The 142,545-nt window shown below is 40.3% G+C and overlaps 4 protein-coding genes and 1 long non-coding RNA gene across 7 annotated transcripts; all 5 read left to right on the top strand.

The window, feature by feature from the left end:
- The first annotated feature begins 11,544 nt into the window (after nucleotides 1-11,544).
- LOC124263295 lies at nucleotides 11,545-18,402 on the top strand. The gene is made up of 4 exons (XM_046697881.1): nucleotides 11,545-11,657; nucleotides 12,188-12,287; nucleotides 15,094-15,239; nucleotides 17,508-18,402. Exons 1-4 carry the CDS (start codon nucleotides 11,606-11,608, stop codon nucleotides 17,621-17,623), a joined length of 414 nt encoding a protein of 137 aa, XP_046553837.1. The 5' UTR covers nucleotides 11,545-11,605; the 3' UTR covers nucleotides 17,624-18,402.
- Nucleotides 18,403-22,055: 3,653 nt separating this feature from the next.
- Nucleotides 22,056-53,920, top strand: LOC124263293. The gene is made up of 3 exons (XR_006894806.1): nucleotides 22,056-22,101; nucleotides 23,798-23,907; nucleotides 53,796-53,920. It is a non-coding gene; the product is annotated as an uncharacterized LOC124263293 (long non-coding RNA).
- A 3,878-nt stretch (nucleotides 53,921-57,798) lies between these two features.
- Nucleotides 57,799-66,333, top strand: LOC124263294. 2 transcript variants are annotated; one of them, XM_046697879.1, is made up of 4 exons: nucleotides 57,799-57,955; nucleotides 64,059-64,158; nucleotides 64,745-64,908; nucleotides 65,526-66,333. In XM_046697879.1, exons 1-4 carry the CDS (start codon nucleotides 57,907-57,909, stop codon nucleotides 65,693-65,695), a joined length of 483 nt encoding a protein of 160 aa, XP_046553835.1. In that variant the 5' UTR covers nucleotides 57,799-57,906; the 3' UTR covers nucleotides 65,696-66,333. The 2 variants fall into 2 exon arrangements, with proteins under 2 accessions (XP_046553835.1, XP_046553836.1); XM_046697880.1 differs by having other exon boundaries at nucleotides 64,745-64,893.
- A 17,428-nt stretch (nucleotides 66,334-83,761) lies between these two features.
- LOC124263301 lies at nucleotides 83,762-89,726 on the top strand. The gene is made up of 4 exons (XM_046697886.1): nucleotides 83,762-83,920; nucleotides 86,721-86,820; nucleotides 87,376-87,485; nucleotides 88,550-89,726. Exons 1-4 carry the CDS (start codon nucleotides 83,872-83,874, stop codon nucleotides 89,173-89,175), a joined length of 885 nt encoding a protein of 294 aa, XP_046553842.1. The 5' UTR covers nucleotides 83,762-83,871; the 3' UTR covers nucleotides 89,176-89,726.
- A 3,668-nt stretch (nucleotides 89,727-93,394) lies between these two features.
- Nucleotides 93,395-108,412, top strand: LOC124263302. 2 transcript variants are annotated; one of them, XM_046697888.1, is made up of 4 exons: nucleotides 93,395-93,569; nucleotides 95,809-95,908; nucleotides 98,226-98,368; nucleotides 107,421-108,412. In XM_046697888.1, the coding sequence occupies exons 1-4, from the start codon at nucleotides 93,521-93,523 to the stop codon at nucleotides 107,543-107,545; spliced, it is 417 nt and encodes a 138-aa protein (XP_046553844.1). In that variant the 5' UTR covers nucleotides 93,395-93,520; the 3' UTR covers nucleotides 107,546-108,412. The 2 variants fall into 2 exon arrangements, with proteins under 2 accessions (XP_046553844.1, XP_046553843.1); XM_046697887.1 differs by lacking the exons at nucleotides 93,395-93,569; nucleotides 95,809-95,908; nucleotides 98,226-98,368 and adding exons at nucleotides 100,782-101,525; nucleotides 103,815-103,914; nucleotides 106,158-106,300.
- Nucleotides 108,413-142,545: the final 34,133 nt, after the last annotated feature.

Here is a 142,545-nt window from a genome sequence, read left to right on the forward strand (position 1 = left end):
AATGGCGAAATTCAAGAACATGTCTTTGGTTATGCTTAATATAATGCTATTATCTGACGTACTTTTTCCCCGACTTGATATTTGATCATTGCAAACACAATAATACTGTATCCACAATACGTCTGCTAGTAAAGATTTTTGTACGAAGATGAGTTCTTTATGGCTGTAGAAAGAACGAGGGGTGTGCAGGGTGGGCCAGATAGAACGACGGCGAATTGTTTCAAACACCTAGCATACCCCGTAGATAGTTGACTGATCCATTGTCACGTGCTCCCACAGTCTATAAAGCGCGTATTGCACTAGCGCACCGCTCACACGTGTACTGACTAGCGAACATGATGGACAGCGACGAGGATATGTTTTTGACACAGAGTCGATTTTCTCAGGAAGAACTTGATGTAAGTATGGATGAAGCTCGAAAACATTTACCAGAAACATTTGACATAGAAACAATTCAAGAAAAAGTAAAAAATGCAGTTCCAACAAACACTAAATATAAAAACAAGTGGGCAGTATCGAGCTTTCGAAAATGGCAAAATAATAAACTACTTCTTTCTATCGCTGATAACCTTGTTCTGTCGAAGGAATGCTTAACAACACCAATTTTGAACATGGATTTCGATACGTTAAACGAAGCCCTGCAGTGCTTTGTATTTGAAGCTAGAAAGGAAGATGGCACTAAGTACAAATCGCAATCTGTCTATGGTTTGGTCTGTGGAATACAGGGGTATTTGAGGCGAATGGGCAAATCAATCAATCTATTTGAGGACGAGGCCTTTAAAGGGACTGTTGGGGCGCTTGATGCCGCTATGAAGGAACTTGCTTCTACAGGGTATGGACCGGGAACGCGGGAACAGTGCCAGCCCATCACCATCGACGAGGAAGAAACGCTATGGGGAAAAAGGTATTCTTGGCGACTCAAACCCAGAGCAATTACTTCACACTATGCTATATTTGAATGGCCTACAGTTTGCGCTCAGAGGTGGACAAGAACACAGAAACCTACGTCTGTACAACAAGCCCCACATTACCGGGCCATTCACGGATGACTGCACCGGACGCAGGTACATGCTGTACCGTGAGGATGTATCAAAGGCGAACTCGGGAGGTCTAAAACATAAGAAAGCTGAGCCGAAAATAGTTAAAGCTTTTGACAACCAGCAGAACAAGAACCGTTGTTATGTGCACCTTTGGGAGAAGTATACCTCATTATGGTAAGTGTTTAATGTAATATTGAAGCTACAAATTGAATTTTAATTCAAGAGGTGATTAATGTAATACTTGGATATTTATTAAGTTTTGTTTGACAATGTTCATAATTCATTGTATCGGTCTTTTAAATGTTTAATAAACATTCAAATCCAATTTTTAACAAAAAAATGCATTTAGAATTTTGACGATATTCTCTTTATGTATCGGTCTACAAAAGCTTACAAAACTTAAAATCTTTTTAAACAAAAAATCAGCATTGTTTTCAAGAAATGCCACATTATCTTATGTTTCAGCCCGAAAACCTGCAAACATGATGCTTTCTACCTCGCTCCCCTCAAAATTGTCAAGTCTGACTACTGGTTTATGGCGTCTCCAGTTGGTATCAACACTCTCAAAACCGCGGTTAAAAGGATGTGCGAGAAGGCGGGAATAGCAGGGGAAAAAACAAACCATTTTTTAAGGGTATCGGCTCCGACAAGACTGTTTGATGCAAAAGTTGACGAACAGCTCATATGCGAACAGACAGGTAATACTATTTAACAGAATAGCATAATTAATTTACGCTTTACCTGATAGGTAACGTTTGGGAAATAACGTGCAAGTTTTTGCTATTACTATTCAGAACCCAGTTTGCGCTGCGCACAATGTTACTTTCACTAGTTCATTACATGAGAATGCGCTTTTTTGCATGGCCGACAGACAATATGCTGTCACAGTGTTACATTTTTCCGGTGCTAGGAAAGTTAGGAAATTCACTAGTCTATTTTCGAGGTTATAATTAAATGTATTTTCACTTCCTATATAGGCATTCTTTGCAGAGTACAGGTATTTTATAAAACTGTCATGAGTTTGCTTTTTGTTGAGTATTTTACTAGCTCTTCACTTAAAATGGCTGTGCGATGCACCTGTAAGCATAATCTATGCACGAGTATCTTCCCTGTGAAAGTTATGTGTGTTTTCTTTCAAAACATACAAATCATAATGTAAACTTATCTCTTTTAACGGGTCATCGAAGTTCGGCTGTAAGATCTTACAAAAGAACAAGTACAGAAATGCAAGCAAGCATATCTGATGTTCTCTATGGTAAAACGTCCAAAGGCTGCGATGGGAGAAATGGCGACGGCAGAAAGGATGGTGGTGGCGACGGCAGGAAAGATGGCGATAACGGTGGCGACGGCAGGAAAGATGGTGACAACGGTGGCGACGGCAGGAAGGAAGGCGACAAGCGTTTCTTTTCGTTTTCTTTCAATTTTTCTTTGTGAAATTATTTGGAGAAATAAAAAGACCCCACTTGAGTTAAGTTTATTTTCAGTCAATACAATTTTGATAACTATCATTAGATGTCTTGATGTAAAGTGATAATTCTGTTTTAAGGTCTATCTGCCGTAGATGTATTTGGTAACATTAAAACAACTGTTCTTTCTGCCCGTTCTATCTGCGGTAGAAAGCACTGAGTCGCGTTCTATCTGCGGTAGAAAGCACTCGCCATAAATAGAAATATCACTTTACACTAGGCAATGGAGTATAATGGTCTCGCCCAGTTCTTACTTGCTTGTTTTGGTATAGTGCAAAACAATGGAGTGACGTCACATGAGTTGTATAAGCTTGGTACCAATAAATATACAAAGAACTTTATCCTATTCATACTTTATTCAAGAAGTGTACATCATTACACCACATTATTAATACATGTATTGCGGAAGATCTATTTCTGAGTGAATGCTCGTCTCCAGTTTACTGAACTGCTGGAAAATATACACTTGAAAACTGAAAGGGATCAGGAAAACGTTTGCACAATGAAATACGTCACCACAACACAGCAAGTTGAATTTAAAGACTCTGAACTATAGCACCCGTGTCAAACATATCGACATCGAATAACCATTTCTTGTCTCAGTGGTAGCCATCATAAACAATAGCTGTATGCTTTCTCTCGTTGTTTGAATTGACTAGCATTGATCAAAGCACATAACAATAACAATGATATTATTATGTGAACTTAGCTACGAATTCTGGCTTTACATTTTACAAATGCTGGTTCCTGATCTAGAGCCATCTTTCAGAAATGATTCGGTTCCAATAACATTCTCACCTTTCGATGACATTTCCTCAGAAGAAGCCACAAATGTGCGTGTGTGCGTGCGTGTGTGTCCGTGCGCATATATGTGTGTTTGAGTTTATGAATATTAAATAGTGTATATATGTGAAACAATCCAACAGACACCAACAGACAAATATCTGTCTCGGGGAAAGTAGATTTACTAGGGTGAGTGTGTGAGCTTAGTTTTACGCCGCTTTTAGCAATATTTCAGCAATATCACGTCGGGGGACACCAGAAATGGGCTTCACACTATTTGCCCGTGTGGGGAATCGAACCCGGGTCTTCGGCGTGATGAGCGAACACCTTAACCACTCGGCTTCCATACCGCCCTGCTTTACACTGGATTATATAACCATCATATTTCGATAGATACAATGGACGAACTGTTTTGTTTCGGGGAAAGATGGTGAGCTAATACCTTAGCACATCATGTTTCATCACATCACATCACATACGATCAGAATAGATTGCTCGATGACTCCGTAGGATTGGTGGCTATAAAAGATTGCAGTCGTATATAAAAGCATAAGTAATACTAGTAAAGATCCCTAAAACTCATTGTGATATGAAAAGTTGGCCATAAAAAGTGAAATCTACATTTTACTATACATGTTTACTTATTTCCCTTCAGAAATGCTAAATTATGTCTGTAGAAACATTACAAAAAATGTGAAGCTTCCATACTTTCAATCAAGATGCAGCAGGACAATGTATTCTTGAGGGGGATCATCCTCCATCTATATGCCAGAATGAGTACAATGAATGTCCAGTCCGGTACCTTCGTATTGCATCTCCATAGCGAAGTCCAATCAATCAATCAATCAATCCAATCAAGGGTTGAAAGGCGTGAAGCATTTTGACGGCTTCAGCTATTCTTCCACAAATCAACAATGTACATGTATTTCCAACTAGCATGAATGTCTTTTAGGGAGTGGTAAATGTAACATTATTTATATCTGGGACTACATTTTCTCAGTAAATTACAAATTCCAGTACTCTTTGGGGTTGAATCTAATCCGGGATTCGAACTTTCAGATTTCACTGTCAGAACCAAGTCGCTAGCACACGATGTCAGCGATCTAAACCACTCAGCCATTGGAAGCCAACAAACGATAATGTCATGACATGCTAAAATGTCCACTGAAACAGAGATCTGACGGTTGTTTATTGCCTGCCAGCAAGATAAAAGACCAAATAGCTTCAATAATACAAGGCTTAAGTAAATCATAATGATCAACTGGCACAACGTGTAGTTGCATCTCACGCTATATATGATTCATGGGTGTTTTCTATGTTGGTAGAACTCGTATATTAGTCTTCCATCTTCCTGAACCTGCACGATAATGAATTAGTACAGACTTTCTCTCAATTTCTTTAAGTCGACATGAGCATCAATCTGCATTGGCACATTTGCCACTTCAGATCTATTATAATTATAAGCTCTTTTACAATTATTCAATTTTGCATCTTTAATATGTGATTGAAAACCTTGTAGTAGTACTGTATTCTGGCTCTTAGCATACTGAGTCTGCTGGTGACAATTAATGGGATGCTGGAATGGGCGGACTGGAATATTGTTTAGTATCATCCAGAGAAGAAAGAGGCGACACACTGGTTTACTAGTGTGTTCTGATAGTAAACCTTAGACTAACAACTAGTCTCTGAAATGAACATATTTTACTGAAAAAAGTTCATAGTAAAAAAATATAAAATATAATGAAAAGGAGCCCTGAGACTTTCTTCATTTTCCTGAAGCTGAGGAAATCTAGACTTGCCACATTTTCTAGACTTGTGTGGGCTTTCTTGTGGATATATTTGCTTCAGGGTCTGTACGACAGACTAAGTAAACCTAAACTAAACTATTTATACTTCATTAGAGATACACTGTTCGGATATGATGGCCTTTGTGACACAAAAGTATAAAAAATACTACAATGAAAGCACTCAAATTATTAAAACTAAGGCTCAAATATTTAAAGATACACCCATTTTAATATGTATATCATGTTATTGATTTAATTATCAAAGGTATGAAAGTGAGTGTACTAAAATGTAACATTTCCTTACTCTCTCATACAGACCCTGAAGCAAACATATCCAAGAAAGCCCTTGCAAGTCTAGAATAACGCATCTCTTATCTGGTAAAAAGGGAAAACGTCACGCCTTTGAGTGACACAAAAGCTATGTGTCTGAAAATGAAGAAAGTCTCACATTCTACAGCTGCTGTGTTCAGAAAACAAGTGAACGATTGCCATTCAAGCCGGCAATCTATGCCTGAATGCATGCATGATGCACGTGCATCTCGATTTCAATGTTGTGTTTGTGCGAACTCTTCCCTTTCCACAATCAAAAACATTTCTAACCTCAGTCCGAAAAAAATACTTTATTGGGCAAAACAGGCTATCCGACCACGATTCATGTTTTCCTCAAACTTGACTTCCGGTGCATATTTAAAGAATAAATAGGTTCAAATATTCCATTGATACTTAAATGTCATTTCCAATATTACGACGTTTCTTTTTCCTTTCAGTATATATTTTACATGCGTTTCAGACAACTGATACGCCTATGTACAGACAATTTGAGAATTACAGTTTCACAGCAGTCACAAATGATCAATATGGGAGAACAGCTGAATCTAACAATGCACTTCAAGCATCACACAAATCTGACCTTTGACTGGAATGGTTAACCTTGTGTGGGGTTCATCTTGAGTTCAGGATAACCCCCAAATATTTATTTTTTTAAATATTTTCTGAAAACAAATAATAGTAAACGTTCAAACATAATTTTACATTTTTTAAAAAGTATTAATTTTCAGTGTGTTTATTGGTGCTGTTGTTGCACGCTTCGTCGAAAGCATTTTCAACTTGAAACATTTTATGTGCGCCCCAGACGAATGATAGCCTGCAGACAATGTGAAGTCTGTGTAAAATGTCATTCGACCAAATTAGAAATTCTTTCAGATATTTACAGGTTGCCGCCATACAGCTGGAATATTGCTAAGTACGGCGTTAAACAACAAAGAAACCAAACTTTAGAGAACTGACTGTATTTTCTATAACAATGGTCCTCAAGCGTTTCGTCGCACCCCTACGATCGAAATATGGATTGCTTGAGGGTGGGTCTAGTTAAAGAAAGAAAGAGTGAGTGAGTAAGATTAGTTTTACGCCGCACTCAACAATATTCCAGCTATATGGCGGCGGTCTGTAAATAATCGAGTCCAGACAATCCAGTGATCAACAGCATGAGCATCGGTCTACGCAATTGTGAACCGATGACATGTGTCAACCAAGTCAGCGAGCCTCCTGTTAGTCGCCTCTTACGACAAGCATGGGTTACTGGGGATCAATATTCTAACCCTGATCTTCACGGATAAAGAAAGAAAGAAAGAAGCAAGGAGTGAGTGAGTTAAATTTGTGAATTGCATCTTTCTTTCTAAGAAATACAGTAAATAACTCTAGTGTGTTTACATACACACTCATCACGCAGATTACACCTGATATCAGCTGATTGCCTTGATGTAGGTAGGAGTCGATGGGGTAGCCTAATGGTTAAAGCGTCCGCTCGTCACACCATAGACCCGGTTTCGATTCCCCACATTGATACAATGTGTGAAGCCCATTTCTGGTGTCCCCAGTCGTGATATTGCTGGAAAAGTGCTAAAAGCGGCGTTAAACCTCCTCACTGATGTAAGGTGCAACTTCGTGTGTTTGGAAGAATTAGGACATTTGAGGACTGCCGACCAAACACAAACATTTTTGGCACACTTAGCGCCGTTATACTGCGATAGCGTAGGTCCTATGATTCTACTGGGGTGATCCGTAAAGTACTTATTACAGGGGCGGTTGGGTAGCCTCTTGGTTAAAGCGTTCGCTCGTCACGCCGAAGACCCGGGTTCGATTCCTCACATGGGTACAATGTGTGAAGCCCATTTCTTGTGTCCCCCAGCCATGATATTGCTGGAATATTGCTAAAAGCGGCATAAAACTAAACTCACTCACTCACTTATTCCAGGTCTTCATGACCTACCTGTGATAATGTCGCTACTACGTTAACAAACACCCCAACGAACTGACTTTTCTCCTTGCGTCCCAATGCTAAACGCAATCAATGAGTGGGTTAGTGAGTTTAGTTTTACGCCGCTTTTTTGCAATACTCCAGCAATATCACGACGGGGGACTCTATCAATGGGCCTCACACATTCTACCCATATAGGGAATCAAACCCGGGCCGACGAGCGAAGGCTTTAACCACTAGGCTACCACACGGCTCCTACCGGCAATCACGTGTACTTACTGTCATTGTATGTACACACGTGAACCCTTTATCCTGGAAAATAAATACAGATAGTAGTGACTGAACAAATAAGTGTATCTAAGTGTCAGACATGGTTGTAACTGAACAAGTAGAGTTTAGCTCGGGATAGTAAGGACGTACAGGCCTCAGTGCACCGAAGAAATTGACAGTCAAATTTACATTAAGAAATGAGAAACTTTAGCCATGGCCATCATAGGCTTAGCCCTCCTCCATAAACGTACATATATACAAAAAGTAGGGGAACCTGAACTTTCAATTTGGTTTGGAAGCATAAGCGTTAACAAACGTTTCAAAGACAGATATCTTATGAACGCACCACCATTTCTCTTTATCACCACACCTAAACACAACGCATGGGATGCACGTCCACAACGCAGTAGCCCCACGCATGGGTGTCATTCTTGATGAAGAAGGTCGATATATCTCTGTACACCATTAATTTTGACAATCATCTTGCAACATAGTTGTTAGTGTTTGTTTCTTTGAAATTGAAAATCGTACACAAGCAGATTTCACGTCATACACCAATCATCTTTCAAGAGCGATTACTGTACAAACAACTATGGTCATAAGGAAGTGCAAGTGGTGATGCTCTCTCGAAACATTCATTATTATCATATCATCATTGAATGACTTCAATATATCTGCCAACCTTTTCAATCGTAATTTAAAAATGAAGTTCCCCTACTTTATGTATGTATTCGTTGATATTCCCCAGCACTTTGCAATGTTTCATGCTTTAGTCCGCCAAGTATCTATTTTCACCCCTTGCCACTGCACTACTATAAACGCACATACAGTACAGCCAGAAATTATTGAGAATTTATGATTGTAATTTTTTTTAAATTTCACTCATTACTCACGTATTAAATGTGAATATTAGCAGAACATAACTCCAGATTCAAAGACAGGTGAACAGTTAGTATTTTGTCAAGTCACCATGGGCAGCAATGCAGGCTTCAATGCGGCGGGGCATACTACTGATCAAAGAAGTTAGAAAGTCGTGGTCCATGCTGTCCCAATATCGGACCACCTCTTCTTTCATTTCAGCAATATTTGTCAGATTTTTCTTATTGACACTTTCCTTCATAAGTCCCCAAACATTTTCTATTGGATTTAGGTCAGGGTTATAGCTTGGCCAACCTAATAATGTCATATTTTGGGTCCGAAACCAGGCCTGTGAATGCTGTGAACGATGTTTTGGGTCGTTGTCCTGCTGGAAAATCCAATAAATGTCCATAGAACACGTGAGCAGATGGAAGTAAATGTCCCTCGATAAAAATCTGTGTACCGCTCAGTGTTCATATTCCCTTCAAATACACAGAGGGGCGTTGCCCCTAACACAGATATGCCACCCCACAAGTTAAATTTCGGACTGTACTTTGGGCGCTGATAGAAAGGTTTTTCAGTTTGTTTGGTCCAGAATTTCAGTGTATTAGGAAACAGCCACACAGAACTTTCATCTGAGAAAATCACATTGTCCCAGTTAACATTTCTATGCTATAAGCACCAGTTCAACCTTCGCTCCTTTTGTTCAAGGTTTCATGATCGGTGATGGAATTCCTAGACTTTTCTGCCAACCCATTGCATGCAGCTCAGTTCTAATTGTCTCCTTACAGACAGCCACAGTTCCTCTATCAATCATATCCAGCCTTAAGTTTTCTAAACTCCTTCATTTGTTTTTAGAAACAAGAATACCAAGCCGCCTCCTGTCGTCGACAGTCAATTTTCTGGGCCTACCTGCGCCTCCCTGGTGCTCAATGCCATATCCATTTGCAATATTTTTCAAAACACGATAAACAGTGGACAAAGGGATGCCTGTTCTACTTGAAACCACTTTAGCTGATCTGATGTCCTTGTTATAATACTCTAAAATCAACTTCCTCTTCTCTAAATCATCCATACTAAGGATCACTGAATATGTCGTCTGCTAGCAAGTAAACAAAGGGGGACAACTCTTCACAAACAAATGGAAAAGGATTAACGGAGTTGTCTCTCTTGAATGAAACCAAGCACTTGAAAGCTGGTCAAGGTTGTTTATATTAGAAATCCAATTAAACATATTCCTAAAATTCTCAATAATTTCTGGTCATACTATACAACGGAAACCTGATAAGTAAAATTTCAAGGGACTCTCCAAAATTGTTTGCTTATCAGGTATTTTACTTATCCAAACTTATCAAAACCTGCAAATGACAACCATATGCGTGTATATGTATACAGCAGAATACATTTATAATACAAAGTAATATAAATCAAACAAAATCAAACGAAATATTTCAGTCACAGTCTAGCTTCCAACTCCACAAAAGCTGTCATGTTTAGCTGGAGACTGACGCGCGCCCCTCATGTCGGATTATGTGGTGATCGCTAATTTAGATATCCGGTCTTTTGTATATTTGTTACCCGACATTGCTTAGAAGACACAATAACTGTGTCCATACACTTATCAGTAACTGTCAACATTTCACACAGACAAAATCAAATCATGTATCGACCATATACCGACGTCACTTTACTTACTGCATACCCTAGGACATCTCAGCAAAGTCCCAAACAGTCAACATATGCGAAAAGGTAAGCAAATCCTGCTCAACTGCCCTTTGCACAGCAAACACATGCAAAGTCAAGTCAAATATTCACTTGCAAGCAAAACGGAAATATATCGTTCACGTTGAGAAAGGATAACACTGATGATCTTAGAGACATCTTCCCTCATTTAACTGAAGTGGATTTCATAAAGCTTAGCCATCGCCACAGTGATAGTGAGTGAATGTTGTTTTATGTCGCTTTTAGCAATATTCCAGCAATATCACGACATGGGACACCAAGAATCGGCTTCACACAGTGTACCCATATGGGGAATCGATCCCGGGACTTCAGCGTGACGAACTGACGCGCCACGGCGATAAGTAACGCAGGAAATCATAAACACTGATTGACTGGACGAATTAGGTCCAACCAGTACTGCACAGTTTACACACTTTCATGGACATTGTAGATGGATCAAATTTATGTACTTGAATCTTGTAAACGGAGCAAGCGACCACCTGGTATCATCACTATTCGATATCAGTTAATAATCATAATATTGTTAAAAGCGGCATAAAACCATCCTCACTCACTCTATCACTGAAATGTTTGGTCCCCGACATATACCTGGAATATTACGGAGCACCAAGTTAAACAAACAACAAACAAATACGCAAACAAACAAATACAAATAAATTTATCGTTCTTGAGTGAGTGAGTGAGTAAGTGAGTGTGATTTTAAGCCGCTTTTTGCAATATTCCAGCAATATCACGGCCGTGGACACCAGAAATGGGCTTCACACGTTGTACCCATGTGGGGAGTCGAACTAGGGTCTTCGGCGTGACGAGCGAACGCTTTAACCACTAGGCTACCCCACCGCCACTATCGTCCTTGAACAATGTTCTTTGCTGGAACAGTTACAAGTGCAATGTATTATTAGGATAGAAGAACGTGAATGTAACTTTTCGTTCATTTGAAATCGTTATTGAATAATGTCGGATATAACGTTTTTCATTGTATGGTAGGTGGGTATTTGGTTTTGGATGCGCTTTATCTGATCATGGCATGGTAGACAGTATACTGCGTAGGTCGTATGTGGATTAACTAAGCCTGCGCAATATAGCTTTGAGCATAACTGCCCCAATAACTTTATCTTATAGATACGTATTGCTTTTATCCTAGTTTTGTCAAATAATCTTGCAAAAAATTGTTTGCACAAAACACAGCTATGAACTGAACAACTAAAATAGAATGCTTGAAACGTCAACATTGCACAATGTATCCCGAATTGCATTTTGTCCAAGATTCGAAATATGCAGTTCCGTCTTTCCTTGCGATATCTTTCCCTCCATGGTAACACAGATACGCCAGACAATCAGAACATATAAGAGCCGTGTAACTAGCAAACTGACTCACTTGGTCTGCCGTCAGTGTTCAAAATGGCCGCGAATATTCTGTTGCCCTTATGGATATTACTTAGCTGTGTAATAGGTACGTCAGAACACTTTTTATCTGCTCATTTCACGGTATAAACGGTATTTGAAATGTTTGACAACTGCAGAATTGAATACTTTGATGAATGTGCTTTACTGGGTTTGCGTGTGATTCGCCATGGACATGTTTGACAACTAATGTCCTACTTCCTTGAGAGGCATTTTAGAAGTTGTATAGATGAAGGAAAACCAAGTTCTATTGACAGTCAACTTCTTTATTGCTATGAGTGCAGCACTCATTCTAACGAGGCAGATTGCAGGACACAAGGACGCCTTTAATCTGATTTTACCTGTACTAAAGTACACATTGATTCAGTGAGAGATCCATCATGCCATGCTAACGAGTAAGATTAGAAATTTGATTCATAGATCGGACATGCTAACGAGTAAATTAGAAGACATACGGACATCATTACTCTGATTTTACCTGTAAAAATGTACAATTTGATTCAGTGAGAGATCCAACATGGCATTCTAACGATGGTGATTACAAGACATAAGGGCGTCATTTTTCTTTGTGTTCTTCAGATGCACTAGCTGAAACTTGCTACAGGGAGGACGAGTCATTCACCTGTATTTTGGGATGTTGTGAGGACGAAAATTATGTTGACTGTTGTTTGGGTAACGGGTAAGTAATGATCAACATTATGTGTGCGCGTGTGCCTGTGTGCCTGTGTGCCATCGTTTAACGACCTTTTGAAAGGGTACTTCAGTTGTTTGTCAACGGTATTTTAGACGTCAAGCGTTATTATGGTAACCGTGAGCATCTTTTTGTTGTTGACATCCAAATGGAAGCGACGCAGCAACTCAGTCCCAGTGCCAACCCGGCTATTGTTTGGCCGGGCTGAATATCATACTGTAACACTATCTTCACTCCAAATATAAAACGACGAGTTCCCACAGAATCCCTATTACTGTTAACTTAACTGATGATATTATAATGGAAATAGATGGTTTTTTTCTTCAAAACAGGTCAAGGTAAATGGAAAGGCAGTTCGGTAAATGTTAGATAGGTCGTGACTAATTAAACTGATCCTTGACTGGTTTCAGGGAATTTAGAAAATGAGTTTCGACTTTCCTTTCCAAGGAACAGGTTTTTATCCATAAAGTCGTATGCTTCATTATTGATTCCCAACTTCTAGAATGCCAATAAAATAATCAGTTGAAACCTGTTCTCGTGGGTTTAGTCAAAGTGGTCAATGTTTGATGGCTGTATCACTTCTCACTAGTTGGCCATAGATGAGTCATCATTAGTGAAATTTCCATAGACTTACATGTTAATTAACTGTTGAAAGTATAATTTTCATAAATTGAGTAGAAGTCATTTTATTTTGATATTTGGCAAACATCTTGAAAATCATCTTCAGCTACGCGTACAAAATTTTCTTTCATATTTCCGTTGATTAGTTATCGAATGACACCTGATTAAGTACAACTTAATTTTAATCTATCCCCTAGAAAGCCATGTTAAACCTGATTGGTACGTCTAATATATGTTGTTTAAATAGTTGCAGTTTTCTTAATAATCATCGGAAAATTGAATGGGATTTATGTATATGTAGCTGAGATGATTTCCTAGATAGTAGAAAAGTACTGAAAGCAATTGGGACTGAAACTAAAGTTATGAAAATTATTCTTGCAGCAGTTAATTAACATGTAAGTCTATGGGAATTTCACTAATAATGACTTACTTATGGCCAACTACTGTAGCTGTCCTCATACGTGAAGCTGACGGGCCGTTCAATTACTGAAACTCTGTTCACAGGAAGTATGAGGGTCGGTCAAAAAGTAGCCCGCCTCACCTAAAACTGATACAAATTCAGCTGTTTTTATGTTTTATTTTTCTACATTTTATCTGTCAACTCAATGAAATTGGTTTTGCTATGTTTCAGCCTCACGATTGGTTTGACCTTTTATCTTGGTATCCCTCAAGACGCAAAATCTGCGATTAATGCATCACAAAATTCAGGAAACAAAATATGCAGAAACATTTTGTGTGTTTCAGTTAGGTAGAGGTCTGCTAGAATCAAACTTAGATTTTAAAGTGCATAAAAAGCAATTTGAAACTACAATGTACAATATGACAGATCGTTTCTCATTTTCTGCATTGTTTCTGGAAATATTTCACCCCAATGTATTGTGATCACTAATACCTCGTTAACCACATTACCCACATTGCTTGGGATACAATGCTGGGATACAATGCTTAGGATTCAATGCTTAGGATTCAATGCTGGGGATACAATGCTTAGGATTCAATGCTGAGGATACAATGCTGGGGATACAATGCTGGGGATACAATGCTGGTAATACATTGCTGGGGACACAATGCTGGTGATACAATGCTGGGATACAATGCTTGGGATTCAATGCTTAGGATTCAATGCTGGGGATACAATGCCGAGGATACAATGCTGGGGATACAATGCAGGGCATACAATGCTGGGGATTCAATGCTGGGGATACAATGCTGAGGATACAATGCTTGGAATACAATGCTGGAGATTCAATGCTGCAAGTTGGACACAGTCTATTCAATCAGTCCAGATTTTTATCGCCTTGATGTCGATGGGGATACAATGCTGGGGATACAATGCTTGGGACACAATGGATACAATGCTTATGATTCAATGCTTAGGATTCAATGCTGGGGATACAATGCCGAGGATACAATGCTGGGGATACAATGCTGGGGATACAATGCTGGGGATACAATGCTGGGGATTCAATGCTGGGGATACAATGCTGAGGATACAATGCTTGGAATACAATGCTGGACATTCAATGCTGCAAGTTAACTTGGATAACCCCTGACACAGTTTACAAATTATCAGTCAGTCCAGATTTGTATCCCCTTGATGTCGATTGTAACGGAACGTTGTCAGTATGATCTTTAAACTTCAGGTATGTCAGGAACAGGGATCGAATCGTCAAGAACGTGTGTTTGAGGGACAGACTGTATTGTAGTACTTCCTTGACGAGAAACCAATGTCAAGTCGAAACTACAACAACTGCATCATGTGCCCTTCCTCGATATTGTTGAGCGGCCTCAACACTATCAATAACTCGTGTACACAAGCTTGACCGGAAAGGTCACCACGATAAAACAGAAACACATGCCTCACTGTTACACTGTTTCTGGTGAAACAGGATATCTGTCAGTTTATATCTAAACATATCAGCTTTGATTCACCTCATGTTTACAGTGTAGATTATGCATGCAATGCTGTCACACCCTACGTATTTCCAAAATTCCGGGGCGGTGGAGTAGCCTAGTGGTTAAAGCGTTCGCTCGTCACGCCGAAGACCATATGAGTACAATGAGTTGAGCCCATTTCTGGTGTCCCCTGCCGTGAAATTGCTGGAATATTGTTAAAAGCGGCGTAAAAGCATATTCACTCACTCACTTTTAATCATTATTATTATCATTTCAGAGCCAGCATTGGTATCATCTGCACATGCGTGGCAGTTGTCCTGAGTTGCATAGGAGCATGCTTCCGACAATTTCGAAGAAGAAATAACCTGAGCGAGGATGATAACACTCAGGGCCCTTCCGTTACAGTGGTTACAAACACCACAAGTATGGATACTTTCCACGCATCTATGTACCTTTGTTACACCAAAGGAAAACTGAAGCGCAAATAGGGCTGCGCAACAAAGACTAAAATGACTATATGCGAGAGAAGCGAGCAAAGCTTGGCAAAGTACTTCCCTCGCTTCGGTTCGAAAAATAGTCTTAATATCAAAATAACATATCGCCACTATCAAAGGTAGACACCCATTTCCTCACAGAGTTGTGCTCTCATATGTCTGACCTCATATTTAATAATTACTCACCTAGAATATATTTAATTTAACATTTTAACAGCGTCACTCGTGGCATGTCAAATCGTTCTTCGCCTCCATTACCCATGCCAGCTTCCGGTTCAACGGAGTGAAGGAACAAGAATAAGCAGAAATTGAAAAGAAAGATCATATTACCTAATTTTACCGTCAAACCGTTGGAGATTGTTTTTCTTATCTTCCGTCGTTATTGTTAGAATGTTCGTAACACTTATTCTACTGGCAAAAGGAGAAGAAAAAAACAACACACTTTTGTTGTACTGGGTGATGAAGCAAGGAAGGTAACTCCATAAGTATTACATATGACGGACATATGACTCAGCAAGTATATTTAGATTTCACTCCCCTGTTCCTTCACTTCGTTGCGCCGGCAGAGGTAATGGAAGCGAAGAAGGATTTGATGTGCCTCGGCAATGAGTGGCGCTTAAAATGTTGAATTAACTATATTTTGATCATCAATATGAGGTTGGAAATCGTGAGAGCACAACCCTGTTCGGAAATAGGTGTCCACCTTTGTTGGTGGCGATATTTTATTTTGATATTATAAATATATTTTTCGAACCGAAGCGAGGGAAGTACGTTGCCAACCTTTGTTCGCTTCGCAATTGGGTGGTCTGGTCATTTTTTCTCTGTTGCACAACCCTATTTGCGCTACAGTTTGCCTGTGGTTAAAATTTCCTTAGGGGCTTGGAATTTGTTGTGTAGAGATTGGCGACAGAAAACCATGGGTTCGAATCCCAGATTTGCTATGCTAATGTTTGTTGGTTTATTGGCACCATACGCATACTCATTGGGTCATCTACGTGTACGTCGTGTAACGTCGCCAACCTTTGCATCATTTTCCTCCTCCATGTAGTTGTCACGCACTGATATAGCTGAAATATTGTTCAAAGTGAGTGAGTAAGTGAGTGAATGAATAAGTGAGTGAGTGAGTTAGTGGGTGGGTGTGGTTTGGGTGAGTGAGTGAGTGATTGAGTGAGTGGATGGGTGGTTGGTTGATAGTAATTGAGTGAGTGGGTGAGAAAAGCACGAAGTGATACGCATCTCAGAAGTTTTACCACTTCGGTGAGACCAACGAGCAATGTATGGTGTTGGAACATGGAAACCTTAACAAGGCAAAATGGGATTCGACACCCGATTCGACATTCATAGATTTCTGGCGTGCCCAACACAATGAATTGCGTCGCCTTAGACGACTGGGCATCCAAGCTGTCCAACTTAGAATCTCGGACCAATCGCTTCAATTGTTTAACAACCCCATAACATGTTCCTCTAAAGCTGTTATCTACGAATGTATGAAATCTCATTATGATATCTCTTTACTGGAACGTAAATTAGGAACAAAGCACTGTAATATTTTAATCAAATTTAAAACCGCCAACCATAAATTACCTATTAAAACAGGTGGCTGGGAAAATATTCCCTCAAAGAAACGATTCTGTCAGTCATGTCCCTCCCAACTCGGAGATGAGTTTCATTATTTATTTCAATATAATAAAATTACTGCTTCCAGAAATATGTTTTTAAAGAATTATTATGTAAACAACCCTAACTATTATAAAATGTCAACCCTATTTGAAACTCATAATATGAAGCAATTAAGAAATCTATGTAAATTTATTTCCATTATAATGTCTGTCAACATGACATGATTAGTTTACCTGTACATAATTGCTGGATTTGTTTCAAGCCATAGCCTAAAAGTGATATATTTTTGAAAAATACCCCCATGATGCTTTGCATATTTGTAAACTTATGGTTATAAAAAGGATGATTGATTGATTGATTGAATGCTAGAGCATAATACCAACATTAAAGTATAATGAACATGGAAATTCAAACTTGTATCTGTCACAAAAAGAAATCCAAATTAAGCTTGATGTTTCAGAAATACTCCGAAGGTTATATCCCTGATTGATCTTTTACAAGATAAATGAAGCAATAACATAACTTTAATTTATAAAACAGTCTGATCTGAAACCCGTGTAAATTTGTCTATTTGCAGTGCAGGGCGCCTACGGTAACCAACAGATGTCACAGTACCCTCCCCCCGCCTACCCGGGACCCCCAACAACCGCACCCTACCCGGTTGCCCCTGCAGCCTATCCCCCAAAGTACTGACACATCGCGGAGGAGATGAAGTGGGGAATCCCCTTGGCTGAAGGAAGCAGGACATGAAGCACACGGTCATTAGATATAATCATCACAGGGCGTGTTTTTTAAAACAAATTTTCACAAAATTCCGGGGGGTGGGGGGTGGGGGTTGGAATGATCTCAGAATTATTTGATAGACAGGTACAATATGCACAGAATGTATTATTTGACATACGTATTTAATGTTTCGTAAGAATGGACGGATTTATATTCATCATGCAGCTTGTTTATATATTTGTGGATCTCAGATCTATCTGTTTGACAAGTACATAACATAAAATGTAATGCGCAACGGATATTAAATATTTTGTTGAACGAATGGACGGATTCATATTGTATTCATCATACAGCATGTTTGCAAGTTTATGGCTCTGAGAGCTATCTGAATGACAAGTACATAGCACATACAATGTAATATGCTACAGATATTGAATATTTTGTTGAAAGAATTGACGGATTCATTCTGTATTCATCATATAGCATGTTTGTAAGTTTATGGATCTGAGAGCTAACTGACTGACAAGTATATAACACATCCAGTATGATACGCAAAATATATTAAATATTTTGTTGAAAGAATTGATGGAGTCGTAATCATCGTGTAACTGCACACTGTAAAGCTTTCCATACGTGTAATCTTATAGTTATGAATTAATGATTAACGTTGTTTCGTAGGATCTAACAATGTCTAAACACAGGGTTTGGTTGTTTTAGGGGAGAACTTTTCACAATAAAATGCATTTTTATTAGTATCTTGTTCTGTTTTTGTTTCGAGACATGGTTGGCCAAACAGTCATGGCTGAGTGGGTCGTGTTAGTTACGGATCTAGGTTCAAGTTTCTGTTTCTCTCTGATCACAGTCCTTGGCTTGTCGGAGCCGTAGCTATACATGTGTCTGTTTGGTTCCTAGAATAGTACTCCTCGTAAGCATTCAGGATAGAATAGGTCCTTGGTGATCTACCTTCAGTTGTTGGCAATCTATGGCCGGTTTTATATTGTATTGTTATTGATAAGTAAAATATTTTAGATTTAATTACTAGTCTTAAATTTATTCCTGTGATAATCTAATTGTTTTACTGTCCTTCGTCGACAGGTGTTTTATAATGTAATTGTGTTTATTGTTAATTTATAACTTTTTAAGTCACAATATGGCTGAAATATTGCCGATGTGACTATACATTTTCACTCACTCACTCACTCACTTGACTACTGAAGATCTTGGTTAGAATTGTTCTTCAGCAACCCATGCTCGTCGTAAGAGACGACTAACGGGATCAGGTGCCCAGACTCGCTAGCTTGGTTGACGCATGCTGTTGTATTCCAGTAGCGCAGATCGATGCTCATGATGTTGATCACAGGATTGTCTGATCCAGACTTGATTATTTACAGACCACCACATGTAGTTGGAATAATGCGGAGCGCGGCGTTAAACAACAAACAAAAACAAAATAAACAGAATAGGTCCCCAAGCGTATCATCGTGTCGATCGAAATATGATTGTTGGAGGGTCTGTCTAGTTAAAGAAACGAATGAAGTTTGAGGTCAGGGATAATGTATTGACTTTGAACTTTAAAAAATTCTAGCGGAGACGCTTTATACTCTCTCGAAATACTTGGGCTCAACACAAACTATCTGGGGTGAGATAACGTGTATGTGTTTCTCGAATGTAAGACACCAACTCGATCCTGTTAGTCGCCCCCACCCCTGGGTATTGTTAGTGCACTGATTCACCTCAAGTGTCTGGCTGATGAAGGCATTAATACTAAAGGTAAATATTTACCCACTGCACATATAGACGGTGGTTTCTACCTTCTATCTTACACTGCCGAGCGCGTTTCAACTTCCAAGTTGTTCATGTGTTTATATTGACGCCTAATGCTGTAACTTTTATGGCACAAATTCTTTCCTTTTTAGCGACATTTTCCATCAGTTTGTCTATTATCAAATCTTTTCGAATATTTTCTGGAAATTTCGAGCATTTTATATTTACATCAAGTTTTCTTAGAAGGAAACTTGAAATGACGAGAAAATAATCGAAGCAGCGAGAAAAATAATCGAAAAAACGAAATGATATTTTTTTAAAGAATCTTGAAGTAACGAGAAAATAATCGAAATTTCGAGAAAATAAGTTATATAACGAGAACATGTTTGAGGCAAAGAGAAAATAATCGCAATTTCAAGTTTTTAGAAAGAAACATGAAGTAAACATAAAATACCCCAAATTACGAGACAATAATTGAAATAACGAGAAAGTACAAATGAGCAGATAATACATGCTGCAAAAGTGGCATCATGAGGCTTTTGTTTGCATTAAATAATGTCATTATTCGTAGGATATAAGGCTGCCTAAAAAGAGTAAAATGTTTCTCGGGCACATTTTTTTCAAAAGTGACGAGGGCGGTCGGACTTTCTTTTTACTTTTTGATGGAAAAGAAAGTGACGAGGGAGGAACACATTTTTATTTTTTCTCTCAGAAATACAGCTTGGGGAGTTTAGCACGTGTTTAATGAGTTGTAGATTCAGTCAAGCATATCGTCAACTCTTCTTTGTTTGGCCCAAAGGCTCTGTCTCCTCTTGTTTCCATGTTTGTGGATATTGGAGCCAGGAACACACATAGGGTAACTCTCTTTTGCAGGATCCTCACCTACCAGAACATGAGTGACAATACTGTCAGTTCTAGGAGTACTGCCATCAACAGCTTTCATGTCTTTGAGTTCAGTTCCACATGTATAGCCAAAGAGCTGAATAAACCGAGTATTTTTATGATTGGTTATTTTATCAGTGTGTCAATGAATAAATAGATCATTATTCATAATTTACAAATATCCCTAACTATTTTTGTCCAGTATATTTATCATTTTATCATCATTTAATAGGTGTTAAACAATGTACAATCTTGACATACCTGAAATCATATCAAGTCTCTGAATATCTGTGAGAAGTTGGTCATTTTTCATGGTTCCAACTATGTGCTCGTAGTTTTCTGGTATGTTGTAGTTGAAGAAATGTGAAAACATTTCTGGTATATAACAAGACCTCTCATCCATCTGAACTCTTTGAGGATCAATTTTCCATAGAATATCAGTCATAACATTAACAAAACGACCCCAAGAGTGTCCAGATTTGTGTCAACCTACATTGTAAACTTGCAGAAAAGTTATGAAGTCATTAGGGAGTGTTTTCTTCATGTTTTACCCTTTAAACTGCAACTTTGGTGGTGTGGATAATTTATTGGAATCCATCAAATAACGAAATGCACACTTTGAGTTTGACGTGTGAGTTTAAGTCAGCTAGTACAAGAACTGCCATCCCCGTAACAGGCAGAAGTACTAAATTTAAATTTGGTCGAGGTACCAATGAATATGAAAAATCTTCCGAAATTAGCAACTACATTTGTCACCCTCGCAGTTACAAATATGTCGTCAAACGAATCTAGTTTCGATTTGGCCACACAACATGTCAGATTCAAAGAATAAAACATCATCGTACTCAGCGGGCATACACACCCAATCGTCATTGTCAGCTTCCAATGTTTAGCTTGACACGGCATCATATAACTCCCCTTGTGTTATGTGAATCTATACAAAATTGTCCACGGGCGTAGGACTTTAGCCTCGTCGTTGATTTTCACTGATACCAGGACGGCCATGCTGCATACAAACTCCGCACATCAGTGTTCGGTAGCTGCATAGTGCGCACTGCATTGTACAGAAGAGTACGAGTGTGCTGCGAGTTTGCAAAACGGAAGCACACTCGTTCTTTCAGACACTCGTGCTTGGTGGACAAATGGATGATCGGGACGCGGCTAAGTCAAACTTATATTTTTTAAATGGCAATAAAAACGTGTTACTCGCACAAATAAAGGTGACGCGCCAATGCCCGAGAAACATTTCACGTTGTTTATTTAGCCCAACTGGGTCGATGGCCGTACCCGTCTTTTGATAACGAGCGTGATCACCTACAATAGCTGCTAGATATTCCGTTAAGGTTTATGTCCGGGTCGTAAATGTTTGTCAGATAAGGAGATATCTCGAATTGCTGATGTACACACCATGTGTTCCGAGAATAACGACGACCGCCCCCAACTTCGGGTTGTGACTCTTTTCCCGTTGGAAAATCCCTGCAACGTCACTCCAATCATTGTGCGTCGCAGTTTCTGATTGGTCAGTCGATGGGTGCTTGAAACCTCCTTAGAAGTAAGTTGACTGGTCTGTACGAATTTCATGACGTCATATCTTAAATATCGAGTGTATCAGAGGCAAGGTTCACAGAACGGCCTCCATATTAGAAACATGACTCACACCCATCTCTTCAGCCAAGCATCCAAAGGGGGTGGGTGGTGGTGGTGGTGGTGGTGGTGGTGTGTGTGGTTGGGATGGAACACCTTTCCCAAGGCCAAAGATAAAGACAGGTCGTGGATAAAAAATACAGAGTGTGGTCAGTCAGGTACAGTCCTAGAAATCAACCTTGATTCTCAGAAACTGATCAGTGAGTGAGGGAATGAGTGAGTTGGGTTTTAAGCCGCTTTTAGCAATATTCCAGCAATATCTCGGCGGGTGACACCAGAAATTGTGAAATTGTGCTTGAGAATATTTCGCTCATATGACGACGTGCATGCGTGTGTATGTGTGTGTGCGGCTGCTTGTACCAGCCCAGACTGAAGCTGGTTTTATAGTGCTAGCCCACTGAGATACCATGCCGCAGTGAAGCATGAATACCCCACTCAGACACATTATATTGACTCCGAGCCGACCAGTCCTTGTTGTACCCATTAATGCCAAACGCAAGGCAGGGACCTACAAGTACCATATTTTAACGTCTTTTGGTATGACGCGGTCGGATATCGAACCCACGACTTTCCGCTCTCCAGGCGGATGCTCTAACCACTACACCACGGAGGCGGTCCGAACACTGCAAGAGAAACACGGGCGATTGCAGACGAGGTGGCAGTCAGGTACTACTGAACAAGCGGCATGACCTTCAAAGGACATACCACTTGGTACAAAGATTGTTTTCATGTTCATAAAATAGAAAAATGCGTTATTTTGTCTGCGTGTAGTGTTGTATTTAGTTAAAAGTATGCAAGTGTAGAAAAGTAAAACAATGCATTTATTATCAGAGTTTTCATAACATAAATGGTCTTTATTCGCTGGGGTTTCTTCAATTATTAAATCATGTAGATCTTTGTGGTAAAGCTACGTCCCTTCTGCTACTTTGGCCTTATGTAGTTATGTAACGGACGGCATTCCAGAAGTTCGCGAGTCATCAACGAAGCATACGACTTTATGGATAACAGTAGCTGCTTCTTTAATGCATAGAGCGACGTTTCGATGTAGATTCCTCCACCGTTTTCAAGTTAACAGTGATTACAACCAGGTGATCAGGGTGCTGTTGTTCAAAACAACCTTAGCGCTAAGGCTACCTTAAGTCAGTGTTAAAGTATGGGAGTTATGGTCACCTTAGCGCTAAGATCGCTTTGTACAACGGCACCCAGACGTATATATAGGGCATCATTTTTTTTATGTTTCACGTAGCCACCAAATTCTAGACATAGGTCGGTCGGTCGGTCAGCGACCCCCAACCCCCCACTACCAACATCACGGAAATCAGAAATCGCAGATAAAGTGCATGATCGGAGAAAAATCAAATGTCAGGAACATTGTAAAGAGGACAGAGGTCCGGGTTAGAATATTGATCTACATTAATCATGAATGCATATTACTTCCCACAGATACTCGTGAAGGTCCGGGTTAGGATATTGATCTTCAGTAACCCATGCTTGTTGTAAGAGGCGACTAACGGGATCGGGTGGTCAGGCTCGCTGATTTGGTTGACACATGTCATCGGTTCCCAGTTGCGCAGATCGATGCTCATGCTGTTGATCACTAGATGGTCTGGTCCAGACTCGATTATTTACATACCGCCGCCATATAGATAGCGTAAAACTAAACTCACTCACTCACTCACTCACTTGACTGATATCTCCACAGGCAGCAGATACTTCACATCGGCAGATGAAGTCTATCAGTAATATCCTTACTTCTAATGTTCGTCCTCACTAACCTCGATTGTTCGAGGAAGTTGGTTTTGAATAAATCGGAATAGTTTGATATCATGCTCTGAGATATGCTATTACTTTCAGACTCCGATTCCCACATGGATACAATGTGTGACGCCCACCGTCACATTGCTGGAATATTGCTGAAAGCAGCATAAAACAACGCCCATTCGCTCATTAGATCCAGAAACGACGTGAGTACATTCTCCACCCTTAATTTTCTGAAAAACAAATCATCGTCCAGATAAGGGCGGTACAGTAGTCAAGGTATTTCGAAATGCTTTGTTGAATAAAATGAATGGATAGACGAGTTAGATATGCACTTCAATGTGCGGCTCCAAAGACATATATTTGCATAAACATGTAATCTCATACATGAAATGTAATCTCATGCATGAAATGTAATCTCATACAGGAAATGTAACACAGACATGAAATGTAATTTCATACATGAAATGTAATGTCATGCATGAAATGTAATCTCATATAGGAAATGTAATCTCATATATGAAATGTGACACATACATGAAATGTAAAATGAAATGTAATCTCATGCATGAAATGTAATCTCATACTGGAAATGTAATCTCATATATGAAATGTGACACATGCATGAAATGTAATCTCATATATGAAATGTAACACAGACATGAAATTTAATTTCATACATAAAATGTAACACAGACATGAAATGTAATTTCATACATGAAATGTAACACAGACATGAAATGTAATCTCATATCTGAAATGTAATCTCATACACGAAATGTAATCTCATAATGAAATGTAATCTCATGCATGAAATGTAATCTCATACAGGAAATGTAATCTCATATATGAAATGTGACACATGCATGAAATGTAATCTCATACATGAAATTTGACACATACATGAAAAGTATTCTCATACAGGAAATATAATCTAATACAGAAAATGTAACCTCATACATGAAATGTAGCACATAGATGAAATGTAACACATACATGAAATGTAATCTCATACATAAAATGTTATCTTATACATAAAATGTAATCTCATACATAAAATGTAATCTCATTCATGAAATGTAACGCATTCACTTCACGTTTAGCAGAACCAGTGCTGCGCCTTCGCAATTCTTGTAAAACATTAACTTGTGAGAAGAATATGCGCTAGATATACCACTCGTCATCAAGGAGGTGAAAAGCATGTTATCCTTACAACGACTGTTCAAAAGCCATTTATGAAACATTTTCCTTGTGTGTGTTTCCGTGGCAACTCTTTAGAGGCTCATATTGCAATTGAGAATAATAAAAAGGGCGTTAAAAAGGATCTAACATTTTTTGTGATATTTCAGTGGTGATTACACCCGCAGGTGTTGTTTGTCTTGGTCAAAACTTTCCTCATTTGCCTCGCTAACATTCAGTCTTTGTTGGAGATAACTTCTTTGAGAGGCCATATGTTGTCACCCTTCCTTTGTTTGTGTTTAATAGAATCTGTTTACACTGAATTATGAAGCCCATGGTGGATTGAAGTCTTGGCATTAGATCCTGCTAAAGTGCTTAAAGTTTCCTTGAGGAAGTATTTGTTGACAATAATGCCATTACTGATTTATCCGTGATAAGATCTGTGAAGATCCGGGTTAGAATATTGATCTTCAGCAACTCATGCTTGTCCTAAGAGGCGACTAACGGGTTGTACACAATTGACATTTTTAAAGTCCAGACTTAAAACCTGTTCTCTGTATATTAGTTATAATCTCGGCTGTAAATATTCTCGAGTAAATTATCTGTACATAGCGCTTTGAGCATGCCCAAGGATGTGGAATAGGCGCACTATAAATATGCATTTATTATTATGATATTGTGCTTGATACCCAGCGTTCACACGCACTTGCACCTGAAACCAAGGTGCTCACTACCCTAATATTTTGCTCTAGTTTTTTTCTCCACGTTTACACTTGGTTGGAAAAATACCAATGAAGGCCCGGGTTAGAATATTGAACTTCAATAACCCATGCTTGTCGTAAGAGGCCGCTAACGGGATCGGGTGGTCAGGCTCGCTGACTTGGTTGACACATGTCATCGGTTCCAAACTGCGCAGATCGATGCTCATGCTGGATTGTCTGGTCCAGACTCGATTATTTACAGGCCGCCGCCATATAGCTGGACTATTGCTGAGTGCGGCGAAAATCTAAACTCATTCACTCACTCAGTTGGTTCGTAAACTACTTCCATCATTTGCAAAGGGAGATAACTCGTGCCTCGCATTCCTCTATCTCGCGCACGAAAGAGTCTCGATCTAAGCTTGGATCGGATCGTAAGATCGGGACCGGCTACAATCGGCCTAAGATCGGGTAGTGGAACGGGTGTAACTTTTAGCTAAGACGATTGCAAATTGGCGTAACTTGCTAAGATTGATCTTAGGTAAGATCGGTTAGTGGAACGGCAACCTGGCCCTTTTTTTGTGCAGAATTTGCACAATCGTACTGGACATCAGTTAAACAAATATAACTGCCAAACGGTACATTTTAGCAACTTGACCCGTCCAAGCAAAATTGTAGGCATTTTGATTGCGCATCTGCTCAAGAACTTTGGCACTTATTAGATCAGTAGTTTTGCACATACTTGCTTTTGAAATTTAATTTTTAAAATAATTTTGAATGATCTGCCCTTTGCTATTGGGCCTAGAGCATTGAGAATTTTATGGGGAATATCTACACCTCGATGGGCATCTAGGTAACCTTTCTCAAGCGATTCTGACCACTGGTGCTCTTTGTAGGGCTGGTACAAAATACGGCGGAATAATAAATAATAATAATAATAAAAACATTAACGATTACAATAGGTCTCCTACCTAGAGGCAAAGAGCCCTACATATCTTAAATAAATCTGGACATGGTATATTTCCAACTTTCTTTTAATATCTGTACAATGTCATAATAGCCTTTTCAATCTCTACACCAAGAGTAGTTAGTGCTTTAGTCCAAATAAGGATAGGTGTTAACACAATACCCAGATTTCTAGATACAAACCATAAAATTTCAATTTAAAACAAATATCAATAGTGAACTGGCTAACAAATTCAGAGCACTGTCATTCTCCAAAATTCAATGTAAAATCACTGATTTTGTGTTGAAATATGTTTGTATGCACAGCCCTAAAATATAATAAAGTAACGCAAAAAGACTCCATTGTAGCATTTAATCAAACTTGTTAACTGCTGAATAATTGCTGATATCAAATTATATGATTATTAACATGTATCAGTTCTATTCTAATATCACCAGTGTTATCATGCTCAAAATAATCAAGATATACTCTCCCAAAAAAGAAACGCATCGTGAAAATAGCAATTTCATGTAGCAATGAATGAAAACGTGATTCGTTTTACAAAAGGTTTTGCTCTGTATATGAGTTCTATGGTGTTTATGTTTTGAAACATCACAACAAAGCGCACCATCCGTAAAATACCCGTATTTAACAGCATGATTTCGGCGTGTAGTGTCACAATTCACATGCAATGCAAGTGAAAGTTGGGGATCAGATAGTCTCAATGATTGGTATAAAAGGTTAATCGTTGCCTGTCGATTATTCACTGTATTTGGAATATTGTTGACGAACGCAAAATGCCACGTCTAAGTGAAGCCATCCGTCATATCGCCATTGGTTTGCTTGAAGCTGGCGTCTCAACGTGCAGTTGCCCGACGCATAAATGATCACCAAAGCACCATTTCACGGCTCTGGGAGAGATAGCGCCGGCAGAATGCGGTAGCAGATGCCCCTCGTAGTGGGCGACCTCGAGCGACCACTGCGGCGCAGGATCGCTACATCCGGGTACATCACCTGCGTCATCAAACAGCTATGGCGACCAGTACCGCTCCACAAATACCCGGATTGAGGAGGCTTTCTGCACAGGCACCCATGAAGGGCCACCTCCTCGTGGTGGGTGCTGGGTCACGCTAAGCGCCCTTCAAGCCCCCGTTGTGGACCCGGGGGGATATTTGGTCCACCAGCCCGTTTGCCGTGGGTTGCGCCCCTGTGTCGGTGGAGAACGGGAGGCTGGTGGTTGAGGGCACTGGTTCCAGGAAAAGTGTTCCTTTGTCCAACACACCACTTTGCCCCTTACTTCACCTAGACGGGTGGTTGAATGGGCCCGGTTCAACCAATCGGCTGGTCATGCCAAGCTCTGTGTATTATTGTTTTACACAAAATACTTCAACTTTTTAACATGTTTTGACAAAAATCTTGGGCAAATAATCTATCACTTGCATTTCAAGTGTATCGTTACTAATTTTGAAATTTGCCTAGAGTCATATATACCCAGTAAGCGGTGGCTCATGGGCCAATCTGGTAGGACATATCTTTTCAAGATGTTCTCCTGCTTGAGTATACCCTCCTGGTATCCTTGGTGCCGTCTGTTGGAGGCCCACAGACATAAGGCATCGTCCTTGTTGACACTCCATGGTGGGTGGGGAGCTAGGAGGGTGAACTATATTAAATATAAACATGGAACCCCCACTCAAAAAAAGATCGTATGAATCTGATGATTCAGTTTCGTCTGAGGATGAGACTCCTCCAATTGTTGTTAATCCTGATAATTGGTCTCGCTTTTTAGTCATGTCTTCACCGAATGATGGTCCACTGAAATTGAATCCTTTTGCCATTGCAAAAGGCATAGAAGGTCTGGCTGGCGACGTAAAAGAAATTAAAAGCTGCGTTCTGGCTGTCTACTGATTGAATGCAAAAAGCAGATTCAGTCACAAATCCTACTGTCAACAAAGTCATTAGCGAATGTTGCCGTGACGGTTTCACCTCACAGGACCCTCAACAGCAGTAAAGGCATTGTCCGAGATGTAGGCCGTTGCCTTTCAGACATGGATGAGGATGATATTGTTTCGGAATTATGCTCACAAGGAGTTACAGCTGTTAAACGCTTTTCTTCCAAGAGAGACAATGCAATTATTAAGACCAACACATATCTATTCACATTCGGTCTTCCATCACGACCAGACTCACTCAAAGCTGGATATTGTCATTTAAGGGTGGATGCTTACATCCCCAATCCCCTTTGGTGCTACAGATGTCAACGGTATGGTCATGGTTCAAAGTCATGCCACAACACGGCTGCCTGTTATCGATGTGGTGGCAAATGTGAGGATAGTAAACTCTGCGTAAAAGCTCCTTCATGTGTAAACTGCTCAGGAAATCATCCATCGTCTTCTAGAGACTGCCCTACATGGGAGTTTCAGTCCAAAGTTTCAAAAGTCAAACATGACCGCAATATCACCTTTTTAGAAACGAAGAAATATGTTCTGGCTCATGAAAAACCAGGCCCATCTTACGCGGCCGCTGCTTCTGCCTCGGTTCCAAATGTTCTTGTTTCTAGACCTGTTTCATGCCATTCGGTTGCTTGCCAGACTGAATACACGTGGCTTGAGTCCTCGACTCCAATACCGGCTAAACGTCATCAACAATCATCATGTTTTTCTTCGTCCCAGACTGAAAATCAATCTACAGTGGTTTCAACGTCACCATTGGCTCCAACGTTGATATCACAACCATCTCCTGTTGTGAAGAAGAATAACACAAAACATGATAATTCAGATCGTATACCGAAGGGTCAGCGTGGCCCTGTACAGATACATAACAGATTTCAATCTTTGGAGGACATGGAAGTCTCTCCTCTCTCCCATCGGCGCAACAGAAGTAAGTCGCCTAGAAAAGGGAAAAATAGATCTCCCGTGCATCCACCTATAACATGAGCATTTCCAGTTCACTAATTCAGTGGAATTGCAGAGGTCTCAGGACCAATGTTAATGATTTACACTTATTAATACGCCGTCAGCAATATGTCTACAGGAGACGTATTTAAAAGAAACTGACAACTTTAATTTACGTCAGTACAATGCTTACCATTCATTCTCTCCACCAGGGACAAAAGCAACTGGTGGATCTTCTATTTTTGTAAAACAGGGTGTGATCCACAGCCCTGTTTTAATTCATACCAATCTTCAGGCTGTCGCAATTCGGATAACTATGCACATTGTTTTTACCGTGTGCTCTCTTTACATTCCTCCATCGTCGACGCTTCAACTAACTGATCTTCAAGCACTTTATGATCAACTTCCAAAACCGTGTATCATAATGAGCGATTTAAATGGCCACAACCCACTTTGGGGCAGTGTACACACATGCAATAAAGGTAAGTTACTTGAAGATTTCATTTCAAATAATGACTTATGCATTTATAACGATGGTTCTCATACTTATTTACATCCTGGTACAGGTACATATTCTAATCTTGATTTGTCACTCACTGACTCAAACCTCCTGAATGAATTTGAATGGTCCGTCCATGACGACCTCTGTGGAAGTGATCACTTTCCTACAATTCTAACACCTGTAACCCCATCTGATGTTCCTCCGTCATCCAGATGGAATTTTAAGAAGGCTAATTGGCCTTTATATGAATCTCTCTGTGCTGAAAAACTTAAACCTGAAATTTTCACTGATGTTGCTGACGCTATAACATGTTTTTCAGATGAACTGCATAACATAGCCAATGAGTGTATCCCTAAGTCCTCTGTCAATCCAAACATAAGAAAGCCATGGTTTAACGACGAATGCAAACAGGCAAGGAAGGCAAGGAAGAAAGCTGAGCATTATTTCCGTCGCCATCCTATGGTCCACAATTTAGACAAATTTAGAATTTTAAATGCTAAAGCACGTCGTGCTTTCAAGCAAAATAAACGCCACTCTTGGCGAAACTATGTCTCAAAAATCAATTCGCGCACACCTATATCAAAGGTGTGGAATATGATCAGGAAAATCAAGGGTAAGGGCTCTAAATCTAGCATTCACCATCTCAAAGATGGGAATCAGTTATTGACTGATAAATCAGATATTGCAAATAAACTTGGTGAGACGTTGGCCAAACATTCTTCCTCATCTAATTATGTACCTACATTCCAAAATTATCAAAGGCAGCAGGAAAAGAAATCTATTAATTTCAATTCAGATAATGGGGAAGACTACAATGAAACCTTTTCGATACATGAGCTACATACTGCACTTGATCAGGCTCATGATACTGCTTCCGGAGCTGATAACATACATTATCAACTCCTGAAGCACTTACCAGAAGCATGTTTAGAGACGCTCTTATCCATTTTTGATGATATTTGGACATCTGGAAAATTTCCTTCGTCGTGGCGCGATGCTATAATTGTGCCCATCCCTAAACTTGGACGTGATCATACTGATCCTTCCAATTACAGACCAATTTCACTGACTAGCTGCGTTTGCAAAACCATGGAACGCATGATCAACAATCGACTTGTTTGGTACTTGGAAACCAATAACCTGATAACTAATATACAATGTGGTTTCCGTAAAAACCGTAGTACCATCGATCACTTAGTGCGTTTAGAAGCTTTTGTGAAAAATGCCATAATTAATAAACAGCATGCAGTGTCGATCTTTTTCGATTTAGAAAAAGCATACGACACGACATGGAAACATGGGATTTTAAAAGGATTTACATGCCTTTGGATTACGAGGCCGTTTGCCTCAATTTATATCCAACTTTTTAAATGACAGGCAATTTCAAGTCCGAGTGGGTTCAACCCTGTCTGACCATTATAATCAGGATCAGGGTGTCCCGCAAGGCAGTATTTTGTCTGTAACATTGTTTAGTATCAAGATCAACAGTTTATCAAAGGTTTTAAACGATTCAATTGATGGATCACTTTTTGTGGATGATTTTAATATTTCTTGTCGTGGTAAAAATATGCATACCACTGAACGGCAAATGCAGATGTGTTTAAACAAAATTAATAAATGGTGTCTTGGAAACGGGTTTAAATTTTCTAAGTCCAAAACTAATTGCATACACTTCTGCCGTAAATACAAACCGCATAAAGACCCTGAACTATCTTTTAATGGCACACCCATCAAAGTTGTGAAGGAGGCCAAGTTCTTGGGTCTTATTTTTGATTCACATTTCACTTTTCTGCCACACATTAAGTCACTTAAAGCTAAATGCCTGAAGGCACTTGATCTGTTAAAAGTCGTTTCAAATTCTAAGTGGGGAGGGGACCAAACTACCCTACTACACCTATACAGATCTCTCATCCGTTCAAAACTCGATTATGGCTCCATTGTATACGGTGGAGCCTGTAACAGCAACCTTAAATTACTTGATTCTATCCATCACCAGGGTCTAAGGCTTTGTCTTGGATCTTTTAGAACCTCTCCTATTGACAGTCTTTACGTCGAGGCTGATGAGTCATCTCTTAACCAACGCCGTATAAAATTACCCTTGCAGTATGTAACTAAACTATATTCTAACGAGTCAAATCCTGCATTTAATTGTGTTTTTAATCCTCTCTATGAGGATTTATACAACAAAAAGTCTTCTCTTGTTCCGCCTCTTGGACACAGAATTAAACCATTCATTTCTGCTGCCGGCATTGAGCTGGAAACCATAGCTCCTTCCCGTCTTCTTTCTTCTCCTCCTTGGCAGTTGGTTAGGCCTAACTTTGACCACATTTAAAAAATCAGAAACTAACGAATTACAGTATAAACAAGAATTTAGTCAGTTAAGAAATAAATACAATACATATAAATCCTTATTTACAGATGGATCCAAGGATGGTGGTGCTGTAGCTTGTGCCACTGTCATTGGGTCCAGAACAATATCATCTCGATTGCCTGATAACAGCTCTATTTTCACGGCGGAAGCTAACGCCATATTAACAGCTTTAAAATATATTAACTCACACCGTAAATATAAACAATATATAATCTTTTCTGACTCTCTTTCTTGCCTTCAGGCGATTAAAAATCTTTCTTGCAAACATCCACTTTTATTAGAAATTCTTGAATTGTATAATGAGCTTGCTACTGGCCAGTGTGACATCGTCTTTTGTTGGTTACCCAGCAACGTTGGCATTTCTGGGAACACAATCAAAATGTCGCGTTGTCGCATTGTCGCGTGTCGCGTTTTAGTCAAATACGTTAAAATACATACTATACTTAATATTTTAACAAAACGCGATATGCGACAACGCGACATTTCATCAAAATGTCGCGTTGTCGCATTGTCGCGTGTTGCGTTTTATTAGTTACGGCGGATTTTATAAACTATGATTACTTTTCGATGTTTGGATTGGATTGGAGTGGAGTGGAGTGGAGTGGGTGGGCGGGTGGAGTGGAGTGGAGTGGAGCGGAGTGGAGAGGGAGCGGAGCGGTGCGGAGCGGAGGGGGGGAGTGGAATGAGTGAACGGAGGGAGGGCAGGTGAGCGAATGAGTGAGTGAGGAGGGCGGGGAGGCGGAGTCAGTGGGTGGAGTGGGCGGGCGGAATGAGTGAGTGAGAGAAGTGAGTCAGTGAGCGGGGTGGAATGGGCGGAGCGGAGTGGAGAGGGAGCGGAGAGGAATGAGTGACTGAGAGAAGTGAGTCAGTGAGCTGGAGTGGAGTGGGTGGGCGTGGAGTGGGTGGAGTGGAGTGGAGCGGAGTGGAGTGGAGTGGGCGGAATGAGTGCGTGAGTGGGCGGGGAGTGGAATGAGTGAGCGGGCGGAGCAGAGTGAGTGAATGAGTGAAGGTGAGTGAGTGGGCGGGGAATGGAGTGAGAGAAGAGTGAGTGGCGGGTGGAGTGGGCGGGCGGAATGAGTGAGTGAGAGAAGTGAGTCAGTGAGTGGAGTGGGTGGAGTGGGTGGTGTGGGTGGGTGGGTGGGTGGAGTGGGTGGAGTGGGTGGAGTGGAGTGGAGTGGAGTGGAGTGGTAATGAAAGGGCAAAAGCACGACACGCGACAATGCGACACATAATATGTCGCATTGTCGCGTGTCGTTTTGAGTCAAATACGTTATAATACATACTATACTCAATATTTTAACAAAGCGCGACACACGACGAGCGACAACGCGACATTTCATCAAAATGTCGCCTTGTCGCATTGTCGCGTGTCGCGTTTTAGTAAATACGTTATAATACATACTATACTCAATATTTTAACAAAGCGCAACACGCGACGCGCGACAACGCGACATTTCATCAAAATGTCGCGTTGTCGCATTGTCGCGTGTCGCGTTTTAGTCAAATACGTTAAAATACATACTATACTTAATATTTTAACAAAACGCGACAATGCGACAACGCGACATTTCATCAAAATGTCGCGTTGTCGCATTGTCGCGTGTTGCGTTTTATTAGTTACGGCGGATTTTATAAACTATGATTACTTTTCGATGTTTGGATTGGATTGGATTGGAGTGGAGTGGAGTGGAGTGGAGTGGAGTGGAGTGGAGCGGAGTGGAGCGTGGGAGTGGAGTGGAGTGGAGTGGAGTGGAGCGGAGTGAGTGCGTGAGCGGAGCGGGGAGTGGAATGAGTGAACGGAGTGGAGCGGAGTGAGCGAATGAGTGAGTGAGTGGAGCGGGGAGCGGAGTCAGTGGGTGGAGTGGAGCGGAGCGGAATGAGTGAGTGAGAGAAGTGAGTCAGTGAGCGGGGTGGAATGGAGTGGAGCGGAGTGGAGAGGAGAGGAGCGGAGAGGAATGAGTGACTGAGAGAAGTGAGTCAGTGAGCTGAGGGGAGTGGAGTGGGCGGGAGGGTGGAGTGGAGTGGAGTGGGTGGGTGGGTGGAGTGGAGGGGGTGGGTGGGTGGAGTGGAGCGGAGTGGAGTGGAGTGGGTGGTAGGTGGAGGGAGTGGAGTGGAGTGGAGCGACAACGGAGTGGGTGAGGGAATGAGGAGTGGAGTGGAGCGGCGGAGTGGAATGAAGTGGAGCGGGCGGAGGAGTGGAGTGGAGTGGAGTGGAGCGGGTGAGTGAGTGAGTGGAGCGGGGAGTGGAATGAGTGAACGGAGGAGGAGTGAGTGAGTGGAGTGGAGTGGGCGGAGCGGAGAGATGAGTGAGTGAGTGAGAAGTGAGTCAGTGAGTGGAGGTGGGTGGAGTGGAGTGGAGTGGGTGGAGTGGAGTGGAGTGGAGTGGAGTGGAGTGGAGGGCAGGCGGGGAGTGGAGTGGAAGTGAGTGGGAGTGAGAGTGAGAGTGGGCGGGAGTGGATTGAGTGGATGAGTGGAGTGGAATGAGTGAGTGAGTGGAGGAGAGCGAAGTGGTGTGGAGTAGAGTAGAGATGAGTGGAGTGGAGGGAGGGAGGGAGGGAGCGAGCGAGCGAGCGAGGGTTGATTTCTGGCACTCCAAGGGTACGCAACTCTGCCAAGCGATTTGACCGCTTTTAAAATCATATTCATAACATTCCATCTGTATTGCGTTTTCCCAAGAAGAATATCACGTTCAAAGTCGACCAAAACTGTATTTGAGGTGCTGGATGGTTAAGTGATATTACCATCTCATTCTACCTGGTATCCATCCACTGCTGGCTGAACAAGTTCATCAGCGTCGGACAGGACTGTACCAAGAACTCTGAGGAGCCACACTGTGGAACATAGTGACCCATTCGTGGACATCACTTGATGTTTCTGCCGATGTGGCCTGAATTTTAACAATATTTTAGTTTTTTCACAACCTGTGAGCTTGACATAGGTGAAATGTCCAAAGTAACGAGTGTATATGGTACTGGGATTAGAACCTATGATCATAGTTTTCTGGTGAGACTAAGAGACAGAACTCTGCACAGCAAATTGCCCCGCCTTGAATGACAGAGCCACCGTGTGCCGTGATTACAAGGAATAGTAGCGCTAATAACTTGTCTTGCTGCTAAAACACACTTGATTGGCCAAATACATTTACAATATATACAATAATTTTCAAAGCAACAATGAAAGATTTCCATTAAGTTCAAGAAAAGCAGCCCCCATTATCATTACGCGTACTACTTCATTGTAAAAACCATTGGAGGTAACAAAAGACCACTGAAGTGTGAAATAGAGTATAACATTTCCCACGCATGCGTAGACTCATTGACTTTCTACGCATGCGCACCGGTAATTGAAAAGGGCGAAAACACGACACGCGACAATGCGACACATAATATGTCGCATTGTCGCGTGTCGCGTTTTAGTGAATTTTTAGGCTTCTTTTTACACATCTTAGATATGGCGACGCGCGACAACGCGACATATTTTGACCTTGAAAATTATCGCTATGTCGCGTGTCGCCATTTGAAGGAATAGAAAAATATTATTCAAAACGCGACACGCGACATCGAGATAATGCGACAAATGGACGAAATGTCGCGTTGTCGCGATGTCGCGTGTCGCGTTTTGGTTTATTTTGCCTCACTTTACTTATTTTTGACAACGCGACAATGCGACATAGCGACAATGTCCCTTCTAGGATTACATAGATATCCCTCTTTCTTCACGAAGACTCCCCATGATCTAGCATAAACAAACTGTTATATATTATCTACGTTAACCAGTTCACTAACCCCTGTGACAATGTCCATACCGTTTTTCTCAGATGGATTTTTGGATTCTGTCTTCTGATTGACATTTTACGCGATATTTCATTTGGTGTTTCTGTGGGTCAAACATTTCCTCATTTGGCTCGCTGACATCCAGCCTTTGTTTGAGTACATTCAATAGAATCTGTTTAAAGTTAGTTATGAAGCTATTGGAATAAAGTCTTGACACAAGATCCTGCTAAAATGTTTAAAGTTTCCTTTGAGGAAGTATTTGCTGACTGATTTAATTTCAAATGCTTTTCATAGAAAATATATATTAACAATTTACATCCTGATCTGGAGCTATGTGGATCGGCTATCGCCAGAAGGAATGCTGGTCCGTGTGCAAAAATGCCGGGAAAATGTTTTTACGACTATGGATGTCTCTATGCTTTATTAATTGTTTGTACATATCCGTTAGAAGTAAATATACATGACAATAATAGTTAGGGATATGAATTTAAATAAATGTAAAGTTTGAAATTATGAATAATGATGTATTTATTCATTGACACACTGATAAAGTATAAATCATAAAAATACCAATCTCCCTGGACTTTAGTCCAGTATATATGACAGACAGACAGACATATTATTTCAGTAATGTAGGCCATTGACCCATAATACAACATAGTGCAATTATAAAGAATACATACATGCTGGATATAGGATAACAATTGGAATACAGGGTCAATTAGTTGTAGTAGTGGGTTTACTTCTTAGTTTTAATACAGTGGAGAGGAATGTAGTTAATGGTTTTAGATAATTTATGTTGTTGCAAGTAATTAAACGCACAAAGGTTTCAGTTGTTGGAGGGTGGGTCTGGTGGGTTGTGAAACACTTATTTCTTATTTCAGAATATTTGTCACAGATAAGTAGGGCATGGATCTCGTCTTCAACAAAGTTTAGGCCAACAGAGTGGCAACAGAGGCAGAGACGTTGATCATAGGGTGTATTTGTGTGACGATCGGTTTCCACTGCTAATCTAAAGTTGTTACAGCGGAACGTAGCCATAACTTTCCTTTGATATGGAAGGAGGTCACAGGACAAGTAGTGTTCAACATTAAGTAAAGATTTAAGTTGTGAATAATACTAGTATTACATTTAGATGAAGAGTCAAGTGAGGAACGTCAAATTGAAGGAAGCAGTCATAAAATCGCTGCTTGAAGATGGATATAAATGTTTTAATGCAGCCAATTTCTTGTGAGATCCACACAAACCCAAAACCATACTGAAAAAGGATTTGTCTTATGTGTGAAGCCCAGGTAGATTTATTATAATCATCAAGAGATTGGAGATTTTGGTAGGCCTGATAAGGAAGTCTATGGTGTTGTAGCTGCAACAGTCTGCACCAGTACAATATTGATCTGGAGGTATAGTGGTCTTGCAGTGAAAGTCCGCCACACTCTGCCGTACCAAGTTATTGTTGGTATACTTGCTGACTTTGAGAAAAGTCTTGCAGAACTTAAAATGTACAGTTTCAATATGTCTGCAATAAGTGATTCCCCAAATCTCTGATCAATAACACAGAATAGGTGTAATCATGGAATCTAATATCTTAAAAATGTCCTTGTGATTAATACATCCAAAATGTTTATAGATGGAGAATATAGCTTTACTTGCTTGAGCTGCTAAACAGGATTGGGCTTTAGTCCATGACAGTTTAGGAGTGAACACAATCCCAAGATATCTGTACATATTCACAACTTCTATTTGTTCACCATTTAAAAACCATTTCTCATAAGAACGGAGAGGACCACCATTTCTAAAAACAATAATTTTGGTGTTGTTCAGATTGATTTTCATTCCTGTATCTGCACAGAATTTTTCAACAATATTAATTTTCTGTAAAGCAGTATCTGATACAGTTGATACATCATTAGCAAATTAGCAAATAATAGCGAAAATACATCAGGAATATGAATTGATATGAATACACCTCTTCCACCATCTTCCTCCAGCATTTGAGAACGCTTGTTTATGAATATTATAAAAATCTGCGGACTCAGAGTGCATCCTTGGCGGGTACCAATATAACATTTGAAATAGGGTGATAACCCCGAATCAATTCTTACACAAGCGCACAGTGTAAAATACATGTTGATAATAAATTTAAGAAATTTTCCCTTTACCCCCTTTTCTATCAAACTTATGAAAAGTAATTCATGGTTAGTAGACTCAAATGCCTTGGAAAAGTCAATAAAAAGGCAATAGAACCTTCCATTTTTCTTTGACAGATGTTTAGTGACCATAGCTTGAAGGGTGAAAATATGGTCTGTTGTTGAATAATCATGTCTGAATCCAGCTTGTGCCTCCGAAATTGTATCAGTATTGTCACACCATTTTTCAGTCTATTATCAGCTATTGAGGCTAGAATCTTGCATAAGGAGTTGATCAATGAAATTCCTGTAGTTGTTCGGATTTGTTTTATCACTAGATTTATGCAAAGGGCATATGATGCTTCCCCTTGAACTGATCTGCTGCTCTTTGATAAAGATATGTTATATTTTCCTAACTCTGTTCAACATTTCTCTCTATCTGCTTAAAAATAGCATTACAATGTTCTAAAAATAACTCCTGGAAATGAAGCATAAATATATTACTAGTATCCCGAGACCAGTAGTATTTGGTCCAACTCTCCAGTATATATGAATCACTATAAATGGGGCGGTGTGTGGCCTTGTGCATCGACAACAGCTGCTAAATCAGTTTAAGTTAACCAACGTTGGTCACGGAGAGTCTTTGAATGGGTGAGCGTGTTTGGCAGCTTGACTCCCGAGAGTCAGTTTTCAGAAGTTAGTCCTGCCTTTCAACCAAACGCACGTGACACATGTCATCTCACCTTATTCAATTTGAGCTATCCGGGGTAATAATGTCCATTGTGTTGTACGTGCTTCGAGCATACTCTTGCATTGTGGCTTTCGGTGCAGTATAGGGGTCTTATAAAATGAAAATATGTGGATGCGCTGATTGATAAATAATAATTTGATAGGTCCGGTCAGTCATGCTGCCAAAAGATATACTGAGTCAAAAAAGAAACTTGACATTCTTTCGTCAGGGCACTATAAAAGAACAAGAGATGGTAAGATGGTTAAATTGTTATTATTTCATTGCTGAGATCTGTGTGATGTACTCGATACACTGACAGTGCCATAATCAGTTCCATTAGGCTATACCGCCGTTCCAAAACATGGGTATACAGAATGTCAAGTCACAAGAACAAAAATGCGAAATTTCTCAGTTCAATATCGTGTATGGCCGCCCCGCGCATTCACCACTGCCAAACACCGTCTCCTCATCGACTGCCTGATGCCTGATCCGTGGTTGGGGATTTTGCGTCATTGCTCTTGCAAGGCAGCGCCAAGTTCCTGCAAATTCTGAGGTTGGTTCCTAAGATCTCGAAGCCTTCTCCCAAGTGCATCCCAAACGTTCTCTATTGGATTAAGGTCAGGGGACCTCGATGGCCAGTCCATGATGTTGATTCCAGCGTTTTGAAGGAAATTTCGTGTCAACATCGTGGTATGCGGCCGAGCATTATCATGCTGGAACTGTAGACCTGGGCCATCAGCCGCCATGAAAGGAACGAGTTCAGGGGTGAGCACCTGGTGGCGGTAAGCAGCAGCTGTGAGGTTTCCACGGATGACCAGAAGTCGGAACGGTTGTTCCCGCAGAAAGCACCCCAAACCATGCAACTTCCGCCCCCGAATCTGTCGACTTCCTGTACACAACATTAGGCATACCGTTCACGACGTCGTCTCCAGACTCTATGCCTGCCGTCCGCGAATCTGAGGGTAAACCTGGATTCATCGCTAAAGACGACTCGATTCCAGTCTCTCTGGGTCCATCGGAGGTGACGTTGGACCCACAGCAGACGTTGACGTTGATGAAACGGCGTCAATATTGGCCCACGATATGGACGTGGAGAATGGAGATTGGCAGCCCGCAACCGATTTCGAATGGTGTGTGATGACAGTCGACCTCTAAACATCTCAGCCCTGGTTCGTGTAGCCGGCAGAAATCTGTCATGTAGGTGACGTAGGACGATTTGACAATATTCTGCTCGTGACGTCATTCGTGGACGACCCGACCTTGGGCGATCAGAAGTGGTGCCAGTTTGTTGTAGACGCCCTCGCAAGTCACACACAGTACGACGGCTGCATTCCATTGCTCTTGCGACGTCAATGACTGATCTTCCCGCTTGCATCATGCCAACGGCACGTTCACGTTGCACATTTGACAATCGTGGCATTTCAAGTACCGTTAGAACTGTGGTTTAAAAGTGTTTTTCCAATTCTTGAGGCCAATGCAAACACGTGCATATGAAGAAACGTCGATGCGAAGATCACGTGATCGACTGCACGTGCAAAACCTGTTTGGCACTAACGTCATTTGCACGACGAATGGATGGGTTTGAGTGGGTTTTGCTAACGTTTTTCTAGAGTCGAAAGATAGGGATCCCATTTCGGATACATAGATGTATCATCAGAGAAAAAGTATTCATTATTTTTCAAAGTACATTTTGTGAAGTTTCTTTTTTGACTCAGTATACTCCTAACGCTCATTTATAATGGACATCTAATGTGGAAAGGGTTACCAGGAAAAACATTCCACAGCTACGTTTAAAAGACTGTTGAATGAGTTTACTCCCCTTACACGCGCTAAAATGCCTTTGTGTCTGTCCGGCACTGAGTGCCACCTGCCTGATAGCAGTTTCTGTCTGATACTGTTTTTTATCTGATATAGCAATACACGTGAACATACCAGGTTGGGAGTGTCCTCATCGGAAGGGGACCAGAAGACCCAGTTGACACTGAAACATGGTCGCATGAGTGAGTGAATATAGTTTTACGAAGCACTCAGCAATATTCCAGTTATATAGCGGCGGTGTCTCAATAATCGAGTCTGAACCAGACAATCCAGTGATCAAAAGCATGAGCATCGATCTACGGAAATTGGAGAAGATGACATGTGTCAACTAAGCCAGCGAGCCTGACCACCCGATCTCGTTAGTCGCCTCTTACGACAAGCATGCCTGATTGATTGGGTTACTGAAGGCCAATTCTAACCCTGACCTTCACGGGTTAAGTGCTTAGAAGTAACACCACAGATCTGTTTTATGGAATGTATGAGCACACATAACTGATAACAAATCTGAAGAAAGGCAAATGCAATAGTTTCAGGATAATTGCGTGAGCCAACAGGAAGTTTTAAGCCTACAGGTTTGCATGACAGTGTAACGTTATTGTATCAGTAAGTCTGCTGTACACTGAATAGAGGGCCACCAAGAGTTGCTTGAGACAGGAAGCAAGATACGGGTCCGTGCTTTTCAACATCGCTTGTCGCCGCATTGGTCATGGCGTGGAATCGTCTACTGATTGTGTGGGTTTGCTTGTGCTGTGTTCATGGTACGTATGTGTAGAAATATCAATATTAGATTTATGAACATTTTACATTAGATATGACGTTCTTTTTACTGTTTTGAAAATATTATTTAAGGTGAGGTGAAATTGGGTTTAACTTCGTACTTACGAATATTTCACTCACATGACGACGTGTATGCCTGTGTATGTGTGGCTTCTTGTACTAGCCCAGACTTAGGCTGGTTTTATAGTGCTATCTCACTGAGATACCACGCCGCTGTGAAGCATGAATACCCCCACTCGGACACATTATACTGACTCCAAGCCGACCAGTACTTGTTGTACCCATTAATGCCGTGCGCCAGGCAGGGACCAACAAGTACAAGTTTATTTTGTACTGTGTCTTTTTTGCAAGTAGCAATATAAAGTCAATAGTATCAACCATGTTCCCAATATGCATTCGATAAAGCATACTCTGATAAGAGCTGGTCAGGCTTGTGTGTGTGTGTGTTCATCCAGAATACCAACACACTGACGGTCGAAAACCTTCATGGCCCTCTGCATTGTCCTGTACGTCTCGGACCAGTGATAGCTGACAACTCCGTTCTTCAAGTCCTTGTGTCTTACATACCGAAACCCCTTGAAATGAACCTTCTTAACTTCTCTCTGCAGCTTAACATACTCTTCTTGGTTATCCATGGTGTAAGTGAGGTGGATGTGGAATCCTGGCCATTTTAATTGCAAAAATATTATGAAAACATATTTTATACGGATATAGATTTTTTACTGTTATGTAACTATATAATTATTTATATTTAGTGTTTATAATGCATTAATACATTAGTCTCTCATAACCCTTAAAGGGTGGCTCACTTATATGTTATATTTTATAAGTATATTTATATATGTTTTTTAGGTGAGGTGAGACTGAAATAAAATGTCTGTCTGTCTGTCTCTCTACATCAATTTAAGCTGAAATCACTACAAAAATGGATTTAATGCTGAACAAAAGAATGACACCTGCATATTTGTACTAGTTTTTCTAGCAAAGTCTGTATGCTCACCTTCTAAAAACATTCATCTCAACATAATATTATGTATATTTAAGACACTAGCACCCAAGCTCAAACAAATTGATTTTCTAAACACTTGATCTTCTCAGCACTTTAATCTTCAGTTCCTTAGTGTTTCCAATACATTCTCTCAATAATGTTGGTAACTTATCCCTTAAATTAAGAAGTTTTCAAGTTTAATATTTTCCCAATCAATGCATACTGAGTTTTCGTGAAAGCCAGGGTTTCATCAAAGTCAAGATTCCATCAAAGTCAAAACTACTTCAATGTTAAAAGTTGGTCAAAGTCAGAATATTGATATACCCCAAAACATTGACTTTTCATCAACTAAACTTGTGTTTATTGACAACCTGCATTCATTTTCTCGCAAATAATATTGCATAAAATTCTGGGTGCCAATTGTCCTTACTATTATAGTAAAAATAACTGGGTGGCAATTGTTTTTTGGTAGCAATTGTTTTCGGTGGCAGTACGTTGTCCGGGTGGCAATTGTCCGGTGGCAATTGTCCGGGTGGCAATTGTCCTGCTCCCCAATAATTTTACGTCTTTTGGTATGACGCGGCCGGGGATGGAAACCATGACCTTCCCTCCCGGTGGACGGTCTAACCACTACACCACGGAGGCGGTCACATTATTTAAAGTTCCATGATACATGATACATGTATCAGTAACATTGTGTATGCTTATATTTCAAGACTAACAGTTCAGAGTCGGTCTGAGGTAGTATTGTTTTACGCCGTGTTTATCAATATTCCAGCACTATCATGGCGGTGGGGGGCAACAGAAATTGGTTTCACACCATATACCCATGGAGCGGTGAAGCGAACCCGGTTCTTGAGCTTGACGTGCGAACGCTTTAACCACTAGGCTACCCTAGCACGTGGCACGATATAGAAAATGTTTTTGACTGTAAGATGCAATTATTATTTACATGCATGTAAACTCCTCTCTCCGAAGGAAAAGCGTATTGTGGTATTGCAATTATGATTTACACCGCATATACATTACGATGCATGTCATCGTATCCCAATTGCGTTGACCGATGCTCATGATGTCTGTCATTGGATTGTTTGGTCCAGGCTCAATTATTTGCAGCCCGCCTTGGTATAGCTCGAACATCGCTGAGTGAAGAACGAAATAATAAAAAAAAATATTAAAACAAACAGAAACAAACAAAACATTTATAATAGCGAACATCGCTGACTCGTGATTGGTGATTAGGTGCCTTACTCCCAAAATAGACTCCCCAAAAAAGAACCAAAAAAATGTCCCTACTGAGATGGTGTAATCCCAAATATTAGGACGGCGCAGTAGTTTTGTCTGGGAACCGGTGTATTGGGTCAAAACATATAGGAAGTTCTGATATTATATTTATGGTTTAAGTCAAAATTTACACAGCGTTTCATTCACAACAGATGTGTTCCTTCGTTAATCATTCACAAAACGGCATGCTATAAATTGTTGGGACTCCCTTTATTTATTCATTTATTTTATTTTTTTAGTTCTTTCATATGTATGGTACTCCTTTCATGTTTTAATCTTATATTTTATACATCTTAATCACATATTGTCTAGCGTGTCTCATTGGCCGTCTGGCCTGGTGTTTGTACATTCTTTGTTCTTTTACCATGGTCAATTTAATCGATGTGTACATGGTTTAAACATATTTTATTCAATTCAAGAAGAAAGAAAAAGGATTGGCAAACAAGCCTAAATGGCTTATATTAATGCCGCTCCATAATACATGTGAAGGTTCACATTTGTGCATAATAATGGTTATAACAAGTTATCTCTGAATAATAACAATCATGGATATCAACAATTTATCTTGGATTTGTTTCGTGGCCAGTTGATACAAATAGAAAAATAAGAGAAGCTACAAAATCTTTATGAATCAAATAATGAATTGATGGACTGAAGTAGTATGCACAATGGGGCAACGGGACCAGGTCCCCCCTCAAGGGCTCAAGTTTTAAAATTGAGCACTTGAGGAGTCCCTAATCCCGTAGCCCCATTGTGTATACTACTACTGAGGTGCATGCAAAATGTGATGAAAATCGGTCAAATAGTTTAGGAAATAATCACTTTTTAAGTGAGCATGGGGTCGGTCTGGCGAAAGGCTAACAATCCAATGTATTGTCGTACTTGTTATATATTATCGAGGCGAGAGGTGTTTTTAGCTGAATGAAACGCAGGTCTCGTAAGTCATCACCTCGCTACCGTCTCGGAGGTTGCTTTGAGCGAGCGCCGTGGAGGAGTATAAAAGTGTGTGTGTGTGTGTGTGTGTGTGTGTGTGTGTGTGTGTGTGTCTCTCGGCTCGGCTATGATAATGCACGGCCGGTTTACTAGCGAGGCTACAGATTTCTGAAAGTGAATGAAACGCATCTCTCGGCAGTTCCCCCCCGGGTCGACTCGCTGCCGTCTCTGTAGCATTGAGCAAGCGCTGTGGGTGAGTCACAGTGTGTATGTCTCGGCTCGGCTATTTACCTACAGCTCGCTGAGATGGCTGGCTACGTTATGTTGATGTCTGCAAAACAGTTTATTGTGAATCTCCTTCTATGAATATATTTTAAGCTAATAAAATGAAAATGTTCGGATGAAAAAAATGGCGTACAAGGCGTTTTCCTCGCCGGGCAGATCTAATCCCCGCGTGTCCCCAAGATCGGCTAGCGTGACGTTGGTATGATGATGGTTCTTCTCGTTAATATATCATGTATTATGAAATGGTTTTCAATTGGTTATCGGATAATTCCTCGGACGTGCACTTCAAACCCGTGAGATGTAGTAGCCGTCCGTTATTTGGTTGCGGACGTTATGGACGCACAATTTTTTTTTTTTGCTGTTGATGTTGGTCCATCGCGGGTAGTAGGTGATATCGCAGAGCGTGACTTCGAGCTGACCGGACGTGTTATCGATCGCGTGAAGCAGTTGAACGGATTCGCTGCTCGTGATTCCCGGAAGCATCATGTACATATTGAAAAAGTAGATATGTATACTAAAATATAACAATTCAAATATGTACAATCTTGGAGCGTTTTATTAAATTACGGGTTTTCAGTCACGAATGTGAAAACGGTACACGCTTGGTTCCACAAACTGATGCAGATCTGGCAGAATCAATTCAATTTCGCCGTGTGATGCGCGACGACCAGGTGCTGCGTGATGTTGAACGACACTTGTTGTGATGCGCTGAGTCAGTCTGTATTCTTGTTTCACGTGTACTACCAAATGAGACATATCCTGAAAGAAATCAGCGCCCTGATTCTGCAGGACAAGGCGTGGAATGCCTTAAACAATCCATACGATCGACATGCGTACGAACGCATTTGCAGTGAATTCGAACTAGATCCGAAGACGGTCGATTGGCGTTTGCCAGGTCCGAACCACGGTTTGGGCATTCCCATCGTTTACAACATGTCTCTCGTGGAAGCCAGCAAACAGCTGGTGAAAGACTGGGGTTACAAGTCACATCATTGCATCAAGACGAACGAGTGGAACGACGATTACATGGCTTTCGACGACAGCAAGGATTGGAGGTTTAAGCAGGGACCCGCGGACGATTGGAAAATGTTCATGCTGGACACTTCAAAAGGGTTTACTTGTGCCGGTGTCATCAGATTGAACGATTCGATTCGAACATACGTGTGGGCCGTGCTGGGCGCTCAGACGCAAACGCGTTCTAGCATCGTGGGTCGTGAAGGGATGGCTTACGATGCGCAGAAACAGTTTGTGGCTAACATCGAGGATGCCATTGCTAAACCGGTCGATCTACTGAGTGTCATCGAACGCTATCAAAACGCGCTGGAATACGCCCGGTCGAAAGTCGACTACATGTTCACTGCGAGACTGTATATGGCTCTGAACGTCATGCGACAGGGTGAACAGAATGGTGGTCTACAACAACGAAATCGTCATTGCCACCGGCGATCAAAAGTTGGGCTTGAACCAGGACGTCAATAACGCGAGTCGAGTCGTGTCGCAGTACGAAACGGGCATCGTGGCACTGACACAGGAAGTAAAAGTAGCACCACAACGCCAACAACAGCAGCAGCTGCCTCCGCACGTGCAGGCATACAATCAGCGGCACGCCGATTGCAAAACGGCACTGGTGGTCGGGGCATGGCAGTCGGTCTGTGGCTCATTTGGTTAACAATTCCTTCGCTGTGACGTACACCAGACCCGCCACGTCGTCGACGAAAGCCCACAGGTTTTGACCGAGCCACGTGACAGTTATCGACAAGAAGCCGAACAACCAGGAAACGATGCTGCCCAAGATGCCAGGCCTTCAGCAGCTTTGCCAGCCAGTTTAGCCAGGGCCTCGCGGAGAGATTTTGTTCGTCGACTGTCGTCGTCAGTTGACTGTCACCACGGCGACTGGCTAGCATCGACAGGGTGAACGGTTTTCTCGTGTGTTTGTTCATGAGATGGATGAGCTTTCAATCGCAGCATCCCTTCATTGTCAATATTGAACTTCGGATAGTCGCGGCCCAATGGTTTGACATAATTTTATTGCCCTTTGTAATACTCGTCCACAGCCTGCTTTAAAAGCTCGTTGTCCACGGTGTCCCCCATGAACGAGGTGTTCATGGCTGTTGCTGCATCATCATCGTTCAGCTGGTGTATGTCGAAATCGTCCATGGGAATATCGTCAGCCATATATATTTTTTATATTATAGTTTCAATATCAACAATGCCGCAATAAGGACGAAAGCTAAATCCTTTCCGAACATCGAGAGATCCGCTCGGTGTCAAAGCTGTGCGTCAGTCAGTGACCATCACCAACAATCCGAGCACTATCGATCAAAACCAAATGCTGCTAGTTCGATTCCCCAACCTGGGCGCGAACGACGTCATCGTCCACGGCACGGCTCGACTGGATTTTCACATCACTTTGGAGTCCGTGAACGACAAACGCACGATCGTGAACAACCTGGGTCGTGTCATCGTCAAGAAAACCACCATCAAAATCAGCGGGAACGAGGTGCTGAGCATCGACGACAGCAACGTGTTTTACTGTTACACGGACCTCTGGAGAACCTTGGAAGAACGCGATGACATGGCGTATCAGGGAATTAGTACGAATAATGAAGTATCGAACGAAATCCGTGTTGGGTACGGTTTCACGCAAGACCACCTCGGCAATATAACAGCAAGAGACAAAAGCCGTCGCCGAGGCGTACGGGAATCGGTTTTGCATACCGCTCGACTTCGAGCTGCTCGAGGGACACATGCCGTTTTACCAGGCCTGTCAATACGGACTCACGTTTAACGACTACGGCAAAATTATCTTCACGACGGGCGGCACCGAGGCCAGCTACGTCGTCGACAACATCTCGCTGGAGTTCGAGATGGTCACAAGCACGGAAATGGCCCGGCAGATTCGCAACCAGTACTCAGAAACGCTGTCCATTCTGTACGACCGCTAGTTGCGGCACCGGACGATCGTCAAGCACAAGAGCGACACGTTGTGGAACATCAACCTGAACGTGCCGGCTCGATCGATGAAAGGCATCTTGATCATTCCCATAAATACGAGCCGTTTGCAAGAGACAGCAAACTCACTTGGAATCCCGAGATCACGAAAGTGGAAGTGACCGTCGAGGGTGTGCCCAACCAGTTGTTCAGCCAAGGCATGCGAGCTTACGAGCAGTGGGACGAGACAAGAAAACTACCGGCCATCAAGCGACACTCGCCTGAAGTCAACGACGTTGTCAAAGACATGGATTTCAACTACGTGACGCTCAGAAGGTACCTAGATAAACATTACGCGCTGTGGCTGGACATGCGATCCACGGACGACGACAGACTACATGGCAGCGGATGTCGCATTGACAACGGCAGCGAGGGGATCACCATCCAAATCGCCAAGATTTGCGAAAAGACATGATACAGAGGAAAGTTAGAGATGTTATATCGATTATATATCAGGACGAATATCATTTTTGTCATTTAGCTAAGATTTGTCAATTCGTTCTTGGGTTATCGCGCAAACAATCTTTATATTGGCAAAACCCTCAGATTTTTGCTGTGACCTTGCAAATTATCTCAAGGTCACTCAATTTCACTTGTGTCGATGAATCTCGCCAATATACCTTGGTACCAAATTTGAACAAAATCCATCATTTCTTTGTTGAGTTATCGCCCTAACAAGCTTATTTGATATATGAAATGCAGCAAAAAACAAACACGCGTATTTACGAGTGATTAAAACTGTTATTACAATTTACGTAAATATTTATTACATTTTACCGCAACGAGGATTATTACAATTTACGTCAATTTTTATTACAATTTGCGTATTACAATTTACGTCAATTTTTATTACAATTTACGTTTTTATTACAATTTACGTCAAGTTTATTACAATTTGCTGCAAGTATTACAATTTGCATTTTTATTACAATTTTCGTCGTAACATAGGGAACATCGTTGTCCTCCCTGGGAATCTGGTCGTCATAGAAGGCGTGCATTTGGGTCGTTCCTTCTCTCGCTCTCTTCCTGAGTGTGCTGAGGAATTTAGCTTTATCAGCATCTCCTGGTGGGTGGATGTGTTCGCTGACATTGCGACAGTAATCACCTACAGTTGTGCACATCCCGTTGCATCCTGGTAGAACTTACCTCCAGTGGATGCATGTATGTCTTACTTTATTCTTGCTGTACAGATAACCTTGAAAGAATACTTGACTTGTACCCATCTGCGACGTAACAAAATCTACTTTCTGTAAACCAGCCATAATGACATAATGGTTCTAGTCTAATGCACTTTATATAGCTATATAAGAACAATGGTTCTCCTTTTAAAAATCTCTCTGCTCTCCTGAGCACTGAGTAGGCTAATTAAGCTGTTCCATTATTGCTGTGGGGTGAGGGTAATTAATCCCTCTAATTAAGTGTCTGAAGAATGACTGTCTGTAGAATGGCTGTCTGAAAAATGGGAGGACACCGTGTAAAAAGTAAGATGTTTATACGTCAAGTATATAAGTAGTTATTTTTGGGAGTGTCCAAAGCATATATTTATAAGGCTGTTGTAGTCTACTGATAAAAATACTCTATTGCTTTTAACAAAATTTATCAAAGAATGTATGTATCGTAAATAATTCATGTCCTGCCTCATACTTTGTACAGATTATATATACAAGTGAAAAAATCGACTTTACCTGAAAATGTTGATTTTGATAAGATTTCTTACAAGGATTAAGAACGCATCGCCAAAACACAACAAGAATCACCTTCCAGTTGAAATTGTGAAGCAAAGAGCATGCACTATCTGGCTATATAAATCCATATTACTTTCGGAAATCGGCATTCGTTTTAAAAGAGTTTCAAGGTCAAATCACTACGCCACGTTTTGACGCTGCGACACGGAACATCGCCATTGAAAGAATGCACGCTGGAGATTACCAATCTTCGGTTGCCAGGCGCCCGAATGATAGTCTGAGCACGATATCACGGCTTGCAGCTAGTTACAACCAAACAGGTAAAGCAAATGACCGTCCCCGTAACAGGCAGACCTCGAGTCACCACTGTAGCTCAAGTTCGTTACATCCGGGTACTACATTTGCGTGATCGTACTGCTACGGGTGAGAGCACAGCATCCAGGGTGCCTTGACTTTGGGGGATATCCGGTCAAACTGTAAGGAACAGGTTGAGAGAGATTGGACTGATAGCCAGGTGACCCGACGTCGGGCCCGTGCTACGTTGTCACCATGGCGCTCAGCGTCTCCGTTATCTAAAATTATCCACTTGGTTGTATAGACATCAGCCTCTTCTAAACTGATGTAAAAATTCATGCACTAAAGTCAATGTGTGGACGAGTTATACATGTTTGAAAATACAATATTTCCGCAACAGATTTCTGGACTATGCGTTTCATTTTTGGGATAGTATATTTATCATGAGGGGTTCAAGGAATCCCAAGTCTCTAAAATAAACTCTGTTCTGTTTTGTTATTCAGTGACCCGTGAAGATCCGGGGTAGAATAGGTCTTCAGCAACCCATGTGCTTGCCATAAAAAGGCGACTATCTTGTCGTAAGAGGCGACTAACGGGATCGGGTGGTCAGTTTCGCTGACTTGGTTGACAAATGTCATCGGTTCCCAATTGCGCAGATCGATGCTCATGCTCTTGATCACTGGATTGTCTGGTCCAGACTCGATTATTTACAGACCGCCGCCATATAGCTGGAATATTGCTGAGTGCGGCGTAAAACTAAACTCACTCACTCACTCATTGTTATTCAGTTGTACAACAAAAGAGAATATCTTCAAAATATTACAGAAAAGAAGCTGAGTTCATTGAAAAATCCCCTTACGCATTTGCGAACCCTTTACCCACGTAGAAAACATGCAGCCTGATCCAATACAAGCTAACCCCTTCATTACTGAACTTAGCTTCTCCAAATGTGTTAACACGGTCTGTTGCGCGTCGATGGTCTACCGATTAGCCTAGAATCACTCAAGCATGATGTCAACTGATTAGTCTGGCTGACTGTTTAAAATTCGACGAATTAGGCCGTAATCCCTACGAGAAAGTGTAATCCCAAAAATAACATTTGTTACATTTGATTACTTTCTAAATGGCATTGTACATCCATAGCTTTTGGACGTGGGAGACTGGCCAATTTAAACTTATCAGAGGGGTACCGTGGGCTAGACCTTTAGGTGCCCGAGTGTGGGTTCGAATCCCGGATGGGATTTAACCCAAAAAAGTAAAAACATCTGTACTTTACTGAGAAGGTGTAATCCATAATATAACATAAGTTACATTTGACCGCTTCCTAAATGACATTGTGTATTGATACAGTTTATTTGCACAGCCCTTCCAAATATAACACACTATTACATCTGACCGTGGTAAACTGACATGTGTTTAAGGACAGCCGCTGAAGCTAGATGCGACGACAACAATGCCACAATGTACTGCATCGCGGGATGTTGTGAAAACGAGGTGAACATCTATTGCTGCGTAAGTAATTAGTAAGTACTTCATGCTGAACTAGTGCGCACTGATATGGAAGACATTCCAGAGCTCGTAACCGGTACCCTAAAATCTTTTAAAGCGCCATCCATGAGAATATATAAAATATCCGGTGTGCCCATATGCGCTTGTTCAGTTCAATTTCCGCTAATCATAATTATGTACCGTAGCATATTAATTTCGTTAAACACTTTATTATCTAAACAATGGCTCGACCCATCTAGAGTCAAACGCCTCTGTGTCGAACTCGTCAGGACCAAGGGAAAAATGATTTATCCGAGTGTTCGACACATCCGTCAGCATAGAAATGACCAAGTACCAACGCCACCAAAGTGCTTACAACATCGTTTTTCTATAGTAGGCTATATATACAAACAATACATCTTTGCAATAAACGGGTACTGCAGTACTGATCATTAAATTAAAAAATATATATAAATCTAAATTATTCAATCACTTTACTCATGACAAATTAATATGTATACAAAAAGATGCAACTGGGAATTCGACACATCTAGTTCGGGACATCAGGGTAAAAATAATGATAAATATAAGGAAATCGAGGTGAACCGAAAGATGTGTTCAACACAACCGAATATTCGACACAACCGAGTTCGAGATATTGGGGTTCGATTGTATTACAAAACGTCGGTATTATTGGAAAAGTGGCCTAAATTCAGTCCGGGCAATCACACTCTAAACCTAACAATGTTCACTGCCAGATTTTAAAAGGTGTGCATAACTATTACGTCATATGTTATGACGTCACAATATATATCTGCAAAAGAGGTTATTACAAACTCGCTCTGTGTTGATGCTCAAGAAAGTTATGTGTGTACCCATGAGTGATCTTCTAAACATTACTGAAATATAGAATACGATTGCGTAAATGTAATTTCCAAATTATGACCTAGCGGCCAAGTACGTTGCAACTGAGTGTGTCGAGTTGCGTCCCTTAGTTGTGCCATGATCCGTTCATGGTGGGTTTGATGTTAGATTGGCTTAGATGAGGATTCGTCGTTATTCAAAACTGGTGTTCAATATAATAACCAAGTCTAAGTAAAATTAGACTCAGTATTATTCGTTACACTGCTAAACTGAGTCTATATGAGACCTTGTGGAAGGTCGCGACCTATGACCGTCCAGTCAAACGCGAGACGGCCGAACGGATTTAACCAATCAGACAACAGCTACTAGTTAGGGTTCGGCGGGACTTACAAAATGGATTTCCTCTTTCCCGGTCACCAACACTGATCTCACCACAAATGAAAACCCGCATAAAACATAGATTTATGACGAAGAATATACGCTTTTGGGTTTCTGTTGACATGGTTTTCATTAGCTAATATTTCCGCAAGCTGACATCCTTGAATACTGACAAAACGCTATTTTCTGCGACTGTTTACTCACTGCTGTGGCGTGCTCCATGTTCATCACTCGGAACCGATCGGGTACAAAACTTTTTCGAGGTAAAAGTTCAAAAGGTATGTAAGAATGTCAAGTTTCGCGATTTGGTAAGCTGTGTTCTGATTGGTCAATTGAAAAGGTTTCCTGACGCGACCTTCCATAAGGTTTTGCTAGATTCAGTATAGCAGTGTAACGAATAATACTGAGCCTAAGTTTACTTAGACTGTATAATAACCTTCATGATATTTCTTTTTGCTACCCAAATCAGTTCCAACTGACAATTTCCAAAATGTGATTCTTAAAGAAAATATTAACATGAAATGTCGTTTGTGCAATGAATTTACAGAGACTGTCCAACACATTGTCAGTGGATGCCCTTCCTCGGCACCAACAGCATATCTTAAAATATATTCGTCGTTTGTCAAAACTGGAGTTCAGTATAATAACCTTTATTTATATTTCTTGTTAAAAAGGTTGTTTAACAAACTACTCATTAAAATATTGACAAAGTTCACTATTTGTTACAAGGGAGGAGTGCAGAGAAAGGGACAGTCAGGTATTCGAGAAGCACGTGCACAAGTGCCGACAAAGTTACTGATTTATTAACCTGTGCTCTGTCGTCTCCATCCTTTCTCGCACAGCTGGCTGTACCTTTCTTTGCACTCATACCTGTTAACAAATGGTGAACTTAGTCAATATTTTAATGATCGTTTCTTAAATAACATATATATTTTTTGGGCATAAATTCTGCAAAAACCTCACAGAGTTGGTCTAATGTTTTCATTATGATCAGCGTTTCATTGAGCATTTTATGTTTATTACTTTTCGAGTTAGACTGCAATTCATCGGTCCGCTTTTGAGCCAAACCGACTGTATAACTTTTATATTTCAGAAGACCTGGTTCTGCGCTGATTGTGGTCTTATTGTGTATCATTCTGCCCATAGTCAACTGTTGTTCCCAAAGAATTCATGAACGCACCAACGTCGGGTCCAGTTCAGGAACGTTCAGCACATTGGCAACAGGTATTTATGATTTATGTTATGTCCTGCTTCCAGGGTGTTGTAGGTCTTGTCGCCGGAGTGAACAATAAGCTGGTATTACACAAATTATTTCATTTATAAAAATAAATCTAAGCAGCAAATAATGAATAAGCTACTAACTCATTCCCTGTAATACAGATTTTATCAAACCTGCGAATAGTTATGGTAGTGAGTCACATGTATGACCTATTCACTCCTTTAATAAACGTGGTATAGGGCCTGTAAGTCCAGCGAGGCGCTACCCTCGCTACTAAGCTGGTTCCCGGCTCCCTTTGTGCGCGCCAGCTTGCGATATGCGAGATAGAATCCCAGCTTAATTCCGGTCCTAGATTTCCGGTGGCAAGCGTATATTCAAGAACTGGTTCTGGTTTCAAATTGCGCGACCGCCAAATATGACTTTACTAGAAGGGACCAAGTGTACGTTGTTTGTCACCGGGAGTACTACGGTCTCACTTGAAGTGCCAAGGTCTGCTAACGGGCCCTATTACTTGGCGGTACCTGGATACGCTGATCTAAAGTTCTGATCCGAGGTTAAAGTGTAGACGATATTTTGTTCGAATCCCTAGTATCCACGTTTTTGTTACACATATATTTGGACTGTTTTTCGAGTCTGCGAGAGCCGCCATGGCCTATTGCACATGATTTCCAGGCCGTTCGCCTGATCATATTTCTACTGACACTTCCTGGTAGCCAACAAAGGCCAAAGTTGACAAGTTGAAGCGTGGGAATCTTAAGTATGAGTGCGTGAGTATGGTTTTACACCTTTTTCAGCAATATTCTAGCAATATCACATCGGGGGACACCAGAAATAGGCTTCACACACTGTACCCACGTGGGGAATCGAACCCGGTCATTCTTCGTTGACGAGCGAAGGCTTTAACCACTAGGCTACGGGGAATTTGAACAAGAACACAATGGTGGAGCCGTCGCCGATTATTAATATTTTGCTTATGAAAAAATGGATCCTTACACAATTAATCGTTTGAGCACATTGAAATACATCCAGTTATGTTTGGGTTTGGCGCAGTGCCCTTTGTAAGTTTGTCATCACTATACACGTTCTTGCGTATTCGGTAGCATATTAAGATTGACCCAAAACAGGTTCAAAGAATGTCAGCAAGACAAGGGGTCAGCAGGGGTCAGCAGGACCCCTTGTTACCAACGGGTGACGCAATGTATTTCTTTTATTTTCTATACATGGCGCGTACTGAACGCACATTAAATATTATTTTATAAAATTGTATGATTTATAAAAATGTTTGAAACAATTACACCTGATCTCATATCTAATATCCCTCCCACGTCACGCAGACTCGCCATGGTATCAAAAACATACTGTTTAAATTAACTACGTTAACTAATTAACAAATCCCTGTGAAAATGTACATACTGTTTTTCTCAGTTGGCGTTTTGGATCTAGCAGCATACGTGAAATTCATGACACAGGAATGAGGGTACATGGCCTCTGGGAAATGGCATATTTAATGTTGAAATGTTAAATACAGTCCATAAGTGAAAAAGACAGTGGAGAGACAGTCACGGTGATGGTGGAGAGACAATCAGAGTGATGTTCGAGAGACAGTCACAGTGATGGTGGAGAGACAGACACAGTGATGGTGGAGGGACAGACACAGTGATGGTGGAGAGACAGTCATGGTGATGGTGGAGAGACAGTCACAGTGATGATGGAGAGACAGACACAGTGATGGTGGAGAGACAGTCACAGTGATGGTGGAGAGACAGTCACAGTGATGGTGGAGAGACAGACACAGTGATGGTGGAGAGACAGTCACAGTGATGGTGGAGAGACAGTCACAGTGATGGTGGAGGGACAGACACAGTGATGGTGGAGAGACAGTCACAGTGATGGTGGAGAGACAGTCACAGTGATGGTGGAGAGACAGTCACAGTGATGGTGGAGAGACAGACACAGTGATGATGGAGAGACAGACACAGTGATGGTGGAGAGACAGTCACAGTGATGGTGGAGAGACAGACTACAGTGATGGTGGAGAGACAGACACAGTGATGGTGGAGAGACAGTCACAGTGATGGTGGAGAGACAGTCACAGTGATGGTGGAGAGACAGTCACAGTGATGGTGGAGAGACAGTCACAGTGATGGTGGAGAGACAGACACAGTGATGGTGGAGTGAGATGGAGAGACAGACACAGTGATGGTGGAGAGACAGTCACAGTGATGGTGGAGAGACAGATCACAGTGATGGTGGAGAGACAGACACAGTGATGGTGGAGAGACAGTCACAGTGATGGTGGAGAGACAGTCACAGTGATGGTGGAGAGACAGTCACAGTGATGGTGGAGAGACAGTCACAGTGATGGTGGGATGAGAGACAGTGGGTGGACAGACACAGTGATGGTGGAGAGACAGTCACAGTGATGGTGGAGAGACAGTCACAGTGATGGTGGAGAGACAGTCACAGTGATGGTGGAGAGACAGACACAGTGATGGTGGAGAGACAGTCACAGTGATGGTGGAGAGACAGACATGGTGATGGTGGAGAGACAGTCACAGTGATGATGGACGGTCACAGTGATGGTGGATAGACAGTCATGGTGATGGTGTAGAGACATCACAGATGATGGACGTCATAGTGGATGGTCACAGGATGGTGTAAAATAGACAGTCATAGTGTTGGTGGAGAGACAGTCACAGTGATGGTGGATGGTCACAGTGATGGTGGAGAGACAGACACAGTGATGGTGGATAGATAGTCACAGTGATGGTGGCGAGTCAGTCATAGTGAAGGTGGAGAGACAGTCACAGTGATGGTGGAGAGACAGTCAAAGTGATGGCGGATAGACAGTCACAGTAATGGCGGATAGACAGTCATGGTGATCGTGGAGAGACAGTCACAGTGATGATGGACGGTCACAGTGATGGTGGCGAGACAGTCACAGTGATGGTGGATAGATAGTCACAGTGATGGTGGAGAGACAGTCATAGTGAAGGTGGAGAGAAAGTTACAGTGATGGTGGATAGACAGTCACAGTGATGGTGGAGGGACAGTCACAGTGATGGTGGAGAGACAGTCATAGTGATGGTGGATAGACAGTCACAGTGATAGTGGATAGACAGTCACAGTGATGGTGGATAGACAGTCACAGTGATGGTGGATAGACAGTCATGGTGGTGGTGGAGAGACAGTCACAGTGATGGTGGACAGCCACAGTGATGGTGGAGATAGTCATAGTGATGGTGGATAGACAGACACAGTGATGGAGGATAGACAGTCCTAATGATGGTAGATTGACAGTCACAATAATGGTGGAGAGACACATTGAGATACATTTTGAATGATAGTGGAAGATGTCACACTGATGGCGGAGTGACAGTCACAATGATAGTGGAAGATGTCACACTGATGGAATAAATGCTTCCGTATTTGTTATAAACGGATCACATATATAGAAATCCATAAAATTTTCTGGAATACACATCTCTAAAATCACTGTATCATTTAATAAGTTTCTTCCACGCACTTGTGTCCTTTCGAGATAAGAATATGATACTATTGAAAGAAAACAGTACACTTTGTAAAGACTGGACAGAATCAAACATAAAACAGCAACTGTTTTTGATTACTGCTCAAACAGAAAAAAATCACTGAAGGGTTGAGATTTTTAAAATCTACGAGATATCTTTTAGACATCCAGTGAACAAGAATTGTGTTGTTCTAAACCGGTATCCAAACGTTTTATAATATTTACTGGATTCTCAATGTTAAAAAAGAACAACACATAGCTTCTCCCTGGCTAACCCCTCGCCCTGTTTTCGAGATGACATTACACAAACAGATGTAGTCAAGCATTCACAATAAGGCAATGTCACAACAATACCCCGACCCGGAAGAAGCCATGTGACTGTGACCAGCTAGGTTATTCACAACAATCTCGTCTATAGTCACATGCTAACAACAGCCAGTCTCTCTACCTATCATCATGTCGGCGACAGGGGTACTCGTCTTCCTCGTCTCTGCTGTAATACAAGGTTGGTTCAACCTGTTTAACACTCAGTCTGTTAAAATGTACGTATTTTTCTCAAACAAAGAACGGACGTGTGGGGAGTTCTTTGTTTCCGATAATTCTCAACTTTAACGTGGCTTTCATTTTCATTATGTGTATTTAATGTGTTTCAGTTAGTTAAGGATTAAATATACAATGAAATGAGGACAGTACTGTGATCGGTGAATTCGTACAATTTAAATTTTATTTAAACTTACCGTACACAGGTGCGCAGCTTGCCCAGAAATTGGGATTTCCTAAATCACGAGGTCAAGGCTAAATACATGTAACCGAAAATAGCGAAATTCTCCATATTTATTATTTGTTCCAATAAATGTTAATACGTATATGTTGTATATATTTTTCCCAAAAGCTGATGTTTGTACGGGAATGTTGAGAGTATGTGTTAGAGCAGAATACGTGGCCTTGTGAGGAGTCATGTGTTGATAAGGTCGGCCTCAACTGATAACGAAACTAGGTCAAGTGAAACTAGGTCTACAGTGATGTATCTACCGAAATATATCACATTACCTCAACGTATGTTTACAACGACGGTGATGATGATGATTATGATGCTAAAGCAGCGAAAAAAAATTCTCTATTCTCATAAAGGTTTGCTATTATATAATCACAGTCCGCTTTGTGATGTCACCACCAAAGTCACGTGTTTATCATTGTCTTCCAAATAGGGATGATATCGGGGTTCGCGATAACGGCTCGTACCCTTCCCATATATCTGCGTTTTAATCATAAATGGGGAGATGGGTAGCCTAGTTCTTACAGCGTTCGCTCGTCAGTCTGAAGGCCCGGGTTCGATTCCCCACATGGGCACAATGTGTAAAGCCCTTTTCGGGTGTCCCCCGCCGTGATGTTGCTGGAATATTACTAAAAGCGGCGTAAAACCATATTCACTCACTCATTTAATCATAAACCTCGTTTAATATGAAATAACGTAATCACTATAAAATTATGTTTTTGGGAGGGTGGTTTTGTGTGGAAAGAATAGAAAGAGTCTGGGATTTGTATAATTTCATTAAAAATCCATTTTCGTATGAAAAGGATTAACAATCAAGCAAATTTCATATTTTGTGTACATGATTTACTTGTCGTCATGGCGTTCTTCTTTGTCAGCAAAACATTCACCAAAATATATGCTTAAGTACGGTAACCCTAATGACTGTAAATGTACATAAGTAAATATACACATGTGCTTCCATTAAGGGTACAATGTGTGATAATAGTGGAGTATTTCTTAAAGCGGCTTAAAACTAAACTCACTCACTCATTCCATCACTCGTGTCCCTTGCCGTGATATTGATGGAGTTTTTCTGAAAGCGGCGTAAGACTAAACTGACTGACTGACTCACTCACTCACTCTATCAAGGATATATGTGGCGTTATATGGATTTGTTTGAACTGACCTATCACATCGGTTAACTGAAACCTTTGTACAAAATTTACGAAGAAGGTCAACTAAACACATACCCATTGTCTATACATGAGTGAGTATGGTTTTACGCCGTCTTTAGCAATAATCCTGTGGGGACCCATAATGATTTTCACACATATTGTATCCTTGTGGGGAACAAACTTGGGTCTTGGTGCAGACCAGCTAACGCTCTACCCACATAGTTACACTCGTGATATAAAAGTTTATATAATTAATTTAGATAATTTATTAATTGAGTTAATTCACACAGCGAATGGTATTGCAAGTAATCACTATCTTTGTCCGTGTGTTGTACACCATGGGGGATTCAGCAAAGTAATTTGATGATTCATATAATTTGAAAGGCCGAGTCATGTCGATTTGACAGTCCTTCAATCCAGGATATACTCCTACACAAAGCTGACACTCAGTGATATAACTTGAATGCTGTTAGGTTCGCGATTGTTTAGTAACCTTTTTATTGAACCAACTAGTTTCATTGCCCGTGACGCCGAAAAGAGCGATTTGTAGGCAGAAAGATAAGCAGAGGATTATTACTGTATATCACTGATAGGATACATACGTAGGATACACACAGACACACAGGCAAAGACACACACACACACAGACACACACAGAGACCAACAGACACTGAGACACACACACACACTGAGACACATATAGACACAGACACACACTCACACACACAGAGACCGACAGACACAGACACTCTCACACATAGAGACAGACACACAGACACACACACACACACACACTGAGACACACACAGACGCTGACACACACACTAAGACAGACACACAATGAAAGACACAGACACTCACACACTGAGACACATAGACAGAGACACACACACACAGACCGACAGACAGACAGACACACAGATACACTGACTCACTCACACTGAGACACACACAGACACACACCCACACACACATATAGACCGACAGACACAGACACTCCCACACTGAGACACACACAGACACACACACACACACATAGACCGACAGACACAGACACTCTCACACATAGAGACAGACACACAGACACACACACACACACACTGAGACACACACACACGCTGACACACACACTAAGACAGACACACAATGAAAGACACAGACACTCACACACTGAGACACATAGACAGAGACACACACACACAGACCGACAGACAGACAGACACACAGATACACTGACTCACTCACACTGAGACACACATAGACACAAACACACTCACAGAGACCGATAGACACACACACACATAGACACAGACACACACACACAGACCGACAGACACACACAGAGACACGGACACACTCACACACTGAGACACACATAGACAGAGACACACTTACACACAGACCCACAGACCGACACACACACTGAGACACTGAGACACTGAGACACACATAAACACAGACACACACAGACTTTAACAAACACACTGAGACACACATAGACACACACAGAGAGACCAACAGACAGACACACAGCGAGACACTGACACACTCACACACACAGAAACACACATAGACACAGACTCACACGCACAAACACGAATACATAATTATATAAATTGACCTATTTGGGATAAAATGCCTGTCCTGGCTTTAGAATCCTAAAAAGTAAGGTCAGTTTGGGTTGATACACAAGTCGACTTTACATTGCGTTATAAGAAATGAAGTTCGTTAATTTCTGTACACAATGATTATAAGTTCTGATCTAATTACTCCACATTAGGGACAGAAAAGAATAAACCCATTAATCTCATCGTGTACTGCATGAGAGCAATTAAACCAATATTCATGCTTATACGGCATATAGTCTGATATCATTTGTCTGAAGACATGTAGGAAGGTCTGTTATATAGTTTAACCGTTAAACATATTGTTTGGATACTTCAAAGAAGAAGTTTGTCGGTCATTCTGCAGAGTTGGGAATCACAATTGTATTGAATATAATTCACGCACGTACACACACACACACACACACACACACACACACACACACACACACACACACACACACACACACACACACACACACACTGAGACACATATAGACACACACACACACACACACACACAGACCGACAGACACAGACTCTCAAACACTGAGACACACATAGACACAGACACACACACAGAGACCGACAGACACAGACACTCTCACACATAGAGAGACAGACACACACACACACACAGAGACGCTGACACACACACTAACACAGACACACAATGAAAGACAGCGACACTCACACACTGAGACACATAGACAGAGACACACACACACAGACCGACAGACAGACACACAGATACACTGACTCACTCACACTGAGACACACATAGACACAAACACACTCACAGAGACCGATAGACACACACACACACACATAGACACAGACACACTCACAGAGACCGACAGACACACACACACACAGACACTGACACACTCACACTCTGAGAGACACATAGACAGAGACACACTTACACACAGACCCACAGACCGACACACACACTGAGACACACATAGACACAGACACACACAGAGACTTTAACACACACACACACTGAGACACACACAGACTTTAACAAACACACTGAGACACACATAGACACACACACAGAGACCGACAGACAGACACACAGAGAGACACTGACACACTCACACACACAGAAACACACATAGACACACACTCACACGCACAAACACGAATACATAATTATATAAATTGACCTTTTTGAGATAAAATGCCTGTCCTGGCTTTAGAATCCTAAAAAGTAAGGTCAGTTTGGGTTGATACACAAGTCGACTTTACATTGCATTATAAGAAATGAAGTTCGTTAATTTCTGTACACAATGATTATAAGTTCTGATCTAATTACTCCACATTAGGGACAGAAAAGAATAAACCCATTAATCTCATCGTGTACTGCATGAGAGCAATTAAACCAATATTCATGCTTATACGGCATATAGTCTGATATCATTTGTCTGAAGGTCATGTAGGAAGGTCTGTTATATACTTTAACCGTTAAACATATTGTTTGGATACTTCAAAGAAGTAGTTTGTCGGTCATTCTGCAGAGTTGAGAATCACAATTGTATTGAATATGATAAATGTGCATTGTACAGATGCGCGCGCGCACGCGAACGCACGCACACACACACACACACACACACACACACACAAAACCCAATACATACATACATACATACATACGTACGTACGTACATATATACATACATAATGTATGAACAGACCTTGTACATATTCATAGGGAAGCACTTTACATCGTTATCAACGTTGACTGTGCCCTCCTAACCCTGTTTGATTCTTCCTATGGACTCCAACTGTGATAACACCATTGTCGTTGGGATATTTATCAAGCTACGCTAGGCAATCCGTGTACATGTAGATTTGCACGAGAGACTTTATTCAGGCATCTTGTAATACTATCGTTGGGATATTTATCAAGCTACGCTAAGCAATCCGTGTACAGGTAGATTTGCATGAGAGACTCTGTTCATGCATCTTGTAAAATACTACAAGATGTGGTCATATCTGAAACTACGCAGTTCCATCTTGAACAGGGAAGCCAATGTACATAGAAAACAAACCGTATCGGATGCCACAATTCTCATTATTGTCTCAGAGCCTATTAAAATTTGTGTCAATCATATCTTAACGCGAAATTAAGCTAATCTCGCCAAAGAAAACATGAAAACACAAACAAACATGACACCGAATTGCATAAAATAACAAGAAATGTGAATCAGAAACAGGAACGTATATACACGGAAGTCATCAAGTGCCATGAGTAATATATGACGTCTTACGATATAGACATTTATTCAGTATCTTCCACTTACGTGTTTGTACTAACGGATATGTGTGCTTGTATTTACGATTTGACTGTTCCGTAATTTTGCACTTGCGCCACTGTTGCCCTACATGAACGGTAAACCTATGGACTGTTACTTGTCAGGCATTGCAAATGCATTGGCGACACCGTTATTTGCGTTTGGGGGTGAGCTTGGGATAACCTGTTTTTAATCATCTTCAATCAAGTTTTATTCATTGTGTTTAAAATGTCATTTTTCGAGTTTGCTAACAGTGTGTCGAAAGCATAAACAAACTGTTTTTCAATTGTGAATCACAATGATGCAGAACGTATTCTCAATGGTGTTGCCTTTAAGACCAGCACGAGAGAACTGGAACTCCTTGTGGTGGGAACAGTTAATCATAATTAACATTTGACCCGTGTCGCACGTACAGTATTTGAGGGGCGGTAGGGTAGCCTAATGGTGTTCAAGTGATTCGTTGAAGGTCCGTGTTGGATTCTCCACATTGATACAATGTGTGAAGCCAATTTCTGGTGTCCCCGCCGTGATATTGCTGGAATATTGCTAAAATCGGCGTTATACCATAACCAATCTCTGTAACTGGTGTTCAAGTGATTCGTTAATAGCACATCGATCACTGTCATAAATGTCCAAATTTACGGTTAAATTTACGAAGCTCAATAATAATTCCTGAATATGTAATTATAGGTACATTTGTCTTTATAGCCCATTTTGGAGGACAACTAAGTTACAGAGGTTCAGCTGTTTATTTCAAACAACAATATGTTTCCAGGTGCTGTCGCAACAACCTGCTATGTCGCCACTTCAAGTATTAATTGTCTATTTGGCTGCTGCTCTGACACTTTATTCGTCTACTGTTGCCTTAGCAACGGGTAAGTTATTGAGGATCTGCTTGTTGTGTTATTCCACTATCAGCAATATCCAACTGTATGAGATAACCTGCACATAACCGTACCCATGCTGGTCAAACTAGTGGTCGATATTCTGAACAACGTTCAAAGCCATTGTCAGATACCTAGTCCAGTTTCCGGGTTAGAATGAACCTTCAGTAACCCATGCTTGTCGTAAGAGGTCACTAACGGGACCGGGTGGTCAGGCTCCTGGCTTGGTTGACACATGTCCTTGTATCCCAATTGCGTAGATCGATGCTCATGATGATGATCACTGGATTGTCTGGTCCAGAATCGATTATTTACAGACCGCCGCCATATAACTGGAATATTGCTGAGTGCGGCGTAAAACTAAACTCACTCACTCACTCGATCCCCTGTACATCGTATGAAGCCCATTTTTACGGTGTTCTCGGCCGTTATTATTGCTACAGTCGACGTAAAACCACTGAAAACCCTGACATTTCGAAGGATAAAAGTTATTTCTATTGTTGTTGAACTTCTCTACTGAAAGTCGCCGCACATGTTGTGTTACATCTTAATCATCACCACGTTATGTTGTGTCCAGAGCTGGTATCGGCATCATCATTGGCGTCATAGTCATGATTTTATCCACCTGCTTCATCTGGCTCCGTATACGACGTCGTCGTGCACTGTACAGGAACATCGCTGTTGGGCAACAAGTCTACCACAACCCTGGGACGACAGTAACACAAGGAAAACACCTTCTCAGTAAACACATATTTTCTCGTTGATGTTAAGCAGATCTTATTTCTATCATCATACGAACCGTTTATGTTTAGTTTCAAAGCAGTGTGTACTTTTTATACGACTTTTGATGCCGAAGGAGGCGGAAGGAAAACAAGGTTCGACTTTTTAAAAGTAAATAAGAATGAATACGCAAGGTACAAGAAAAGCCTTATGCGAGGCATCAAAACAGCGGCAAAAAATAAGTCTCAAATTATATTTACATTAATATAATCAACAGTGGTATGTGTAAAACAATAGGAAGAATGTTTCGGATTTTATAGCAAATACTTAATTGCATGAAAAGGAAAATGATACTCCAGACTATTGAAACAAAGAAATGATTTGCCTGAAATTTATTTTTAAAAAGATTTTAAATTCAAAACTATCAATCCATGGGCTGTCGTTAATCCATATGCTACCGGTAATCAATACTGTGTTATTATTCCATACGTTACCGTTAATCCGTTTCAAGATATATACAAGTTTTAAAGAAACCAGGGGTACAGCTTGTTTTATGTATATTTCATGTAGTCACGTTGATAGATTAATAGGGATGTACTAAATGCACACTATGCCAATCATTTGTACATCCATTCCAGGTCAAACGGCATATTCACAACCAAACACAGGTTATGGACAACCAAACACAGGTTATGGACAACCAAACACAGGTTATGGACAACCACCCACAGGCTTTGGACAACCAAGTCCTGGTTATGGAAAGTCAGATACGGCTTATGCAACAGCACCCCCTCCTTACGACGGTTAATGACCACGTGGTTGAATTGTCGAACCCATTCTGTGATATGATTTCTGTGTAAACACTTTCCTTTATGTATATAATTTTAAAAATGGTAATTAGTTGAAAAGTCAAGAGGTCGTAATGACTGTTTACATTGATTATATGTTTTATCACTTTAATATGCAAGAACAGCCATGTGGCAATATGGGGAGTGGTCGACAGATTTGGGTGTTTTCACTGGTTTGAACCATTAATATTATCTTTATTCGAATTCATATTATATGAAGGCTGGTTGGTGGCCATGGCGCCTGAGACATCGGAACTACATAGTTAGGTCCCCTACTCGTAGCAGGATTCGCTAATTGTAGGTTTGAATCGGACTGATATGATCGTTTGTTAGCGGAAGGGTTTCACCACATTGATAGGCGTTTGAGACTTGCATCAATTCTCCCAGTCTACAATCTGACACTGCGGGATTTGTCAGAAATGCTGTTCAATGTTGTGTACAGTCATAACACTCAATACAAAGATGGATTATGAATTTTCAGAGACTTGACATTTACACATATAATTATATACAACATGCATCTACTGAGTAACATTAGTAATGTTTCTACTTATAAAATAACACATGGAAATAAACGGACAACCTGTTTTCTAACCAACCGTGACTTTGTTTGAAATCTATTTAAGTACAGTACAGAGCGAGAAAGCAGGCAAGCTTCCTGCATCCGTATGATTCAGACACTCAACAAATGCAACGGAGGCTTGACAAAGCACAGGTCCTCGTGTCTTTGCGAGGATTACATTTTTTAAAATGCATAAACATTTGAGATGACCCCCGACTCGAAAAGCTTCACAGTACAATACATCATGATGCATTGTACTATGAAGTATTTTGAGTCGGGGGTCATCTCAAAAATAATAATATATCCTCGCAAAGACACGAGGGCCTGTGTGACAAAGCTGTAGCGCTGTATTCAGAAGCTCGCACCCACACATCACTACAGTTTTATACCCGTGAAGATCCGGGTTAAAATGGATCTTCAGCAACCCACGCTTGTCGTAAAGGCGACTAACAGGATCGGGAGGTCAGGCTCGCTGACTGGTTGACACATGTCATCGTATCCCAGTTGCGTAGATCGATGCCCATGCTGTTGATCACTGGATTGTGTGGTCTGGACTCGATTATTTACAGACCGCCTCCATATAGCTGGAATATTGCTGAGTGAGGCGTTTAAAAACAAACCGACCAACCAGCCACTACGGCCTTAGCAAGCATACAACTTGTATAATTTCCTCAGTTGCCTTGGTAATGAGGAAAATATTGCCTATCTGATTTGCCGAGGAATATAAAGTGTTCCGTAGTATGTGTTTATATATTATATGCCATCGATAGCATGTAACACACAGATTCGCACATTAATCCACCATCTTCAGTGTCTTGTAGTGGATGAATTAGAAGGTTTTGTGCAATTTATAACTATATGTTTGATATAACATTTAGAATTTCCTCAACACATGCAGTTATGAACTGAAACATGATGGTGTAGCTTGACCCTTTCGTTACATTGTTTGACTCCATTAATGATACGACCAATAATATGTAGAAAGGATGGAAAATGATTAATATACTGGGCAAAATAAGTTTGGGATATTGGTATTTTTATGATTGATATTTTATCAGTGTGTCAGTGAATAAATAGATCATTATTCATAATTTCAAAAGTTACATATATCCCTAACTATTTTTGTCCAGTATATATAATTCTTTGGTAAGGACCCATGTAAAGCCTCACACGTATCCATACCAACAGACATGACTTATTGATAAATGCTATGAAGTCAATAAAAGCATGAATGAACTCTCTGTACCCCTGGGACTAATTGACGCAAAATTCAGGAAAGACATGGTAAAGATGCGGATGAAAGGATGCATCCCATGTACCAAGTAGTTCAGAATCGCATTGTGCCTTAGGTTTGATGCCACTAAATCTGTCGACTGAAATTGGGGAGTGTTTCCACAGAGTGACAGTGCCAGGATCACTCGAAGCCTCTTTGCTGCGTTTGTTTATTTTCGACTGGATAATAGTGGTTGCGTTTTGGTTGTTTGACGCAACGGTAAGCAATACACTGGTTATATGACGTAGGTCTGTTAAATAATTGAGACTGGACACTACAATTCAATGATTCACATCATGAACATTTATCTCGGCAAATGTGTTATGATGGCATCAACCAAGTCAGCAATCCTGACCGTACGAACCGTGTTAATTGCTTCTTATGACAAGAGGATTATTAGTGTTTGTACGATACTCCTCATAAAGTTAAGCAACACAAATTTTTAGTCTCATTACATTTTCATTTATTGAAATTGCAAAACATGGGATGATGCAATAGAAAAGTGAAAGATACATGTATGTACACACGATTAACAAAATGAAATGAAATGGTATTGAGCAATAATAGACTTCCAAATCATCAAAAGCATGTACCCGTTAAACAGTCGTGCAACACGTGCTGCATTGATGGAGCAAAATGTTAACATTAAGGTTCAAGTCAGTTTTGGACAGTGAAGCAGTGTTCAGTAGCGCGTTTCACCACCATGAGCACAAATGCAAGCTTCTACACGTCTTTGCATTGACCAAATGAGCCTTTAAAGTTGCTGTTGTGGAATGTTCTGCTATTCTCTCTGTAACGTCTGCTCAAGGTCATCCAGAGTCTGGGGGTGAACATGGAGACCGTAAACACGACTTTCAATAATGCCCCAAGCATGTTCAATAGGATTAAGATGAGGTGACCTTGTAGGTTAGTCCATATGTGTGATGTTGTTGATCTAAACAACATCATTAACAACTCTTTCTCGGGCATTATCAGCAATGGACAGGCATTATCATCCATAAAAAATAGCAAATGTTAGGCCCCGCTCGTTGTGCCAGAGAAATAATTACAGATAGGTTTACACCGATCAGGGTGTATGTGTGAAGAGTGAAGCACATTCATGCCACACATTTTGCATGTTGTTTCTAAAAGTGGTTGTGTTCGGGTGATGTTGTCAATGTTATCAGATAAATCAATTTGACAGTCACTAAAGGTTATGTATTCTTTTAATATTTACCTTTCAGTAACATGTCGGCAAAAATCGCTATGGAGATTGATAAAAATATGACACTGAAAATACTTGTTGCTTAATTTGTTGTGAGGAGTATATGTTAGTAGAAGTAGCAGCAGCATTTGTAGTAGTTGTAGTAGCAGTGGGTAGTAGTAGCAGTGGAAGGAGCAGTAACAGTAGTAGGAACAGCAGCAGCAGCGGCAGCAGTATTAGTATTAGTTGTAGTAGTAGTAGTAGCAATATAAGGAGTAGCAGTAGCAGTAGTAGTAGTAGCAGCAGCAGTAGTAGTAGCAGCAGCAGTAGTAGTAGCAGCAGCAGCAGTAGTAGTAGTAGCATCAGTAGTAGTAGTAGTAGTAGCAGCAGTAATAGTAGCAGCAGTAGTAGTAGTAGCAGTAGCAGTAGCAGTAGTAGCAGTAGCAGCAGTAGCAGCAGTAGTAGCAGCAGCAGTAGTAGTAGCAGCAGTAGCAGTAGTAGTAGCAGTAGCAGCAGTAGGCAGTAGTAGTAGTAGTAGTAGTAGTAGTAGTAGTAGTAGCTGCTCTAGGGCAGCCACAATTGATCATGGGGATCAGATATACGCGCAGGCGTGTTGATTAATTTCAGCTACACAAACTGTGAATCGTAGAGTTCTATTTGGTTACACACCTCCACATGTAAAAGGTTACTTGTTGCTGTAACACACAGGAATGGGGACAAAAGAGGAGTGATCATTATCTTGTTAGCTTTGGGTTAGTAATACGAGAAGCTACGTTTATAACGGGCACAATTATGGCGAACGGGTTTTGTCTGGTCCGGCCATATGTTCAAAGTAACTAACTAGAATAAGCGATCCTTTTGAGTACTTTATAACGGTAATCAAAGTGGTCGCTGTTTTTAGTTCGTTATAACGGTAGTACCCGTGAAGATCCGGGTTACAATTGATCTTCAGCAACCCGGGCTTGTAAGAGGCGACTAACGGGATCGGGAGGTCAGGCTCACTGATGCTAATTGTTTGTTGTTTGACGCCGCACTCAACAGTATTCCAGTTATATGGCGTCGGTCTGTAAATAATCTTATCTGGACCAGACCAATGAAAGACTTCGTTACACTTAAGTGCCCGCCCACCCGCTCAGACTGGGTTCGGTATACGGTGTGCTTCGTTTCGAGGGAAGTAAACCCAAGTACAAAATATTGCATTTTTGATTTGCGATTGTACGCTTATAATTTTGTTTATCTGATTTTTCATAATCAGCAATGTATATTATATGTCATGAATAAATGATAATTGTGTTTTAAGTATGTTTGTTTTTGGTTGCATGTGACCTTTAATAACATTATTTTCCTTAAAATCCATTCGTGTCGGTGTCTAGATGTTGGTCGAATGCTGCCCTTGAATCGATACGAATGCGATAACCTGACAGGCTGTGTAACGCGTAGCATACCCTCAGTGAAGTGTATGCATCGTTATTCTTATTACATTAGAAGAACAGCAAGGCGGGATGTTTCTGAAGCTGCTTGACTGAATATACTAATCATTTATCACATTACATTGTGTCAGTTTATTCCCAAGCGTATTTTTCAAAACAAATCATGATGTCCAGTAGATGTTGTATATCCAAGTGTAAATGCCAAGTCTCTGGAAACGCTTTATAACTAACGAACTCGTGGTTCAATGACAGCACGGCGTGTTATCTTGAATAGGTGAGGGGGTAGGAAGCGAAGGGGATGGTGACTGTGAAACCCGAAGTGATGTTGGTCTCAAAATTCCATCACTGGAAATTGTGTGTAACACTTGGGCAAACTCATTAATTTGATTTGTGAATTCCCACTCATAATCTGTAGGCCCCGCCAAGAGTACTTCCGGTGTCTTCGACGTCATCAGCACTTATATAACGTTACGAATCACTCATTAACTCCTGTTTAAACACCCAACTTCCTTTTCTGTTTTTTGTTGTTGTATAACGTCGCACTCAGTATTTCAGCTATATTGCTACGGTCTGTATATAATCGAGTCTGGACCAGAAAATCCAGCGATCAACAGCATGAGCATCGATCTGCACAAGTGGGATACGATGACACGTGTCAACCAAGTCAGCGAGCCTGACCACCCGAACCCGTTAGTCGCGTCTTACGATTATCATGGGTTACTGAACACCAGTTCTAACCTGGATCTTCACGGGTCACATGTAGCGGCCATAAAACTGTCAAGGCCCGTGCTGGAATTGGAACCACGGACCTTCTGCTCCGAAGTCGGACACCTATGGTGGCTGATTAGGTCCATCGCTTTCTCGCCTTAAAATTCGGAGGCGAGAAAGCGAGAAATCGATATCACGAGACGAGAAAGCGATAACACGAGACGAGAAAGCGATAACACGAGAAAAAGCGATAACGCGAGACGAGAAAGCGATAACGCGAGAGGAGAAAGCGATAACGCGAGATTAATCAGCCACCATACCAAAGAGGTTAACCCCGACAGCAAGCTGACAAGGTAAGGATGTCATCTATGGGATGACTCCACGCAGGCTTCTTTCTGAAACAAAATTACAGAAAGTGTGATTCCACAAAGCGTCCATTAACCGCTGTAGGGAGGAGGGGGTGTTGCATAGGCCATGTTTGGCTGTCCATAACCTGGATTTGCCAGTCCATAGCCTGTGTTCGGTTGTCCGTAGCCTGTGTTCGGTTGTCCATGGCCTGTGTTTGGTTGTCCATAACTACCAGGCTGATACTGCGCCGTTTGACCTGGAATATAGGTATAACTGATTGACGAAATGATTTTTTTCACTTTATTTCTGTATAATGGGTACGTAAATGCTTTATAATGTTGTATTTGTGGTACATCTATACAAACAAAATATGGACACGGGTGGTAGATAATCCGTTGGGTTATACAAAACCAGAAGAACACAGTTTTATTGTTATTTATGTGAGGAGGTTATTGCAAGATGACCAAAGGATGAAGCATTTACCGTAGTTACAGTGCGAAAAGGTAGTAAATTTGTCAATTTCGAATTGAATTCATACAGGGTAGGACATTTTTATCCAACAAATTGTGGATGCGAATTAAAATATCTCTTTGCACATATATAGTATTTTGAAAATCAGGTTTTATACATCTTTATTATTTCTTTATTAAGATTAACGAAATGTTACTCCAAATCCATATTATTGATTAGAAGCATGTTCGATATTAAATGTATAATCGTAATCCTTACCCGTGTGTGCGTGCGGGACTGCGTATGTGTGAGCGTTTGAGTGAGTGAGTGAGTGATTGGGGGTTAGTGAGCGTGAGTGAGTCGGGGTGGGTAGGTGGGTAAGAGAGCTTGTATCAGCGCATACTTATGTCGGTGTTGACTGACTTGTGATTTTACTTACTTTGCGTCACTATCGTTGCCGAGACGTTGGCAATTTGTTGCCCATAAACGCGGTGACTGTACAGTGCACGATGACGTCGTACGCCGAAGCAGATGGCGCAGGTGGTAAGAACCATGACTATCACGCCACAGATGATACCGAAACCTGCACTAGAAGAATGTAGAAGTATAGTAGAACTGTTACTATAATATATGCCAAATTCATCGAGAAGTTCAACACAACAAGAGGCAATATGAGGAAACAGAGCGATTTGGTTATACGCCTTTTTAGCGCTATTTCCTCGGTATGGAGGAGTGAGTGAGTGGTATAACGCCAGCTTCATCAGTAATTCAGGTATCTCACGGAGTGTTTACTTATTAAGAGTGGAAAGACCGGGATGATGCAGTAGTGTACCTCTTTGCCGACATAACGAAGCGCTTGTGAGATGCAGGGAAACAGTCAGGACGAACTAACATTAGGAACCCATGATCTCAGCAAACCGAAACATGAGTCTCATTAACAAATTCAGACAATGGCCTACTTTTCAGCCAATCCGATTTTCTTGTGTGAAAGTGAACAGAGTCACTTCAAACAACTATGGTTACACTGAATTCGAATTCCTTGTTTCATAATAAAATGGTATTTACAAATTAATCTTATAATATCAAGTCCGTACCAGAAAGCCAAACATTTCTAGCGGCAGAGCCTCGTTTTGAGATTTCTACGATTTTCAGATTTCCGTTTGTGAGAGCACGCTGCACGACGTGTTTGCAAGGATTAGAAGGAGCGTAGTGTTGCAATATACAAGGTGTATCAAATAATACTGATTAATATTTAAATATCCAGTTGAATAAGTTGGTCTCAAAAGTCTGGACTGGTTATTGTACTAAGGTGCGCAATAGGACGGAACCCGTTCAGCAGGAAACGAGACTGTTTGTGTAGTCAATGTTTTGACTTGATTCTTGCCCACTCAAGGGACACAACTCTGCTCAACCAATTGTGCTGCGAGGATTAAAGATTGAAAAATAATAAGTTTTAGATGAACCCCAACTCGAAATGCTGCACAGTACAATAAATCATGATTGGCTTGATTAAACGCTTGATTTGCGATAGACTTGTGGCAAAGTCACGATTTGCAACTTCACTGCCCCATGTAGTGCCGCCCCTGTTTAAATACGCCATAGGAAGCAACAAATAGACATCGGTGCTCACGATGCGTGATCTTGGTAATTTTAGTTAGCAGGCCCACATAACGAGTCCATAGGCAGATCCACATGAAAGTTTATTAAATGACCACTGAAACCCTTGTGAAAACGGGTGAAAATGAACTGCGCCCCCTCCCCCCACACTTGAAATCACCATTGGAATCATACTTGCTGGTTAACCTACTATTAACTACTTTAATCATTTCACAATCACGCCGAAGACCCGGGTTCGATTCCACACATGGGTACAATGTGTGAAGCCCATTTCTTGTGTCCCCAGCCGTGACATTGCTGGAATATTGGTAAACGCGGCGTAAAACCATGCCCACTCACTCAAAATCATATAGACATCGTAATGCTTTGATCCGAAAAACAATCACTGACCCCATGCTACCCGATTAGCAATATGTATCCCATATAAATAAAACCCGTAGGTATTCCGGGGCAGATGCAATTGATGTCATGTGGGGCGTGGTGGGCGAGCTGTGTATGGCGCCATTCTAGTGATCCAGCGAGTTTAAGGTGCCGGGATCGAGCCCACCTTGGGGTCAACTTTGTGTGCCGATTTTTTCAGTGTTGTCACAACCCCTAATGTACAGTACACGACCATGTGCACTGAACCCACGAATCCGTTGGTAAATGACCACATGATGGTGGCTACCTGAATACGTGCAAACGCCTAGTTGCGGGTACAGCAACGTGCAGTAAACTTAGACAAAGACTATGTGTCCCAGTCCACCCAACTGTGAATGGGAACCTCGTAAGGATGGGAAACCCACTTTAAGTTGGTGTGCCTAGTGGCTGCACGAGTGGTATGATCCCCAGGATGTTGAGATTGAAAAGGGGCTGTGGGGTAGCCCAGTGGTTAAAGCGTTGGCTCGTCACGCCGAAGACCCGGGTTCGAATCCCCACATGGGTACAATTTGTGAAGCCCATTTCTGGTGTCCCCCGCCGTGATGTTGCTGGAATATTGCTAAAAGCAGCGTAAAACCAAATTCAGTCAGTCAGTCAGTGATATTGAAAAATACGATGTGCATCAGATGATCGACGGAAAAATCAAATAGTTTTGAGGGTGCACCCATATAATATTAATAATAATAATTAGAAGATTCAGAGTGGCAGGATATGATGGAAGTACTCGTAGAATATTTACGAATGCTGTGGCGAGGTTTCAGGGGACTGCAGCTGCCAGAATACTTCAAAAGTATTTGAGTCATGGATTGTATCGGGATGTGAAAGTTTCTATAATGCCAGCTGTACTTGTATGAGCAAGGCGAGGACTTTAACGGCCTGGCCTGCACCTTATCTACTTCCGTACTTGCGCAGGGCGGACGGGGAACCTATCTGAAAACACTGAAATCTCACCAACTTCCGATACTGTTTCCGGATTCGATGAAAGGCACCAGCGTCACTTTAAAGACATTCGTGAGATTTGATGCTTAACATTCGTGAATTCACTGACACTGGTATAATGTGTGACGTCCATTTCTGGTGTTGCCCCGCCGTGATGTTGCTGGAATATTACTAAAACCATACTCACTCACTATCTCTGCTGATATTGGACACTGGTTTGACAGAACCAAACTCTTCATCAACTTATCATGCTGGGATATTTCCTTTATGAAACACTTACCCGTTGCTAAGGCAACAGTAGATGAAGTAGCCGTCAGTGCAGCAACCAAATACACAGTTCAGATAGCCTCTCACACATGTCTTTGCAACAGTACCTGGAAAACATAGTCGGTTTTTATTTATTTATTTATTTAGTTAGTTAGTTAGTTAGTTAGTTAGTTAGTTAGTTAGTTAGTTAGTTAGTTAGTTAGTCATGTCTAGTTGGTAAAGGGATCGTTTTCCTGTTTTTATTTAGTTGAATGTGTTTTAAAGTTTTCCATTCAGTTGCTACTGAGCTCACTGAAAGCAAATCACCCTTTGACAATATTGGTATTAGTATCCAGTGCGACAGCTGGGTTCATATATGACAACGTGTCTATTATATACTCACAGTTTTCAATCAGTTATCAATTTTAACAGTGACATTTTTAAAGAAAAGTATGCCCTTCTACCTTCGGGACGGGGGTATTTATTCCGGCTTTATCAAACAAGTAAAGGTGGTTGATCTTTCATCCCATCAAATATCGGTCACTAAAATGACTCTGTGCTGGTTTTGTCTCTTTTTGTGTGTGTCGTGTCAGAGTGTCAACAATTTATACAATCCGTTAGGGCCTCCGTGTGTACAAATAGGCCATTAGCGGACAGGCGTAAAACTTTCTCCATAATATATTACAATTATAAAAACCGATTGCTATGAGCGTACAATGTATGTCCAAACAATCCTTCAATAACCCGACATTGGTCTGCAGTAAATTGCAGTATTCATATTGTTTAATAATAAATTGTAAATGTATCCCAACTGGAAAATGCCGTTTTCCTGTTGTTGTTTTTTAAAGGCAGTTTCATGAGACCAATTTGTATTCCATACAAAAATACACACCCAAACACTCATTTTAGAGTATTGCTTGTTCATATTTCAATGTGGTAACATCTGTCATATTTCTGGAAAAGAGGTTAAGAGACATGGTTTGGCTCTCAGTAGACGCAGACCCGATACAGGATCCAACTCAAGGTCTTACTTCCTGCCCTTACATTTCATATGCGCTGATCCGAAATTCTTAGAAAGTATTTGCAAAATGTTCACAATTATTTTAACAATTCATTTTCCTTTCGGGGTTGCAGAATGTAAGTAAATTACGTTACTCCCCATTTGGTCAGAACCTGGTTAGACTGAAAATCCCGAACTTCGGGGGCTCATTGTCACGTCTTTTTCAATTTTACGCTCCAAGAAAATATGTAAAGTTGTTAAACCGTTCATTGATCACAGTATTGTCCACGTTCCATAAATTTTGATAAATTAAATGAACAGAATAATTGCAGACTAAATAAAATAGGAAATACGTTAATGGATCGAATAGTCCGATATAAAGGACTACAGCATTGTTTAAACTTTAAAGTCTTTGAACGGCATTTAGAAGTGATATACATAAAGGCGAAGAAATATAGCTGTTAACTTCTTTATTATGAGGAACGCGACGTTTCGGATGAAGGAGTAATAAACTATCCATCAAAAGTTTAGACTCACTAGTGTAAATGTAGCCACTTGCGTCAGTCAACTGTTCTAAACTAGATTTTGCAAAATATTCCATACTGTTTAAAGGTACTGTTTACACATGAACTGATGTATGATAAAACAAAGTCGTAACGTGGAAAAGATTATTGTCATGAGATCAATAAATGATGAAACTCAGTGAAAATTGGCGAATTCTTTACAAAACTTTACACCAAAACGCAGCTGTTCACGTCCACGATATTTGCACATACTTTTCAGCAATTTGATGCATGATCCTCGTGCTATTAATCTGCATAAAGCTTGCAGGTGGTTCCCCCATGTTAGTGGAGAAATTCATCTTCGATGTAACCATATATATTTACATAACATATAGTGAGTGCTTTAAGTGAGTCTAAACTTTTGATGGATAGTATAATATACTCCGAAACGCTGTTCCTCATAATAAAGTTGATACAATATCGTAATAAACGGGCGTGTGATAGCGTTTACGTACCATGTATTAAGGCAGAAACAAGAAATACGATTATTCCTCTTGCAGACATAATGGGTTGTGATGCTTCGTATGGCTATCGGCTCTATATGACTGCCCCTCTGAAGATCCGGATTAGAATTAGTGGTTAGCATCCCGTGTTTGTCGTTAAAGGCGGCTGACCTGATCGGAAACTCGGTTGGTACAGACCCTGAAAATCCGGGCTAGATTTGGTCTTTAGCAACCCATGCTTGTCATAACAGGTCAATAACGCAATCGGATGCTCAAGCTCGCCGATTTTGTTGACCGATGTCCTTGATGGCAAACACTGGATTGCCTGGTCCAGACTTGATATTGATAGACTGATATTTACCAACCGCTGTCATAAAACTGGAAAATTGCTGAGAGCGGCGTTAAACAACAACGAAGATATAAACACCAGGGCCCCGTTCCTCAAAGCGATCGTAGCGCTACGACAGTCGTAATTCTATGTTAAGGTATGGGAATTACAATCACCTTAGCGCTACGATCGCTTTGAGGAACGGGGCCCAGGTCTTAAAGAAGACGCACCACTTACTATATGTTTAAATATTAGTTGGTTTGTTTGTTGTTTAACGCCGCACGCAACAATATTCCAGCTTTATGGCGGCGGTCTGTAAATAATCGAGTCTGGACCAGACAATCTAGTGATCAACAGCTTGAGTATCAATCTACGCAATTAGGAACCAATGACATGTGTCAACCAAGTCAGCGAGCCTGACCACCCGATCCCGGTTTAGACATTGAATAGCAGTATTTTGTAAGTGCTGTTTAAATATCAGAATGATAGCACTTACAAAAATACTTTGTGTTAAACTGCTTAATTTGTATTAGTACAAACAGTGACGCGCTCATATTGACATAAAGAAACCGAAATCGAAAAATCAATCGCATGTTTATGAATATGCGGAGTGACTAGAACTCTTCCAGCTGAGACTTTGAATATGTCACATATGTTGCAAACATTTTAATAAACACTTCTTTTGATTTCCATTGAGCAGAAACTTGCTGTTGTACGAAACATATATGCTGAATGTTAATAAATCATTCTTAATGCCAATAAAACTAGTAAACACGCAGTCGTGTCACTGCTTTCCTCAGACACGATTGTTTACAGGTTGGCTTGAAATTTAACGCCGCACTCAGCAATATTCCAGCAATATTCCAGTCTGTAAATAATCGAATCTGGACTTGACAATCCAGTGATCAACAGCATGAGCATTGATCAGCGGAATGGGGATACGATGAAATGTGTCAACCAAGTCAGCGAGCCTGATCACCCGATCCCGTTAGTCGCCTTTTACGACAAGCATGGGTTGCTAAAGATCAATTCTAACCCGGATCTTCACGGGTATTGTTTACGGGTCGTTGTCGTATGGGGTGTGTAATGCTGGGCGGCGTGTACATATTACATACATCTATAAATAAATATTTACCTTACTCAGTTGTGTAAATTCAGTTTGACACCTGGCTTCATCTGCCTCATACCCGTAAAGATCCGGGTTGTAATTGATCTTAAGTGATACCTGAAGTACATTATATGTACTGCGAAGCAAACTAAACTCTTGTATCAAGGTATGTTTAGAATAGTGTTTTCAAAACCAAACACGTCTAGGATTACATATACTTATCTCAAACTTCTCACTGGAAGACTAATGTTAACGTTTGATCGGTTGCTTTTGAACAACCAGTCCATATGCATACGCCCGGACAACAATGTAGTATGAGGGGAGGCAACTCATGGTAATTTACTGTCATTCGTCACCACTCGCCCCTTCCCGTAACTTACAAGAAGCATTATTCGGCTTGTCCCGTGTGAACAGTCCAAGGGAGATAACTCCAATGTAGCAGATGAAGGGTGTGCATTGTTTGCTGAGCACTTGTGGGCAGCATTATATTTTTACCTGACACTTTATATAAATGGTTTAACAATACTGTCACAGGTAACGCAGATATGCAGAAACTGACGCATGGACAGCGGAACAACTTTATTGGGTTAGACGCAAACTGAAGTTTCAAGCCAAATGGATGTTTGAAGGGCTGCAATAAACAGACTGTGGGAGATGTTCTAATCCGCATCGACAGTTTGTTGGATTAAAAAAACTACCTACACACCCTGTATGAAATTAAGAAATTTACAGCCTTTTCGCACTGTAACTATGGTAAATTCTTCCCATTTTGGTCACCTTGCCATAACCTCTTCACATAAATTACAATTAAAGTGTGTTCTTCTGGTCTTGTATCACCCTACGGATTATCTACCATCCGTGTCAATATTTTGTCATATATATACATGTACCACTAATACATCAATTATATGACATTTATGAATCCAATATAAAGAAATGACTATGGGCCCGATGCAACAACACAAGGACTTCAAATGACAGGCTCAGGTCGGGGCTTCGGTAGTGATGATTTAACGTTACCTGTGACAGTGTAATCGTCAGTGTGAAAGTCTGTTGACGTTTTCCTTTTAAACCCTACCAACCGAAGTCACAGCATGCAAGCATGACAGATTGCAATTTGCAGGTGCAGAAGGCTTTATGGACATTTTTTGGCCTTTTCAAGTAAGGCCAATCAGGGCCCCGTTCCTCAAAGCGATCGTAGCGCTACGACTGTCGTAAGTCTATGTTAAAGTATGGGAGTTACAATCATCTTAGCGCTACGATCGCTTTGAGAAACGGGACCCTGGTCCGACGGCTACGTTTTGGCGCTTTTTTGCTGTTTTCTTGTTCCATCACATTCAGCACGCTGTTTGTAGTCCTGTTACAGTTCAAAGGAGGCTTATTTCGTATATTGGTAAATATTTTCAATTACTGTAAACGTACTTATTTTCGCGTGGTGCAATTTTCGCGTAATTGACAGTTTAGACTACATCGCGCGGTCAATTATTCGCGCAATCAGTAATTGCCGGAACTGCCAGCTGTCTCCTTGGCCGCCACTAATAGAAGTGAAAACAAACAGAGTGGCTTAACCTGTCAGGCGGCGTTTATTGCTTACTCACAGGAAATCCCTATCTGTGCGATATACTAGTACACAGTAATCCGTTTACTCACGGAAGAGATGAAAAACACATCAGTCTTATGTTCCGAATTCTGACGAATTAACTTCTACTGTATATGAAGCTCTTTGTGATTTCAAACAAGCCTGGTTGTTGTGAATGAGATGATTGAGTGTTAAGTGACTATTCGCTTCATGATGTACTGGTAAATAAAATCTTAATGAATAAATAAAATACTGCTGTATTATTTCTTTCCGAGTCGTTTCATGGTAATCTGTTTTGTATCAAACCATCTGTCACGTGACCAATTTCCATGGCGGCCACAACACACATTGCTGTTTTCGCAAATTCGGCGATGGGATTTCGCTCAATATTTAATTATGTTTTGTATTATGTTCGCAAAAGTACTCTTTTTTTGGAGTGGGGGTATCGGGTGGAATGGGGGTGAGGGGGAAGGGGAGTATGTTATGTACCACCCCAACAGAAACACCAGTGTCACCTGTGTCCTCGTCATTGGATAAATGGTAACAACACCAACTATTCAGTTATGGATGGATGCCAGACTTCCATGGGCAGACTAAAGGCCATGGTGTCATCGACAAATGTGAAGCTCAGGATTCTGCCACAAGTAATGACTCACCGGGCTTTTGCAGAGCAGGTTTCTAGCCAATGTCTAATACACACGATGAGGAAGAGTCTCACATTGTAGGATTACCCACTGTCCGCTTAAAAAACAAAACAAAAACAACACTTAATTTTCACCAACCTAGTTAGCAACAGCGATCAGATGGTTACTATAGTGTGTTATGGGTTATGGGCACCAGAAATGGGCTTGACGCATTATACCTATGTGGGGAATCGAACCTGGGTCTTCGGCGTGACGAGTTTTAACCTCTGGGCTATCCCGCCACCCCGGGAAGGTTAGTAAACAGACTGCACCTGCAGAGGTGGAGGGAGGTTATCATCTTTCAGTTTCGGGGCCAAGACCTGACAACATTGATGACTTCCGCATTGATCACTAACATTTGAGGAGATGATAATGAGTCAGAGTGTTGGGTACATATGGACTTTGTACAGCTGTCGATGTAATCTGTACATGACCGGCAAATTCATGAATATCATAGCATGTACTCAATGAAGAAGAGAGGTTAGTCTACTTGTGTATTGACTTTTCTCTCTCTATATAATGAATCGTCCTGGATAAACCCAGCTATTGCTGACATCCTGGTAGTCACAGTCCCGTGTTGTTTATTTTTCCTCCTTCGTGTTTATATAATGTCATGTGATGACCTTGTGACCCTTAACATTAGCTTCTATTACAATGATAGGAGTGATATGAGGTGAAGTGAGGTGAGGTAAGACGAGGTGAGGTGAGGTAAGATGAGGTGAAGTGAGGTGAGGTGGGGTGAAGTAAGACGAGGTGAGGTGGGGTGAGGCGAGGCGAGGTGAGGTGAGGTAATACGAGGTGAGGTGTGGTATGACGAAGTGAGGTGATATGGGGTGAGGTGAGGTGAGGTAAGACCCGGTGAAGTGGTGTGGATGAGGCGAGGCGGTGTGGGGTGAGGTGAAGTGAAGTGAAGTGAAGTGAAGTGAAGTGAGGTGAGGCGAAGTGAAGTGAAGTGAAGTGAAGTGAAGTGAGGGTAAGGTTAACGTCACATTCGAGAAGGATGTACAGTAAAACTACGTTTGTATCGAACACGCTTATATCGAAATGAATTCGACGTTCAAAATCATAGGATCTGGGAACAACCGTGGGATGCATATATTCATAGAATTTGAGTTATCTTGGACGTGACCATCTACCAAAGAATGGGTCTTATTCGCTGAATAAAATAACGTTTTAATGGGGGTTAACTGATAGTCTGATCATGCTGTTGGGGAATACTGGGACCAAAGATTCATGCTGATGTGGCTAGAATAATGGTCAAGGCGTCGTAAGATTCCAACCCAGGCTTCTATTTTGCTAATGCACGTATAGTGAAAGATTTGTTTGGTAGGTAAAAAGTGACAGACATATTTTATTTCTGTAATTCTAGGCCAAGGGCCCATAATACAACATACATGTGTAAGTATTAGTACTCTAAATATAATCAATAAAACATTGTAATATCAGATTTTCTTCACACTTTCGTCATATGACTGAGGAGGCGTTCAAGACAAATTAACGTGTTTAAGTTGATACAAAAAAAGTGTTTACTTAGTAAGGTTGTCAAAACTGTGATAAACAAGTGTACACGAAGGAGGGTATTCTTGTCTAATACATATCTCTCACATATTAACACATTTATAAAAAAATGCAGGTACAGTGGTAACATCATATTGTACATGCGTAAGTATTAGTACTGTGAATATAATGAATAAAACATTGTAATATCAGATTTTCTTCTTACTTTCTTTATATGACAGAGGAGACGTCCAAGACAAATTAATGTGTTTATGTTGTTGCAAGAGATTTGACTTATAAATGAATCAAAACTGCGGTTAACAAGTGTACATGAAGGAAGGCATTCTTGTCTAATATCTTCATATCTCTCACATATACTCATGCCAATAAGGGTTGTCACCCCCTCCCCACCCCAACCCCACACACCCCTCTCCAATAAAAAAAATTGAAGGGGGTGACAACCATTATTGGCATGAGTATATTAACAGAACATGGAATTCATCGTCGACAGATGTAAACCATTTCTATCACAATAAGAACAAAAATGCATTATACAGGATATTTTGATTAAGTTCAAGTTTGATTTGGATCCATACGTGAAACACATAGCCAGGTGATTGAGTGAGTTTAGTTTTACGCCGCACTCAGCAATATTCCAGCTACATGGCGGACGTGGACAGGTCAGGGTTCTTATAAACATGATATCTGTGAAGTAAGACTTTGTAATGACAATTTGTCTAAGGAAGAAAATATGATTAATTCCTAAAATATTACCTTGGATTATTGTTATTGATAAGCAATCTATATCAGCGTTGGTTTACATATAGAACTTCAGTTCCAAAATAAATACCCAATCTTGACTATCCTCAGATACAATTCCGTTTGATGTAAAGGAAAAAATAGCTGTGAAAATGATATGAATGGGTCACTGACAATCAATAATGATATGGATTGGTCACTGACAATCAATAATGATATGAATGGGTCACTGACAATCAATAATGATATGAATGGGTCACTGACAATCAATAATGATATGATTGGGTCACTGACAATCAATAATGACACCTGGTGTTCGCGAAAAAAAGAAACCCTTGTCATTCCGGATATATTTGAAATTGTGATGTTTAAATATAATGCTATTTGAATTTGTTTGTAACTCTCCATACTCCTAGCAGATCTCTCCATTCCAGCAACTCCCTTCCTCTCTCTCAGCCAACCAACAAGACCACTATGGATGACAGAGCCTTCTCAGCTGCAGCCCCACTACCCTGGAACAGCCTCCCAATCACTATCACAGAAATCAGCTGTAAAGACTCTTTAAAAACCCACCTAAAACCCATCTGCTCAAACCAGCCCTCTCATAGTCCTTCAGACTTTCTTCTTCAGCCCCGTTGAGCAAATTCTGTTTGGAAACAGGCGCTATATAAATTCATTATCATTATCTTTATCATTTCTGAATTTTCAAATGTCAAGGTCAGCGTATCAGTAAACCAAAAGTATGGGTGAAAAGGCCACAGTCAAGTACTCATTGCGGAACAATGCCGGAACAGTTTGAGGTCTAATTTGGGATTTTCAATTATTACCGTGGTTTTCCCCTGGTAGGATAGCTTCCTTATATGATGCACGAAATACCAGTTTCTGGCCGGAAGTATCGTAAGAAGATTTCGATTTCCCTTCTGGGTATTATGTTTCAGTTTATTGTAGACTACAATTAGTTGCCGGTGTTGTTGTGGAAACAGTCAGCCGAGGAGTCACTATGGTGCTTGCAAGGATAGCTTTGACCGTCTTGTCTTTATTCGTTGCAGGTGAGTTGACCGTGAGTTTTCTGGGTTCACGACTGACCTCATGAGAATCTATCTAACAATTGGGATACGATGACTGACTGACTGACTGAGTTTAGTTTTACGCCGCTTTTAACAATATTCCAGCAACATCACGACGGGGGACACCTGTAATGGGCTTCACACATTGTGGGGGATACGACAACATGCATTGTAATGTATATGTATGTAAATATTAGTTGCCTCTTAGAGTCAGAAATACTTGTCACGTCACAGGGGGATAGGGTAGCCTTGTGGTTACAGCGTTCGCTCGTTACGCCGAAGAGCCGAGTTCGATTCCTCACATGAGTTCGATGTGTGAAGCACGTTTCTGGTGCCCCTCGCTGGAGTGTTGCTAAAACAACAGCGTAAAACTAAAGTCACTCACTCACTCACTCAATCACTCACTCGCTCATTATGCTTGCCGACTGTATGTGTCACGTTGTTTCATCATACCCTGAAGGCGAATCCGTTGCACACACCATCACTCACTGGTTTGCTTGGGATATTGGTTACTGCAGCGTAAATAATTGATACACGTAAAAGGCGACTAACGGGATTGGGTGGTCAGGCTCGCTGACTTACTTGACACATGTCATCGCATCCAAATTGCGAAGATCGATGCTCATGATGTTGATCACTGGATTGTCTGGTCCAGACTCGATTATTTACGGACCACCGCCATATACTAGTAGCTGGACTATAGCTGAGTGTGACGCAAAAATAAACTCACTCACGGGGCATCAACACTGGAAAGACACAAGTATCAGTTGCGTCATGTGACATTTTAATATAAGGTAACCGTTATATTTTACTGAGCAAACATCATGACAATGATTCAATCGCATGACGTTATCAACCTTCCGGTTACCTGATAAGTTCATGCATTTCTGTCCGTATATGAGAGGTCCATACTTATGCCTTTTGACCACGATGTAATTTGAACCACCTCAGTATGATGCATTTTTGTATGGTGATATATTCTTCCAGTTTGTTGACTTTTCTTCGTGTATGGGCAAGAATTCCACAAGGTCGAATTCAAAGATTTATTCAGCCCATGCTGAGACGGTGCAGAACAGTTTTGTGGGCCAATGGTGGCCACAACAGACATTGAAGACAACGCCCAACTGGGAATGAACGCTTTATCACTTTTTATAAGCTCTTCGTGTTAACAGAATTACATGTGTTATACCACTTTAAATATCAAATTCGTGAAAAAACACCTTTGCGTTTCTTTTATGGGAGAGTATGTTATAAATGTTTCATTATTTTCATTACCCTTTTGAATGTATGGAATCTGTTTCAGCAGATAATTGCGACTGAGTACTCGCTGGCATTGACTTTCTTTGCAATTTTAAGACACTGTCAGTGTGTATCGCCCACTGACTTCTATATCCTCATATAATTTATGACAATATTAGAATCTTTCATGATGTGCCATTGCTCATTAACATATACAATAGCACGTCTATTTTAGATGACAAGAGTTAGATGCTTACCATATCCCTTGCTCTGAGTGTTATTGTTCCGGAACGAAACGGGTGAAATACAACATCTTCCGGATTCGGGAGGTTAGCGTTGTTGCACAGTTTCCATGACCTTGTGCCTCTTACCAATAACATGGGGCGGTGGGGTAGCCTAATGGTTAAAGCGTCCGCTCGACATGCTGAAGACCCGGGTTCGATTCCCTACATGGGTGCAATGTGTGAAGCCCATTTCTGGTGTCCCTCGCCGTGATATTGCTGGAATATTGCTAAAAGCGGCGTAAAACCATACTCACTCACTACTTATAACATACATTACTTTGGAATACAATATATCGATGTCGAATATAAGTCGAATATAATTCGAATTTACAATAGTTCGACACAAAAGAAATGTCCTTCCATGAACATAATTTGAACGATTCATTGACTGGAATTTTAATGTTATTGATATATTTACTTTTAGTTTTAGTTTTAGTTCTCTACGTGTCATAACCGACTCAAGTTTATTTTGTAATATATCTAGCGTTTAATATATGGCTTCATGGGTTGGTAAGGGCGTTGTGAAACAGGGTATAGCAATATCAACACTGGTAAAGGAAGAGGGAAGTTAATGCAGGGTAATGATGTTTCCATGATTACACAATACTTGAGCGGCCTGTATTGAATATTGAGGAATTCTAATTCATGCCCATGTTGATTGAACTTTGGGCAGCATTTTCATTTTCTCATCGCCCAACCGACCCTTCTAATTTTATTGCATTCCAACACCGCTGACTCGAACCTAAAATGTACTACCTCGTCATCTAAAATGTTTATCATAAAATCAGTCGCTGCCACAAGTCCAAAGAACGCGAGAAATTGTAATAAGAATTACAATCATGAGAATCAAGAACATTGTTTTCTTCTTTTTATTTGCCCCGACCGACCGACCCATGTTCAGCAATTAGTGGCTACGTGAAACAAAAATGATACCCCGTCTTGGCGGAATGGATTGAATCCGGTCATCAGGTCGTCTAATGCTCGGCAATTCGCTTTACAGAGTTGCACCCCTAGGCGTATCAGAACTTTATAACCGTGGATTCGAATCATATATTTGTCCTAATAATGGGGGCGGTGGGTACCCGGTAGTTATACATCGTAATGAAAATACAATTCAGGTTCTTGGGTGTGAGCAGGTTCTTGAATTAGTACAGAACGTTATTTGAAAAGCAAAATCTCTTTGAAAGCTAGATTTGACTCTCAACATTGTACATTATTTAATAATTAATTAATTATTCATTTCCTCCACATGTTGCCAGGCGTCGAAGCAAAGCAGTGCAAGGTGAAACATGAAACTATTACCTGCTTCTTCGGATGCTGTAAAGCCTCCTTCAGCAACGGCTGCTGCCTACCGAATCAGTAAATATTATTTTTCTGACTTACATAATACTACAAGGGGAAAACATTTAGTAATTTTGATCTAGGACATTGGACTAACATATTCGTTTCTGCGTTATCCTTGAACATAGAAGTAGTAATGTGTTAAATATCCTCATATTGATATCATATTTTGTTTGTTCTAAATGCCTCTCAAAGAAGTTATCTTTTTGTGTGTGTTTGTTGTATAACGCCCCACACGGCAATATTCCAGCTATATGGCGTCGATCTGTAAATAATCAAGCTGGACCAGACAATCCAGTGATCAACAGCATGAGCATCGATGTACACAATTGGGATACGATGACATGTTCAACCAAGCCAGCGAGCGTGACCACCTGATCCTGTTAGACGTCTCTTACGACAAGCATGGGTTGCTGAAGACCAATTCTACCCGGATCTTCACGGGTTATTGCTATTATCATTACTTATGGTTTCGTTCATATTTGCTCACTTAGAAGTGGTAAAGATAGTTTGTCTGTATTCAGTATCTTGTTACTAATAATGATTGCCTATTACATCCTCTTCGTGGTTTAGGTTTGGTTTCTTCCTCGTCATGGTCGTGATCGTGTCGATCACCTTCATCGTCGCTGCCTGCATACATTGCTGTCGAAGACGTCCCACCTACATGGCTATACCTGGAGCATGTATGTACACGTGTATTTGGTGATCAGCTTCACGCATGTTGTAACAAATGTAGTTAAATCCATGTCAAATCTGGATCTACCTTCAGTTGCTAGTGATCTATAGCCCTTTCTTATATTGTATTGTCTAACATTATAGTATAAGTTTAGTTACATGCTAGTTTTATATCTCTGTCTGTGATACCCTAGTAGTTTTACTGTTCATCATCAACAGTTTTATAACTTCTAATTTTATTGATCTTTGATATGATAATTAATTGTTCTTGTCACGATATGGCTGTAATATTGCCGATGTGATGATAAATATTAACTCACTCACTCACCCATGTCACATCTGTGTTTGTTCCATGTCAGATAGACGATGGAGATGGTAGTGGTGATGTATTTTACCCAAAAAGGGCCTAATGACGTACATGAAAGCAAACATTGTTTAAGATGGATGGATGGATAAACTTGTTTTATGTGTATCATCGTTTATCTCACACATAAATGTCGTTTTCTGATTGACTGAGCACTCTTCTATTATTTTCAATGTATCCCGCTTACAAGCGAGTAACTTTTTCTGTGTACCCCGCTGGGAATGCTAAACTCATTTGGTACTTCGTAGTAGTAATTCTTTGTCTCGAATAACAATTTATAGTTATCTCCCTTCCATCGATTTGCATTCGCAAAACATCGGTAATGTCCGTACAGCATACGTGATTCAATGTTATTCGAGATAAATAATTACTACTACGAAGTACCAAATGAGTTCGGCATTCCCAGCGGGGTACATAGAAAATGTTACTCACTTGTAAGCGGGGTACATTGAAAAATAACAGAAGAGCGCTCAGCCAATCAGAAAACGACATTATGTGTGAGGCAAGATAAATAAATATGCGTCCGAACTCCATATGTGGTACATGTATATTTAACGTTTTCAAATGAATTCTAAAATACATTATTATTATTGTTATCAATATTTTTTAATCCTGTTTGAATTATGGATTCAGCTGTTAGATGATATATAAACTCTGCATTAGGTCAGTACTTTTAGGATCTATACTATGCCTTTTTTGACATTTCAGACCAGCAAACAATGTGGTATTCCCGACCACACGTATCATATGACTACCCTCCAGGAATTCCATCTATGGCGACCTCCCTTGGCTACCAACAGCACAATGCATCCAATTTCTACCAGTCAAGATTTTACCAACACAACTGTAACAGAGGTTTTCAACCAACACTGATGTTCAATCATGATAAAGTGTCTCCTCCCCTACCAGGAACAGCTGCCAACAAGTCATCCAGGCAGACACAGCTTCCGGTATTAAAGGAACCAGCAAGTCAGAGCACGTCCAATCCATACACAGTACAGCCTCCGAGTCAGGTGCTTATTCAAGAAACACGTGGAAGAACAGCTGAACCATTGTCAGGACGGACTAAGATCCCAGTGCTTGACCATAGTACACGAGGAAGGTCTTCTCGGCCAATAACTGGACGTGCTCAGAATCCAGTTTCCCAGGGACAAACAAGTAGAGGCGTCTTCAAACCAATGACAGGACAGAAGCAGGACCCAGCTCCCAACCAACCAACAAATAGTAGGAACTCTCAGCCAGAATCTGAACCGATTCCGACCTTGCGTCCAATCAGAGATGACATCTCCCAGGCCATCACTGTCCAAAACCACCAAAGTGGAAAGGCCTCCTAACCAACTACAAGTCGAAGCCAGAATCATGCCCATTCAGTCAGTGCCTCCAGATCTTGGAGTACTGCAGCACCGTTCCTCCAATATTCAAAACTGTCTCATGAAACCATCATTTTAATTCTTCGAGCAACACCACTTGCATTGTGTTTGAATTTACAGTAAAAACTGGGGACACAGCTCTGTGTACAATTCCAGGCTCACAGAAATAGCTGCTGTATCTATATTTCCACGGACTATATGCAAGGTAAAGTTCGTTCCATTGATAGGACAGAAAACAAAATTCAAACATTGTTGAAATGCGGTATTAATGCATAATTGGTCGAGCGTTCTTTAGGCATCATCACGTGTCGCACATTTGGGTATAAGTAACTTGTGAAGAATAAGTTGGATAACATATCACGCTATGCCTGATGTATAACACTATAAACTGTTCCTGTTTGCCCGTGTAACATCTTTACATATGTTCTCTAAGATTTTGCTCTTCGCTTAAGTTGGGATTGTGTTATTTGTGTGTAAATAGTTGATGTAAAATGAAAGAAAAAAGTTTTATTGTTCCAGGTCCTCATGCATTCGTGCGTGCGTGCGATCGCGCGTGCGATCATGCGTGTGTGTGTGTGTGTGTGTGTGCGCGTTAGTTCGTTCCTTCGTTTCTCCAATAGGCATCATCAACACTTTACATCTTTTAAAAACGTACCACGAATAACACATACGATACCTAGAATAAGAGACACGAAGAAACTGAAGTTATACACACGGAAACACGACTCTCAAACTTTCTGGTCCTATATTCCTGTCATGTGCGTTTGAAACTTTGGTTGCGGAAACATCTCGGTGCATCTCGGTGTTACAGTACCATCAAGATAAATCATAACTCTTTGTTTAAATTGAATGTGTGGAATATATAGTATTTTTATGTGTCATGTGTCCACACCCGAGTACAACTTTATTGTGCAATATATTAAATACACTATGTACAACAAGATAGTACATGCAGTATGAATGCATAATGTGTCACTGTTTATACATACAGCAATGCAATAGACTACCACGCCTCTTCTGCCTAAAACCTCGGAATCATGCATACTTTTCACACGAATTCCGTGCCAGGTCATTTGGGGGTATACAAAAACGGTTGTAATTACAACAATGTACGGCTGTGTCTGAAATGTTCTGATCCGACCAACGAAGAACGAGGTGAGACTTTCAGCAGTTTGCATGTCCTAAGTGAAATAGGTTCCGTGCCTGCAGGCTGCATATGAATCAAATACACAACAGGCAGGATAGATATGTTTTAGGCAGCGTCTGTTGATGAACATGAACCCCAAAAGAATACCGCAGTGTCATCAAATTTCTCAAACTGCCATCCCTGTGCGGACGTGGTGTCTACGTTAGCTGATGATCCTTTCTTGGCCGCTTTACAGAGGATCCTAAATCGTTGTTAAATGATTTGTATTAAATTATGTGGTTTGGCTTCAGCACCATCAGCCAGAGGCTAAAATGCTCCCCAAACAGTGGTAACGTCTCGTTCTTAGTTTACTGTGATTTAAGTGAGTGAGTTTAGTTTTACGCCGCTCACAGCAATATTTCACCTATATGGCGGCGGTCTGTAAATAATCGAGCCTGGACCAGACAATCCACTGATCAACGGCATGAGTATCGATCATTGTAACTGGGATGTGATGACTTTCTCTTAGGTCATCAGTGAACAATACAGTGCTTATCTTAGGCAACCTCGGGAGAAGATCAACTAAATGTCGTGGAAAATTCACTAAAAGTATGTGCACTGTTGCTTTGAACTTTCAACATCCTCTGTATTCGCCAGATTTGGAAACTTTGAGTGGATTAAAGATTAAAAAATATGTTTTTTAGATGACCCCGGCTCGAAATGCTTCACAGTACAATACATCATGACAGTCATGATGTATTGTACTGTGAAGCATTTCGAGTCGGGGGGCATCTCCATTTTTTATAGATCTTTCTAAAAATATTTTATCCTCCCAAAGACACCAGGGCCTGTGATATCCATCCCTTCTCAAACGTGAAATAAGACTTGTCTTCCATTATGCAAATGATGATGATGACGGAGGACATTTCACACAACTAGAGGGATGCTTTCAACGCCAGTGGGATCCTGGCACACCAACATCATTGACAGTGTGAGGACATCAAGGGGGGATTGGACTGAAATCTAGCGGCTAATACCATCAACGCAGTCCATCACATTTTGTCTGAGAACTTAGAATGACCCATATTCCATGTACGTTATAACATACAAACTAATCTCTTTCAAATAGTCACCCGGAGCGCGGTGGGCGAGCTGGCTAAGGCGCCAGGCTAGTGATCCAGCGAGGTTGAGGTGTCGGGATCGAGCCCACCTGTGACCGACTGTAAAAACCTTGGAGTCAACTTTGTGTGCAGACTCTTTCAGTGTTGTCACAACCCCTAGTGTACAGTACACAACCCTGTGCACTTAAAAGAACCCACGAATCCGTTGGTATATGACCAGATGGTGGCCACATGAATACGTGCAAACACCTAGTTGCGGGTACAGCAAGGTGCAGTGAACTTGGACAAAGTACTGTGACTATGTGTCCCAGTCCACCCAGCTGTGAATGGGTACCTCGTTAGGATGAGAAAGCCACAATAACTCGGTGCGCCTAGTGGCAGCAAGAGTTGTATACTCCCCAGGGAGTTGAGAATGATAATACGATGTGCCGTTGAGATATACATCCAATGATCGAGGTAGGAAAATACCAGCGCCTTGAGCATGCACCAGTTGCGTGGATATGTGCGCTATATAAATATACTACAACAATAGAAATAGTCATAGCAGGTCTTATACGAGAGGATGGAACAACTCTTTCACACATTAAGCCATTTTCTCACGTGAACATGAGAAGCAGATGCTTTGGAATATACAAACTGAATCAGATACCACGTCCTAAGAACCGGATTAGCATTGGTCTTCAGCAGCCCATGCTTGTCGTAAGAGGCGACTAATAGGATCGGGTGGTCGGGCTTGGTTGACACATGTCATCGTATCCCAGCTGCGTAGATCGATGCTCATGATGTTGACCACTGGGTTGTCTGGTTCATACTCGATTAGGATCTCCCACATGGGTACAATGTGTGAAGCCCATTTCTGGTGTCCCCCGCCGTGATATTGCTGGAATATTGCTAAAAGCGGCGTAAAACTAAGCGCACTCACTCACTCACATAACATAAACATACTAAAGATACTATCATGGGTACGTTTCATCATAGGTCGCGCGTACCTATAATATATATTTCTACATGTCAGTAACACAAACAAGCTCATGTCGGCATGAACAGACTCTACATGTAAACTTGTTATCATAGGAAATCACGTGAACGTACAATGTACATTTCAACATACCTATAATACAAACATACTCTCATTGGCATACGTTTATCACACTCGCGTGACATTGCCAGTCACATGTACATAGCACCTTGAAACGTCACAGACCCAGCCTATACATCCTGACACCTGATAGCAAAGTTACAACCACACTGCCACATCCATATGGGGGCGGTGGAGTGGACAGAGGTTAAAGCGTTCGCTGGTCACGCCGCAGACCCGGATTCGATTTCCATATGAGTACAGTGTGAAGCCCATTTCTGGTGTCACATGCCATGATAATGCAGGGATATTGCTAATGGCGGCGTAAAATTAAACTCACTCTCTCACTCACTGACATATGAACACGATCAAAAAGACCAGCCACGTCATTAGCATTATGACGCTATGTTTTTTATCTGGATATCGTGATGAATACTGCAATGAATACAGCCCTCTTCACGTATTCTAAAGCGTTATCGACTTATCATAATAATTAGTTTGATTTTACCCCGCAGTTAGCAACATTCCAATAATATCCATGGGAAGAACGGACATGGGTTTCACTTATTGCAGCCGGGCGGTGGGGGAGCCTATGGTTAAAGCGGCCGCTCGTCACGTCACGCTGGAGAAACGGGTTCGATTCCCCACATGAGAACAAAGTGTAAAAGGCCATTTCTGGTGTCCTCTGCCATGATATTGCTGGAATATTGCTAAAAGCGGCATAAAACCATTCTTACTCACTCACTATTATAGCCACGTGGGGAATCGAACCGGACCTTCAGTATGACGAGGTTTGACCACTTCGCGCGAACTTTCAATATGATAAGAGGTAGAGTTACCTGCCCACATGTGTCACGACCACTGTCGCATGTCTCACATGTATCTATTTACAGTTAGTCAGCAGCAGCACTGTGTGACGGTATCTTGAACTTAAAACTGAATCAGAACAGGGCATATCATACTGCGCTCCGCCATCCCGTGAATATGAAGGTTGAAAGTGTTGTGGCCGCCATCCTCTCCCTCTTCGTTGTTGGTATGTCTATAAATTCATCTTGTAAACATTATAATACAGTTGAAGACCATGGACCAGATTTGTTTAACGTTTGTTTATATCGATCATTCGTGAAGATAGCTATACAGCCTGTACCATGTTCAATGCCCCCTTCTCTTTACCTTTAGCTCACACGTAAAGAAACATATCTTAGAAAGTTATTGTCTAATCTGGGTTTATTACACCCACTTGGTTTAAATATCTTTCATGGTATTTGGTATTGTTCTGTCTCTCATATGTTGTCCAGATAGGCGGTGCTAACTGTATAGCTGTACACTAGATTGGTTGTATTATGTAAGCTATTAACAGTTTCTTACTGACGTATCTCTTCAGGTCTTGTTTTTTATAAATTTCATTTCAAAGCAATTTACAGCATTTTCATAAAATTCAACATACGACATTTTAGGTCTTGTTGAATATCTGCATTAATATTGTTAGAATACCCATAAAAACGTACTAAACTGTATGTTAGGCATACAGGTTTACATGCCATATTGTTATATAGTTTCTATGCTATGGTCCGTCTTAATACGCTTATACTGTTAAATGAACAATAATGGGGCGTCACTTGCAAAACAATGGGAAGGAGTGTCTCATAATCAGGTTATGTGGTTGATACATGATGACATACTAGTGTAGCCTTTGATGACAGTCAGTGCGAAGTCCGGAAGCTTAATCGGGCTCTGACTGCATGTGTCTACCTGTAACGGTGTATCAAGTTCGGTGGGTTACAGAGCTAAACAAGAGACGAGAATGTGGTAGTACAAAAAATCTTCAATTCTGGCTATTTTTAAAGTGTTAACAGACTTAAACACCAATCCATCCCCACCCCACTGCCCCAAAAAATAAAATAAAATAAAATATAAAAAATATTTAAAAAAATAAATAAAAAAACAAAACAAAAAAAACAACGAAAACTCTGTGTGACTGTCAGCACTTGTCCTGAGACAAAAATTAATGCTTCTCTTGTCAATATTGTGATCAAATCACCGAGTCTTGTTTGAGATGCGAATGGAGCTTGTAGGCCGGAAGTCATTAAGTTAATCCATTCTACTGGCAATCACAGAAGGGGCAGTGGGGTAGCCTAGTGGTTAACCCGAAAGCTCGTCACGCCGAAGGCTCAGATTCGATTCCACATATGGACACAATGTGTAAAGCCCAAATGAAGTGTCCCCAACGTGAATATTGCTGGAATCAATATAGCATGATCTGAGGTACCGTGAGAATCGAATCAACAACCAAACATAAACGTCTGTCGTAACTAACGGTGAAACTAAAGCATCCTGTGCCAACGCCAAGATTGGTGTGCGGCAATATCACATCATCTTGATATCAGTTCCGATAATACTTCAGGTATTACGTCCGAATGACTGTAATGAGTTTTATGGAAGGCATGTGGTTGACTTTTCAAAATTTGACAAATGTGACGAATCGGTAACCAAATTATTATTCGATGCAGTTGGTTTTTTTTAACCTGATCCATATGTTCCCGTGTTTCAGGTGAATGGTTGACCCGGCGTTTCATTTGGTTTGCCACGCCCTCTTTTGCACTTGTGTTTCTGACTGTGCAATTTAAGAAATAATAACAGTAGTCCATTTATCATACGCATTTCTCCATGCATAATGCATGCTCTAAGCGTCCAGGCAATCTGATTATTATTACCCCGGATAATCCAAGCTGCCTGTGAGGCGCTAGAAGGTTAATAGTCACATGACCTATCCCACCAGGTACCCAGTTTTCTGCTGGGTGAACAGAGGCAATTTTGAACAAACTCACCTGCCTAAGGTGAGACCACATGTATCACGTGTGCTTCGTTGTGAGGCAGGACTAAGTCCTAGAAACTCTCCGGAGTCAAGCTGCCAAACACGTACAACCATCTAAGGTCTCTCCGCGCTCAAGGCTGCTTAGCTTCAACTGATAGTGGATGTCTATTGTTTTAATCCAGATTATTCCAGCTTCCTGTGATTCGCGGACCCTCAATCAGAGGACCCTTACACGTCTAACGGGTGAAACTTTGCACAACTACATGCGTGTTCGTAAACCTGTGGTTGGCTTTCGCCTTGCAATATAGGCAAGAGAACAAGCATTCTCAATCAACAGGCAAAAACAACCCAAAAAAAACAACACACACACAAAGAAACAACAAAAAAAACCAACTCTCCTTTGTTGTAAAATTAACTTGGAAATTTTGCTAAATATATCGATGTTTATGTTTCCCAGGGACGGCAGGGGAGACATGCTACGGGGACGTCTCCAGCATCTACTGCATGTTCGGATGCTGTTCTGACTCACTGTTTGTGTACTGTTGCCTAAGTAACGGGTACGTATGTGTATTTCTAAGTTGACCAGCTCGTCCTGCATCTGGTCTTTAGGGGCGGTGGGGTAGCCTAGAGGTTAAAGCATTCGCTCGCCATTCCGATGACCCGGGTTCGATTCCCCACACGTGAACAATGTTAAAACCCATTTCTGGTGTTCCCCGCCGTGATATTGCTGATTGCTAAAAGCGGCGTAAACCTGTACTCACTCACAGGGATGGAAATAACTTTAAAATTGCTAGTGTACTCCGGTACAGTGGCACATGTAAAATCAATTGCCCTGATCATTTTTCCACTATACCGGCCGTTTTCTTGTGGCTTTTTTAAATAAACAACATTATTAACATTGGAAAGTCAACTGGACACCGGTACAGCGTGATATACAAATTTGCTTGCCCGACAGAAAAAAACACTGGACTCGGACGTCGGGCAATGGGTTATTTCCACCCCTGACTCACTGTAACTGGTCTTTACACACAACTGTGCAGGGGTATTGAAAGCCTTGTGGCTGGTATCGCAGTGATAACACAAACACGTTTCATGTTGGTTTGTGTCTTGTTTATCGCCATTCGTCGCCACTCGCCTCTTTCCGTAACCTCCAAGACGCTATTCGGCTTGTCCCGGAATAACACGAGTTGGTCACGAATGGTTTATCGCCGCACTCAGCAATATTCCAGCTATATGGTGGCGGTCTGTAAAGAATCGAAGCCGTACCTGGCAATCAAAATGATCAACAGCATGATCATCGATCTACGCAATTGGGATACGATGACATATGTCAAACCAAGTCAGCGAGCCTGACCATCCGATGTCGTTAGTCGCCTCTTACGACAAGCATGGGTTACTGAAGACCAATTCTAACCCGGATTTTAATGTGTGTTCAGTGAGTTAGCTACCTCCCCCAATTTCGTTGTAGTCAAGTTGGAATTTCGGTAGCCGCGATTTAACGGGCCTGTTTTTGCCACGATTTAGCTGGGCTCAATACATTTGTCTAACATTTAGAATGAAAATTATTAGGCAGTTAGCAAAAGTATTGTAAGTCCACATGGTCTCTAGTTGTTGATGATCTGTAGCCCGGTTTTAAACTGTATTGTTCTTAATAGTGTTCTAATTTTAATGTTATATACCAGATAGTTTTAATTCTATCTGTGATTTCTAGGTGTTTTACTGTCCTTTCTGACATATTTTATAATGAAACTTATTTCTTATCAATATATACCTTGTTTTAGTCACGATATGGCTTAAATATTGCCTGTGTGACTGAAATCTTAACTCACTCAATTTTATAATTTTAGTGTAGTCATCATGTGTTTAGAATTTGTTTAGTCATGATATGGCTGAAATACTGCCGTTGTGATGTTTTAGCTCACTCACTCACTGTTTAATGTATTCTATGAAAACTATCAACAATATTTTCGTTAGCTAACTTAGAGAATTAAAACTTCAGAAAATACCTTTCTTGGTTAAATACGTATGATTGAATAAGTATGAAAAGTCTAATGAACACGTCGAAATTAACGTCGGTGCTTAGGCCCGAAGCCGACTGAAAACCACTCGGATCCACAGCTTATGTTTTCTACAGGTCCTTGTGGCCGACAGCTTTTCCATCCCCGTTATAACTTAGAGCATTTTTTTTCAGAATATATAATTCAGTTATTTCTAGTTTAAATTTCTAAATCTAACTCTTTAACTCAGTTTGTTAGTTGTCACATGTTTTGCTTGCTGGGAATTACTTATACTGTAGCTAAAATATAGGACCTACACATTTTGATCACGTCTCACTTTTTATGGTTCTAGGTCCTTAGGGCCTGCAGCTTTTCAGGGTTAAGAGCAAACAATGGGGCACAAAGATATTTTTAGCGAAGTTTAAACTTATCACAACCTAAGTGGACATTATTGGATCAGAGCATTTTGTGAATGACATTACACGCATAGTTAATATGAAAACTAAAAAAATGGTGTACGTTTAAAGGAGATATATTTTGAAGAAAAACAATAATCAATGTACATAGTTTGCTAATTGTTTTTGATTGTGACTTTCACGTCACAAACATTGAGCACATGTTGCCAAAACACCACCAAAGGATATACACTGTTGTTAAAAAAATACTCTTGAACACCAAGCATGTACCTTCTTTTGTTCTTCAGCTTACCTCGTCACGATATGGCTGAAATATTGCCGATGTGACGTTAAATATTAACTCACTCACTCACTCACTCTTCAGCTTACCTTGTTTCTCAACCATCATATAGCTGGAATATTGCTGAGTGCGGCGTTAAACAGCAAACCAACTAAACTCTCCCTCATTTTGCGTTTTTCAGAGCTGGAATCGGCATCATCATCGGGGCCATCATCTTCTTCGCCGGCGTTGTAGGCCTCATTTGCCGACGTCGGTATTACACTAGAACAACGCACTGCAATACGGCTCCAGGCGTATCAGTTGTGCAGGCAACGTCATCTTCAGGTACATAATCACGACGATGTGTACAGTCAGGTCTATTTAGCCTACTGCTTTGCATATGCCCAGATTAGGACCATAGGACCAAAGTGAATTTTCTACATGATATAAATACTGGTCAATGTCGATCTCACATACAAAAACACAATGTTACATTAACGTTTATTAATTGTTTAACCCCGCACTATTTTAGATGTATGTTGGCGGTCTGTAAATAAGAACCAGACAATCTAGTGATCAAGCATCAGCATCGGTCTACGCACTTTGGATATGATGTCATGTGTCCACCCAATCCTTTTAGTTGCCTAGCATGAATTGCTGAAGATCAATTCTAACACAGATCGTTCCAAGGGAACCACGCCCTTTGTCTTTAACGGCTATGTTCACACATATTAGACAGGTATCACGGACTGCGGAAGCCAATTCAAATCCATGAATAGAATGTCAAGTAGCAAACGATATCGTGAATCAGAAACAAACTATTTATGTTGTTATGTAATCTAAGTTTATTGCATAAATACATGTTTACGATAAAACAGGTCGGTATGAGGGTGTTTGGCACGAGTAACACGTCTACGTTCGATTGATTGATTGAGTGAGTGAGTATGGTGTTAAGCCGCTTTTAGCAATATTCCAGCAATATCACGGCGGTGGACACCATAAATGGGCTTCACACATTGTACCCATGTGAGGAATCTAACCTGGGTCTTTGGCGTGACGAGCGAACGCTTCAACCACTAGGCTACTCTACCGCCCAGTAAGGTGCTAAAAGTACATAGGCCTTCCTAGGCGGGTCAAGACAATGTTTATCAGTTCAATAATAATATTCCCACTGCGATTTTGTCTCTCACCCCAAGTTCAGTCTGTTTAAAATAATCGAAACTGGCGTTTTATATTGAGAACCAGGTAACTGAAGCTCACCTGGATGTTTTGCTATTGAGTGAGTTCACTTTTACGCCGCTTTTGACCACTATTCCAGCAACATCGTGTCTGCTCTGATATTACTGTTTAGACATACATACAAATTGCAGCTCACACTGTCAAACACAGGGTGTATTTCTCTCTAGCAAATGAGATAGACGTTAACAGTTAATGGTATCAAAAGGCTTGTTGTTTCCTTTTTACAGCGTCGTATGGACAAGGACAAGTACAAGGATATGGACAAGCACAAGGATATGGACAAGCACCTCCTCCATATGCTCCAAAGAGCTACTGATGTCTGCTGGAGAGATGTGATCGTTGAAGTTCGAAATACTTCAAGATATTGGGAATGAACTTTTAATGCTTTAAATACCACATATACCAATTAATGGTGTTATTGGCGATTTTAATGAGCAAAAGAATGTCACAATAAATTGGGAAATTCTTGACAGAAAATGAGAATCAATGTCAACCGATGGACGTTAATCGGTATTCTTCATTACTATGGATTTACAGGAAGCCACGCGATGAAATTGTGAACAGTACAGAATTGTCTACATCTGATCAGAAAAAAACTATGTTGTACACAGAACCTAGCACTTAATATTATCTATGAACAATACAACTGGTCAAAATGTGTTTTGATGTATTTTCAGAACGAAAGGTTATAGGGATGTAAAGATTTCTAATTATTTCTGTAAAGCTGTAATTAGGTCTAATGCTTTGAAAAGAGATTTCTAGTTATGGCACACATATACTGCTAACTGTGATAAAATATCTTTCTTACTTACATAATTTCATTACTAAAAGACATTTTTCTCATGTACATCATCCAGTAAACTTGATTCTATTAACGGCGTTACAGAGCTGTGCTTAATTATATACTCATGCCAATAATGGTTGTCACCCCCTCCCACACCCACCCCACACACCCCACCCTCTCCAATAAAAACAATTGAAGGGGGTGACAACCATTATTGGCATGAGTATATGCATGATATTTTGTTCACATAACGGATTTAAAAGGAAGATAAGAATTTGTTATCCTCAAAACGTGTTATGTATTCATGTAGCTCAAATTCCAAATGCCTTTCAAAGACTTGAAACGCCTATGCCTTTAAAAGAATCATGACAAGAAAACCTTCATGCCACTAACTGGTTTTTGCTCTGTCTATATCAACGCCCGATCCGAGCGGAAGAGACAGGAAGCGATATAAACGAAACATAGATAAAAATCACAACGGAAAACTAACTGACGATAATAATTTAGAGACTACCATGTATATCAGTAAAGACATTAGTTGTTACATACAACAGGCGAGGTGGAATACACCAGGCTATCAGTGGCCAGTCTCGAATGGTTGGTTTGGGTGGTTTGCTGTTTAACGCCGTACTCAGCAAAATCCCCAGCGTTCGCTCGTCACGCCGTAGACCCGGATTCGATTTCCATATGGGTACAATGTGTGAAGCCCATTTCTGGTGTCCCATGCCGTGATAATGCAGGGATATTGCTAAAAGCGGCGTAAAATTAAACTCACTCTCTCACTCACTGACATATGAACACGACCAAAAAGACCAGCCACGTCATTAACATTATGACGCTATGTTTTTTATCTGTTTATCGTGATGAATACTGCAATGTATACAGCCCTCTTCACGTATTCTAAAGCGTTATCGACTTATCATAATAATTAGTTTGATTTTACCCCGCAGTTAGCAACATTCCAATAATATCCATGGGAAGAACGGACATGGGTTTCACTTATTGCAGCCGGGCGGTGGGGGAGCCTATGGTTAAAGCGGCCGCTCGTCACGTCACGCTGGAGAAACGGGTTCGATTCCCCACATGAGAACAAAGTGTAAAAGGCCATTTCTGGTGTCCTCTGCCATGATATTGCTGGAATATTGCTAAAAGCGGCATAAAACCATTCTCACTCACTCACCATTATAGCCACGTGGGGAATCGAACCGGACCTATAGTATGACGAGGTTTGACCACTTCGCGCGAACTTTCAATATGATAAGAGGTAGAGTTACCTGCCCACATGTATCGCAAAACACGACCACTGTCGCATGGCTCACATGTATCTATTTCCAGTTAATCAGCAGCAGCACTTTGTGACGATATCTTGACCTTTGTTAAAACTGAATCAGAACAGGGCATATCATACTGCGCTCCGCCATCCCGTGAATATGAAGGTTGAAAGTGTTGTGGCCGCCATCCTCTCCCTCTTCGTTGTTGGTATGTCTATAAATTCATCTTGTAAACATTATAATACAGTTGAAGACCATGGACCAGATTTGTTTAACGTTTGTTTATATCGATCATTCGTGAAGATAGCTATAGAGCCTGTTCCATGTTCAATGCCCCTTCTCTTTACCTTTAGCTGACACGTAAAGAAACATATCTTAGAAAGTTATTGTCTAATCTGGGTTTATTACACCCACTTGGTTTAAATATCTTTCATGGTATTTGGTATTGTTCTGTCTCTCATATGTTGTCCAGATAGGCGGTGCTAATTGTATAGCTGTACACTAGATTGGTATTATTATGTAAGCTATTAGCAGTTTCTTACTGACGTAAAAAAGTACTATCTCTTCAGGTCTTGTTTTTTATATTTTTCATTTTAAAGCAATTTACAGCATTTTCATAAAATTCAACATACGACATTTTAGGTCTTGTTGAATATCTGCATTAATATTGTTAGAATACCCATAAAACGTACTAAACTGCATGTTAGGCATACAGGTTTACATGTCATATTGTTATATAGTTTCTATGCTATTTCATTACCGTCTTCATACGCTTATACTGTTAAAATAACAATAAGGGGCGTCACTTGTAAAACAATGGGAAGGAGTGTCTCATAATCAGGTTATGTGGTTGATACATGATAACATACGTGTGTAGCCTTTGATGTCAGTCAGTGCGAAGTCCAGAAGCTTAATCGGGCTCTGACTGCATGTGTCTACCTGTAACGGTGTATCAAGTTAGGTGGGTTACAGAGCTAAACAAGAGACGAGAATGTGGTAGTACAAAAAATCTTCAATTCTGGCTTGTTTAAAGTGTTAACAGACTTAAACACCAATCCATCCCCACCCCACTGCCCCCAAAAATAAAATAAAATAAAATAAAATAAAATATAAAAAATATTTTAAAAAATAAATAACAAAACAAAACAAAAAAAACAACGAAAACTCTGTGTGACTGTCAGCACAGCTTGTCCTGAGACAAAATTTAATGCTTCTCTTATCAATATTGTGATCAAATCACCGAGTCTTGTTTGAGATGCGAATGGAGCTTGTAGGCCGGAAGTCATTAAGTTAATCCATTCTACTCGCAATCACAGAAGGGGCAGTGGGGTAGCCTAATGGTTAACCCGAAAGCTCGTCACGCCGAAGGCTCAGATTCGATTCCACATATGGACACAATGTGTAAAGCCCAAATGAAGTGTCCCCAACGTGAATATTGCTGGAATCAATATAGCATGATCTGAGGTACCGTGAGAATCGAATCAACAACCAAACATAAACGTCTGTCGTAACTAACGGTGAAACTAAGGCATCCTGTGCCAACGCCACCTCGTCTTAGAATGGTGTGCGGCAATATCACATCATCTTGATATCAGTTCCGATAATACTTCAGGCATTACGTCCGAATGACTGTAATTAATTTTAATGGAAGGCATGTGGTTGACTTTTCAAAATTTGACAAATGTGACGAATCGATAACCAAAATATTGTTCGATGCAGTTTGCTTTTTTAACCTGATCCATATGTTCCCGTGTTTCAGGTGAATGGTTGACCCGGCTTTTCATTTGGTTCATTTCGTGTGCCACACCCTCTTTTGCACTTGTGTTTCTGACTGTGCAATTTTAGAAATAATAATAGTAGTCCATTTATCATACGCATTTCTCCATGCATAATGCATGCTCTAAGCGCCCAGGCAATCTGATTATTATTACCCCGGATAATCCAAGCTGCCTGTGAGGCACTAGAAGGTTAATAGTCACATGACCTATCACACCAGGTACCCAGTTTTCTGCTGGGTGAACAGAGGCAATTTTGAAACTCACCTGCCTAAGGTGAGACCACATGTATCACGTGTGCTTCGTTGTAGGGCAGGACTAAGTCCTAGAAACTCTCCGGAGTCAAGCTGCCAAACACGTACAACCATCTAAGGTCTCTCCGCGCTCAAGGCTGCTTAGCTTCAACTGATAGTGGATGTCTATTGTTTTAATCCAGATTATTCCAGCTTCCTGTGATTCGCGGACCCTCGATCAGAGGATCCTTACACGTCTAACGGACGAAACTTTGCACAATTACATGCGTGTTCGTAAACCTGTGGTTCGCTTTTGCCTTGCAATATAGGCAAGAGAACAAGCATTCTCAATCAACAGGCAAAAACCAAAAACAACCCCCAAAAAAAAACCCAAAACACACAAACAACAACAAACAAAAACCAAACTCGCCCTTGTTGTAAAATTAACTTGGAAACTCTGCTAAATATATCGATGTTTATGTTTCACAGGGACGGCAGGGGAGACATGCTACGGGGAGTTCTCAAACATCTACTGCATGTTCGGATGCTGTACTGACACACTGCTTGTGTACTGTTGCCTAAGTAACGGGTACGTAGGTGTAATTCTAAGTTGACAAGCTCGTCCTGCATCTGGTTTTTAGGGGCGGTGGGGTAGCCTAGAGGTTAAAGCATTCGCTCGCAATTCCGATGACCCGAGTTCGATTCCCCACATGTGTACAATGTTAAAGCCCATTTCTGGTGTTCCCCGCCGTGATATTGCTGATTGCTAAAAGCGCGTAAACCTATACTCACTCACAAGGATGGAAATAACTTTAAAATTGCTAGCGTACTCCGGTACAGTGGCACATGTAAAATCACATGGCCTGATCATTTTTCAACTATACGGGCCGTTTTCTTGTGGCTTTTTTAAATAAACAACATTATTAACATTGGAAAGTCAACTGGACACCGGTACGGCGTGATATACAAATTTGCTTGCCCGACAGAAAAAAAACACTGGACTCGGACGTCGGGCAATGGGTTATTTCCACCCCTGACTCACTGTAACTGGTCTTTACACACAGCTGTGCAGGGGGATTGAAAGCCTTGTGGCTGGTATCGCAGTGATAACACAAACACGTTTCATGTTTGTTTGTGTCTTGTTTATCGCCATTCGTCGCCACTCGCCTCTTTCCGTAACCTCCAAGACGCTATTCGGCTTGTCCCGGAATAACACGAGTTGGTCACGAATGGTTTATCGCCGCACTCAGCGATATTCCAGCTATATGGTGGCGGTCTGTAAAGAATCGAAGCCGTACCTGGCAATCAAAATGATCAACAGCATGATCATCGATCTACGCAATTGGGATACGATGACATATGTCAAATCAAGTCAGCGAGCCTGACCATCCGATGTCGTTAGTCGCCTCTTACGACAAGCATGGGTTACTGAAGACCAATTCTAACCCGGATCTTGTGTGTTCAGTGAGTTAGCTACCTCCCCCAATTTCGTTATAGTCAAGTTGGAATTTCGGTAGCCGCGATTTAACGGGCCTGTTTTTGCCACGATTTAGCTGGGCTCAATTCATTTGTCTAACATTTAGAATGAAAATTATTAGGCAGTTAGCAACAGTATTGTAAGTCCACATGGTCTCTAGTTGTTGATGATCTGTAGCCCGGTTTTAAACTGTATTGTTTTTAATAGTGTTCTAATTTTAATGTTATATACCAGAAAGTTTCAATTCTATCTGTGATTTCTAGGTGTTTTACTGTCCTTTCTGACATATTTTATAATGAAACTTATTTCTTATTAATATATACCTTGTTTTAGTCACGATATGGCTTAAATATTGCCTGTGTGACTAAAATCTTAACTCACTCAATTATATAATTTTAGTGTAGTCATCATGTGTTTAGAATTTGTTTAGTCATGATATGGCTGAAATACTGCCGTTGTGACGTTTTAGCTCACTCACTTACTGTTTAATGTATTCTATGAAAACTATCAACAATATTTTCGTTAGCTAACTTAGAGAATTAAAACTTCAGAAAATACCTTTCTTGGTTAAATACTCAGTTTACGTATGATTGAATAAGTATGAAAAGTCTAATGAACACGTCGAAATTAACGTCGGTGCTTAGGCCCGAAGCCGACTGAAAACCACTCGGATCCACAGCTTTTGTTTTCTGCAGGTCCTTGTGGCCGACACCTTTTCCATCCCCGTTATAACTCAGAGCATTTTTTTTCAGAAAATATCATTCAGTTATTTCTAGTTTAAATTTCTTAATCCAACTCTTTAACTCAGTTTGTTAGTTGTCACATGTTTTGCTTGCTGGGAATTACTTATACTGTAGCTAAAATATAGGGCCTACACATTTTGATCACGGCCAACAACTTTTTATGGTTCTGGGTCCTTAGGGCTTGCAGCTTTTCAGGGGTAAGAGCAAACAATGGCCTAGGGGCACAAAGATATTTTTAGCGAAGTTTAAACTTATCACAACCTAAGTGGTCATTATTGGATCAGAGCATTTTGTGAATGACATTACACGTATAGTTAATATGAAAACTAAAAAATTGGTGTACGTTTAAAGCAGGTATATTTTGAAGAATAACAAAAATCAATGTACATAGTTTGCTAATTGTTTTTGATTGTGACTTTCACGTCACAAACATTGAGCACATGTTGCCAAAACACCACCAAAGGACATACACTGTTGTTAAATTAATACTCTTGAGCACCAAGCATGTACTTCAGCTTACCTTGTTTCTCAACCATCATATAGTTGGGATATTGCTGAGTGCGGCGTTAAACAGCATACCAACTAAACTCTCCCTCATTTTGCGTTTTTCAGAGCTGGAATCGGCATCATCATCGGTGCCATCATCTTCTTCGCCGCCGTTGCAGGCCTCATTTGCCGACGTCGGTATTACACTAGAACAACGCACTGCAATACGTCTCCAGGCGTATCAGTTGTGCAGGCAACGACATCTTCAGGTACATAATCACGACGATGTGTACAGTCAGGTCTATTTAGCCTACTGCGTTGCATATGCTCAGATTAGGACTATATGACCATAGTGAATTTTCTACATGATATAAATACTGGTCAATGTCGATCTCACATACAAACACACAATGTTACATTAACGTTTATTAATTGTTTAACCCCGCACTATTCTAGATATATGTTGGCGGTCTGTAAATAAGAACCAGACAATCCAGTGATCAAGCATCAGCATCGGTCTACGCACTTTGGATATGATGTCATGTGTCCACCCAATCCCTTTAGTTGCCTAGCATGAATTGCTGAAGATCAATTCTAACACAGATTGTTCCAAGGGAACCACGCCCTTTGTCTTTAACGGCTATGTTCACACATATTAGACAGGTATCACGGACTGCGGAAGCCAAATCAAATCCATGAATAGAATGTCAAGTAGCAAACGATATCGGGAATCAGAAACAAACTATTTATGTTGTTATGTATTCTAAGTTTATTGCATAAATACATGTTTACGATAAAACAGGTCGGTATGAGGGTGTTTGGCACGAGTAACACGTCTACGTTCGATTGATTGATTGAGTGAGTGAGTATGGTGTTAAGCCGCTTTTAGCAATATTCCAGCAATATCACGGCGGTGGACACCATAAATGGGCTTCACACATTGTACCCATGTGAGGAATCTAACCTGGGTCTTTGGCGTGACGAGCGAACGCTTCAACCACTAGGCTACTCTACCGCCCAGTAAGGTGCTAAAAGTACATAGGCCTTCCTAGGCGGGTCAAGACAATGTTTATCAGTTCAATAATAATATTCCCACTGCGATTTTGTCTCTCACGCCAAGTTCAGTCTGTTTAAAATAATCGAAACTGGCGTTCTATATTGAGAACCAGGTAACTGAAGCTCACCTGGATGTTTTGCTATTGAGTGAGTTCAGTTTTACGCCGCTTTTGACCACTATTCCAGCAACATCGTGTCTGCTCTGATATTACTGTTTAGACATACATACAAATTGCAGCTCACACTGTCAAACACAGGGTGTATTTCTCTCTAGCAAATGAGATAGACGTTAACAGTTAATGGTATCAAAATGCTTGTTGTTTCCTTTTACAGCGTCGTATGGACAAGGACAAGTACAAGGATATGGACAAGCACAAGGCTATGGACAAGCACAAGGATATGGACAAGCACAAGGATATGGACAAGCACCTCCTCCATATGCTCCAAAGAGCTACTGATGTCTGCTGGAGAGATGTGATCGTTGACGTTCGAAATACTTCAAGATATTGGGAATGAACTTTTAATGCTTTAAATACCACATGTACCAATTAATGGTGTTATTGGCGATTTTAATGAGCAAAAGAATGTCACAATAAATTGGGAAATTCTTGACAGAAAATGAGAATCAATGTCAACCGATGGACGTTAATCGGTATTCTTCATTACTATGGATTTACAGGAAGCAAAGCGATGAAATTGTGAACAGTACATAATTGTCTACATCTGATCAGAAAAAAACTATGTTGTACACAGAACCTAGCACTTAATATTATCTATGAACAATACAACTGGTCAAAATGTGATCTGATGTATTTTTAGAACGAAAGGTTATAGGGATGTAAAGATTTCTAATTATTTCTGTAAAGCTGTAATTAGGTCTAATGCTTTGAAAAGAGATTTCTAGTTATGGCACACATCTACTGCTAACTGTGATAAAATATCTTTCTTACTTACATAATTTCATTACTAAAAGACATTTTTCTCATGTACATCATCCAGTAAACTTTATTCTATTAACGGCGTTACAGAGCTGTGCTTAATTATATCCTCAAGCCAATAATGGTTGTCACCCCTCCCCACACCCACCCCACACCCCACACCCCACACCCTCTCCAATAAAATAAATTGAAGGGGGTGACAACCATTATTGGCATGAGTATATGCATGATATTTTGTTCACATAACGGATTTAAAAGGAATATAAGAATTTGTAATCCTCAAAACGTGTTATGTATTCATGTAGCTCAAATTCCAAATGCCTTTCAAAGACTTGAAACGCCTATGCCTTTAAAAGAATTATGACAATAAAACCTTCATGCTACTAACTGGTTTTTGCTTTGTCTATATCAACGCCCGATCCGAGCGGAAGAGACAGGAAGCGATATAAACTAACTGACGATAATAATTCAGAGACTACCACGTATATCAGTAAAGACACTAGTTGTTACATACAACAAGCGAGGTGGAATACACCAGGCTTTCAGTGGCCAGTCTCGAATGGTTGGTTTGGGTGGTTTGCTGTTTAACGCCGTACTCAGCAAAATTTCAGCTATATCGCGGCGGTCTGTAAATAATCGAGTCTGGACCAGACAATCCCATGATCAACAGCATGAGCATCGATCTACGGAACTGGGATACGATGACGTGTGTCAACCAAATCAGCGAGCCTGACCACCCGATCCCGTAAGTCGCCTTTTACGACAAGCATGGGTTGCTGAAGACCAATTTTAACCCGGATCTTCACGGGCCAGTCTCGAATGGAAGATGCTTGACCTTCATCTTCCTTTGTTGACCATTCTTTATGAGGGGTAGGTTAAAAAGGGCTGTGTGTATTTCGTTTATGTAATTAAATGCTATGTTGGTGCAGAGTGCTGTATCCTTGTGATCCAAACCTGGTAGAGGTGTTACTTCAGGGACTTTCCTGCCAGAGTGAGTAAGTGATTTTAGTTTTACGCCGCACTCAGCAATATTCCAGCTATATCGCGACGGTCTGTAAATAATCGAATCTGGACCAGACAATACAGTGATCAACAGTGAGCCCGTCAGTCGCCTCTTACGATGGGTTACTGAAGATCAAATCTATCCTGGATCTTCACGGGTTCCTGCCAGAGTGACGCGAAGGGGTTTCTAAGTGACAAATACCACAGTCTTGCATTACAACCGTGGTGAAAACTGCGTCGTGTACATCTTCATTGCCCTTGAGCAAAACAGAGCCTTCAATGATAAGGTTTACCTCATTAGTATTGGTATTCTAACATTGGTACCTAAATAGATTAGTCTAATGTTTGTTATTTAAAGTCTGGGATCGTATTTATGAAAGTTCTCAAAATAGAAAGTTACACCGAAGGGTAGAAAATACTGAGAATTTAGTGAAAGTTACTCTTAAGTTTGAGAATTTTCTTATAAAGCCTTAAGAGTCCTCTTTGAGTGAGCCAATGTTAGGAGTCCAATGTCGGATCTAAGAGTTACTAAGTTTGCTCTGAGCTAAGAGTTACCCTCATAGCCATCATAACTACATTATACTTTTAAGTGTAACTCTGAGATAAGAATTTTATTACCGACATATGAGTATTCTTAAGACATTTCTGAGAACTTAAATAATTTTTAAATTTTTTTTTACATCTTTTATGAATACTATTGCGGGAGTAGTCCACAGTAGGACAAATTTCGGGACTGCTTCAAAAGACGTAAATGACGATGATGAACCCGGATTCAAAAGCCTAAACACCAAAGCTTCTGAAACCTTTGACTTGCCCAAAGCTGGAATTTTGCTCCCTGTGGCGTAAAACTAAACTCACTCACTCACTTTTATGTAACGAGTAGATTATTTACTATTTGTTGTTTGTGTACACAACCGAGATTAAACTACTCCTGCTCACGACCTTATAATCCGGACATCCGGCCTCAAACTGCGCGAACCTATTCACTGCGCATGCGCTATACCACTTAGTGAATCGTTTGAACTTCATTTCGTGGGGGGTTTTTCATCGCGTTATTTTTCAAGTTTATAAGTTTGCACTTTTGATAATTTGTTGCTGTAAGTCCATACCAAAAGGTATCAGTAACCTGCAAAGTTGTGTATTGCGTGGCATGTGACCTTAAGGTCAACTAGTTTTGTCAAACCAACGAGTGAGTAAGTAATTTGTGTTCGACGCCGCTTTGAACATTATTCCAGGTATATCATATCGGGGGTGTCAGGATAATGGGGGAAATCTCGAAGTGATGAAAGTGTCGGACGTTTACCACTTTACTGAAACTAACCAGGACGAGCATGTTGTTTACTCACTGTAATAGTGGAAAGGACAAACCGGGATTCGATCCCCGTATTAAAAGGTTTCCCGAGGCCCGTGAAGATCCGGGTAAGAGTTGGTCCAAAGTAACCCATGGATGTCGTAAGAGGTGACTAACGGGATCGGGTGGTCAGGCTCGCTGACTTGGTAGTATCACAATTGCGTAGATCGTTTCTCAGGATGTTGATCACTGGATTGTCTGGTCCCGACACGGTTAATCACATACAGCCTCCATATAGCTGCAACATTGCCGAGTGCGGCGTCAAAGAGCAAACAAACAAATACAAAACGAAAGGTTCATGTCGCTACTCTGGAACCCATGAAGGTCCGGGTTAGAATGAACCTTCAGTAACCCATGCTTGTCGTAGGAGGCGAGTAACGGGATCGGATTGTCAGGCTCGATGACTTGGTTGACACATGTCATCGGTTCCCAATTGTGCAGATCGATGCTCATGCTGTTGATTACTGGATTGTCTGTTCCAGACTCGATTATTTACAGACCGCCGCCATATAACTGGAATATTGCTGAGTGTGGCGTTAAATTCAACTCACTCAATCACTCGCTTCTCTGGACGTCGAATTGCTGAGAATTTTAATTATATAGTGATAATGTCAAGCAAATGCACCAAACAAGTTTATTCGGCGTTGAAAACAATGTACAAATGAATGTGTTAGGAAACGAAACTCTGGCATTATATTAAGGGATGGACGAAAGATGATTGTCTAGTATTATAATTATATTGTTTATGGTACATTACAGCTACCTCACTCCTTTGTTATGTCTTGTTAGAAGAATGTATATTAACATATAAGACAAACATGTATGACACCCGCCGTTGGAAAAAAATATGGACTAAACAAGCATTCAAACCTTTGAATATCTCATTCCGAATATATTCTATTATTGTTTAATTGTACATGTAAACAACACGTCCCTTTCGTACAATATGTCCCAATAAAATATGCAGTGTCGGGCAAAAGAGTGAGTGAGTGAGTTTGGTTTTACGCCACTTTTAGCAACATTCCAGCAGTGGGAGACACCAGAAATGGGCCTGACACATTGTACCCAATTGGGGAATCGAACCCGGGTATTCGGCGTCACGAGCGAACGCTTTAACCACTCGACCACCCCACCACCCCTGTCGGGCAAAAGAAAACGTCCATGTTTGATGATGAATAAAACAAACCAAACTAGAAATGGATATTCGATAGTAACGTTTTGCAGACAGGTAGCATCATCCTGTTCCAGAGGTTTCATAACGTTTGTAAGACCTGTTTGTGTTCAAAGTGACCACAATTATTCTGCGTGTAACATGCCATGGTAAAGACGAAGGTAAGTCTCTTATAGACAAACATGCCATGACAATGACGAAGGTAAGTCTCTTATAAATACACATGCCATAACAATGACGAAGGTAAGTCTCTTACAAATAAACATGCCATAACAATGACGAAGGTAAGTCTCTTATAATTAATCATGCCATAACAGTGACAAAGGCAAGTCTCTTATAAATAATCATGCCATGACAATGACGAAGGTAAGTCTCTTATAAATAAACATGACATAACAATGACGAAGGTAAGTCTCTTATAAATAATCATGACATAACAATGACGAAGGTAAGTGTCTTATAAATAAACATGCAATGACAATGACGAAGGTAAGTCTCTTATAAATAATCATGCCATGACAATGACGAAGGTAGGTCTCTTATAAATAACCATGCCATGACAATGACGAAGGTACGTCTCTGATAAATAGACATGCCATGACAATGGCGAAGGTAAGTCTCTCATACATAATCATGCCATGACAATGACGAAGGTAAGTCTCTTATAAATAATCATGACATAACAATGACGAAGGTAAGTCCCTTATAAATAAACATGCCATGACAATGACGAAGGTAAGTCTCTTATAAATAATCATGCCATGACAATGACGAAGGTAAGTCTCTTATAAATAATCATGACATAACAATGACGAAGGTAAGTCTCTTATAAATAATCATGACATAACAATGACGAAGGTAAGTCCCTTATAAATAAACATGCCATGACAATGACGAAGGTAAGTCTCTTATGAATAAACATGCCATGACAATGACGAAGGTAGGTCTCTTATAAGTATAGAAAGTTGTACAAAATTGTAGTCACAGATTCACCCAGACAAGAAAGCATTTTGTGGAATATTGATGCTATTACGCAAATACGCTGTATTTAATTGGACTCCGATACTCTCTCTCAATGTCTCTGCCTCTCCCCCTTTTCTCCCTCTCCGTATCCATCTATCTTTTTCTTTCTCCCCCTTTTCTCTCCCTCTCCTCTCTCTCTCTCCTTCTCTCTCCCCTCCCTGTCTCTCCTTTTCTCTCTCTCCCCCTCCCCCTCTCTCCCTCCCGCTCTCTCTCCCTCTCTCTCTCTCCTCTCTCTTGTCAATCTTTAATTCATCTGTCACAAAATGGTACTTAGACTTTACAAACTGTCATGGAACGTGCCAATTAATATGTTACCCTACATGGTAGGTGATCAGTCAGTCGTACACTGACAACCAGCAACATATATATATATATATAGCTCACTATGTAAACTGATACTATATAATAGATAAATATTTTGACAAAAACAAATATCAGCCTAACAACGAATTCATTCTGACTTGGTCGCCGATAGCAATGATTCTTTATAAGCACTTAAAGTTGGAGACATGTCACCTTTTTCATTGATACTATTTTACCCGCAGATGGCCCAAGTGGATAGTTTTAAAAGTATGCTTTAACCCGCCGACAAATCTACCTTATGTATTATAAATTGCAAAACGATGGAAGCTGTACCATATTATGGCAACCTACGTATAGCTGTAAGATCTGTCTTCATCATAGTCAGGAGATGGTGAATCTCACACCGTAAAATTATCTATTTCGACATATCTACCTCTATAATAGCCAGATCAGATAGCAGAAGCCAACATTCTAGTATCAGTCCTGATAACATGAAGGCTGGAAGTATACTGGCCGCTTTCCTCTCTCTGTTCGTTGTTGGTATGTACAAAGACACATACATGCATAGACAATGATTCTTTTTCCAATTTTACACTCGTAGTTGTTTGATTTGTGTGATGACCCTACTAAATATCCATCATTATTAATAATTGACAGGCGCGTTAATAGTTTGTTCGCTTTAATGTTATTTAAGTCTGAACACTCAGTTTGAAATTGCCATTTCAGGGCATCCTTCGCCTTCATTTTTGTGTTATTAAATGTTGTTGTTTTATGAAAGCGGAGTGTCCGTTTTCAATTTTATTTTAACAAAATTTACATTTCCTTATTATTTCACAATGTCTGGTGGACATTATTTCACAATGTGTGGTGGACACATGTTGTTTACAAGGTTGTATATTTCCTGATTATTTTACAATGTCTGGTGGATACATGTTGTTTACAAGGTGGTATATTTCCTGATTATTTCACAATGTGTGGTGGATACATGTTGTTTACAAGGTTGTATATTCCGTCATTATTTCACAATGTGTGGTGGACACATGTTGTTTACAAGGTTGTATATTTCCTGATTATTTCACAATGTGCGGTGGATACATGTTGTTTACAAGGTTGTATATTTCCTGATTATTTCACAATGTGTGGTGGACACGTGTTGTTTACAAGGTTGTATATTTCCTGATTATTTCACATTGTCTGGTGGACACATGTTGTTTACTAGGTTGTATATTTCCTGATTATTTCACATTGTCTGGTGGACACATGTTGTTTACAAGGTTGTATATTTCCTGATTATTTCACAATGTGTGGTGGACACATGTTTTTTACAAGGTTGTATATTTCCTGATTATTTCACAATGTGTGGTGGACACATGTTGTTTACAAGGTTGTATATTTCCTGATTATTTCACATTGTCTGGTGGACACGTGTTGTTTACAAGGTTGTATATTTCCTTATTATTTCACAATGTGTGTTTGACACATGTTGTTTACAAGGTTGTATATTTCCTGATTATTTCACAATGTGTGGTGGACACATGTTGTTTACAAGGTTGTATATTTCCTGATTATTTCACATTGTCTGGTGGACACGTGTTGTTTACAAGGTTGTATATTTCCTTATTATTTCACAATGTGTGTTTAACACATGTTGTTTACAAGGTTGTATATTTCCTGATTATTTCACAATGTGTGGTGGACACATGTTGTTTACAAGGTTGTATATTTCCTGATTATTTCACAATGTGCGGTGGATACATGTTGTTTACAAGGTTGTATATGTCCTTATTATTTCACAATGTGTGTTTGACACATGTTGTTTACAAGGTTGTATATTTCCTGATTATTTCACATTGTCTGGTGGACACATGTTGTTTACAAGGTTGTATATTTCCTGATTATTTCACAATGTGTGTTTGACACATGTTGTTTACAAGGTTGTATATTTCCTGATTATTTCACAATGTGTGTTTGACACATGTTGTTTACAAGGTTGTATATTTCCTGATTATTTCACAATGTGTGGTGGACACATGTTTTTTACAAGGTTGTATATTTCCTGATTATTTCACAATGTGTGGTGGACACATGTTGTTTCCAAGGTTTTAAATATTTCCTTATTATTTCACAATGTGTGGTGGACACATGTTGTTTACAAGGTTGTATATTTCCTGATTATTTCACAATGTGTGGTGGACACATATTGTTTACAAAGTTGTATATTTCCTGATTATTTCACAATGTGTGGTGGACACATGTTGTTTACAAGGTTGTATATTTCCTGATTATTTCACAATGTGTGGTGGACACGTGTAATTTACATCTTTGTAAATTTCATTATTGTTCTACAATGAATGGTGGCAGAAAATAATCAACAATAAAAGTAAATATAAATCGAATATAACTAACGAATAACAAGGTCATGAATATCCGCCAATAGCAGTTAAAATTCCATGAATGATCAGTGAGCATTTAGAACGGGGCCTTATGTTACACCTTCTGAGCCAGAGACAATGTAGAGGCGTTCCCGGTGACCAGTCCTTCTTGTTTAGACATGGTTATACTCACCTGTAGCCTGATATGAATTAGTAATGTTCAAAGGTAATAAGGTTTATCGGGCTGTGAGGGCGTATATTATGATAATTGATGTACGGGACAATTATAGCAAGGTCTATCCACAAAACCCCAAAAAACAAAAACACTTTACGTAATCATCATAGATCAGGTCATTCATATACGTCAATAAATAAATAAAATAAAATCGTCAAAACCCTTTCCACAGACACAAGAAAATCTCTATGAAAAGTAGGGTCGATTGCAGCATTCCGACTGTGATATGAGCGCGTGTCTTTGAATCGCTAGAAACAAGTGCTGCAAGCCTGTTTGCGAAACTGTGAGGTTTCTGTCCCACCTGGGGCGGTGGGGTAGCCTGGTGGTTAAGGCGTTCGCTCGCCACGCCGAAGACCCGGGTTCCATTCCCCATGGGTTCAATGTGTGAAGCCAATTTCTGGTGTCACCCACCGTAATATTGCTGGAATATTGCTAAAAGCGACGCAAAACTAAACTCACTCACTATTTGCTTCCGTCAGAAACACATGCAAAGGCAAATCAATTGTTACCTGAACAAACACGTGAACATATGGAACAGGTCAAAAGAGGGAATTGCATAGGACATTATTTATTTATGAGTGAGTTAAGTTTTACGCCGCACTCAGCAATGTTCCAGCTATACTGCGCCGGTCTGTAAATTATCGAGTCTGGACCAGACAATTCAGTGTTCAACAGCAGGAGCATCGATCTACACAATTGGAATACCAAGTCAGAGAGCCAGACCACCCGATCCCGTTAGTCGCCCATTATTTATGTCACTGATGTGTCAAATATGGGAATCTCCACAATCGGAATTCCGCAAAGGTATTTAAGCGAAATAAAAGTAAAATTACACTTGGTTGAATAACAAAACAAGAAATTTAACGGAAACTGATTTTGAAAAATAAAGTTTTAAGAAAATATATATTTTGACCGTAACATCCACTAAGTTCCGATAATAATACTGAATACCGTCCATACGTTTGAAAAGACGAAGTATATCAACAGCAATCAAATTTTAATCTGTCTATAATGTCAGTCGATTTGAAATCTGTATTTGAAGAATTTGAGGTATGAGGACCACTTGAGAATTTAGCATTCTTGCTGTCACTTTAACATAATCTTTGTACTATCCGAGAGCTTTTACAAATGAAATAAATAAAGTTAAAGCTATCTAGTTATTGTTTCCAGTTGTATTCTAAAACAGCACGTAATTATCAAATGATCAGACTACAGGATGTACATAAAAGTGGGTGAGTGAGTGAGTGAGTGAGTGAGTGGTGAGTGAGTGAGTGAGTGACTGAGTGACTGACTGACTGACTGACTGACTGAGTGACTGACTGACTGACTGACTGAGTGACTGATGGATGGGTGAGTGGTCTGTTTATGTCTTCAATACTCCTCCTCTGTTGTAACATATAGTATTATATAACTCACAAATCCGGACAGTACCCCAGCTAATAATTTCACGTTGTCACAACGTAATGCTTTCGTTGTTACAACGTTATTCTGTGGAGTCCAATTTACTTTGTCACAACGTTGTGGCCTGACGTTGTCATACGTCATTTCTACGTCGCCACAAGGTTAAAGTTATTTGATGCTAACGTATTGTACGTTGTCTCACGGTTCTGTTCAACCTTAATAGTTGCATATTTTTCCCAGTAGTGAGCAGTACATAAGAATCAAAGTGGAAATTCACTTCAATCTCTATTCGTCAATTTCCATGTTGTTTGGTCGTGTGTTTTCTGAAGCTGTATACGTACCTGAATAGCGAAGAAAGAATCTTAAAGTGAAAAGTTTTACAGAAAACTCTATCGTGACACCAAGTTATAAGAAACGTTGTTATAACGTTGTGAGGAGCCCAAAGCATATATTTTCCTCAACGTAAATTTGCAACGTTGATATTACGCTGTGACATAACGTTATAATATGACGTAATACTAACGTTGTGACGACGTTGTGTCAAGACGTTACCAATATACAACCTTCCCACAACGTTGCGAAAACGTTGTGTGTTAGCTGGGACCCACCCTCGATAATCTCCAGGCTATACGTTACGATAACTCTCCACTATACCCTGGACGCATCTACAGTTCCGCCGGATAATTTTATTACCTCCCTCGGCTGGCCTCTTATCCAATCAGGTGTCTACGCTGGGAAGTTGAGCGGACCAATCACAACTCACTTTCGCTTCTTAAATTATCTAGCCGATTAAACTTGGCAACACAATTGATGCAGAGGTACTCTGAAAGAGGTTGAAGGAGTTCTTGCATATATTTTTTTACAGTTTCAGACCTGTAAATTTGACTGTATGATTTCCCCAAAAATCTGAGTCGCACTGCGAGCAAACCTTCGCGGCTGCGACCGCCATCTTTGTTGACACTGGCAAGTTAGGTTGTAACGGCGGCTTAGCTGATTGGCTACTGTGAGAATGCGGAGCGAGCCAAGGGAGGTAATAAAATCATCGGGCCAAGCCGTAGATGCGTCCAGGGTATAGTGGAGCGTTATCGTAACGTATACCCTGGAGATTATCGAGGATGGCTGGGACCATACCACGTCGAATTTCACGGATTAAATATCAACTCGTAATAACACTGAATTAATTACGTAGAAATCTTGACAAAGCCTGCTAATAGTGACCCGCATGTTTGTCGGGGTATTCAATGATGTGTTGCTGAATTTAACGTCTATCTATGCTTGCGGGGTATCAAATCTGCTTCTAGTATTATTTGATTTGTTTACAGGAACGGCAGCGGAAACATGCTACGGCTCTAATGAAAACATCTACTGCATTTTCGGATGCTGCTCGGACCCATTCTTTGTGTATTGCTGTCTCAGTAATGGGTACGTGTGTTGATGCATAAAAGAATGAGCTAACATTGTGTATCTTAATAAAAGAGTTTGCATAGTGCTGCATAAAACAATGAGCTATCATTGTGTATCTTAATAATGGGCGTGTATAGTGGTGCATAAAACAATGAGCTATTAATGTGTTTAAGAAATACACTTCGCTCTACCACCATGTATAGTGTAATAAAACACACTTTTGCCCTGAACTATTATAGTTAAAGCACGAGGACGCTTGCGTCCGAGTGCTTTAACGTTATAATAGTTCAGGGCGAAAGTGTGTTTTATTACACTATACATGGTGGTAGGGCGAACTGTATTTCTTTTCTAAGATGCCAAATTTAATACTTTCTAAAGATAATTTTGATTAATTTAAGGCAGAAAACAAACGACGGTGTCGGTGACCTAAATTAAGAATCCTCGCACAGGGCTAACTGGCGAGCTGTTCTATTGATGTGTCTGCCCCCTACGTTAAGACGAACGTTACCAGAAAAAAACTAATGATAACAGTTTGATGACGGTTTACGTTCGGATTAAATATCTTCTTTGAATTATTTTAATTACATCTGTCATTAACGTAAACCATATGGGGCAATATGAACGTTGCATTTCTACTACCAGCGTAAGTTTAGATCAGTACATCCAGAGGAAGTTGAGTAGTCAAGCGACATTCCACAATTGCATTGTGGGAATGTACACATTACGAACGTAACCGTGTCGCTGTAAACTTGGGTGTCGAAATGAGACATTTTAACCGTCGTAAAACATAAACGTAATGTTTCCACCAGTGATGTTAGCTGCGTGAAGCAACAGCAAACCAAGAAACTGGATGCAACGGTGTAGTTGACTGTAGGAGGCCGTACGAGGCGATGACAACTGACATGCATCGTGACGTCGCTTACATTGTGACGTAATGTAAAATGGTTCGATGACGAGGGGGCACACTAGAATGGCGCAGTGACGGGATAACGTCATTCAATTGTTACGTCATCAAAAAACTATACCTTTATTGTCTGATAACGTATTTTTTTCGATTGTTCTAACCGCTAGGCATCTTAGAAATCTCAATAATGGGCGTGTATAGTGGTGCATAAAACAATGAGCTATTAATGTGTATCTCAATAATGGGCGTGTATAGTGATGCATAAAACAATGAGCTATCATTGTGTATCTTAATAATGGGCGTGTATAGTGGTGCATAAAACAATGAGCTATTAATGTGTGTCTCAATAATGGGCGTGTATAGTGATGCATAAAACAATGAGCTATTATTGTGTATCTAAAGAATGGGCGTGTATAGTGGTGCATAAAACAATGACTTTGCATTGTGTATCTTAATCATGAGCGTGTATAGTAGTACATAAAACAATGAGCTATCATTGTGTATCTTAATAATAGGCGTGTATATTGGTGCATAAAAGAATGTGCTATCATTGTGTATCTTAATAACGAGCGTGTATAGTGGTGCATAAAACAATGAGCTATCATTGTGTATCTTAATAATGGGCGTGTATATTGGTGCATAAAAGAATGAGCTATCATTGTGTATCTTAATAACGAGCGTGTATAGTGGTGCATAAAACAATGAGCTATCACTGTGTATCTTAATTGTGGTCCTTTCCCAGTGCGGCATCTGATATATTTCGTTAAATTTCACTGAGACACTTGGTATTGGTGACAAAGACCATTTGTCGTTCAATTTTGAACTATATGAGGAATTCAGGGATTCGTGTAAGGAAGATGGCATTGAATTATACAATTGATTTTAAGCACGAAACATAATCGACATACGTGTGACGTGATTTTATAAACACTCTGCAATATGGTTGAAAAGTCACTTTGACGTTAACTGTGTTTGCGTACTATCCAAAACATTCTCCGCGATTCTCTGTTCATCGACAATGTTTTAGAACGAGTATTGGTGATTCGATCAAACAACAACAAAAGTACCGCTGATCACAATGATACGTTTTTTTTCTTTTTAATTCAATTCTCCCAGTAAAAGTGTGACATTTGAATTAAGACATACTATGAATTGCGCAAAACGCAGCGAATGGTGATTTAGTAATGTGTCAAAACTGGCGAGATTTACGATGTAGGTAATTTTCAGTTTATTTGCCCAACAATGAGTGGATGATATCATAGAAAAACGAATTTCAAACAGAATTCAAAACTGCAAATTGCATTTATTTTTCGTGATGTATTTGGATATGGTTTCGACATCAAAGTGAAGGTGGAAGAGGAGGGACATATATCGGACGATTGATGTAGGAATTAAGTAGCAAACATTCACCGATGGCTAGCTGGATGTAGTGCATATACGTTACGTTTTAGTTTTGGTGAAAGAAGATACTGTTGGAAAGGCGACCGACTCCGGTTGAATATTATACAATTTGGTTACGTGGTAACAATGTTTGTACAATGTATACGTTTCTTCAAACTGCAACATCATCATAGTGTGGAACTGACCACATAGCCAGCTGACGGCCAGGCAACAGCTGGATTAAAACAGTAGCCTGCGCATCGAGACACAAGAATCACACCTATACCTGCACCACGTGAAATGGGTCTAACAACGTCATTTGTTTATCAGTCGGGCACCAATGACGTCATTTCCAAGGGACATAAGCCATGGTGTCTTTATTATTGACATAGACCTCTCGGTTAATTAATGTGGAAAATTTGAATCGATATAACGCAAAAAATAAATTAGCTACTTCTGATATATGTACCGTTTTGGCTATAAAACTACTTGCCAACCACTTTTTATGATGAAAAAGCGCAAGACAAAAAAGGTTAATTTTCGTACACACTTGCCCTTAAATATTGAGTATGTTTAGTTGTGCATGAAAATATGAGCTAACGTTGAGTATCTTAATAATGAGCGTGTATAGTGGTGCATAAAGCAATGAGTTAACATTGTGTGTCTCAACAAAGGTTGCATTTTTGTTGTTAATGACGCCCTCAGCATGATTCCAGTTATGCGAATAATCTAATCTGGACCAGACAATCCAGTGATTGACACCTTGAACACCGGGATGGTATGACAAGCATCAAGCAAATCAGCGAGCCTCACAACCCCTGCCAATTATAACCAATTATAAATAGGTCTGAATCAGCACAATATCCCTTGCCTTCCATCTCTTTTTACAAAGGGCACAGATACACTTTCAGAGTGATAGGATGCCAACAGCTGTAAATGTTCTGTATAATGACAATGGTTGGTATTTTCAGGGCTGGTATTGGCATCATCGTTGGCGCCTTGGCCTTCGTTCTCAGCTTAATTGGCATCATCTTACGACGTTGCGTGTACAAACGAAGAATCCCAGTACAGGTTGTGCAGTGAACTTTTCAGGTAGCGTATGTGTATCCTACTTGCGGTGACCCGTGAAGATCCGGGTTAGAATTGATCTTCCGTAACCCATGCTTGTCGTAGGAGGCGACTTACGGGATCGGGTGGTCAGGCTCGCTGACTTGGTTGACACATGTCTTCGTATCCCAATTGAGAAGATAGATGTCCATGCTGTTGATCACTGGGTTGTCTGGTCCAGGCCCGATTATTTACAGACCGCCGCCATATAGCTGGAATATTGCTGAGTGAGTCATAAAACTAAACTCACACACTCACTCCAACTGAATGCCAACAGGGACAATGTTTTACACGTGAAACATTGTATCACAATGAATAGAACTGCCACATAACAATATGTAGATCAAACATGTTTCCCATCATGTCTGACGTGACTTGTATTGGTTTCAGTTCAGTTAATCCTAGGCCATGGACAACGTCGCCTCCGAATACTCCGGCAACCAAGACCTTCCAATCAGCGTCTGATCTGATGTACACTGCATTCTGTAGAATGATCCCGCGAAGATTTGTTCAAGAAATTGGAAATATAATGGTTGCATCTGTTAATTGCACAAATCTGTGAACTATAACGGCTAATTACAAATATGATAATTACATTGTATCGTAAATACATTGGTGATGTTCCATATGAAGGGAGTAGGAATGAGATTATTTTGATTGTAAGATTGTCGTTCGGTTAAAACAATACACCCCATGGCGTTGCATGGTACGTAACGTTGACCGTGTTTTCAGTCTCAGGATGGCTAGGAATAGATTATAGGACTATTTTACCTTCATGCTATCCACTCCTTCACATACAAAGTACGACATGGCCGTAGACGTTAAAGCAATTTGTTAAACCTCTTTCACGTATTTGATCATACGTTGCTGCCTCCTGAAAGCCCATTGACCACATGCAAACTGTAGCGCAAATAGGGTTGCGCAACAAAGAGAATATGACCAGTCTTCCTATGTGAGCGAAGCGAGCCATTCGTCACCACTCGCCCCTTTCCGTAACCTCCAAGAAGCTATTCGGCTTGTCTCGGAATAACACGAGTTGGTAACGAATGCGAAGCGAGCAAATCGCATATAGAAGACTGGTCATTTTCACTTTATTGCGCAACCCTATTTGCGCTACAGTTTGCCTGTGTCTTGCTACTGCAACCATGTAAACAAAACTTATTCTTACAATCAGTTTGTAATCCCTTCAAAGGAACCAGGTACAGAGACAATCATGAGTCAGTTTAACGATGATGGCTGCAGTTCAGGTAGCTCTATATAATTTTACCAGTGAATACCTACTTGAATAAAATGAATATTGTTGATTGTCATTGGTTTACTTTCCGTGAAAGAGGTGCACGAAGACATTTAACGGCTAGACACCAGGAGGGTTAAAAAGGTAGGCTGTGCATCGAGACAAGAGAACCACAAACTGGTACACCACTATGGCGTCATTTATTTGTCAAGTGGCACCGGTGACGTCATAATTCAAGGGGCATAAGTCATGGTGTGTTTATTATGCAAATAGAACTCTTGGGTAAATGTGCTGAATATGAATCGATATACTGCAAGCTATAAAGTAATTACCATTACATAAATACTTTTTATATTGAACAAGAGGAAGACAAAAAGTACATTTTCAAGTAAACCTGTCCTTTAAAAATCATTTCCATCACTATCGCTCGCTCCGTCACCTGAGCCCATATTAGGATTTTGTTTTACCTTCCATATTACCTTCAATATATGTCTGTAACCTACAGCTGTTATCAACAATGCATTTTGCTATTATTATTACATGTATTATCAAATGCTATAACTATTCAGTTTTTGTGTGTTTTCTTTTACAGCAGTTCACTGTGTGTAATGTATGAATCATGCCATTTCGAATTGGGTTTTTTTGCAACCAGTTACAAATTCACACAATTTACTGACATAAATACACACTCACACTTGTCCAAATTCACCAATCCGAAGAGAAAGTCTGACTCGTAAACGCAGGCCATCAAGGAATATAGAGCAATCGGTGCCCATTGGTGAGCTAAAATATTTCCTAAACGTGATATCCCCTTAATTTCTCATGGTTGTTACCGATGCAGAAGTTCGCATTGCACATAGAGTTTACTCATTCAACTTTAATTTAATTTCCTTTCATATATGTCAAATTGTTAGGAACATTTAAAACGGAGATGAATTATATCTAAAGTTAATACTTTTTATGACAAATGACTCATGAATCTAGCAATGAAGTTTTTTTCTATAAGGTTGTCATGTAGGATAATGATGAAAACAGTTGAAAGTAAAATGTTTCGAAAAAAGACGAGACATCTAAGCACGCAATGACATATTAAAAACAGTTTTTAAAAAAATGTTGATTTATAACACGTTAAAGTGATAATGTGTTTGTAGAGGGCGTGTGACACTCATACAGCATTCAAGAAAGAGTGAGCGAGTAAGGTTTTACGCCGCATCTAGCAATATTCGAACAAATATTATGGCGTGGGACACCAGAAATGGACATCAGAAATTGTACCCATGTGGGGAATTCGATCCGGGTCTTCTGCGGGAAAAATTAATGCTTTAGTGAGTGAGTGAGTTTAGTTTTACGCCGCACTCAGCAATATTCCAGCAATCTGGCGGCGGTCTGTAAATAATCGAGTCTGGACCAGACAATCCAGTGATTAACAGCATGAGCATCGATCTTCGCAATTGGGATACGATGACATGTGTCAACCAAACCAGCGAGCCTGACCACCCGATCCGGTTAGTCGCCTCTTACGACAAGCCTGGGTTAGAAGGCCAATATTCTAACCCGGACCTTCACGGGTCAATTAACGCTTTAACCACTAGAATACCCAACCGTACATCGCCGAAAGAAACAAATCGTGGAAAGCATGCAATAATTTGTAGTAATTAATTGTACAGATTATATTAAGTGAGTGTGTGAGTTTAGTTTTACGCCTCTTTTAGCAATATTTCAGCAATATTGGGGGGACACCAGATATGGGCTTCACACATTGTACCCATGTGGGGAATCGAACCCGGGTCTTCGGCATGACGAGCGAAGACTTTAACCACTAGGCTACCCCACCGCCCCTATTATATTAAGCATCTGAGTTGGAATATATCCATGATAGGACGTATAATATGTCTCGCAAAAACAGTATACGATATGAAGCTAAAGGGAATCTTTCTGGGGTGTCGACATTTTACATTAACTCCTTAGTTTATCCTATATGTTTTTGCTTCCAATCACCCACGGGCGCTGAGACCCGTGCAGGTCCGGGCTAGAATTGATCTTCAGTGATTGTAATGCCTTATCAACTCAACGTAAAAGTTTGATTAGTGAGTATTATTACCAATGTCCAGCTTTAGTAAATTGTAAGAAACTTATGTGTAATGGAAATATCAAGATTATTAAGAATTTGTTACATTTTTTCAAGAAATTATTTGCCATCTTGTTGTAAATATTATATGTGTTTTATGTAACTCGTGTACTGCCATTGGCGGCAGTATTGAGTGAATAAAGATTGATTGAGTAACCCATGCTTGTTGTAAGAGGCGACTAACGGGATCGGGTGGTCAGGATCGCTGACTTGGTTGACACATATCATCGGTTCCCAATTGCGCAGGTCGATGCTCATGCTGTTTATCACTGGATTGTCTGGTCCAGACTCGATTATTTACAGACCGCCGCCATGGAGCTGGAATATTGCTGAGTGTGGCGTAAAACTAAACTCACTCACTCACTCCACGGCCACTAAAATATCATTCCTATGTGAAATAATATATAGTCTTCTCAACCCAATTTTCCCCGTGCTGTTGTAACTTATGTCCAGGTGTGATAAAAACAACTCTTACATCATACTCAGGCTAGATCATAAACTAATCTAAAGCATCTCCAAAGTCGAGCTGTCTCAGCTTGCCTCGATCCGCCGAATTAAATGTACTTCAACAAAGCGAGAGATGATGGGGTGGCGATGTGGATGGGACCTGTTCATCCGACTGTGGAAACCGTCCAAGCTGTTGTTGGTCCTTGTATTGTCCTACAGCAGTGTCGTGGTGGTGACAGGGTGAAGCGGACGTCGTAGTCCACCCATGTGACGTCCATGTAATCCTTGAAGTCCTCGATGCGGTCAGAGGCTGGGGAGGAGTTCATGGCATCAATCCAGGTGGCTTGAACTCGATCTGTCTGACCTTATTTATGGTGTAGACATATCCATCAAGACGAATTTGAGGGACCCCTCTCTGTGACAACAGATATTCGACTCTCTGCGCTCCAGCAATATTGATAGAGATCACATATGTTGTTCACCATTTTATATATTTCTTGAATTGTTCAAGACAAAGTCTATTGATTAAATTAACTAAAATTAACTAAAATTAAAAAAAATAACTAAAATTAACTACATGTAATTTAAAATACTCTGACGATCAAAAGTGCAGTAAAACAAGTAATACATTTGTTACAAACACATACCAATTTCATATTACACAGATAAATGGACGGTAAAAGTTGAGAAGAGAAGACATATGATCATTAAACGGCAACAAAGTTCTGTAGAAACACAATCAAACCTATCATTGACAAACCTGTTTTTATATTCGATAGTAATTGAGAAAAGAAGACATATTACCATTTTAATCACATCAAAGTTCTATTCACACACAATCAAACTTCTCAGTAACGAACCTGTTTCAGGCTCACCCTACTGTACTCGCTAGACAGTGGACTGTTCCATTATCAAAATTAAACACGCTCGCCCATGATGAATTAATATATGTTTATAAGTATCGTGACACAAATTTCGACTCATTTTAACTTAATTCGGTTAATTTACGGCGATGTTAAAAATCTCGCCCATGGGCGAAAAACATTTGGGCCAAGGGTGAGAATATTTATTTTTGCCCAAAATACATGTTTTTCCATGTTTTACAGGTTGTGATCGATGAAAGTGTTTTCATAAGTATCATCACACAAACTTCAAACTCATTTTGACTTAAGTCGGCTAATTTAGAGCGATATTAAAATATCTATTTACTTTTACTCAAAACACATGTTTTCCAATGTTTAGGAGATTGTATGGGTTTACGTCGCTTTTAGCAATATTTCAGCAACATCACGGCGGGTGACATCAGAAATAGGCTTCACACATTGTACCCCTGTAGGGAATCGAACCCGTGTCTTCGGCGTAACGAGCGAACACTTTAACTACTAGGCAACTCCAACGCCCCTTAAGGTGCTTAAAACTACATAGGCCTTCCTTGGCTTGTCGAGACACAATGTTTATCAGTACAATTGCACTGTCTGGTTCAAGGTTCAACACTAGTCTGTTGAACGCACTTATCGGTATATTTGGCCTGTTTCCCACGAAGCCCTCGTTGTTCACCTAGGTAAAAGCTGTGAGATGATGGTGAGTTGTTCCTCGCCGTAATATTGCTTGAATATTGCTAAAAGCGGCGTAAACCTGAACTCACTCACTCACTCACACAATAAAGTTCCGATAATAATACTGAATACCGCCGATACGTTTAAAGACGGAGTATATCGACAGCAATCAAATTTTGATCTGTGTATAATGTCATTCGATTCGAATTTCCTCAACGTAAATTTGCAACGTTGCTATTACGTTGTGACATAACGTTATAAAATGACGTAATACTAACGTAGTGTCATGACGTTACCGATATGCAACCTTCCCACAACGTTGCGAAAACGTTGTGTGTTAACTGGGACTATTCCAAGCCGAATTTCAAGAACTAAACTCGTATCTACAATGAAAGAAATGATTACATGGAAATCTTGATATAGTGTAACGCCTGTTTGGAGGAGTATTCAATGATGTGTTGCTGAATTTAACGTCTATCTGTGCTTGCGGGGTATCAAATCTGCATCTATATTATTTGATGTTTTTACAGGAACGGCAGCGGAAACATGCAACGGCTCTAATGAACACATCTACTGCATTTTCGGATGCTGCTCGGACCCATTCTTTGTGTATTGCTGTCTCAGTAATGGGTACGTGTGTTGATGCATAAAAGAATGAGCTAGCATTTTGTATCTTAATAATGAGCGTGTATAGTGGTGCATAAAACAGTGAGCTAGCATTTTGTATATTAATAATGAGCGTGTATAGTGGTGCATAAAACAATGACCTAGCCTTGAGTATCTTAATAAAGTGCATCTATGATGATCTATAAAACAACGAGCTACCACTGTTTATCATAATAATGAGTATCAACTCAAAATAGCTGTCATATTGTTGATGCGGCGTAAAGCAAAAATTAATCAATTCAATTCTAATAATGAGTATGTATAGTGGTCCAAAAAACAATGCGCTAACATTGTGTATCTTAATGAATATATAATTATATATTTATGCACAAAACAAGGAGCCATCATCGTGGAACTTGATAATGTGTATATATGGTGATGCATAAAACAATGAGCTATCATCGTGGAACTTGATAATGTGTATATATGGTGATGCATAAAACAATGAGCTATCATTGTGTATCTTAATAATGTGTATATATGGTGATAAAATAAAATGTATATGAGATATCATTGTGCTATCATTGTGTATCTTAATAATGTGTATATATGGTGATACATAAAACAATGAGCTATCATTGTGTATCTTAATAATTGTATGTTGTTAATGCCAGTCAGCAATATTCTAGTTTTGTGAATAATGGAATCTGGACCAGACAATCCAGTGATCCATCTTGAGCACCGGCGTTTGCCATTGGGACAAGCATGAAGCATGCCAGCAAGACTCACCAGTGCTGTAAATTCTAACCCTTATTCTTCTGGGGGCAGGAAAGGTTTGAACCTTCATGTCACCTCTCACCATCGACACAGATTCATTATGTATGACACCACACCGTTGTGTTGTTCACTTGTTAAAGGTACCGATATTGTTGTATTGTGGAAGTGTTGTTGCGACATGCCTAACATGACGTTTGGAGATACAGAGGATGTTCAGATGCTTCTTTCTATAAAGGTATATGTAGCTGTGTGACTAATATACTGAGGGAAAGAAATAAGGGAACACCACTTCATGGCAGGTTCCTTTATTTATTTCTCAGATTTCCTGACACTTCAAATTCTTAAGGTGCCTAAATCTATCAATAAATATACTATTAGGACTAAAGGCATTCTGTTGTAAATGGGCAATCCTTGATGACATATTTAAAGAATACAGTTGCATTCCTACATTGTTATATTCACCTGAAACTGCGTCGTACACATACACATATCACAATCACTTTGACACGCATATGGAAAGGTGTTTTGCTTGCCATAACTTATATAAATACTAACAGAAATGCACACACACACACACACACACACACATACATACATACATACATACTTACATACATACATACATACATACATACATACATACATACATACATACATACATACATACATACATACATACATACATACATACATACATACATACATACATACATACATACATACATACATACATACATACATACTTACATACATACATACATACATACATACATACATACATACATACATACATACATACATACATACATACATATGCACAGTAATATTACATCCTTGCCATTGTCATCATTTTTGTTTGCTCAGCTGATGCTTACTGTTATCAGTTCATCTACAGGCATGATATGATCTCAAGGTTTATTGCGAAAGGTCCACCCACTCATATTATTCTCACTGTCGTTTGGTCACTCACCTTTATCAAAGCTCACCTCAACTCAAATATACACTTATATAAATAGTATACATACATCAGATCTTGACTGAGGACAGCATACTCCACACACTCACGTTAACATGACGTTTGCGGGTATTGTGGCCGCTTTATTGTCTTTCTTCGTTGCAGGTATGTATAACTATTCAGAGACAATTCGAATACCTGTGTGAACTAATATGTCATTCAGTGTTAAAGAACGTCTCTCATTTTTACAAAATATGTGTTGGCATAACTTTGTTCTTTAAAACATTTGTTAACCCGTGCTGACAACTGCTATGAATCTTTTAAATCTCTATATACCTGGACGAATGTTTTCTAGTTTACGGCGTCTTTTTTCGATCATTTTTCTTTGGCGAAATGTATGTTGTATGACATTGTTCTCAGAGAAACGTTTCTGTTGAATCTGAAGACCGCTTTGGCTTACTGACACTGCTGTTTCTAAAAGTAATTGTTTGAAGCTTAGGAGAGTATAGAGTGTTTCATGGATGGTAGGCATTTTTAAATTTGAACTGTGAAAATGTAACTACACCAGAATTCGTCAATTGTAAACACCAGAAACCTGAGAAATATGTTTCATTTGGCAGAAAATACAAAATAACGATGAAATTATTTAACATTTAAAAATATTAATCGTAAAGATTGTGCCAAGACTGATGTTATCTGGGAGCATACTGTGTTGCAACTAAATCTTCTTACACATAAAATTTCTTTACAATCTATATGTTAAAATATTTCTTCTGTGCCATACAGTTAGTCTCAGATATGTAATAGTAATAAATATTGCCCAGTCTGCGCCATGAAGTTAGTTTCAGATATGTAACAGTAATAAATATTCTCATGTCTGTGCCATGAAGTTAGTTTCAGATATGTATTAGTAATAAATATTCCCAAGTCTGTGCCATGAAGTTAGTTTCAGACATGTAATAGTAATGAATATTCCCAAGTCTGTGCCATGAAGTTAGTTTCAGATATGTAGCAGTAATAAATATTCCCAAGTCTGTGCCATGGAGTTAGTTTCAGATATGTAATAGTAATAAATATTCCCAAGTCTGTGCCATGAAGTTAGTCTCAGATATGTAACAGTAATAAATATTCCCAAGTCCGTGCCATGAAGTTAGTTTACGATATGTAATAGTAATACATATTCCCAAGTCTGTGCCTTGAAGTTAGTTTCAGATATGTAATAGTAATAAATATTCCAAAGTCTGTGCCATGAAGTTAGTCTCAGATATGTAATAGTAATAAATATTCCCAAGTCTGTGCCATGAAGTTAGTCTCAGATATGTAATAGTAATAAATATTCCCAAGTCTGTGCCATGAAGGTAGTGTCAGATATGTAATGGTAATAAATATTCCCAAGTCTATGCCATGAAGTTAGTCATTATTTACACCATAAAAGCAAGAAGTTTTGATATTAACAGTGGTACGAATTAATCATCTGAACAATCATCTGTACTGCCAATAGATGTGTCCTGATAAATGATATACATGCACTTGGACTCTGACACCAATTGTTGATATCGTCACAAAGGTTGAAATATGTCAAGAATTATTGCGACATGGCCACTGACAAATATCATGTTCATAAATACGCATGATCATCACATTGTTTCGTTATCCCTTCCTTTGTAATAGTTGCATGAAATCGAATACTTATCGAAACCATCTCAAGCACCTCAGTCATCTGACACCGCAATTTTGCTGGGTTGTGTCCCTTTGTCCGCATCACTTCTGGCTTCCTACTCATGTTGAGTAGACACACTGTGATATGTAGCTGGAATAATGTCCTACATTGATACTATATTGGCGTATGGTAAACTGTTTTGTTATTAACTAACTAGGAGTTCCATTGTCATAAACACCAAACATACTTTGGTGAATGTCCATAGTTGGTTCGCCTTGACTGGTGAGGAATTAGATAATAGTTCCGTGTTCTAATATGGCCATAGTCATGGTGAATAAGTTTACTGTTACGGGTATCTGGGAAGTAAATCTTGATATTTTTGGTATAGATGAACAAGCTTTCCCATAAGACCAAACTTAAATACATATGGTCAATAGCATTTACATGTTTTTAAGAGAGGTTTCTTGGTCAGGTTCGCTGAATTATTTGTCACATGTCTTCGTGTCCGAATTGCGTAGATCGATGCTCATGATGTTGATCACTAGACTGTCTGGTCCAGTGATGAAAATGAGGCAATCCACAGACAACTATATGCACAGATATTAAAAACGATACCGCTCGACTGGGCTGGTGTATTCGGTCGCCGAATTTGTATCACCAAAGTATTGAAAATATCTCAGTCTGATTCTATCGACGATTGACAATGGCGGCGCCATGTGTGTTTGTAAACACTGAAAGTAATCCCTACTTGAACATATGCATTTGCATCCCTTTTGGTAGATAGAGGTCTTGGCTAGATCCTGCTGAAATACTGGACTATTATATCATGAAATAAGTTCATCTCGACTTGGCTATGGGTTTTACTTAATGTTTGCAAGGGTACATTACTTCGTGCCTTCCATTGTGTGCGTTCAAGGTACACTTGAGTGTGGGTATTTGCATGAATGCAGTGGAAAATATGCAGGAATGAACTGTCCTGAACACACATTTTTTTGTTTGCAAGAATGAATTGAAATGTATACACATGGTGAGCAAGAATACAGTGGCCTCTATACTCATGTATATGCAATAATGCACTGCCATCTATAAACGTGCATATGCACTAATACCCTGCCCTGTATACACGTGTATACAATAATGCACTGCTTTGTATACACGCGTATGCAATAATGCACTGCCTTGTATACACGTGCATATGCACTAATACCCTGCCCTGTAAACACGCGTAAGCAATAATGCACAGCCATGTATACATGTGTATATGCAATATGCACTCAGCTGTATACATGCAAGAATGCATTTATGCAAGAATGCATTGAGTTGTATACACGTGTATGCAAGAATACATTGAGCCAAGTGTACAATAATGCATGTATACTCATGCATGCAGAATGCATTCAGTTGTATACACGTGTATGCAAGAATACATTGAGCTGTATACACATGTGTATGCAATAATGCACTGCCTTGTATACTCATGTATATGCAAGAATGCACTCAGTTGTATACACGTGTATGCAAGAATACATTGAGCTGTATACACATGTGTATGCAATAATGCACTGCCTTGTATACTCATGTGTATGCAAGAATGCACTCAGTTGTATACACGTGTATGCAAGAATGCATTGAGCTGTATACACATGTATAAGTCATAATTTAGTGCCTTGTATACTCATGTGTATGGAAGAATGGCCTACACTGTATACACGTGTGTATGCAATAATACACTGCCTTGTACACACGTGTATGCAAGAATGCATTCAACTTTAACACTTGGATGCAAGAATGCACTGCCTTGTATATTCATGTGGATGCAAGAACGCCGTGCCTTGTATACACATGTGCATGGAAGAATGCACTGCACTGGGTCGTATGTTGTGCATGTTATGACTATGCAAGAATGCACTGAAGTTTGTTGTACATACTGGAACAGCGAGTCTATCTTATATACGAACAGCCTGAATTAACACGTAAGAATCACCGATTGATACAGACTTGTACAAATTTGTATTGTGTATACGACAATAATCGTACAACTGGGTTGAATTTTAACATGTTCGGGATCAGCGATGATAAGCAATGAAAATATTTTAAATATTGTGCCTTTGTTGAGTATTTGATTGGAATCATGGAAATATAGGCTTTAATCAACACTGAATATTTTTGCATTAATGCCAATGACTTTGTTTAAATTTCTACATTGGTATAATTACTGGGGTAGTGGTCCCATGTACGTCCTGGTCTTTCAGAACCAACTTTGTCCTAAGAGGCGACAAACGGATGGTCAGGTTCGCTGACTTCCAAGATACATATCATCGTATCCCAAATACGAAGGTCGATGCTCATGGCGTCAATCAGTGGACTGGATTATTTATAGATCTGGAATATTACTGCGTACGACATTATTCAACAAACAAACACTTAGGTATAAGACAATGGACACTGTTGGTAACGGGATCGGCTGGTCAGGCTCGCTGACTTGGTAGACACATGTCATCGGTTCCCAATTGCGCAGATCGATGCTCATGCTATTGATCACTGGATTGTCTGGTCCAGACTCGATTGTTTACAGACCGCCGCCATATAGCTGGAATATTGCTGAGTGCGGCGTGAAACTAAACTCACTCACTCTATTGTGTACATTGACAAATTATACTTTTGTTTTTCACAGGAACGGCAGCGGAAACATGCGTGGGCGAGCATAAAACCTTCACTTGTATTTTCGGATGCTGCACTAATGAGGACCTAAACTTAATCTACTGCTGTATCAGTAATGGGTAAGTATACTAACGCTTATCAACTGATCATATTTCGGTTGTATGACGCGTTAAATGACCAGGTTCACTCTCACTTAGCCAGAGTCTACCCAAAAAGGTATTGTTAAGACACCATTGCGCCATGGCTAGGTGAGAGATGTCAGTCAGGTAATAAGCATAGGCCACTGAAGCGTGTCTCTTGTTTCAAGGGCTATAGTCTGTATGTTATTTTATCTCAAACATTGTTACCTTCTCAGTGGTAAATCTAGTTAAAGCCGTTTCAATGTATCTCACTTTAACACATATATGAAACAGTAAAGAGATTCAAATAATACCGTATCAATGTGGTATGCTAAACTCAGAAGAATATCGCGAATATCTTCATTACTTACTGCAATAGATGACCGCCTCCGTGGTGTAGTGGTTAGAGCGTCCGCCCGGAGAGCGGAAGGTCGCGGGTTCGATCCCCGACCGCGTCATACCAAAAGACGTTAAAATATGGTACTTGTTGGTCCCTGCCTGGCGCTCGGTATTAATGGGTACAACAAGGACTGGTCGGCTCGGAGTCTGTAAATTCTGAGTGGGGCATTCATGTATCTCAGTGGGCTAGCACTATAAAACCAGCTGAAGTCTGGGCTAGTACAAGCAGCCGCACATACACATACACACGCTTGCACGTCGTCATATGAGCGAAATATTCTCAAGCACGACGTTAAACCCAATTTCACCTCACCTCACATAGGATGATCAAATTCACGCGGTTCGATATCGGGCAGATCGGCGTTAGGATCAGCAACTTGGGATTGCTGCATCAAAAGCACGTTTAGCATTTCTAACTGTTGATATTACTTTATCCAGAGCATTCAGAACTTAGTCCAATCACTATAGTCCGTTTGGCTCAAAAGCGGACCGATGAATTGCAACTTAACTCGAAAAATAAAAGACATATAATACTCAATGAAACGCTGATCATAATCAAAACATCAGACCAACTCTGTGATTTATTTGCAGAATTTATGTCCTAAAAATAATAAAGTTGTTAAACAAACTATCCTTAAAATTTTGACACAGTTCACTATGTGTTACGAGGGAGGAGTGCAGAGAAAGGGACAGCCATGTGTTCGAGAAGCACGTGCACAAGTGCCGACAAAGTTTTTGATTCATTAGCCTGTGCTGTGCCGTCTCCATCCTTTATCGCACACCTGGCTGTCCCTTTCTTTCTTACTATTTAGTTTGAACCCTTGGCATCATGTATCAATACGTGAAAACATTAGAATAAGTTATGTCCTTATGATTAGGTCATCTGAAAGGGGGTCGGTAGTGTCTCTAAAACAAGCTTTTTCAGTGAACATGAAGGGGGGAGTCATGGTAACAAGCGGTTGTAGTTTCAAATTGCTTTCTTACGCACTGTAGTATCTAAGTTTGATTCTAGCAGACTTCTACCCATCTCAAACACACAAAATGTTTCTTGCAAATTTTGTTTCCTGAAGTTTGTGATGCATTTATTGCAGATTTTGCGTTTTGGGGGGTACCAAGATAAAAATAGTCAAACAAAATGGGGATCGTGAGACTGGAACATAGCAAAACCAGTTTGCTTGAGGTTGACAGATAATATGTAGAAACATCAAACATAAAAGCAGCTGCATTTGAATCATTTTCTTGGTGAGGCTCATTAATATTTGAAACCCCCTCGTAGTATGACCATTTATAGGAAATGATGATAGCGTATTACATGAGAAAGTACGTAATAGCGAATTGGATGACCCTGTCCAATATGTAACGTAGTTCTTAGATCAGTGATGTATTTGTCGCAGCTGAGTGTGAAATATACGTGAAGTAATTGGCGTCTCTTGACCAGCTTTTGCGAAACGTGATTTTGTAAACACTACCCAATATGACGGAAAGCTCACATCAGTTTTCGTGCTCGTGCATTTTCCAAAACATTCAGACTGATTCTAGATTTACCGGCGACGTTTCAGAATTACCATTGGTGATTTGATTAAAAACAGATACTAGTGATCACTGATATGCTATTTTTTGCAGCTCACTCACCGACTCACTCATCAATACTCAACTATCTCTACTTACTCACTCAAACACACACAAAAGCCAACTTATCAACTCGCTTACTCTTGAAAACTGTATTTTACACTAACATCAACACATCCAACTTCGTAAAAGCAACGTCAATAAAAAAAACATGTCATTGGAATAATTCCACCCCACATATAATATAAAACTGTTAACATATGTCACTTTCCAGATCTCCACGATGTGACTTACTCATATTGTAAATACAAAGAAAACCCCAAAACAAACAAAACGACAAATAACAAAACAAATTCATCTGACGGAAAAGTTGTTTTACGTCTTCAGGGCTGCAATCGGCATCATCGTTGCTATCGTCGTCGTCGTTCTCGGCGCAGTCGGGACCGTCTGTAAAGTGTGTCTGGGCATTGATGACTCCAAGAAGGCCTCCACGAGAAGACCGGCTATATCCACTGTTTCATAAGGTACTTACATAAATATTACACATCTTGCGTTCGTCCTTTATGCTATAGATCACATGTTTGTATGTATGCGTTCTTCTTACTCACGTGGATACACTTATCAAGATCAGTCCTTGCAACTCACGTGAATACATCTATCAAGAGTAATCCTTGCAACTCACGTGAATAAATCTATCAAGATTAATCCTTGCAACTCACGTGAACACATCTATCAAGATCAGTCCTATCAACTCACGTGAACACATCTATCAAGATCAGTCCTATCAACTCATGTGGATATATGTATCAAGATCAGTCCTATCAACTTACTTGAATACATCTATCAAGATCAATCCTTGCAGCTCACGTGGATACATCCATCAATATCAGTCCTTGCAGCTCACGTGGATACATCTATCAATATCAGTCCTTGCAGCTCACGTGGATACATCTATCAATATCAGTCCTTGCAACTCACGTGGATACATCTATCAATATCAGTCCTTGCAACTCACGTGAATACATCTATCAAGATTAATCCTTGCAACTCACGTGAATAAATCTATCAAGATTAATCCTTGCAACTCACGTGAATACATCTATCAAGATTAATCCTTGCAACTCACGTGAACACATCTATCAAGATCAGTCCTATCAACTCACGTGAACACATCTATCAAGATCAGTCCTATCAACTCACTTGAATACATCTATCAAGATCAATCCTTGCAGCTCACGTGGATACATCTATCAATATCAGTCCTTGCAGCTCACGTGGATACATCTATCAATATCAGTCCTTGCAGCTCACGTGGATACATCTATCAATATCAGTCCTTGCAACTCACGTGAATACATCTATCAAGATTAATCCTTGCAACTCACGTGAATACATCTATCAAGATTAATCCTTGCAACTCACGTGAACACATCTATCAAGATCAGTCCTATCAACTCACGTGAACACATCTATCAAGATCAGTCCTATCAACTCACTTGAATACATCTATCAAGATCAATCCTTGCAGCTCACGTGGATACATCTATCAATATCAGTCCTTGCAGCTCACGTGGATACATCTATCAATATCAGTCCTTGCAGCTCACGTGGATACATCTATCAATATCAGTCCTTGCAACTCACGTGAATACATCTATCAAGATTAATCCTTGCAACTCACGTGAATACATCTATCAAGATTAATCCTTGCAACTCACGTGAATACATCGATTAATCCTTGCAACTCACGTGAACACATCTATCAAGATCAGTCCTATCAACTCACGTGAACACATCTATCAAGATCAGTCCTATCAACTCACTTGAATACATCTATCAAGATCAATCCTTGCAGCTCACGTGGATACATCTATCAATATCAGTCCTTGCAGCTCACGTGGATACATCTATCAATATCAGTCCTTGCAGCTCACGTGGATACATCTATCAATATCAGTCCTTGCAACTCACGTGAATACATCTATCAAGATTAATCCTTGCAACTCACGTGAATACATCTATCAAGATTAATCCTTGCAACTCACGTGAATACATTTATCAAGATTAATCCTTGCAACTCACGTGAACACATCTATCAAGATTAATCCTTGCAACTCACGTGAACACATCTATCAAGATCAGTCCTATCAACTCACGTGAACACATCTATCAAGATCAGTCCTATCAACTCACTTGAATACATCAATCAAGATCAATCCTTGCAGCTCACGTGGATACATCCATCAATATCAGTCCTTGCAGCTCACGTGGATACATCTATCAATATCAGTCCTTGCAGCTCACGTGGATACATCTATCAATATCAGTCCTTGCAACTCACGTGAATACATCTATCAAGATTAATCCTTGCAACTCACGTGAATAGATCTATCAAGATTAATCCTTGCAACTCACGTGAATACATTTATCAAGATTAATCCTTGCAATTCACGTGAACACATCTATCAAGATCAGTCCTATCAACTCATGTGGATATATGTATCAAGATCAGTCCTATCAACTCATGTGGATATATGTATCAAGATCAGTCCTATCAACTCACTTGAATACATCTATCAAGATCAATCCTTGCAACTCACGCGAACACATCTATCAAGATCAGTCCTATCAACTCATGTGGATATATGTATCAAGATCAGTCCTATCAACTCATGTGGATATATGTATCAAGATCAGTCCTATCAACTCATGTGGATATATGTATCAAGATCAGTCCTATCAACTCACTTGAATACATCTATCAAGATCAATCCTTGCAGCTCACGTGGATATATTCGTCAAGATGTGTCCTTGTAACTCAATATCAGTTTTTCTAATTTACGTGGAATGTTTTTTCAAGATCAGTTCTGACTCACGTGGATACGATCAATCCTTGCAGCTCACATGGATATATGAATACACAATGATATTTTGAAAGTGGTCAAATGTAATATGTTATATGTGGTATTACACTTTCTCAGTAAAATACAGATTCCAATACTTTTTGGGGGTTGAGTCCCGTCCGGGATTCGAACCAGACACCTAATTGCTAGCACAAAGAGCTTGTACCATATTTTAACGTCTTTTGGTATGACGCGATCGGGGATCGAACCCGCGACCTTCCGCACCATTACTTATTGTAATAGATGACATCATTGGATTGTCTGGTCCAGACTCGATTGTTTACAGACCGCCGCCATATAGTTTGAATATTGCTGAGCGCGGCGTAAAACTAAACTCACTCACTTATATGATTATTTGTACAAAGATGTCAGTTCTTGTAACACGCAAAACTATATTTACTAAGATCGGTTCTCGAAGCACATGTGGTCACATGAATTAAGATCAGCCCAAAAGGCAATGCGCTTTTATGGATGACAACCTTTTTATTCTATTAAGATGCGTTGGTACATATCCTCCTACTGCTGTCAAGCAAGTGTAAGTACTGTGTAGTCCAACACAAACTTATGTCCATCAAATAGCTACTACACCGTTACGAGAATCTGTACATTAACGTCACATATACCTGTTTTGTTAAATTGTTTACGTGTTAACAACCTTCGTTCCACATAAAGACCGTAGTGCTGCGACTGCCCCGTGAAGATCGAGGTTAGAATTTGTTTTCAGCCATGCTGTTGATCACTGGATTGTCTGGTACAGACTCGATTATTCACATACGGCCGCCATATATCCGAAATATTGCTGAGTTTGGCGTTAAACAACGTAAATGTATGGGTGTTTAAACAGTCTTAGACTTCAGATCGATTTGTGCAACCCTTTCGAGCTCACCTGCTTGTATGTACCCATGCTGTATTGCAGACGTGTTCGGGGTTTCAAATGTAGCTGAACAAAAGGGTTGATAACCTATATTTACAGTGTTTGTTTGATGGCCGATCAATGTATAACGACTGTGGTCTGTGAATAATCGAGTCTGGAGCACACAATCCCGTGATTGATATCACTTGGAACATCACCCGATCCCGTTAGTCGCCTGTTACCACGAACATCATGGGTTTGCTGAAGATAAAATTCTAACCCGGATCTTAACGAACCGGCGGTTCATTACATATACGATTGAACTTCATCACCCCGTGAAGATCCGGAATATTGCTGAGCGCGGCGTAAAACTAAACTCACTCACTTATATGATTATTTGTACAAAGATGTCAGTTCTTGTAACACGCAAAACTATATTTACTAAGATCGGTTCTCGAAGCACATGTGGTCACATGAATTAAGATCAGCCCAAAAGGCAATGCGCTTTTATGGATGACAACCTTTTTATTCTATTAAGATGCGTTGGTACATATCCTCCTACTGCTGTCAAGCAAGTGTAAGTACTGTGTAGTCCAACACAAACTTATGTCCATCAAATAGCTACTACACCGTTACGAGAATCTGTACATTAACGTCACATATACCTGTTTTGTTAAATTGTTTACGTGTTAACAACCTTCGTTCCACATAAAGACCGTAGTGCTGCGACTGCCCCGTGAAGATCGAGGTTAGAATTTGTTTTCAGCAACCATGCTGTTGATCACTGGATTGTCTGGTACAGACTCGATTATTCACATACGGCCGCCATATATCCGAAATATTGCTGAGTTTGGCGTTAAACAACAAAACAACCAAACAACAGACCGCCGCCATAAAGCTGGAATATCGCTTAGTGTAGCGTTGAACAAGAAACTAACCAATCAATTATGTAAATGTATGGGTGTTTAAACAGTCTTAGACTTCAGATCGATTTGTACAACCCTTTCGAGCTCACCTGCTTGTATGTACCTATGCTGTATTGCAGACGTGTTCGGGGGTTTCAAATGTAGCTGAACAAAAGGGTTGATAACTATATTTACAGTGTTTGTTTGATGGCCGATCAATGTATATGACTGTGGTCTGTGAATAATCGAGTCTGGAGCACACAATCCCGTGATTGATATCACGAACATCACCCGATCCCGTTAGTCGCCTGTTACCACGAACATGGGTTGCTGAAGATAAATTCTAACCCGGATCTTAACGAACCGGCAGTTCATTACATATACGATTGAACTTCATCACCCCGTGAAGATCCGGATTAGAATTGACCTTCAGTAACCAATGCTTGTCGTAAGAGGCGACTAACGGGATCGGGTGGTCAGCCTCGCTGACTTGGTTGACACATGTCATCGTATCCCAATTGCGTAGATCGATGCTCATGCTGTTGATCACTGGATTGTCTGGTCCAAACTCGATTATTTACAGACCGCCGCCATATGGCTTGAATATTGCTGAGTGCGGCGTAAAACTAAACGCACTCATTGAATTTCACCTGACCAGGAGTGCTTATGTATTTAGATCGAAAGTGTGTTTCGTGCACTTCATATAGATGGTGTTCCTTACTGATCATTTTGCTTCTCCTTTTTCAGGTATCTTTGAGGTAATACCTTGGATGATGACAGACGCTTTTTGACCGGACCTGGTGATCGGACCTGGACCATAACAAGACAACTGAGAATTGACAGAGGGATATATGACCAAATTTTTCCTTCGGTTTAAGAATTTGGGGCCTAAAAACTTAGGTGGGAAGGATCGAGAAGTATCAAATGCATTTTCCTTCTTTCCTCTCGCTATTCGTCATAATTCGTTGTTTTAAAAGGTTTTATGTATATATTTGTTTAAGCTACACTTTCAACAGGTTAAACGAAGTATTTTAGATAAGTTAGTTCTTAAAAACACTCTTTCTGCCTGGTGGCAGAATAAATAAACCAAACCTACTGCTGTTACCATTTTGGGGCAAGAGTGAGCGGATTCATAAACCGAAAGAAAAATCTTAAAGTGACACTATCAAAATGATTTTAGACATCAGTCGGTCAATACAATTAGGCCTAAGCTGGAATCTTGAAATAAGTGTTATATTTCTTATCAATACGTAATTCCATCACGATTTCTCGATATGTATAGTTTATGTCACTAACTTCTCGCCGGTGTGGCACTGATGCATAACTGTTCATATTCGCCGTGATTACACATATTACTGAATGTGCATACACAAGTGGAAACATCTATAAACAATTCAGAGCTTATTGCATTATTATCAAATAAAACCTATATTGTATTTTGTTCAAGAGAGTTATGTTCTACGCGGCTGCGAACAGAATTTTTGTTCTATCAAGGAGTGGCAGCTTGATGTGAGTGAGTGAAGTTTTACACACCTCTTAGCAATATTCCAGCAATATCACAGTGGAGGACACCAGATGTGGGCTTCACACATTGTACCCATGTGGGGAATCGAACCCGGCTCTTCGGTGTGACGAGCGAACACTTTAACCACTACACTACCCCGCCGCTACTGATGTGGAAGACCAGCAGAAGGGCCAGCGATGGATGTGTTCTACTTTGCGTCTTTTCTGCAGTGTCTGAACATATGAATTGCCAATGAGTGGAAGAAGCGGAACAAAAAACAGAGCACCAGAAATGGTCCCTAACAGCATATCATCGTCTTAAGTGATCACCCTTGCAACCTTTACCCGGACTTTGTTGGCAAACGAGGACAATGTACTGTTTTCACCTTGCATAACTAACGACCGTGTGACGTGCCCAAAAGAAACGGTTTTATCATTGCCATAACAAGATGATAATCGATATATTGAATCGGAAACTGACCCATCGTATGAATTGTTTCCTAAGTGCACCCTGAAGTAATAACTTCGGTGTATAAATGACCCTACCATCTTTTATCTGTATCAATCTTTGATTCCTCTGGTCAACTCCCGT

The sequence above is a fragment of the Haliotis rubra genome, unplaced genomic scaffold, assembly GCF_003918875.1.
Source record: "Haliotis rubra isolate DU_JTF1 unplaced genomic scaffold, ASM391887v1 Scf878, whole genome shotgun sequence".
NCBI classification, from domain to species: Eukaryota; Metazoa; Mollusca; class Gastropoda; order Lepetellida; family Haliotidae; genus Haliotis; species Haliotis rubra.

What these genes read in the sequence shown, in the direction of transcription:
- LOC124263295 (XM_046697881.1), top strand. Translation starts at nt 11,606, where the DNA reads ATGGCCGCGAATATTCTGTTGCCCTTATGGATATTACTTAGCTGTGTA. An exon ending in ATTACTTAGCTGTGTAATAG is followed by an intron (nt 11,658 to 12,187) that starts GTACGTCAGAAC and finishes TGTGTTCTTCAG; the next exon opens with ATGCACTAGCTGAAACTTGC. An exon ending in AGTGGTTACAAACACCACAA is followed by an intron (nt 15,240 to 17,507) that starts GTATGGATACTT and finishes GTCTATTTGCAG; the next exon opens with TGCAGGGCGCCTACGGTAAC.
- LOC124263294 (XM_046697879.1), top strand. Translation starts at nt 57,907, where the DNA reads ATGTCGGCGACAGGGGTACTCGTCTTCCTCGTCTCTGCTGTAATACAA. An exon ending in TACTGTTGCCTTAGCAACGG is followed by an intron (nt 64,159 to 64,744) that starts GTAAGTTATTGA and finishes TGTTGTGTCCAG; the next exon opens with AGCTGGTATCGGCATCATCA. An exon ending in ACAAGGAAAACACCTTCTCA is followed by an intron (nt 64,909 to 65,525) that starts GTAAACACATAT and finishes CATCCATTCCAG; the next exon opens with GTCAAACGGCATATTCACAA.
- LOC124263301 (XM_046697886.1), top strand. Translation starts at nt 83,872, where the DNA reads ATGGTGCTTGCAAGGATAGCTTTGACCGTCTTGTCTTTATTCGTTGCA. An exon ending in CTTGTCTTTATTCGTTGCAG is followed by an intron (nt 83,921 to 86,720) that starts GTGAGTTGACCG and finishes ACATGTTGCCAG; the next exon opens with GCGTCGAAGCAAAGCAGTGC. An exon ending in GGCTGCTGCCTACCGAATCA is followed by an intron (nt 86,821 to 87,375) that starts GTAAATATTATT and finishes TTCGTGGTTTAG; the next exon opens with GTTTGGTTTCTTCCTCGTCA.
- LOC124263302 (XM_046697888.1), top strand. Translation starts at nt 93,521, where the DNA reads ATGAAGGTTGAAAGTGTTGTGGCCGCCATCCTCTCCCTCTTCGTTGTT. An exon ending in CCTCTCCCTCTTCGTTGTTG is followed by an intron (nt 93,570 to 95,808) that starts GTATGTCTATAA and finishes TATGTTTCCCAG; the next exon opens with GGACGGCAGGGGAGACATGC. An exon ending in GCAGGCAACGTCATCTTCAG is followed by an intron (nt 98,369 to 107,420) that starts GTACATAATCAC and finishes TTCCTTTTACAG; the next exon opens with CGTCGTATGGACAAGGACAA.